Consider the following 104,230-nt stretch of genomic DNA (forward strand, 5'->3'; position numbering starts at 1 on the left):
GTACCAGCGGGTAAGAACCTTATAATTCGTCTCCTGAGTTCTCGCGCACAGAGATGACTTGTGCGTGAAGCGGAGTATGGTCTGTTTTTTAGTGGGCGAGAACTGTATGTTCAGGTCTCTCTCCCATTTTGCCAGTGCCGGGATCTGATATCCCTCAGGGGGGGGCGATCAGCATAGCGTACATCAAGGATAGAGCGTGTGGGAGCACTCCCGTGTCTCCACACAGCACCTCCAGCTCTGTCAATGGTGCCTGTCCGCCTGAGGGGGCCGGTATGGAGTTCAAGAAATGAGTCAGCTGGTTTGCCCTCAGGAAGTCAAGGCTGAAGATACCCTCCGGGTCTGTTAGTTCAGTTGCTGACTTCCATCGTCCCCCTGAACTAAAGTGTGAGGCCTGGTACAGGCCTGCTTTCCCGAGGTCCAGAAACCTCCTATCTTGCAGGCCCGGGCCAAAGAGTGGGTGTCCGATGATGGGTCTAAGAGGGGAATCTCTGGAGGTCAGGGGGAGCTGGGTAAAAAGGTCTGAGCATATCTTAGTCGTGGTCCCCACAAGTGGGTGGCGCTTAACCGAGGGAGGGAGTGAGGCGAAGCACCACGGGGCGCGGTGCAAGGGGATTCCGGTCTGGTTCTGTTCCATTTGTGTCCATAGTTTATTGTGTCCGTGTCGACACCAGTCAAGCAATCTGACCAGGTGTGTCGCGCGATAATATGTCCGGATGTCTGGAAGGGCCAGGCCCCCCTGTAACTTGGGGAGGGAGAGGAGTGTTCTGCATATTCGCGACCTTTTCCCCGCCCAGAGAAAATGGTTGAACGTGGAGTGGACCTGCTTAAAGTAACTCCCCGGGATGGGAATCGGAAGGGCCTGCAGGAGATACAGGAATTTGGGGAGTATTGTCATTTTTTAAATGTTACACCTGCCTACCCAGGAATGCAATCCACCAGTCCACTGAGTCAGTAATCTCCGAACCTCTGTCAGCAGGGGGGGGAAATTTAGCTGGAATAGACGTGTGAGTGTAGGGGGGATGTACGTCCCTAGGTATTTCAGCACGACTTCCGTCCATTTCAGGCCGAACCCGGCCTTGAGATGGGTTAACTGTTGTTGTGGGATCCCTATGCCCATGGCTTCTGATTTTGTTAAATTGATTTTTAGATTGGAGAGACTACCGTAAGTTCCAAATTCCCTAAATAGGGCCGGGAGGGAGGAGTCAGGGTCCGTAAGGGTGAAAAGCAAGTCATCTGCGTATGTGGAGACTTTGTGTTGCGTCTTTGAGGTGGGTATGCCTTTTATGTCGGGATTCAGCCGTACATGGCACAGGAAAGGCTCCAATGACAGTGCGAATAAGAGGGGTGACAGGGGGCAACCCTGCCTCGTCCCGTTGGTTATTGGGAATGAGTCTGACAGTACCCCATTGGCCCTCACCCTTGCCGTCGGTCCGTTGTAGACTGCCGTCACCCAATTCCTCATCCTCTCACCCAGACCTATGTGCTCCAATGTAGACATCATGAAATGCCAGTCCACCGGGTCAAACGCCTTTTCGGCGTCTGTCCCCACAAACAAACTAGGTGTCTTACTGGAGGAGACCATATGTAGGAGGTTAAGCACTTTAATAGTGTTGTCTCGGGCTTCCCTAGTGGGCACGAAACCTACTTGGTCTAAATGTATCAGGTGTGGGAGATGTCCTTGGAGTCTAGATGCCAGGGTTTTAGTAAATAATTTGAGGTCTGTGTTGAGGAGGGAAATGGGGCGGTAGCTGCCGCAGAGGGTTGGGTCTTTGTCAGCTTTCAAAATCACGGATATTTGGGCTTGCAGTGTGGTGGCGTGGAGGGATTTCCCAGAACCTAATTCGTTAAACAGCCTCACCATGTATTGTCCCACTGACGGCAGAACTGCCTTGTAGTATGCCATGGTGAGGCCATCGGGGCCTGGGGCCTTACCCGGCTTGGTGTTTTTCAATGCAAGTTGGATCTCTGACATTGTGATGGGGGTCTCAAACAAATAGCCGCGCCGTCGTCCCGGATCGCTCCCCGAGCGGACCCGACCTCCGCATGTACCGGGGGGGGGTCCCGATCGGACCCCCCACCCACGTCTAGCAGAGGACGTACAGGTACGTACATGTGCCTGTCCGTGCCATTCTGCTGACGTATATGTACATGAGGAGGTCGGGAAGTGGTTAAAGCATCATTAAAATTACTGTTCCCAAAAAAAATGACGTTTTTAAAACTTTTTTGTTGCATTGATACATGTACCCGGGGGCAGGACCCGGGTCCCCAAACCCTTTTTAGGATAATAACTTCCATTTTAGACTTCAAAATTTGCACTTTTGATTTCTGATGTTCGAGTCCCATAGGACTTTAACGGGGTTGGAAAGTTTATGCAAACTTTCGGTCCGTTCGAATGTTCTGATGCGTACCGAACCGGGGTGGGGGGGGGGGCCTGTTCGGCTCATCCCTAGTGTTGATATTTTTCTACATTACTTGCAGAAAGCTTTTCTTCGTTACCACGCATCAGTATCTGTTCTCTTACATTGCCAGTGTTTGATTTTTGCATATAACATCTTATACATATGGGTAGTAACACTTGTCTGCAACTGTTGATCAACAAGATTTTTAGCATGTCCCTTCAACAGGGACGATCAAACAATATACTTCTGACAAGCTGGGCCACCAAACACAGAACATTTGTCCATTCCCTGCTGAACCAGCTGAATTTTAAACAGTGTGGGACCGGTTTAAGGATCCCATAGCTCCCTTTTATAACAGTTTGAAAAACCTTGAGATCTAAGTTACTACTTTGTTCATCTTCTGGTCATATATGATTTACCTTGTGTACTTGGTTAAATAATACATTTTTTACATTGTGGTTATGGACAGATTTCATGGTTTATATCCATTATTTTTCATACATTCTATGTTTTTCCTGCCATAAGACACATTACCATTTGTTTACTAATATCCACCAGTATCTCGCATTTCTATTGCCCTAAAATTTGTGGATTTTACATCTTCATTATGAACCTGGTCATATCTTTTTCTTTATTCCTCATAAGCAGTCACATAAATGGTTATTTGCACTGCCTCTTATTGTTTCCACTGGATCATGCCCTAGACGCCTTCCTTAACCACTTCCCGCCCGGCCTATAGCCGATTTACGTCCGAAAAGTGGTTCTGAAATCCTGACAGGACGTTCCAGAACTTCCTGCAGGATTTCATGCCGGGCGCGCAGCGCTGTGATCGTGATGCGGGGTGTCAGTCTGACACCCTGCATCTCCGATCTCGGTAAAGAGCCTCCGGCGGAGACTCTTTACCACGTGATCAGCCGTGTCCAATGACGGCTGATCACGATGTAAACAGGAAGAGCCGTTGATGGCTCTTCCTCACTCGCGTCTGACAGACGCGAGTGGAGGACAGCCGATCAGCGGCTCTCCTGACAGGGGGGGTTCGCGCTGATTGTTTATCAGCGCAGCCCCCCCTCGGATCGCCACACTGGACCACCAGGGTGGGCAAAAAAAAATAAAAAAGCCTGCAAAAAAATAAAAAAGATGCCAATCGGTGCCCACAAATGGGCACTGACTGGCAACCTGGGAAAATCAGTGCTGCCCCACAGTGTCCATCAGTGCCACCCCAGTGTCCATCAGTGCCACCCCACAGTGTCCATCCATGCCCAGTGCCCACCTATCAGTGCCCATCTGTGCCACCCATAAGTATCCATCAGTGCCGCCCATGAGTGCCCATCTGTGCCGCCTATGAGTGCCCTGTGCCGCCTATGTGTGCCCATCAGTGCCGCCTATGTGTGCCCATCAGTGCCGCCTATGAGTGCCCATCAGTGCCGCATACCAGCACCGCCAATCAGTGCCACCTCATCTGTGCCCGTTAGTACTACCTCATCGATGTCCATCAGTGCCATCTCATCGGTGCCCATCAGTGCCGCCATATCAGTGCCCGTAATTGAAAGAGAAACTTATTTACAAAAAAAAAAAATGTACAGAAAAAAATAAAAAGGTAATTTTTTTTCAAAATTTTCAGTCTTTTTTTAGTTGTTGCGCAAAAAAAAAAATTGCAGAGGTGATCAAATACCACCAAAAGAAAGCTCTATTTGTGGGGGAAAAAAAGGACGCCAATTTTGTTTGGGTACAGTGTAGCATGACTGCGCAATTGCCATTCAAAGTGCGACAGTGCTGAAAGCTGAAAATTGGCTTAGGCGGGAAGGTGCACAAGTGCCTGGTATGGAAGTGGTTAAACATGTTTACAAGAGGTTTTCTGCCTAGTACTGTTAAGACTTCCAATTACCTATTGACAGCATTATGTTCATGCAATTGCCACACTTGGTTTCAGTAAAGTGGTTCTGAAGGGAAAAGAATTTTACCTTATTGCATTAGAAAAAAGGTACAAAAACTTCTGTTTAACTTCTCCCCAAAATACTGAAGACCTGGCTATTCTGCCAAGCAATTCAATCCTAGGCCATTTTTTCTTCGTTCATCTACGCGCTGATTTCTTGCCTTTTTCTCCCTCCTCTTTCATTTATGCTCCCCTCGCCAGAACATCGGGGCTATTTTGTCACAAAGCGCTTTGGCACCACCGACCGATGGTATATGCGCGCTTCACAAACAAATAGTTATAATAAATAAATAAATAAATAAATAAATACTTACCTGAGCCCGATCAAGACCCAGCGATGTGTCAAAGATTGGCAGCCCTCTCCTCTCTTTCACTCCTCACTGGACATAGAGGCACTGGTGCTTAGTTATAGGGACATGTCTATTCATCTATTTTCAATGTAATACAGTGGGTCCGGAAAGTATTCAGACCCCTTTACATTTTTCACACTTAAGGTCCTCAAGAGCACAGTGGCCTCCATAATCCTTAAATAGAAGACGTTTGGGATGACCAGAACCCTTCCTAGAGCTGGCCGTCCAGCCAAACTGACTTATCGGGGAGAAGAGCCTTGGTGAGAGAGGTAAATAAGAACCCAAAGATCACTGTGGCTGAGCTCCAGAGATGCAGTCGGGAGATGGGAGAAAGTCAACCATCACTGCAGCCCTCCACCAGTCGGGGCTTTATGGCAGAGTGGCCAGACTGAAGCCTCTCTTCAATGCAAGGACACATGAAAGTCTGCATGGAGTTTGCTATATAAAAAATAAAACACCTGAAGGACTCCAAGATGGTGAGAAATAAGATTCTCTGGTGTGATTAGACCAAGATAGAACTTTTTGGCCTCAATTCCAAGCGGTATGTGTGGAGAACACCAGGCACTGCTCATCACCTGTCCAATACAGTCCCAACAGTGAAGCATGGTGGTGGCAGCATCATTCTGTGGGGGTGTTTTTCAGCTGCAGGGACAGGACAACTGGTTGCAATCGAGGGAAAGATGAATGCGGCCAAGTACAGGGATATCCTTGATAAGACTTCAGTATATATACGTAGAGGCAACCAGAAGTGATGCAGGCGAGCTCGGCACTCGTGGATACACGTTTTGTTTACTGTTTGAATGTGAGTACCATGTATACATTTTATGCAGTAAACTCAATTGTAGTTAAAACATACTACACTATCCTGGTATTTCTTTTTACCTTCCCTGCTATCATATATGCACGGCATCCGGAGACCACTTACACCACGGACGCAACAGCCGCTCCCCACAACCAGGGACCACATCCAGGGATTACCCAAGGCACCATCCAGGCAGGCTGGATTACGCTGGATACACTCAGGCTTTTCTTATATGCTGTAACCTCACAGCAGTGAGGTAAGGGGCCATCCATTTACCTTAGCAGAAGGCACTGAAGAGCCATCACTCTGCAAGATTGCACCTTAGTAGAAGGCACTGAAAAAGCCATCGCCTTGCACGCATCACTTATGTGCGATTGCACATTTTGGTCTTATTTTAGCATCACTTTGGAATTTACCACGTTCACCCAATGCACCTTTGCATTTCATTTCATGCTTGTTTACATATTTCACTGCAGATGTTATTTGCGCTTGTACTATTTGAAGTGTTTTCCATAATTATTATATTATTTCTTCAGCATTTGAGGTTTATTTGGACACTATTGTTTGGCATGTTATTTAGTTTGCCACTTGCACAATATCTTCCACTTTGCACATTTTATCATTGCTTGTGCGTTTTTACACTCATTGCTTTTTTTTTTTTTTTAACAGAAGGAATATTTATTGAAATAATCAAACGATTACAGGCTTACACATTACAAGCGATACAGATCAGAGCATCAAGGCATTCAACAGCGATCACAGTGATATGAAGAATCATATACAGAAATAAAACTTTCAAGTATCTTGTCTGAAGGGTAAGGGAGATGGGAAAGGGAAGGGAGGGAGTTCACATATATTGCTCAGTATAGTGTAATACTAATCATATCCTATAATACACTGGACATCAAAGGGAAAAAAGGAAAATAAAAAGGGGGGGAGAGGGGAGGACCCGAATCCATCCCAGGGGAAATAGGGCAAACAGAAATCAGACCACACTATACCATCCACTCATTGCTTTTATACTTGTGTGTTTTTATACTTTTGCATAGTTTGCCACTTGCACAATATTTTGTACTTTGCACTTATTATCATTGCTTTTATGCTTGTGCATTTTTATACTTTTGCATATAATTTTAGCAACAGCTCAACAATTCTGTGTTTTGCTGTCAATATGGGGTGCTGTGTGAGGAAAAAAATTCACTTAAATGATTTTAGCAAATGGCTGCAATATAACAGAGTTATTTATGGGGGCCTAAATACTTTCCGTACCCACTGTATATGTGAAAACACAGTGTAGCACTGAAAACCATAAAATAAACAACATAATATATTAAAGATGTATAAACGTAAAATAATAATAGACAAAATAATATAGTATACACAAAATTGTGATCACAAAGTTAAAAGCAATGTGGGGAGTGATAAAATGCAAGACTGATGCATTTCGTCCAACTGCACTTAAAGTGTAGTTTCCAACCCCAATTTTTTTTTTCATTATTGTGCGCATTAGACCTAAAAAAGTAAAAAAAAAATTATATATATATATATTTTTTTTTTACTCATCTGGAAATGCCTGTTGCTATGCGGTCCCACGAAATCTGCCTTTGAAAGCACCTAGGATTCTGACATCATCTCCCTCTAATGCTCCTGGGAAATGTGTCATAATTTCCCAGGATGCAGTGCGATGTCCAATTATCACTCCCCATCCAAGACTTCCAGGAAGCAAGTGCTTGTAGGCTTCACAATGCCCACAAGCAAAATGAGAACGGTGTAGACATAGTTTTATAAACTATCTTTTTTGAATATCTATGCGGATCGGTGGCGGATTGTAAAATAGTAAGTGACCGGATTTATATTATAAAAACACAGGATGAAAGGACATACATTTAAAAAATGCTAATTGTGGTTGGAACTCCGCTTTAAACTCATGCCCTAGGTCAGTGATGGCGAACCTTGGCACCCCAGATGTTTTGGAACTACATTTCCCATGATGCTCATGCACTCTGCAGTGTAGTGGAGCATCATGGGAAATGTAGTTCCAAAACATCTGGGGTGCCAAGGTTCGCCATCACTGCCCTAGGTGAAGGCAATGGGAACGAAATGCGCCAGTCTTACATTTTACCGCTCCCCACATTGCTTTTAACTTTGTGATCACAATTTTGTACACATCTGTGAATTGATACATGTACTTTTTTTTACAATAAATACCTTTTTGAACTGCACCATATGAAGCCTATTTTTCATCATCTTTATGCTGATTCGGGTGAGTATCCACCATCTACTTCTCAATTGATCCCCAACCAGGTTCCAGTTCCATCAAGTCTTGTGCATCATTGAGTCCCAGGCATTGGCCGATACAAGCTCGATTGACCCACTGCCGCTGGCATGCGAGTCCAGTAAGAGTACATATCTTATTTTGTTTGGTGGAAGATACTAGCCGTTGGGACGCCGGCGATAGGGTTATATTTCATTCCACTAAGTGCCATCTCAAGAATGTATCCTAAGTCCTTCACATTTTTGGACATTTGCTCTAGTGAGCTCACTATATAGTGGTGATTTCATGTTTTCAGTCATTGGACTTTTTTATTTTTGTGTATACTTTATTTTTAATGTATTGTATTATGTTTCTTTGATGGTTTTCACATATTTCTTTGACTTTGTTTTAGTGTTAGCAGCTTCACACATGATTGGTCAAGTGCAGTAATTTCCCAAAGCTTTTCACAATGTAATATGTTATTTAGGTTTTAAATTATGTCTTAATGCAAAAAACAAAAAGTCTGGCACCTCTTATTACAGGTTCTTCTTATATACAATATAAGACCCCTCATTCACATTCATACATACACTAGGGCCGATTTAGAGATGAGCCAATTAACCTACAACTGTGGAGTGTGGGAGGAAACCAGAGTACTTGAAGGAAACCCACTCAGGCACAGGGAGAACATGAAAACTCTAGGCAAGTAGCGCCATGGTTGGGATTCAAACCAACCCTAGTGCTGCCAGGTGTGAAGGATTTTAAACATTCCTATATTTGATTGTGTCTGGAGAATGTCAACAACCTAAAAGGACAAATTGTGAGAAAGAACATACAAGAAGGAAGTGTTTATGACCCTTCATTATTGCATGTACCAGAGACTTAAGAAAAGCCTGTTTATCATGCTCTTTTCAAAACGGCTTTAGGAAGGGCTATGAGAAAACACCCATTTTTTACTAAAATACTGAAATCCTTTGACAAGAAACCGTCATTGTCGTGGAACAAGCTGCCCAAACTAGATGCAAAATCCTCTTGAATTTCTAAAATTTAGTACTTTCTTTCGAGAACATGGTTATTTTTAAAAGATCTCATGATCAGTTTAGTTCAAAAGGGGAGGATTTTATTGCCGATTCTTTGAATGAATTAGTCAACTTATTGCCAAGTCCGCAGCGCTTATGGATTCTTCACACAAAACTTTGTAGCGCAAGTGCTGGACTGGGGCTCTGGCTTCCAATGTCTATCTTTGTGGCATTCCATTCACAAATTTACTGTTTGGGCTCAACTTGGAGACCATTTTAGACCGCTGGGCTCAACTTGGAGACCATTTTAGACCGCACAGCTCATAAGATATCTTTTTTTTTTTTCTTCTTGGTAGAAAGACACCAGTGAAGAGTTTCTTTCATAATCCAAAGAACTAAACTCCAATGAGTCTGGTCAAAAGTAGTGATGGCAAATCCAAAAAGATTTTTGTTAACCCCCTGGACATACCAGTAAACCCCAATGACTAGCCAGGACTGGTAGGAGGAAGGTTGGGGTTCTTCCTACCCCAGTGGCAAAACAATTTCTGCGCATTATGAATATTCATTCAGAGGACAATGTCTAGTGTTTTCCAGCAGGCCTCCCTCATAGTGCCCTGTTGGACGCACTGGTTAACCGGCAAATTTCTATCCCTGTACCCAAAGAACAAGTCAACCAAGGTTCCTACTCTAATACGGTTGTAATTCGAAAAACTTTCAAGCAAATTTCATCTTATTCTCAACTAGAGACCTCTAAACCAGAAGATAGTTTATAAAGGTTCTGTATGGACACCATATTCTCAATTAAGACAATCCTGTCTCCACATTTGCTTCATAGGTACAGTTGACTTAAAGATGCTTACCTGCGCATTCTTATACATCTACATTTTCAGTGTGATCTTTGGCTGGCAATTCTGTGGAGGGGAGGGAACACTTGCCAGTTCCATTTGAGATCCCTTCCTTTCATGTTCTCCTCCACCCCAGAATCTTTAAAAGGGGATGGTGGAGGCTCTAGCACTTAAGCATCCAGGAAATCCTGGTCAGTTTTGCTCTTTGAGGGGGCAAAATAGAGCAAAATCGACTAAGGATCTTCTGAAAGTCCTAACCCATCTTCAAAGCTTAGATAATAAATTATAACCAAGTCCAATGGAGCTTTCTGAGAGAATTGGTTTTAGTGAAAACCAGGAGATTGGGGAATAGTCCCGGTAGACTGGTTTCCCAATCAGAGCAACACCAAGGCTTCATCTTTCTACACCCTCAACAAAATGGCTGCGTTACAGGATCACCCCTTTCAAGCTTATTCCATTAGTCTTGAAATTGGAAAAAATATAATTTTTGTACTTGTCATGGATCTTGAGATATTAAAGTGTTTCTACTTGACATCTGTTACACAGGAGAGGGACATTCAATGCAAGGATACCGGCTTTTGAAATGCTAAGTGGAACCAGCTTGTGAAATACCTTTTATTGTACAGGTTAAGAGCGGGTGTCGGAGACAGTCCGTCTGGCTAGGATGGTGCATTGAAGGTTAATTGAATCTATTATGTGTGTTTGAAGATGTATGTGTTTACGCTAAGGGACTTTGTATTGTTCTAAAGGTCAGAAGTCTCCTGTCAGCTGTATTGAATTAGCATTCTATTGTCTAATTGCATATCCCCGGTCTAAAGGAATGCAACCTCTCAGAGGTAGTAATTAAGTAGACCGGGTTATTGTGTACATTGATTACCCCCTGGGGCTTCTGTCTCAATACACAAGTCTTTCTATCCAAGCTATGGGACCAATCCCTGTTGACTATTTCAAGTCCTCATTTGCATGGTCAAGGAGGACCTGAGTGAAGACTGCATACTTTACAATTGACCAATAAATAGGAAAGCGGTTGTTGGGAGTGGGATGTTCCAAAATTCTGTATAAAAGTGTGCTGTGTACTTGAAAATAGAGAGTCCTGTTTGAACTTACATACAGCCTGCCTGGTGTTTGTTCTTAATGGGTCTGAACATAGCTGTAGTTCGGACCTAGGAACCTTGGATGACTGGACCATTAGACGTTGCAATCTGCAAGCTGACTCACTGGTAGCAGAGGCGTGTCGGGAGAGCAGAACTGGGCGAGAAAGGATCTTGTCGCAGTACTCACCCTAAAATCCATTTCTCTGAGTTCATGGACGGACACAGCAGCATCTTGACCTTAGCGTATTATCCTCCTGTTAGATTGACTAGGCAGAAAAACAGCATGTTAAGTGTTAAAAACACATCACACAGTGCAGTACAGCCCAGGGGGCAGGCCCCCTGGGTACACCCCCCTTCTCCCTGCATCTTGTAGCCTCAGTTCATCAAAAAGCAGTACAAAGGAGGGGTGGGTGCTGTATCCGTCCATGAATTTAGAGAAATGGATTTTACGGTGAGTACAAAAATCCTATTTTCTCTCCCGTTCATGGACGAACACAGCAGCATCTTGACCTTAGGGACGTCCCCAAGCAGTGTAAAAAAAAACGAGGGGTGAAGAAAAAAAAAAACGAGGGGTGAAGAAAAAACAAAAACAAAACGTAGTTTGACTTACCAGTGACGGTATTTCTAAGAGCCTTTGAGGACAACCGCTATTTCCCTCCCTAAGTATTTCATTGGATGTATGTTTTAAGTGTCCATCATGGTTTGTTGTGGTTCTTCTGTGCTTTGTCTTCCAGTTTGTCGGAGACCACAATAACTGGTGGAAGAGGAGGGATTTAAAGGTCATATGTGTTTCCTGAAAAAGAGGCGGAGGTGTGCTCTCTCCAGGGTTGTCCTGAAAGGCTCTTAGTTAGACTTACTGGTGACGGTATTACCAAGAGCCTTTCAGGACAACCCTGGAGAGAGCGCAGCTCCGCCTCTTTTTCAGGAAACACACATGACCTTTAAATCCCTCCTCTTCCACCAGTTATTGTGGTCTCCGACAAACTGGAAGACAAAGCACAGAAGAACCACAAACAAACCATGATAGACACTTAAAACATAAATCCAATGAAATACTTAGGGAGGGAAATAGCGGTTGTCCTCAAAGGCTCTTAGAAATACCGTCACTGGTAAGTCTAACTACGTTTTTCTCAAAATCGCCTTTCAGGACAACCCTGGAGAGGATAACCGAGTAACTTACCCTAGGGTGGGACTACTGCCTGTAGTACCTTCCTGCCGAAGGCTTGCGCTGCGGCGGACAGCAAGTCCAACCTATAATGCCAAAGAAGTAGTAGTTGGACCATGTGGCAGCCTTACAAATCTGATCAGGCGTGGCAACAGCCCTGTCGGCCCATGAAACTGCCATTGACCTTGTTGAATGAGCAGCAATACCCGAAGGAGGCATTTTTACTTTAGCTTGATAGGCTTCCATAATTGCTTGTCTAAGCCATCTGCCTAGCGTACTTTTGAAAGCCTTCTTCCCTTTGCGTGGGCCTGAGAATATGATCAAAAGGGCGTTCGATTTCCTGAATTCTTTAGTGACTGAAAGAAACTGAAGCAGTCATCTTCTCACATCCAGTGTATAGAAAACTTCCTCTCCTGCATTGGTAGGAACTGAGGAAAAGGTAGGAAGAATTATTTCTTGAGACCGATGGATAGTCGGACACTTTTGGAAGGAAGGCTGGATCCGTTTGGAGGACCACCCGGTCTGGAAAAACGCCAAGAAAAGGTTCTGTGATTGCCAGGGCTTAAAGTTTGCCGACTCTTCTTGCCGTTGTGATGGCCACTAAAAAAATAATTGTCTTGAGAACCAAATTTTCAAAATGAATATCTTGTAAGGGTTCAAACAGGCCTCCGTGAGACCCTGTAAAATAATAGATAAGTCCCAACTGGGAAAAGCTTTGAGGGCTATGGATCCGTTTCGAGCAAGTGCCCTAAAAAAAAAAAAAAAAAAAAATCTAGAAATTAAAGCTTCTCTGGATAGAGATTTTTCAAAATAAACTGAAAGAGCCGCCACCTGTGTTTTCAGGGTGCTGGCTGCCATTCCTTTCTCCATTCCTTCATGAAGAAATTCCAAAACTGAAATGACACTTTTGACTTTAAGACTTTTGGAAGAACACCAAGAGTTGAACTTCTTCGATACTTTGAGGTAAATGGCCCTAGTTACTTCCTTTCTACTAGAGAGTAGGGTCTTCACCACTTTATCAGAAAGTCCTTTGGCTTTTAGGAGGTCTTCCTCAGAAACCAGGCCGTTAGGTGTAACCGGTCTGCTTCTGGATGGTTCACAAGGCCCTGTGAAAGTAGGTCCCTCCTGAAAGGTAGTTTCCACGGAGGATTTGCGGCTGAGTTTAGGAGTATCGCAAACCAAGGTCTTTTTGGCCAGTAGGGAGTAATCAGGAATAAGTTGGTGCTTTCTTCCCTGAATTTTCTCAGGACTAATGGGATTAGCGGTAAGGGGGACAAGGCATAGCACAGCTGGTAATGCCATGGTTGGGCTAGCGCGTCTATGCCTACCGCCTGGTCCTCTCTGTGAAGAGAGAAGAACTCCTGAACCTTTGAGTTTTCCTGACTGGCAAACAGGTCTATTTGTGGTTGCCCCCATTCCTTGGAGATCATTGTGAAGATCTCCTGGTTGAGACTTCATTCCGCCTCCACTATACTTTTTCTGCTTAGAAGATCAACTAGCAGATTCTGAGACCCTTTCAGATGGACTGCTGATAGGGAAGTCGCGTTTAGCTCTGCCCAGGACAAGAGCTGACTGGCTAGCTCCATGAGGCCTCTGCTCCTGGTTCCCCCTTGTTTGAGGACGTAAGCCACCGCTGTTGTGTTGTGCGACAGGATCTGTATGTGACGCCCCTTCACTTCACTTGTTGAAAGGCAAGGAGACCCAGGAAGATGGCTTTTAGTTCCCTCCAGTTCGATGATTTTCTGGTTTCCGCTTTGGACCAGGTTCCTTGTGCGGTCTGACCGTCTAGGTGGGCTCCCCAACCCCAGGAACTCGCGTTCGTTGTTAGACGTTTGTCTATAGGGAAGACCCAGGAAAGGCCCTTTGTCAGGTTGGTTGAGTCTCTCCACCACCAGACTGCTCGTTTTACATTTGATGTTAGTTTGAATCGTTTTTCTAGCGATTCCTAGTGCGACCAAGCCTGTAGGATGTTCATCTGAAGGGTCGGAAATGCAATCTCACCCATTGGACGGCCGGAATCTAGGCCGTAAGCAGACCCAAAACTGCTATAGCTGTCCGAACTGAAATCCAGAGATTTGTCTGAACCTGACTCACGGCGGAAAATACCTTCTCCATTTTTTCCTGGGGAAGAAACACATTTTGAAATACCGAATTTATGGTGTAACCCAGAAACCTTGTCTCCTGTGTTGGATCTAGATTTGATTTTTCTAGATTTAACAACCAGCCTAGACTCTTGAGATGAGCCTGCAACATTTGAAGGTTTGTCACAACCTGATCTCTGCAATCCGCAAAAAAACAGAAGGTCGTCCAAATATGGAATGACCGAGATCCCCCTCAGTTTCAGAGGTTCCAGGGCTTCCGCTATTATTTTTTTGAAAATCTTGGGGGAGGATGAAAGACCGAAGGGAAGGGCCTTGAACTGGAGATGCCAGACAGGGGTCCCTAGGTTGATGGTCAGGCGAAAAAAACGTTGGGAGGCCGGTGCTATCGGTACATGAAGGTAGGCATCCCTCAGATCCAGGAATGCCATGATACAGTCTGGGGTTAACTTGGTTATGGAATGAACTGTGTCCATATGAAAAGTGTTTGTACCGTATTGATTTGTTTAGAATCTTCAGAATCAAAATGGTATTTGCCTGAAGGTTTCTTTACTAAAAATATATGGGAATAAAACCCCCGTCCCTCCTGTTTCGGGACTTGGACTATTACTTCCTGTTGTATCAGATCCCGTAATAGGCTCATCATAGCGGAAGACTTTTCTTGATCCTGTGGAAGCGCTGTAACATAGAACCTGCTTGGAGGGCATTCTGAAAATTCCAGACTGTACCCCTTTGCAATGATATTTTTTACGAAGGGAATTGTGGACGTCTGATTCCATTGAGGAAGGAAGGCGGACAATCTTCCCCCCACAGGAGTAGGATTGTCACTTGTTTTTAGGGGTTTGGTCTGGGGGAGATCTAAAAAGAACTCCGCCCTTCCTCTACCTTTTTGGGGAACCCAACGTTTGTTGTTGTCTTTATATTTGTAGGACTGCTGAAAAGGACGAAAATTCTTTTTTGAAGTCTGTTTCTTTTCATCAGGGAAGGCCTTTTTGTCAGCTGTTCTGTCCAACACTTTTTCCAGATCTTGACCGAAAAGGAAATCACCTGAAAACGGTAGGCCGCAGAGTTTGATCTTGGAGGCTGTGTCCCCTGACCAAGTTTTTAGCCAGACTGCATGCCTGGCCGAGTTGACCATCTTGATTGACTCTGCCGACGCATCTGCCATATACTTGACAGCTTTTACTATCAAGGGAAAAGATTCCAGCAGGTCTTTTCTTGGTGTGCCTGCCTCTACATGACTCATCAGCTTCTCCACCCAACATTCTAAGCTTCGGGTGACCACTGTGGCTGCCATAGCAGGTTTGAAACTGGCTGATGTAGAATTCCATGCCTTTTTTAAAAGGGAATCTGCCCTTTTGTCCATTGCGTCCTTCAGGACCCCCATGTCCTCGAAAGCAAGGTCTGTGCGACGTGAAACCTGTGAGAAAGCCACATCCACCCGTGGTTTATTGTTCCACACCTCCGTGTCTTTATCCTCAAAAGGAAATCTTTTAAGAGTTTTAAAAAGGAAGGGACCCCTCTCAGGGTCTTTCCACTCTTTTTTAATCGTTTCCGACAGGACTCTATGAACTGGGAAAACTCTGTTTAGAGTCAGGACCTTGGTACATCTTATGAATAGATAATTGTACTTTCTCCTCCTGAATATCCAGAGTAGTGTAGATTGCTTTTAGTAAGTCGTCCACTTCATCCAAGGATCATCATCAGGATCATCATCCCTGAGAGAGGAAAAAGAGTACTAGCCCCTTCGTCCCCAGAGTTCCCCTCTGCTGGTCTAGATAAGGAAACTTTCGGGGCTGGATGGTGGTTGCTGGGGTTCCGCCTGAACTACAGGACCCTGTGCCAGTAAAGATTTGACTGAACTGAGGGAGCTCGTAAGTTCTTGTACGGAGGGAAAAAAAAAAAAGTCCTTATACTGTTGGGATGCTTCTTCCTCAACCAAATTCTTAATGCATGATCTACACATCGCCTTTTGCCATGAATCTCTTAAGAGGATTCTTGCAGGAGGGACACTTCCTTTGTGGGTCTAAATACCTAGTTTTGCCTACAGATTTTTCCTGCAACGAGACAAATAGCCAAAATCACCTTTGATTTTTTTAAACTTAAAAAAAACACACCCTTTTAGTGTCTTACACCACCACCAGCAGAAAGTGTCCCCAGTGAAGTAAGCAACCACCCCCTTAAGGCTACCAGAACCGAAAGACAAACTCCTGTCCAGTAGCCACAGGCTCCCTTCAGGGAGGAGGAATACATATACAAATACAATAAGCCCATAAGGTATAGAATAAAAGGTACCACTGTACCCCGCTTACCTGGGCCTGACCGGCGCTTGTATCCGCCGTCGCTGTCTCTCTTCCATGTTTGCAGAGACCGCAGCGGGGTGTAGGAGAAATGCTTGTTTAAATTTTCCCGGTTCCCGAGTCATCGTCAAGGGGCCGGAAACGGAAGCGCCGGTCGAAAGACCCACCCCCTGGTCACTGTGTTCCAGGCGATTGGAACCACGATCGCCACAGGAAGCCACATCACTGTCAAAACCACTGCCTCCTGTGGGTCCATAGCTCCACTGAGCAGGAGCGACTGGGGACTCCGGAGCACCCCCTCTTGAGATGGGGGGGGGGGGGGAATTGCTGGGATGGTCGCTGCATTCCAGGCAGCACAAAACAAGGTATGCCTGCCCCCTCCAACCCTGGAGAGAGCGTAGCTCCCTGGTTCCTCATGCTGCTTCCACCATGGTGGAGGGAACACAATAACTGAGGCCATGTTGAAAGAGGAGGGATTTAAAGGTCACATGTGTTTCCTGAAAAAGAGGCGGAGCTGCGCTCTCTCCAGGGTTGTCCTGAAAGGCGATTTGAGCAAAACATAGCAGCAAACGACTACTTCACCCCAACAAACCAGAGCTCCTCAACGGAGGAGGTGCAACCTTAAACAGCCACCTGCAAAACCTTGCGGCCGAAGGAAGCATCCGAATATGCACTCACATCAACCTTATAAAACTTTGAAAAAGTGTGGACGGACGACCAGGTTGCCTTCTTACACACCTGGGAAACAGACGCTTGATGGCGGAAAGCCCAAGAGGCACCAATTGCCCTGGTCGAATGTACCGTAAGCGGGAAGGGATCGGTGCCCGCCCCTTTAGAGCATAGTCCTGTATGACGGTCTGCCTGATCCACCTAGAAATGGTGGCCGACGAGACCACCAAACCCTTCTTAGGACCAGTCACCAACACGAACAGTGAATCCGACCTCCGGAATGGAGCCGTAGCAGACAGGTACACCCGTAGGGCTCGGACAACGTCCAAGGAATGCAATGCAGCCTCTTTGGGACTCGCTCACCGAGGACACAAGGATGGAAGAATAATGTCCTCATTAGGATGAAAAGCCGAAACAACATTAGGAAGGAACGATGGCTGCGGACGCAGCACCACCTTATCCTTGTGGATGACCAAATAGGGAGCCTTGCGAGACAAGGCCGCCAATTCAGAAACCCGTCTGACCGATGTAATCGCCACCAAAAAAAATAAATCTATAAAAAAATAAAATAAAAAAAAAAACAAACACCACCTTCTGGGAGAGGGACAATAAGGGAATCTCCCTAATGTTTTTAAACGGTGGCTTCTGAAGCACCGAGAGAACTAAACTCAAGTCCCACGGAGGCAGTGGAAGACGTACCGGAGAGGCCACATGCCGAACCCCCTGCACAAACGTATGCACCAGAGAGTGTGCCAAGGGTCGGTGAAATAAAACAGCCAAGGCTGAAATCTGTCCCTTAAAAATCGTACTTAAGGCGAGTGTCTGGTCCACTCCACGCTGAAGAAACCGCAAAATCCTGGAAATCAAATCTGCACGTGGATGCCACTTCATCTCCTCACACAGAGATGTAACCCTTTCACATACAATGGTAAATATTCCGGGAAGTACACGTCCGTGCTCGCAGCATGGTAGAGATCCGAGTCAGACAGACCTTGGTCCCTTAGCACCTGGCTTTCAATAGCCATGCCGTTAAAACCAACGTCTGTAAAGCAGGATGAAGTATGGGACTTTGCGAAAAGGTCCTCTCGCAGTGGCAGGCGCCAAGGAACATCTGCCATCAGGCGCACCAGGGACGACAAGGCCAATCTAGAGCAATTCGGATCATCAGAATCCCCTCGGCCTCCACCCTGCAGAGCAGATGGGGGGAAGAAGCTTCAGAGGCGGAAAAGCATAGCTTAGCCGATATTGGCACCACCAACGCGTCTGCCCACGGGTCTTATGAACTGGCCACAAACCTCAACACCTTCCAGTTGAGCCGCGACGCCAGGAAATCCACGTCTGGCGTGCCCCATCTTAGACACAGCCTCTGAAACACGTCCGGGTGTAGCGACCACTGTCCTGCCCACCTGAGTATGTGAGCGACCTCCGCTGCTGCAGCTGAGCTTCTTGTGCCCCCCTGATGTTTGACATATGCCACAGCCGTGGTGTTGTCCGACTGGACGGCCTTGCCGTTTTAGGGACTACTTGGAGAGGCACAGCCTGATCGCCCGGAGTTCCAGGACATTGGAATTCTTCCTGAGTCCAGCGCCCTTGGGCTGACTGAACTCCCCACACTAGGCTTGTGGAACCAGGGGCGCTTCTGCCCTTCAGTAGGCGTCTTCGCGGCTTGGGAGCACTTACCTGCAGCACTGGGCGGACGAAAAAAAAACACTTGTGGGCGAGGCTCCTTACCCTTACTGGATTGTGGGAGCAGAGTGCTCTTACCTTCTGTGGCATCTTTAATAATGTCATCCAGAGAGGCCCCAAAAAGCCTTTCACCCTTAAAGGGCAAGTCCACCAAGGCCTTCTTAGAAGACTGGTCCGTTGACCAACACTTCAGTCAGATCAGGCGGCGCAACATCACAGCATAGGCCGAGGCTCTGGAGAACAAGGGAAGCCTATCCAAGACTGACTCGCAGACAAATTTTAGGCCCAGTACCAACTGGTAGGCCAGCGCCACACAGTCCGGAGGAGCCTGATGCTCCTCCAGCCCCTGACGCAACATCTTAGCTCATTCAGTAAGTGTCTGAGACACTAGAGCCCCGGCCACAACCGGTCACACCGCTGACCCCACCACCGTGAACATGGAGCTGGCCACAGCCTCAGCCCTTCTATCTGCGGGGTTCTTGAAGGCAGGAGCCCCTTTCCACAGGTAACGTGGTCGCCTTGTTCAGTCTGGACACAGGGGGGGGGGGGTCCACTGACGGGGAAGAAGTAAATTTTTTCAGGAAAGTCTCAACAGGATAACAGACCGCTTAACATTTTGGGGCAGAAATAACCTTTTGCGGCCGATCCCATTCCTTGTACAAAAGCTTTTCCAGATAAGGAACACAAGGAAACACCCTAGCAGTGTGGGCCAGCTTATGGAATCCAAAAGGGACGTCATCTCCGATGTCTCCGCCGTATCATCCATCTTCAGAGTATCCCGCACCACAGTGATAAAGTGCTCCTACCAGCGCCCTATCATGTGCCGACCCTGATGCAGAGTCATCCTCACTGCCCGAGTGGTCGAGGTCAGCATCCTCTGACACATTGTAACCAGGGCCGGGAGCATTAGCTGGGCCCGATTCCTCAAGAAGGTATTCCCGGAAGAAGGCGGGGGAGGAGGCGCTTTTTACCTCTTTTGTCCACGCGCCGCTTCCACCCTGGCAACAAATGCCTACAGGACTGCCGCCATAGCGTCCACAGAAACCGCAGGGGCACCAATAGTCAATTTAGGCATGTCTGGGGCACCCTCCTGGTTGCCGCAGAGAGACAGGGGACCCCCCAGAGGACTCACCACCCCGACCAGGTACCGTATAGCTACTGTCCGCCTCCCAGAGTGCTCTTCCCTTGCCATCCCTCAGGAAGTGTGCTGGAGCCGTTCACGCAGATATTCTGGCCACTAGAGACAAAATACACCTCCCAAAATGGGCGCCGACCCGCTGCTCTTGTAGCAGAGCAAGTGGGCTACAAGAAAATGACCGCTGTCACATGTCAATAGCGCCGGGGGCCACCAAAATGTCAGCAAAAACAGGCAGAGACAGAAAACATGGCAGCGAACACCCGGGACCCCCAAGGCAGCCCCCCCCCACGGCAAACAGGAGCACCCCCCAGAGAACGGACCCGCCACACAGCCCCAGAATGGAGCCCCCCAGGTGGACCCCCATATCGCAGCCGTCCCAGCTACCCAGAGCGTAGGGAAAGAGGGTGGAAGGGAGAGAGGAAAAGCAGTGCGGACCCTATCGACCTCCTCAGGAATGCCCAGCCATACCACCCTGCCGGAGCAAGGGGACTGCTACTTGCCCATCCTGCGATGACCGGCTGAAGGCATCCCATAGCTCACTGGCCACCCCCTGGAGCAACGGGGCATGTCGTGGATGGCCCAGCGCGTAGCTAAAAGGCCGGCACGCGCTCGATGGCCGAACTCGGGGGGGGGGGAGGGGGGAGTACAAGGATCGAGGATCCAGCATGACACCCAGTCGGCAGTTGATTGTAGATCTCAGGATCAAAAAAAATGCAGAAGTAAACTAAAAATAAAAGAATCTCAAAAATCCCTAGGCCACATGGGCTCACAAGGAGCCATGTCATTCTCCTGTGCTAGGCAGAAAAAAAAATGAGGCTGCAAGATGCAGGGAGAAGGGGATGTACCCAGGGGACCCGCTGGACTGTACTGTGTGATGTTTTCAACACTTAACATGCTGTTTTTCTGCCTAGTCAATCTAACAGGAGGATAATACCCTAAGGTCAAGATGCTGCCGTGTCCGTCCATGAACGGAAGAGAGTGACTCCTTAGACCCCTTTCACACTGGGTCGGTTTGCAGGCACTATAACGCTAAAAATGACGCCTGCAAACCGACCTGAAAAAGCCACGGCTGTCTTTCCAGTGTGAAAACCCCGAGGGCTTTCACACTGAAGGGGTGCGCTAGCAGGACGGTAAAAAAAAAAAAAAAAGTCCTGCTAGCAGCATCTTTGGAGCGGTGTGTATACCGCTCCTGCCCACTGAAATCAACTCTGGAGCCTCCCCTGATGATTCCGACAGGTAGACCTAGTTTAAATTCCAGTCTTTTACTATCAGGTAGAAAGATGTGGAAAGTTTTATCCACCCGCATCGGGACAGTGAGGTGTCCGTTGAGAATCCTTCGATCCTTGATTTTCTCCAAGAAAGTGCACACGAGGGTCCCGATTATATATATATATATATATATATATATATATATATATATATATATATATATATATATATATATATATATATATATAAAAACGTGGCCGAGGCCTTTTATGCCAGTTCAAGGGCCCTTTGCCGATGCAGGGCAGTACTAGCCCAGGCGTTTCCTAAGCGAGAGCCAACACTAGTCTTTCAGGCCTAATTTTGTTATCTGGTGATCCTTGGAACTCTCAAAAAGGTTCTTACCTTCAAGTGACTATCATTTCAGCTAGATGTAGGAGTGAATAGAAAGCTTGTCCATTAGAGAGCCATTGCTGCGGGTTTATGAAGAAATGTTCTCAGATTCAGTATTCTTTTCTAAAGTGTCAACAGTCTTTCATCATGCCCAGGATATTTCTTTTTAGTTCTCATTTTGGGAACAAGGAAGATAAAAATTAATCGTCTAGATGTCAAACTAAAAAAGTTAGGATGCCTGGAACATACAGGAAGCTTGAGGCTGTTTTTGTCCTGTGTTGGGCATAAATGAAGGAACAACCAGAATCCCAAAAAATACAATTGAACAAGCTAGCAATCTTAAAAACCTACAAGGGCATAAGTAAGAGCTCGTCTCCCCCCCCCCCCCCCTATGGTCCATGCTCCTAGAGCGTTATCCAACTTGTAGGCAGAGAAGGCTGGAGGAAGTAACCATGTAGTGCAGCTAGGCTACCTTTTGTCTGCATTATTACACCTTCTCTCCACTTAGGATCGATTCCTGCAGGCAGTTATCCTTCCCTATTCTGCTTACCCCCTCCCGTGCTGTCCTGGACCGGTGACTTGGGAAAATCAGAATTAGACTTACCCATAAAAGTTTCCAGGACAGCCTTTGCACAAGAAGTTTCCTGCATCCAGGGGGAGGAGTAATGCTCATGTGCTGTTCTAGACAACTCCTGGAAACATAAGTACCGGCAAGTGATTTTCTCACTCCTTTGACGGCACAGGAACACTATAGCAGGGACTGCAGCTCTCTCCCCTGCTATTATGGCATGTTGTAATATTTAGAGCCAGTATCAGGTCCCTGGAACTTTCCACCCAGGACAAAAACAGCAAAAAATACATGAAGTCCAAAAGGCACAGAGATAATAATATGCACTACCTTACACTCCTGAACTCCCACATTCACTCTTGAAAAAATCTTGCTTAAAAGGGTTATAAAAGGTAAATTCCCCCCCCCCTAAAAAGCTTCCTTAACCTTAGTGCAGTCCTATTTATAGTAAATGGATGTGACCTGACACACACTATAATAAAAGTAGAACACATGGCGGCCTCCATCCCTAAATTTGTTATATAGAAGAGAGGAGTTTGTGGGACTTTAAATGAGGGAGCGCCATGTAAAAAGAAATACCATAAAAAGTAAATTACAGTACATGATTTATTTTTACAATCTTATATACATGTCAAATATTTTGTATTAAATAAATAGGTAGTCACAAGGCTTACTCTAGATATGCTGCTACATAGCATGCAATACAGAAATAAAATCAAAGACATGGCAGATATACGTAATAAAATCGGTAAGTATGTGGAATATGAACAGGTGATTGTTGGCATCTGGGGGCACTCTACGCGTTTCCTGGCATTTCAGCCAATCATCAGGAGTGTTTTTAGGACAGTATACTGGAAATGAGAATAAACAGAAATAATTGATGATGCATGAAAAATGGGGAAGTACAGGGACTGTCCAACAGAATGGAAATAGTTGGGAAACTTACTATGCCACCACAAGACCCGGTCCGGTATCTGCCAAGGAAAGAAGGGGGGTCCGGGCAGGATGTCTCCCCCGGGGTTGAAACGGGGAACCCATGAGAACGAGGAACAGTGCCCGGAGTAAGACACGGTGGTCACAGCCTGATCCAAAATGTTATGTGTGCACGTAAAGTGCATAGTGTACCTAAAACAATGTATCAAAAATAAATAAGTAAATAAAAAATATTTGTAAAGAAGAGGTAAGAAAATAACAATGTGTTCCCATAAGGGGATGCATGGGAAAGTGTGCAAAGAGGAGAGCCAGACAGGGGAAGAAAAAACATACCATAAATTGGTGACTAGGCTCCCAACAAGGGAGGGTGACCTGTGTGCAGGATCAGATGTGTTGTTCCTAGTGGTTGAGTCAAGCAAATGAACCACCAGCCACTCCAAGGCTACTATATACCTCCATTCCCAGGTGGGGCCCCCATCAACATCATGCCTAATTGACCATTTAGCACAAGGAAGGCGGGGAGGGAAATCCCAGCTGCGTATGGTGAACCATCATCAGTGGGTTCCCCGCCCAGCTAGTATGGTCAAAGATGGAAATAAACATCAAGGTGATGTCAGTGACGCTGTTAATACAGCATCAGAGCATGATGCCGATGCGCAGGAGGCCGACCCCAACACCCACCAAAGGGTGGGGGGAGGGGCCGGACTGCCACGCATCGCAACCCCGGAGCCAGAAAAACCACCCAGGCCCCCCCAAAAAACCCAGACCACACCAGACAAGGAGTTGGGAATTGGTCTGGTAGCAATAATGAGTCAAATATAACACATGGAAAAGTAGTAGCTAAAGGGTCTATTGAAAAAAGGAGGGGGTTTAATAACAGTGTTACTGAACACTGATAAAGGGGCAGTAAACAAAAATGAGGAAATTAGTCTATTTTCAGTAGTAGACCAAAAATAATACATGGGACAATAATAAATGCAGGGATTTGTTCAAAAATAAAAAAGTGATCTAATAACAGTGTTACTAAACACTGGTATAGGAGCAATAAACAAAGGTTGGGAATTGGTCTGGTAGCAATAGGGATTAATAATATAGGGATATATTCAAAGGTAGGGAAGGGATCTAATAGCAATGGGGCTAAACATTGGTATAGAAACAATGAACAAAGGTTAGGAATTAGTCTGGTAATGCATAGGAAATTTATAAGTAGCAGTATTGCTAAATGCCATTATGGGGACAATAGGCAAAAATTAATAGCAGTGTATTAGGTGTGACAGGTCACTTGGCGGGTGTCTTCCTTTTATTTCTGTATTGCATGCTATGTAGCAGCATATCTAGAGTAAGCCTTGTGACTACCTATTTATTTAATACAAAATATTTGACATGTATATAAGATTGTAAAAATAAATCATGTACTGTAATTTACTTTTTATGGTATTTCTTTTTACATGGCGCTCCCTCATTTAAAGTCCCACAAACTCCTCTCGTCTATATAACAAATTTAGGGATGGAGGCCGCCATGTGTTCTACTTTTATTATAGTGTGTGTCAGGTCACATCCATTTACTATATAACAAAGATTTGGGTGGAAGACACCCGCCAAGTGACCTGTCACACCTAATACACTGCTATTAATTTTTGCCTATTGTCCCCATAATGGCATTTAGCAATACTGCTACTTATAAATTTCCTATGCATTACCAGACTAATTCCTAACCTTTGTTCATTGTTTCTATACCAATGTTTAGCCCCATTGCTATTAGATCCCTTCCCTACCTTTGAATATATCCCTATATTATTAATCCCTATTGCTACCAGACCAATTCCCAACCTTTGTTTATTGCTCCTATACCAGTGTTTAGTAACACTGTTATTAGATCACTTTTTTATTTTTGAACAAATCCCTGCATTTATTATTGTCCCATGTATTATTTTTGGTCTACTACTGAAAATAGACTAATTTCCTCATTTTTGTTTACTGCCCCTTTATCAGTGTTCAGTAACACTGTTATTAAACCCCCTCCTTTTTTCAATAGACCCTTTAGCTACTACTTTTCCATGTGTTATATTTGACTCATTATTGCTACCAGACCAATTCCCAACTCCTTGTCTGGTGTGGTCTGGGTTTTTTGGGGGGGCCTGGGTGGTTTTTCTGGCTCCGGGGTTGCGATGCGTGGCAGTCCGGCCCCTCCCCCCACCCTTTGGTGGGTGTTGGGGTCGGCCTCCTGCGCATCGGCATCATGCTCTGATGCTGTATTAACAGCGTCACTGACATCACCTTGATGTTTATTTCCATCTTTGACCATACTAGCTGGGCGGGGAACCCACTGATGATGGTTCACCATACGCAGCTGGGATTTCCCTCCCCGCCTTCCTTGTGCTAAATGGTCAATTAGGCATGATGTTGATGGGGGCCCCACCTGGGAATGGAGGTATATAGTAGCCTTGGAGTGGCTGGTGGTTCATTTGCTTGACTCAACCACTAGGAACAACACATCTGATCCTGCACACAGGTCACCCTCCCTTGTTGGGAGCCTAGTCACCAATTTATGGTATGTTTTTTCTTCCCCTGTCTGGCTCTCCTCTTTGCACACTTTCCCATGCATCCCCTTATGGGAACACATTGTTATTTCCTTACCTCTTCTTTACAAATATTTTTTATTTACTTATTTATTTTTGATACATTGTTTTAGGTACACTATGCACTTTACGTGCACACATAACATTTTGGATCAGGCTGTGACCACCGTGTCTTACTCCGGGCACTGTTCCTCGTTCTCATGGGTTCCCCGTTTCAACCCCAGGGGAGACATCCTGCCCGGACCCCCCTTCTTTCCTTGGCAGATACCGGACCGGGTCTTGTGGTGGCATAGTAAGTTTCCCAACTATTTCCATTCTGTTGGACAGTCCCTGTACTTCCCCATTTTTCTTGCATCATCAATTATTTCTGTTTATTCTCATTTCCAGTATACTGTCCTAAAAACACTCCTGATGATTGGCTGAAATGCCAGGAAACGTGTAGAGTGCCCCCAGATGCCAACAATCACCTGTTCATATTCCACATACTTACCGATTTTATTACGTATATCTGCCATGTCTTTGATTTTATTTCTGTATTGCATGCTATGTAGCAGCATATCTAGAGTAAGCCTTGTGACTACCTATTTATTTAATACAAAATATTTGACATGTATATAAGATTGTAAAAATAAATCATGTACTGTAATTTACTTTTTATGGTATTTCTTTTTACATGGCGCTCCCTCATTTAAAGTCCCACAAACTCCTCTCTTCTATATAACTTAGTGCAGTCCTCCTTCACTTACATCATCCTTCAATTTTGCTCTCCTGGTGTGGAGAAAGCCTTGAGGGTGAGGGGGCGAGCAGGAGGGTCAGGACGCCCTCTACTGTGCAGATCGAGAAAGGAGCTGTGTGTTAGTGGGCGTCCTGACACTCCTGCTCGCCCCCTCCACACCAGGGAGAAAGCCTCCCATTACTGCGTGTAGTTACAGACAGAAGAACAGGAAGTAAGTATTTCTCAGAAGAAATAAGGACATTTAAAAGCAAAATCGAAGGATGAGGTAAGTGAAGGAGGACTGCACTAAGGTAAAAAGCCATTTAGGGATTTTTTTTTTTTACCTTTACAACCCCTTTAAAGCTCTCCCAGAAAAATGTCGTTATACTGCAAAGAAGAGAGGGAGCAACTTTATACAACAGCCACAGTTATGGAATTAAAATGTGCAAAAAGCCACACATATGCATCATTGTAACTAGTATATAATATACAGTGCCTTGAAAAGTATTCATACCCCCTGAAATGTTCCACATTTATGTTACAACCAAGAACGTAAATGTATTCTACTGGGATTTTATGATAGACAAACACAAAGTGGCACATAATTGTGAAGTGGAAGAATAAACGTTTAAAAGATTTTTACACATAAATGTGAAAAGTGTGGCATGCATTTGTATTCAGAAGAAAAAGAAAGTAGAGTTGGCGCTGGTCCTACGAAGACAAATGCTCCATAAAAGAGGCTCCTAGTGTAAGGTGCAGTGTGCAAAATATACACAAAGTGCTAAACGATCCAAAGTGCCTATGTAAACTACTAGAATGATTCCACAGTGTACATCATAAATGCAGCTATGAAAAAAAATAAAAAAAAATTACATAAAATATATATATCACAGTGCTGTGCAAATTAAAGTGCTATTGTGCTAGGTAAAGAAAATGTGCAAAACGTAAAATTCCAAAATTCCTGGACCATTAGGGTACCTATGTTAACCCTTTAAGAGATATGCGGAGAAAAATAATGTTTGTTTTTGGTTTTCAGTGCAATATAATGTTCATATTGGAAGTAAACAAATCCAAGTGCTGAGTGATTCTAAAAGTACTTCGTGTTCTTGTTCTACTTTGTAGAACCTCCTTTTGCTGCAAGTTTTTTTGGATATCTCTACCAGCTTTGCACATCTAGCAAAAGTGACACTTTTGTCAATTTTTCTTCATCTGTGAACAGCAATTTTCACGTCTTGCTACAGATTCCAAATTGAATTTAGGTCTGGCCTTTGACTGGGCCATTCTAACACATAAATATACTTTGATCTAAACCATTCCATTGTAGCTTGGGCTGTATGTTTAGGGTCGGTGTCCTGCTGAAAAGTGAACCTCTACCACAGTCAAGTCTTATACAGACTCAAACCAGTTTTCTTCCCAGGTTGCCCTGGATTTGGCTCCATCCATCTTCCCATCAACTCTGACCAGCTTCCCTGTCTCTGCTTAAGAAAGGCATCCCCACAACATGATGCTGCCACCACCATGTTTCATGGTGGGGATAGTGTGTTCAGGATGATGTACAGTATTTAGCCTTGTACACACGGTACGATTATTGGCAGGGGATTGTCTGTTGACAATCCATTGTCCTAAAATCTTACCGTTGGTACGCTCCTTTTGACAAATGTTGGAAGAAAAAGGCTAGTACATTTTCAGCAGACAACAGTTTGACATCTGTTTCGTATGGTCAGTACACAAAAGTCGAAAGTACAAACATGCATGCTCAGAATCAATGCTCAAACACAAAATTAGCATAAGGGGCCCAAAAGGGTGTCTCACAAGAGCAGAAATTCCTCGTAGTAAGGCATACTAACGGTACACAATTGTCCTGCCACAAAGTAGTGAAAGAAAAGATCCTGGCACACGCCCTTTTGACAAAAATCAGATGCTCGGTTGGCCAACAATTGTACCGTGTGTACGAGGCTTTAGTTTTCCGCTGCACATAGCATTTTGCTTTAGGCCAAAAAGTTCAATTTTGGTCACATCTGACCAGAGCACCTTCTTCCACTTGTTTGCCGTGTCCCCCACATGGCTTCTTTCAAACTGCAAACAGAACTTCTTATTGCTTTATTTCAACAATAGCTTTCTTCTTCCATACAGGCCAGATTTGTGGCGTGCACGACTTAAAGTTGTCCTGTGGACAGATTCTCCCACCTGAGCTGTGGATCTCTGCAGATCCTCCAGAGTTACCATGGGCATCTTGGCTGCTTCTCTGATTAATGCTCTCCTTGCTCAGTCTGTCAGTTTAGGTGGACTGCTATGTCTTGGTATGTTTGCAGTTGTGCCATACGCTTTCCATTTTCCGATGATGGTTTGATTAGTGCTCTGTGAGCTGTTAAAGCACCTTTGGGTTATAAAAATAAATAAAAAATATCCCAAGCTTTGAAGTTTCTCCGCAACTTTATCCCTGACCTGTCTGGTGTGTACCTTAGCCTTTATGACGCAGGGTGTCAAAGAACAGCTGTATTTATTCAGATTAAATTACACATGGATGGACTATTTACTAAATTCAGTGACTTCTGGCATTTGCTTACACTACATTTTAGTTGGCGGTATCACAGTAAAAAAGAGGCTGAATACAAATGTGTGCCACACTTTTCAGATATTTATTTCTAAAAAAAATTGAAAATCATTTATCATTTTACTTCCACTTCACGATAATGTGCCACTTTGTGTTGGACTATCAAATAAAATGCATTCACGTTTTAGGTTGCAACAAGAAAAAAAAGGTGGAATAGGGGTGAGAATACTTTTTCAAGGTATTGTAGCTCCCTGGACAGGGTAAGGATGCCAACTGAACGTCAACGGGAGACTTTAGGCAGACTGGTGACATAGAAAGCTAAAATTTCTGAAGCAGAAAGACAAATTGTGTAAAACAGATATTGCAGTAAAATAGCAAGACTCAGTTAGGCCCCCTTGCCCATCTACAACCTTTGTACGACATTGCAGGGCATGCTGTATAGGCCAAATAGAGCAAGACAATGCTGTACTAAGCTGCAACATTACCATGGGATATTTAGGCCTCATTCACGCTGCAAAAAATATGCCAGCTGCAGCAAAGAGCCAGCAGATTTCTACAACTATTTAGGCTACTCAGCATTCGCCAAGATATCACCCAAAAAGGGCCGATGTTGCCCACACTCCCCTTTTGAAACAAACATAGGGGAATAGTAAACTGATTTTTTTTTAAAGCGCACATGTTAACCACTTCCAGACCTGCGCACGACGATGTACGTCCTATTTTTAAAGACTGATATCTCGGTAACGGCAGCAGGTGCTGCCACAATCGAGGTATCAATCTTTAGTGTGCGCGGTCTGGAATCCGATAATGGCAGTCTCCGCGGCGGATTCACCGCGAGATCGCCGTTATCGGTGGCGGGAGAGGGCCCCCCCCCCTCCCGCGCCCTCCGCCGCTTACCGGAGCCGTCGGTAGCGGCGGAGGCGATCGGGTGCTGTCGGCTGGTGAGCGGGGACGAGACTGAAGGAAAAATCTCCTTCGCCCGTCCCCATAGCTCGGCTGGGCGGAAGTGACGTCAAAACGTCAGTCCCGCCCAGCCTCTTAAAGAGACAAATTATTTTTTTGGTCATTTGAAAAAATGACATTTTTTATTTTTTGCATTTAAGCCCAAATATGAGATCTGAGGTCTTTTTGACCCCAGATCTCATATTTAAGAGGACCTGTCATGCTTTTTTCTATTACAAGGGATGTTTACATTCCTTGTAATAGGAATAAAAGTGATCAAATTATTATTATTTTTTTCAGTGTAAAAAATAATAAAATAAATAAAAATAAATAAGAAAACAAAAAAAAATTTTTTTTTAAAGCGCCCGTCCCGACGAGCTCGCGCGCAGAAGCGAACGCATACGCGAGTAGCGCCCGCATATGAAAACGGTGTTCAAATCACACAAGTGAGGTATCGCCGCGATCGTTAGAGCGAGAGCAATAATTATAGCCCTAGAGCTACTCTGTAGCTCAAAAAATGCAATCTCTAGAATTTTTTAAACATCGCCTATCGAGATTTTTAAGGGTAAAAGTTTGACGCCATGCCACGAGCGGGCGCAATTTTTAAGCGTGACATGTTGGGCATCATTTTACTCGGCGTAACATTATCTTTCACAATATATAAAAAAATTGGGCCAAATTTATTGTTGTCTTATTTAATTCAAAAAAGTGAATTTTTTCCAAAAAAAGTGCGCTTGTAAGACCGCTGCGCAAATACGGTGTGACAAAAAGTATTGGAATGACCACTATTTTATTCTCTAGGGTGTTAGAAAAAAAAAAATATAATATTTGGGGGGTTTAAGTAATTTTCTAGCAGAAAAACCTGTTTTAGTCTTGCAAACACCGAATCTGAAAAACACCTAAGGTCTGGAAGTGGTTAATGTACAGTAGACATACATTTTATAAGGTACATCATCCAAAAATAAAATTACATATTCATTCATTCCACGCCATAAGCATACACGACTAATACATTTTTTTTTTTTTTTAGCAAATTTTAGCATAGGACATAACTGAAATCTAAAAGGTATAAAAACAAAAGCAAATCATAAGATGAATGACCATGCACACAATATATTTTTTTTTACAAAAGGCAAATCCACTATGCACTACAAGTGCACATAGAAATGTAGTCACTGTAGATCTGAAGGGGACATACAAGGAAAATAAACAGCATTTTAGCTTGCACATGACAGAATGATAAAATCATCTGAGCTTCCCCTCAGATCTACAGAGATTGCACTTTCAAGTGTATTTGCAGTGCACTTGTAGTACAAAGTGGATTTGCCTTTCGCAAATAACCCCCAATGTATACGACACGATTGATTAAGGTAAACAAACTTTTCCCTAGCATAACATGAAATAGGCCACTTTGTATACATATTCTTAGAAGGCAAATTACGCACCGATTGAGGATGGGTTCACACTTATGCAAATTGGATGGGGGTTTCCCTGCATCCAATTTGCATGACAGGAGACTGACTGGCTCTCAATGGAGTCGGTTCACACATCTCCGGGCGGTCACGGAGCACAATGCAGAAAGGTCCTGTGCGTCTTTAGCTCAGTTTCAGGTCTGAATTCAGGCAAATAACTTGGACCGAATTTGTTCCTGAAACAGAGAACAGGGACACAACGGACCCCCTGCTACAAGGCGCTCCACACATAGTGTGAACCCAGCCTAAAGTAGCTTCCAGTGGGAAGGTTTCCAGACTGACTTTTATGCATGCTTCTGTGTAAATTTCAAAACCAAGTAAAACTCAGAACAGTAGAATAACTACAAAAAGTTAAATAAGAGAAACAAACCACAAATAAGTCAATTAAAAAATCTTTTGCTTAGAAAAAAGAGAAAAAGGAAAAAAAATAAAATAAAAAAAGTTCACAAAAATTTGGTGGTATGATCCCCACTGATCTGCTTCTAATTAAAAGACGGAGGGCTATCAAGATGGATTGTTAACAGAGTCTCAGGCTGGCATCATAAGACTCCACAGCAACCCCATTTGCTGACACCGCAGTAGCAGTTCAAAACGGTTATCTAGCTGTGGAGTCTTTCTAGAGTGCAGACTGCAAAATAAAGCGACCATCACTTTCCTCAAGAATTCTAAATAAGAGCTTCCTGCAGTTAAAGGCTGTAAATACTTGCCTCTAAGGGCACCTTCACATTTTTAGTGGCGCTTTATCATCGTTTTTCAGCCGCTAGCGGGGGGCGCTTTTAACCCGCCCGCTAAAAAAAGGTTTAAAAGCGCAGCTTTGCAGGCACTGCCCAGTGATTTCACTGGGCAGGGACATCCCTCCTACAGCACCTCAAAGATGCTGCTTGCAGGACTTTAACCACTGCCCACTGTATATATATGTCCTGTTTTTAAAGATGGATATCTCGGTAACGGCAGCACCTGCTGCCACAACCGAGATATCCATCTCTTTAGTGAGCGGTCCTGTAAACGATAACGGCGGTCTCCGCGAGATCGCTGTTATCGGTGGCGGGAGAGTGCCCCCTCCCGCCGCTTACCGGAGCCGTCGGTAGCGATCGGGTCCTGCTACATGCTGTGTGAGGATGCGAGTGAGGGCAAGATGCCCCCCCCCCCCCCTGTCCCCATAGCATTGCTGGGCAGAAGTGATGTCAAAACGTCAGTCCCGCCCAGCGTCTTAGACATTTTTTTGTCGTCATTTTTTTTAAATGACAAAATTTCCATTTTTTGTTTTGTTTTGCATTGAAGTCTAAATATGAGATCTGAGGTCTTTCTAAACCCCAGATCTCATATTTAAGAGGACCTGTCATGCTTTTCTCTATTACAGGGGATGTTTACATTCCTTGTAATAGGAACAAAAGTGATACTTTTTTTTTTTTATTTCAGTGTAAAACAATAAAATAAATATAAATAAATAAGAAAACAAAACACTTTTAAAGCGCCCCGTCCCGACGAGCTTGCGCGCAGAAGAGAACGCATACGCAAGTAGCGCCCGCATATGAAAACGGTGTTCAAACCACACAAGTGAGGTATCGCCGCGATCGAGTGAGAGCAATAATTCAATAATTTTTTAAACGTTGCCGATCGAGATTTTTAAAGGGTAAAAGTTTGACGCCATGCCACGAGCGGGCACAATTTTTAAGCGCGACATGTTGGGTATCATTTTACTCGGCGCAACATTATCTTTCACAATATATAAAAAAAATTGGGCCAAATTTGTCTTATTTTTTTATTTCCAAAAAAAGAGCGCTTGTAAGACCGCTGCGCAAATACGGTGTGATAAAAAGTATTGCAATGACCGCCATTTTATTCTCTAGGGTGTTAGAAAAAAAAATATATAATGTTTGGGGGTTTTAAGTAATTTGAGCAAAAAACACTTTTAGTCTTGTAAACGCAGAATCTGAAAAACACCTTCTGTCCTTAAGTGGTTAAGCATCCTGCCAGCGCACCACTCTAGTGTGAAAGCACTTGGGCTTTCACACTTGAGGAGAAGCGCTTTAAGGCACTATAGCACCTGTAAAGCGCCTCAGTGTGAAAGTGCCCTAATGGTGAGTGATTCTTCCAGGTCACTGCAGAGTCCTGTAGTGACTTAGGGGGCAGAGTGAGGAACCAAAGCACATGTCAAGGGATGCAGAAACACTGGAAGTATTGAATGATGAAGACAGCACTGAAGCTGCAGCACTGGAAGACAGGAGGATTTTCCTAAAGTTCTTAGAGAACACAGAGTCCAATGTTTATATAGTAACCCAAACAGGTTATTACAGCTCACCTCTAATAATTTGTTAGCCAATAAAGGGTATTGTTCAAATGCCAAATTTCCTGCACACAGGACAATAAGTATGTAGTTAGTAAAGCTTTGACAAACAAATCTTCAAAATCAGGGACGTAAAAGCACCAAATAAGGATGACAAGCAGGCTGCGTCAGTAAATCTTATGCTGGCCATACATGGTTAGAATTTTGGCCAATGCCTGCTGAATCAGCCAAAATTTGAGTGTGGCACCATCCTGCTCGATGAACTTCAATACCAAAAAAGGGTATTCCTCTATCCATGCTATTTAGCATGGCTGAATGAGAACTCAATTAGCCTTAATTAGTTTTTCCCCCCCATTTGCTCTTCAGGCTTGTGCACCCAGGTACATCAGTTGTACCTCTGGCCTCTGCGATTTACAAAACACAGCTTGTGGTGATGCTGAAGCCATGCTTGGTTAACCAGTAAGGCAGGGCCAGGGGCTTGCTATAGACACCACAGAAACATGAGCTTGTACACAACTGTGTGTGAAATTCATTACTGTGGAAACCGGACATACACAAAATATAAAGGTTCAACTCCTAAAGTTGCTGTGCCTGGAGTTGGGCTTCAAGTCTTAGGTCAAAGTCATTTCTACCCGTTAAATGATCTAGCGCCTAAAATGTATAGTATGCATCTTGGCAACAGTTATGGGGAGATATACTAGGACAAACAAACATTGCATTGCTGAACCTCCACATGAAATGCCAGTTGCCAGGCTGTCATGCCAATTCTTTTACACAGTGGGGGAGAATTGCTATACTGGTGCATACAGAATCTGGTGCAGCTATGCATAGTAATCAGCTTCTAACATCAGCTTGTTTCAGAAAAGCCGGCAATAAAACCTAGGTGGCAAACGGCCACCAAATTCTGTATGCAGAACTTCTACTGTACATATTGGTTTGAATCAAAGCCAGACAATGAATTATTTTCAGGATAAAAAGGTCATCCGTAGAACACCATTTTTCTCAATTTAACTTTTTGCGGGTACATTCACACTAGGTGTGATAGGACTGCGCTGGGCAGGTAGTCCAGCACAGTCCTACTGCAAGACAAGACAAAATTCCTTGTCTCCTGTATGGTCAGTTCACATCACTATGCTGCGGTGGGGTGCACTGAAGGAAAAAAATATAAAAAAATTTACATATATAATTTTTTTTTCAGCGCAGCAAGATATAATCCACATACACTGCACCTCATTAGAATTTAATAAAATGTCACTTTTCAATAAAGCTTTTATTTACCAAGAATTAACAGTAAAGCGTGTAATGCACCACCACTGTCATTCTACAGCAAACCAGCTGCTGTGTTCTCGCACAGCCACTGATGTGAATGGATCCTTATGTTGGCAGTGTGTACATTGTTGATGGTAGGTTTAGAATAGATTATTAAATTTTTTGTCATCAATGACAGTTGAAAGCTGTTAATACAGTGCCTTGCGAAAGTATTCGGCCCCCTTGAACTTTGCGACCGTTTGCCACATTTCAGGCTTCAAACAAAGATATAAAACAATTTTTTTTTGAAGAAACAACAACAAGTGGGACACAATCATGAAGTGGAACGAAATTTATTGGATATTTCAAACTTTAACAAATAAAAAACTGAAAAATTGGGAGTGCAAAATTATTCAGCCCCCTTAACCACTTAAGGACCGGACCAATATGCTGCCTAAAAACCCAAGGTGTTTTTACAATTTGGCACTGCGCTGCTACGAAATTTGCGTCCTTTTCTTCCCACAAATAGAGCTTTCTTTTGATGGTATTTGATTGCCTCTGCGATTTAAATTTTTTGCGATAAACGGAAAAAGACCGAAAATTAAAAATCGCAATAAGCGTATATTTATTGGTTTTCGCAAAAATTATAGCGTCTACAAACTAGGGTACATTTTCTGGAATTTACACAGCTTTTATTTTATGACTCATTTCTTGAGGTGCTAAAATGGCAGGGCAGTACAAAACCCCACCAAATTACCCCATTTTGAAAAGTAGACACCCCAAGGAAACTGCCGAGAGGCATGTTGGGACAAAAAAAAAAAAAAAAAACTAATATCTAATGGACTCAAGTGATTGAATAATGACAAAAACAAAAAAAATAAAAAAATTTACAAAAAGTTGTCACTAAATGATATCATTTAGTGACAACTTTTTGTAATTTTTTTTTTTTCAGGATATATGTGGAATTGCACCCCAAAATACATTCTGCTGCTTCTTCTGAGTACGGGGATACCACATGTTTGGGACTTTTTGGGAGCCTAGCCACGTACGGGACCCCGAAAACCAAGCACCGCCTTCAGCATTTCTAAGGGCGCAAATGTTTGATTTCAATCCTCACTACCTATCAGTTTCGAAGGCCATAAAATGCCACAAAACCCCCCCAAATGACCCCGTTTTGGAAAGTAGACACCCCAAGCTATTTGGGGAGAGGCATGTCGAGTCCATGGAATATTTTATATTTTGACACAAGTTGCGGGAATATGACAAACTGATTTTTTTTTGCACAAAGTTGTCACTAAATGATATATTTCTCACACATGCCATGGTTATATGTGGAATTGCACCCCAAAATACATTCTGCTACTTCTCCTGAGTACGGGGATACCACATGTGTGGGACTTTTGGGAGCATAGCCGTGTACGGGGCCCCGAAAACTAAGCACCGCCTTCAAGATTTCTAAGGGCATACATTTTTGATTTCACTCCTCACTACCTATCATAGTTTTGAAGGCCATAAAATGCCAAGATGGCACACAACCCCCCCAAATGACCCCATTTTGGAAAGAAGACACCCCAAGCTATTTGCTGAGAGGCATGTTGAGTCCATGAAATATTTAATTTTTTTGCCCAAAGTGATTGAATATTGACCAAAAAAAATAAAAACAATTACAAAACGTTGTCACTAAATGATATATTTCTCACACATGCCATGGTTATATGTGGAATTGCACCCCAAAATACATTCTGCTGCTTCTCCTGAGTACGGGGATACCACATGTGTGGGACTTTTGGGAGCTTAGCCACGTACGGGACCCCGAAAACCAATCACCACCTTCAAGATTTCTAAGGACATACATTTTTGATTTCACTCACACAAATCTTGAAGGTGGTGATTGGTTTTTGGGGTCCCGTACGCGGCTAGGCTCCCAAAAAGTCCCACACATGTGGTATCTCTGTACTCAGGAGAAGCAGCAGAATGTATTTTGGGGTGCAATTCCACATACAACCATGGCATGTGTGAGAAATATATCATTTAGTGACGTTTTGCAATTTATTTTTTTTGGTCAATATTCAATCACTTGGGGCAAAAAAATTAAATATTCCATGGACCCAACATGTCTCTCAGCAAATAGCTTGGGGTGTCTTCTTTCCAAAATGGGGTCATTTGGGGGGGTTTTCTAACGCTATAAAAACATGGCGGCGAACCTCAAAAAAAAAAAAACTAGCTACCTAGTGGCACGAGCGACACCAATACAGTGATCAGAAAAACGATCGCTTAGTGACACTGGCAAAAGGGGGGTGAAAGGGTTAACTAGGGGGTGATCGAGGGGTTAAATCCTTTATTGGGGGGGTAGGGGGCTACCCTGGACCTAACACTAACTGCCTGACACTAAATGCAGTGATCAGTAAATGATCACTGCTATTTAGTGACAGTGTGACAGGGAGGGCTGGGGGGGGTTTGTGTGCCTATGTGTACAGGTGTCAGTGTAGTGCTTGTGTACTCACTGCGTGATGTCTCCGCTCCTCCGCCGGACGAATATACCGGCGGGAGGAGCGGTGACATCACTTCCTCCTCTGCCTGTGTTTACAGTGCAGGCAGAGGACGACGCGCATTGGCTGAGAGCGATCCGGAGGGACCGTCGCAAGTACCGGGAGGGGGGGGGGGGGTCGGGGAGGAGTTTGATTTTGGTTTCATCTGACCAGAGCACCTTCTTCCACATGTTTGGTGTGTCTCCCAGGTGGCTTGTGGCAAACTTTAAACACTTTTTATGGATATCTTTAAGAAATGGCTTTCTTCTTGCCACTCTTCCATAAAGGCCAGATTTGTGCAGTATACGACTGATTGTTGTCCTATGGACAGTCTCCCACCTCAGCTGTAGATCTGTGCAGTTCATCCAGAGCGATCATGGGCCTCTTGGCTGCATCTCTGATCAGTCTTCTCCTTGTATAAGCTGAAAGTTTAGAGGGACGGCCAGGTCTTCGTAGATTTGCAGTGGTCGGATACTCCTTCCATTTCAATATTATCGCTTGCACAGTGCTCCATGGGACGTTTAAAGCTTGGGAAATCTTTTTGTATCCAAATCCGGCTTTAAACTTCTCCACAACAGTATATCGGACCTGCTTGGTGTGTTCCTTGTTCTTCATGATGCTCTCTGCGCTTTAAAACGGACCTCTGAGACCATCACAGTGCAGGTGCATTTATACGGAGACTTGATTACACACAGGTGGATTCTATTGATCATCATTAGTCATTTAGGTCAACATTGGATCATTCAGAGATCCTCACTGAACTTCTGGAGAGAGTTTGCTGCACTGAAAGTAAAGGGGCTGAATAATTTTGCACGCCCAATTTTTCAGTTTTTTATTTGTTAAAAAAGTTTGAAATATCCAATAAATTTCGTTCCACTTCATGATTGTGTCCCACTTGTTGATTCTTCAAAAAAAAAAAAAAAAAATAGTATATCTTTATGTTTGAAGCCTGAAATGTTGCAAAAGGTCGCAAAGTTCAAGGGGGCTGAATACTTTTGCAAGGCACTGTATGCGAATTGGTCTAGAATGACGACAGTAAGTTTACTAAACAGTGTTACAGTTAATTTTCTCTTCAAAAATTGAGTATCGACGTACCTGTAAATAAAATATAGTTTTGCTCATAAGTTTACTTACCCTGGCAGAATTTATGATTTCTTGGCCATTTTTCAGAGAATATGAATAACAAACATTTTTCACTCATAGTTAGTATTTTGCTGAAGCCATTTATTATCAAACTATGTTTAATCTTTTTGAAATCATGACAACAGAAACTACCCAAAAATTACCCTGATCAAAAGTTTACATACCCTGGTGATTTTGGCCCGATAACATGCACACAAGTGGACACAAAGGTGTTTGAATGGCTATTAAAAAAGGTAACCATCCTCACCTGTAATCCGTTTGCTTGTAATTAGTGTGTGTGTGTGTGTGTGTATATATAAGGCCGGGTTCACACTGGTCCAACAAACGCTCCAACATTGGGAGCTCATGACGTGTGAAAAATCTATGTTTAACTATGGGAGCTGTCTTAACTGGTCCGAAACATGTTGGTCCGACTTTGAAAATGCTCCCTGTACTAATTTGGTCCGACTTTGATCCTACTGCAGCCCATTGAATATCATTGTAGTCAGATCAAAGTAGGACCCTTGTCCTTACCATTCGACTTTTGACATCCGACATTGTTATTACAGCAGCAGTAAAAAAAAATCTCACTCTGGGATTGTTTTGATTGGTCAAAGAACAAGTCAGACTATCACAAAGTCAAATCAAAGTAGTATCTGGTTCACGAAAGTCGGATGGATGTAGGACAAATGTCGCAGAGCAAAGTAGGATGAAAGTCGTACTACTGTCGTGTAGTATAGTATTAGCATTAAAGGAGTTCTCTAAGCTAAAACTTTTAACCCCCGCTGTGCCCGGGCTGTAAAACTATACAAAATAAACTTTCACTTACCTCTCAGCGGCCGCGACGGGACATTGCTGCAGCCGCTGATAGGCTGAGCGCACTGTGAGTCACTGACCCCCAGGAAGTGGAAGAGACCGGGACCGGAGAACGGGACGGCGATATCGGAACAACGGGGGATCGTAGGCAGGTAAGTGAAGGTTTATTTTGTATAGTTTTACAGCCCGGGCACAGTGGGGGTTAAAAGTTTTAGCTCAGAGAACTCCTTTAAAGGTCAATGAGTTTTTGGACTCCTGACAGATCCTTGCACCTTTCATCCAGTGCTGCACGGACATTTCTGGATTCCAAGTCATAGCGAAAGCAAAAAAAAATTGTCAAAAGATCTGCATGAAAAGGTAGTTGAACTGTATAAAAACAGGAAAGGGATATAAAAAGGATATTCAAGGAATTGAGAATGCCAATCAGCAGTGTTCAAACTCTACGCAAGGGGAAAAGGAGGTGTTCTGTTGAAACCAAACCACGGTCAGGTAGACCAACTACAATTTCAGCCACAACTGCCAGGAAAATTGTTCGGAATGCAAAGAAAAATCCACAAACTTCTTCAGGTGAAATACAGGACTCTGAAAAAAGGGGTGTGGCTGTTTCAAGATGCACAATAAGGAGGCACTTGAAGAAAGATGGGCTGCATGGTTCGAGTCGCCAGAAGACATTACGTAAATGCCACAAAGTATCCTGCTTACAAAACGCCAAACAGTACAGAGACAAGCCTCAAACCTTATGGCACAAAGTCATTTGGAGTGATGAGACAAAAATGTTGCCTTTTTGGCCAAAACTATAAAACGCTACATTTGGAGAGGCGTCAACAGGACTTACGATGAAAAGTTCATACTGTAAAACACGAAGGTGGATCGCTGAAGTTTTGGGGATGTGTGAGCTACAAAGGCACAGGAAATTTGGTCAAAATTGATGGCAAGATGAATGCAGTATGTTAATCAAAAAATACTGGAGGAACATTTGCATTCATCAGCCAGGAATCTGCTCATGGAATGTACTTGGACATTCCAACATGACAATAAACCAAAACCAAGTCGACTTGTCATTGGCTACAGCAGAATAAAGTGAAGATTCTGGAGTAGCCATCTCAGTCTCCTGGCCTCAATATCATTGATCCACTCTGGGGAGATCTCAAACCTGCAGTTCATGCAAGACAAACCAAGAATTTACAGGAACTGGAGGTTTTTTAGCCAAGAGGAATGGGCAGCTTTTACCATCTGAGAAAATAAAAAGAGCCTCATCCACAAAAGATTTCAAGCTGTCAGTGATATTAAAAGGAGAAGTCCAGCCTGAGTTTTTTAGGCTGGGCTTCTCCTCTGGGTCACAGGAGTGCAATTTGTTTCACTCCTGTGACCCGTTGGGGCAGCGCGTCACCGTGACTTTCAAGTTGGAATCAGCCAGCTGCCCCGATTGATGGCAGTCTCAGCGAGCCGTTGACGACCACTCCCTGCCCCTCCACTGCTCAGCGCTCCAATGAGCACCGAGTAGAGCAAAAGCGATGGTGAGTGACAGTCAGCATCTTTGCTCGGGGAGGAGCGATAACCGAGCCATTGGCGGTGTTTGTGGCTCGGTTCTCAGTGCAGAGACGCCGGGGGACAGATGCAGCATGAGTCTGATGCTGCATCCAAGGCAAGTATGAAAAAAAACACAACATACTTCTATTTAAAAGGGGGCAATACACAGTATTAAGAACTGGGGTATGTAAACTTTTGATGAGGGTCATTTGGGTAGTTTCTATTGTCATTATGATTTAAAAAGAGTAAACAGAGTTGATTAATAATAAATGGCTTCAGCCAAACACTAACCATGAGTGAAAGAAAAGTCTGTTTTATCATTTATATTCTCTGAAAAATGGCCAATAAATCAAATTCTGTCAGGGTATATAAACTTATGAGCACAACTGTACATGGGTTATATGCCACTACCATCAGGTTATTGGACACTGGCAAAAGCATTGCTGGGAAGTGTACCCAAATAACCGCGTCCACTCATAATACAGTTTTTAGCAAGTAGTAAAGAGATGATAAAAAGGGAAGAGGGGAAGGACCTGTGTTCAAGATTTGGAATTTACTGGTATGCCAAATTCTCCATAATCTTAAATTATACAGTATACTATTTATCCTAAGACCATGGGACATGCCCAAGCAATAAAAGCCAACCAAACTGCAGCAACTGTCCCAACAGCAGAACAAGAAGGGTCAATGGAACCAAAAAGATAGACAGCAGAATCACTTTGTAGTCAAAGCAGGGATCAACAGAGGCTCAAACAGCCACCAACAGTTTTGAAAGCACAAAACCGAACAGACTGTAGACTTGCCATCCTTGAGAACACTAGATGCTTTAAAGAACCTCCTAGGGGAATAGGTGGTACCAGGGCTGTGGAGTCGGAGTCGGGGGAAATTTTGGGTACCTGGAGTCGGAGTCGGCAAACAATGCACCGACTCCGACTAAATTTAGATTGGAATAAAAAAAAAAAAAGTTTAAATGTCCCAATTCACAAAAAGTTATAATTAATGACTTCTCTACTGTAAGAATAAAGACCAATGCATGCAGTGCCTCACGTAACCGCAAAACGAACACGTTAAGTGACCGTGAAGAAGCATGCTTTTCCCCTTAGATGGATGCTCGTTTTGTCTAGGGGAATCGGCTAGTTGTTTTAAAATATGAGCCGTACTTACCGTTTTCGAGATGCATCTTCTCCGTCGCTTCCGGGTATGGGTCTTCGGGAGCGGGAGTTCCTTCTTGATTGACAGTCTTCCGAGAGGCTTCCGACGGTCGCATCCATCGCGTCACTAGTAGCCGAAAGAAGCCGAACGTCGGTGCGGCTCTATACTGCGCCTGCGCACCGACGTTCGGCTTCTTTCGGAAAATCGTGACGCGATGGATGCGACCGTCGGAAGCCTCTCGGAAGCGGCGGAGAAGATGTATCTTGTAAATGGTAAGTACAGCTCATATTTTAAAACTAGCCGATTCCCCTAGACAAAACGAGCATCCATCTAAGGGTAAAAAGTGTTATGTACGGGTGAACCCCCGCTTTAATAAAATTAATAAAAAAAAATAGTAAAAACTTTGTTTTCATTGTGTTTGTCTTTTGCTTAAACTGTGCAATACAGTAGACTGTTGGCTTCCCAGCCAGTAGTCCTGTGGTAGGTTGCGTTTCTTTCCCTCAAGGACTGTATAAAATACATTCGCATATTAATACAGAGGAGTCGGAGTCGGAAGTACATAAAACTGAGGAGTCGGAACATTTATCTACCGACTCCACAGCCCTGGGTGGTACAGGTAGTTAGAGGGACTCATTCCCTGAAGGCAGAAGTCGTAAAATGAAGGCAAAATTACCACCTAGATGGCTGGAGGAAGAAATTCACCCCTGTGAAAATAAAAGAAACTGTAGAGAGGTCAATTGGCAAGGGGATTTAAGGCTAGCAGCCATAGATGCCAGTCCTGACCCCTCCTATAAAGCAAGCCTTCAAGGTGGCATTCTCTCAGGTGGTGATAAGAAACTCCAAGGGAAGCAAGACTAGCTTTCCAGGATACTTTTTTGCCATAAGAAAAATATCCCCCAACCACCAAGAACAAGCCATAGAGAGGTCAAAACAGAACTACAGCTGTTAAGGTTACAGAAGGCCTCCCCTTCTCACCCCTTATACCTTGCCTTTTGTTGTCCTGCTTCTGTACCGGTGCAGCTATTTTTAAAATGCCCATATTACTGCTTCAACCAATGAGTCCACAGCAGTCAGCATGTGGCCAGAAGATTAAGTAACTACATAAGATTCTGGCAGTGAAAAATTATCCATACCCACCACTAATAGTTATTTTACCATATTCAAGTCACCGATCCCTTCCAGGGCTCAGGCCATCACAGTGGGTATACACTCAAAAGGTTCAAGGTCTGGATGTCATAGGAATAAACCACAGCCCTGAAATTGCATAGCACCCTGCAGCCAACTCACTTGTTGCATCACATACCAGCGTCAATTAAAGATGGCTCCAGTGCCAAAAGCAAAACACAGGCTAACCCTGCTGTTGTGGGGTCTAGTTCAAGACATGCATCAAGGGTAACCAATTCAGAAACTGCTAGTCAAGGATAGGGCAATAAGCAGTCAGATCTTGATAGAAGTATCAGTTGAAGAAAAACACTGGCTAAAGATAAAAAAATAAAAATAACCAAAAACAGAAGGGGACTATTCCCTAGGATACTAGTAAAAAAAAAAAAACTGGAGCTGCATTGAGTGCATGGGGTTATATGGGTACCCCCCCCCCCCCCCCAGCAAAGCTTGTGCCAATGTCCATCACCTAAAGCAGCATATAACCCAAGCGTTAACTCCTGTGTCCAATACAATTTTCATTTTATCTTGTTTTACATCTTCATTTTGCTCGTCATCCTGTCTTTATACACAATTGATAAACATAATTGCTCTTGACCAGTTTCCTGACACTGGCAGACTGCGCCTGTGCAATGTGCAGCTTCTTGTAGACTCATTGGTAGAGTGACCGCAGCGATACACAACTGGCAACCAGAAACAGAGTGCTGTTACCCATAACAAAAGGGGTATTCATTGTAGGATAACCAATTATTCTTCTATGCTGTAAATAAAAGCTGCAGATATAAACACATTGAAATTACATGGATATGTTAATGCTCCTATAACATTAAGGACTGGGTAAAAAATAAGTGAATACAATCAATTCCAAAGCATGACCGTTTTGCAGTTGAGTACATATGCAAGCCATAAAGTCTCTCTGAATAAACAAAACTGTACACAATTTGTATTTTTTTTATTATGGTTTCCACATTTATATCACAATTTGTCCACCGATAGGACGAAAGTTAGCAAAGTTGCTCTCTTCTGCATATCAGAAATACAGAAGTCTTACTGTACATTCAACTAAGGCTTTGTTTTTTTGATGTATTTTTTTTTTATTTTTTGCAAAAAAAAAACCCAAGGAAAAAAAAAAAATTAAAAAAAAATCGCGTTTTGATGGAGATCCCATAAGGCAGATTACATCTAAAAGGAATGGTAGCAAGTAGTTAAAGTTTTTTTTTTCTTTTTTTCCCCTAGCATACCAACTGGCCTTATGTGTTCGGCCTCTGGACAATTTAGAAGCTGGTAGCACCATCCGTCACCTTTAAGTTTTTAAAACTAGGGTAATTTAAAGAACTTTTCTCACTAGGGGCAAAATGAACACAGTTCATTTCTAATGTAGAGATGCTGAAAACACTGAAATATGGTTAGAAATCACATGTGTTGGGGCTTGAACAGGTTTCAAACGGTGGAAAGGTAGATTTTATATTGGGCTTATAAAAGGGAAACTAGCAGCAGCTTACATATCTGAACTGTGTGTGATGGTAGATGAGTACAACAAAAACTTTAGAGAGAAAAAAAATATATATATGATGGGGAGGAGGGAATGCTTTTTTAAGACTCTCCCCTAGTCAACATAAAGGGATCAGCTGTGATGCTTGGAACTGAACACTTCTATACTTTGCGCCTCTTTAGACACTTTACTGTCAAATTTTAAATTGAAATAAAATCTGAAAAAGGAAAACATTAATTCAAATAAATAATGCATACTCTGTTAAGGTAACTTACTCTCAACTTATTTAAATCCTCTTTCACATAAGATTTAGGTACCTGTCATATATATAATTTTTTTTTTTTTATTCCAGCCCTTTCGCAGGTACCGGAAATATTCACCTTTTTTGCAATCTTAGGGTAGGTTTGAACTTAACACTTTATTTATTTTTTTCCATATATTTTATAGCTCACTTGCTATAGGAGTTTCAAAACTCCAAGTGGAACCCCCCTTGCACACTGTTCCATTGCATTTCTTGACCCCCCTTCTGTAATCCTTTGCCAAGTTATCTGGTAGCAGCATTTAGCACAAAAGAACATGTGTGGCAGACAGAGGGGGGGAGCTCCAACAGGGGAAGAGAATTCCCAGGATGTAGTGGACACAAAGCTTCCCTTCCAGGCTCTACTCCCCCAACCCTTCACATCCCCCAAAAAAGGGAACTTAACTCAATCAAATTTTCCATTTTGAGCATTGGTCGCAGAGCGACCCATGGTTTGCAGTGAAAACCACAGATATGAGAAAGCAGATTTGGGACTGGTACTCAGTCTAGGCAGACATAAGGCAAGACGTTTAATCTACCATCATCACCATGAGGGTCCAAGGAGATGCCCTGCGTCCAATCAAACCAGTTGCCTTGTGTATCGTGACAGCCATTGACACCAGGCCAATGTTGATTATGAAGTCTGTCTACGTCAGCGCTAGTCACTTCCCTGCTTTTTCCAGGCAGCTCACTCGGTAGGGCAAGTGGCACTAAAACATGAGTCTTTCTAGCTTCCCGCTTACTGCATTCCGCCTGTTTTAAATATTCAGACATATAATAATGTGCACTCTGTGTATGTACACCAGAGGAAGACAACAAGCTGCTCTGACGATTGAGATAGGACTGAATAATCCCAATTTGAGACAACTCCTTCCAGTCTGTCTGTTCAAAGGGACTTGGCAGGCCGAGTTTGGGGTCTTGTTTGTCTGTCTCAGTTCTGTGCTGTTCTGAAGGGGCTGAAGGGGCTAAGGGGGCTGAGGGGGCTGAGGGAGTTGAAATCTCTGCCTGGGATGGATCTTTGTTTGTTAAAGGTTTTATTTGCCCAGTTATGAAATCAAATTTTAATTTACGATCCTTTTTTACTCGAGTTTGTTTGCTATTCCCATCTGCCGAGTATCCTTCTTGATCTCCTCGACTACGAGATTTCTTTTTCTTGCGGCTGTCTGAACCAGAGGCTGCGTCATCGCTGTCCATTTTTGAGGACTCTGGTGAGTAGCTACTGCGAGGTGTTTGAGGATCTGTGATAGGCTGTCCACTACGATGTCCATGTGGGGTGTGCTGTTGCGTTACCCTAGGTGACTGCTGAAGTTGGTAGTCAGTAGAGACCAACTGCTCTACAGACCTATGAGGTGAAGAGACTGCAAAATCCCTTCTAGGAGATTCTAGTCTTTTTGCTATGGCAGGGGGTGTAGAAGGGCGCACAGGGGATTGAGAAGAGGGAGGATGTGCAGTGTCTACACCAGGCAGCCTTTGAGAGGGGCTGGGCGCAGAACCCTTTGGTGCATATGTGGTGTGCTGCCGTGCCAATAGTTCTGCCCTAGTGCCACGAGGGCTGTAAGAGGAACAGCGTGGACTTCGTGGCTGAAGAGAATGGGTTTCTTCTAACCCTACACTGTGCTGTTGTAGGACGGCCACTTTTAATAAAGAGGAAGTGCTTGAGTGTTTTACAAGTCCAGGGGAGTTGGTGTGCGGCCGGACAGCATTTACTGGGATTTTACCATGTTTATCATTTTCAGCAGTCTCCAACCTGTTAGTCTGTGAACTGCCATCAAGAGAACCAAGTAGGTTTTCCGGAGGACTACCTCCTATTCCATTGGTGGGGAGTGGTGAAGAATTTTGAAACGGCTCCTGATTCGGTTTGCCCACTTTGCAAGCAAGCCCTTGGGTACCATCTCTATATTCCCCTTTTCTTTTTCGACTGGCCACCTTTTCAGCCTTGGGTGAATGTGCCTTCTGGATATCATTCCTGCCCTTAAGGTCCTGAAGAGGCTTTCCGCCCAACAGTGCAGTTTGATTGGTCTCTATCTTACAGTTGTGGGTACCACCACCATTTGCTGAACCTTGGGTGTTGGGAGTACCTCTGGCAGCCTGCTCAGCCTGTACTGGCTCTATCAATTTCTGCCAGCTACGTAGCAGTTTCTTAGCACGTTTGGCAAGGTCCTCGTTACTGGTCTTTTTACGAACATCATTAATTAGCTTTCCAAGTCGGGTTTCCTGTAAATAAAAAAAAGGAGCTAAAATTAATATATTTTTTTCCCCCCCTCCAAGGAGAATTTTGACTCAGATATGCTTCATATAAAAATACCACCTTCGCACACACTATGGACATTAAACTTGAAAACAAGCCCTATCTAGCTGCTTGTGCTGTAAACAATTTTGTCCTAAAACAAAATCCAAAGCCAAGTATTTTGTTTCTAACAGTTTACAAAATACCTGCAGGTACATTAAAAGGCTGGCAGCCTACTCTCATGGAAATCTCTGTAGCTCTGCTGTAAACATTAAAAACGAAATTTCTTCACAATGTCTATTAGCTGCAAAAGGTGAATGAGTGTTTTATATTTAAATACTGTAGGGCAGGGATATGCAATTAGCGGACCTCCAGCTGTTGCCAAACTACAAGTCCCATCATGCCTCTACTTCTGGGTTCCATGCTTGATGCTGTCAGTCTCGCTATGCCTTATGGGACTTGTAGTTTGGCAACAGCTGGAGGTCCGCTAATTGTATATCCCTGCTGTAGGGTATATATTTCTGGCATGGGTACAATTCGAAGAGGTTCTTATTCTTTAACCACTTGCCGACCGCTGGCTTTATGGTGGTATATCTGAATGATGCCTGCAGGCATCATTCAGATATCAGCATTTTCAGCCGGCGATTCCCTACACCATAAGAACGATCATAGTGGCTGTTCCACCGCTTGATCGTTCTTACGGGCGGAGAGAGGGGACCACCCCCCCCGGTGCTTCTACAGACTCACCTGTGCGATTGGCGAGAGGATCCGTCGGCCCCAGATGTTGATCATAGAGATTTCCGGCAGACCAGATGGTCGCCGGAGTCTCTATGATCAGAGGCCGGGCACAATGTTATGACGTCGCGCCCGGCCTCTGCATTAGCTTTGGCTGTGATGTTTTTATTTTAGGCTTCCCAGCCTAGAGGTGAGATGTGGGGGTCTTATTGACCCCATATATCACTGTAAAGAGGACCTGTCATGCCATCTTCCTATGACAAGGGATGTTTACATTCCTTGTAATAGGAATAAAAGTAATACATTTTTTTTTGGGCTGCGCAAATACCATGCAAGATAAAAAATTGCAAAAAAAAAATAAAAAATATATATAAATGTTTGGGGGTTCTATGTATTTTTCTAGCAAAACAAAAATATGATTTTTACATGTAGGAGAGAAATGTCAGAATTGGCCTGGTTAAGTGGTTAAAGATGTCATACACACCTCCAGTGCCTCTTTGGTAATTGGATACTTCTCCAAACTGGAGATCACTTCCAACACGGCCACCATGTTACGAATCTGGAGAGACAAAATGTAAAGCAATTTAGAGATTTGGATCAAAGTTGGAACAAATTTACAAAAACGTGCATCAGACAAAAACACCTGTAAAACAGCAATGGCCATTGAAAAACACAAAAGTAGTTGGACAAAGAATTTTTATTTTTTATTTTTTTTAAAAGGGGTTAGCAGGGATACCAATCCTTATATAAAATTTGTAAAAAGTTAAAGGGGTTGTAAAGGTTCATGTTTTTTCACCTTAATGCATCCTATGCATTATGGTGAAAAAGCATCCGACGATTACCCCCCCCCCCCCCCCCCCATTTTACTTACCTGAGCCCTGGAAAGTCCTGCATTGAATGCGCTCGATCGTTGCCCGGGCTTCTCGACTCTTCATTGGATAGATTGATAGTGCAGCCATTGGCTCGCGCGGCTGTTAATCAAATCCGATGACGCAGGTGCCGGGGCAGAGTCCTGTAATTGGCGGCTATGGACGCTAAACGCAGGACTTGGGAGTGTGCACGCAAGGTAATCCCCATGGGAGAGCACTTCCCAGAGGGGTTATCTGAAGCGGGGAGGAGCCGAGAGAGCCGCTGAGGGACCCCAGAACAGTTTTGTCATTTACAATCAAACTGAGGCCTCCAATGAGGCCAAACTACATTCACGTGTAAAAAACTTCAGAAAAGGAAATTCAAGTACAGTCTGGTGGAAGCTGCAAATCAGAATCCTGAGTCACATGGTATGCGGTGCAGAGTTAGAGAATGAGATCTTCACACAGTTGGTTTGGCTTGTGGTAGATGCCCTCTATTACTCTGCATGAAGCAATAGTAAGCCTACACTACTTTGACCAGCAGATGTCCTCATAAGCACAGTTTCCATATCGCTCCTCAAAAATGTTAATCACTGCTACATAAACACAAGAGAAGAGCAACACATGTCACGGCGGTCACAAAAAAAAAAAAAAAAAAAAAAAAAAAAATCAGCGAGGCCAATTTAAAATCATCATCAAGGACATTGAGTAAAAACAAGATTTACCTTACGAGTAAACCAACAAAATATTTTTTTTGCCCAGTGAAAATCAATCCATTTTATTTCATATTTTGAGGCCACACACTCATAAAATACCACTTTCAAAGTTGGGATTAATGGCAACAAAATAACCAATACCACAACGGCACTGAATGCAGAGACGTCAACTTTTAGATCCCAGCCACAAATAAAAAAGTAAACTTGCAACAGTACCCCCTGAGGCCTGTTGAACAGGTATTTAGGAATTACATAGCACCCATCAACAGTTTGCACAGCACTTTACAAGATAGTGGGAGACTGTTACATTACAATAACAGAAGGATCATAGGCAGTGCCGGTGCTAAAACTAGGGCAGCCGCCTAGGGTGCCTGGCCACTGGTGTTCCTACCCTCTTCTCTCTGCAGCAAGAAACTAATGCTCAGCATCAGCAGGCAGATGCCGTTCCTTCGCACCCAGTGTCATAGGCGCAGTGGTGGCGAAGGACTGTGTCCTGACTCCTGAATGAATGGAAGCAAGCAAACATTCATTGAGGGGCACTGGTGAGGCTGCATTTGATGGGCACTTCATTAAAAAAGTGGGGTATACATGGGCACGGGTGTCACATTTGGAACCTTTCGGGGGGGGGGGGGGAAGGGGGGCAGATACCTGCAATACAGGTATTTGCACCACTTCCGGGTACAGATGCCCACGGAATCCCGCTCCTTCGCCCAACCCCCCCCCCCCCCGTTGTGTTCTGGGAAACACACGGCTCCCAGAACACAGCGGGGACCAGTGAGGAAGGCGCAGCGCAACTCGCGCATGCACAGTAGGGAACCTCACAGAGGATGGCGGCGGGGGAAGCTCCGCTTTAAGACCTGATATTGCGATCACGTGACCAGCCGGCGCTCTCTCCTCCCATTCAGACCGACATCAGCAGAGGAATCTCAGCCCCGCCCACTGCATCTCTCAGAGGAGAAAAGGAGAAAGCTGGCCAGTCATGTGATCGCAATCTTGGCAGTGAAATTAGGTAATTGCAGCACTTATTTTTTATAAAATCACACACAGAGGAAGATACAATAGGAGGCAGTGCTGATGGTGTATACAGGTTAGAGTGGCTTAACCACTTTAAAAGTGGTTCTAAAGCCTTATGGGTTTTCACCTTAATGCATTCTGTGCTGCAGCTCCCCACCAAACCTCCCCTTTTTTGTTACCCAAGCCAGATCCGAACTAGCAATGTTCACGAGTACAGCGGCACCTGCCGCTCTCTATCTCCCCAATTGGACAGAGCGATAGCAGTGGGGGCTCATTGGCTGTCAATAAAAACCTGCGACACGGGAGCTGGGCTCGGGAGACAGAACGCACAGGTGCCCCCATGGAATGCGGCTTTCTGTGGGGGCACCCGACTAAAAATGGGGGCATGGAGCACTGGCCAGGTACACCAGAAGATAAGGATTAGGGCTGCTAAATGCTAAAGCATTGCACAGAGCAAGTAAGTATAGATGTGCGATTTTAATACAAAAAAAAGAAAAACGCTTTAGAACCATTTTAAATAATCCATTAAAAAAGATTTATAAACTAACATTCATTTTGGTGTTATGTTTTGAGAAAAATAAATGCAGGTTTGGGTTTCTGTTCTGGTGTGCTGGCAGCCACAACAAGGCCTGTTACAGCAACATGCCAGAGCAGACAGGTATAAAGAGAGAATTACAGTTATTAGTTTAGCCGATAATGTCTTTTCATCTTTCCCTCTCAACTTGCAAGGGCATAGTGTGTGTCTGGGTGAGGCTGGAACTGACACCCCGGGTAAAAAGCCAGTCCCAGCTCTACACAGGCACATCACCTCCTGACCGATTTGACCAGGGTTGTGCAGGAATAAAGGAGACACTTTTCATCTCAGAATCACATGGAGTTCTTTAAAGTGGTTGTAAAAAAAACTAACACCTGCATAGCATACTAGCTCATTATGTAATACTCACCTGGGATCGAAGCCCCCGCTGCGGTGGTCGACACAGCCCCAGCTGGCGACATGTTGCCAGCTGGAGCTACTTCCGGGTATCACGGCTCCGGCACTGTGATTGGCCAGAGTCGCGATGACGTCACTGGTAATATGCGTCATTGCTTCAATGCGCATGTGCCGATTACGACAGCACATGCAAATACAGGAGATATCCTGGGTAGCTACAGATAAGCGTTATAGGCTTAACTGTAGCAAAAAGTGGTCTGCAAGGGTTTACAACCACTAATAATAACTGCAGCAGCTACTGATGTACCAGCGTCATTACTGCAATGGAGGAGTCCATTTACAAGCAAACAGTGGGTCCCCACTCAGTAAACAGACTTCTCCAGCACAGGAAAATAACTAGCATATCAGGAGCTGCTGCCAACTATTTCCAGTTGACTGTGCGAGCTCAAAATTGCGGCTGGTCATTGAGGGCCTGGATTCTAGCAGAGCGCTCCTACTTAGAGGCATAGTGAATGTGCTTTACACTGCTCCAGTTATCAGACAAAGTATGTTTCATGTGGGATGATACAATCCTTAGGTGGCTCATCTTGGCAGTCATTCTGCATGAAGTGGTACCGATTACACTTTCAAAGATGGCAACCAGAATTACAACTTTTAATACAAAACGGCACAATACGCAAAAGATCTGTTGGATGTAAGCATATGCTCCAAAAGAAGCCACAACGCACTAATCTATAAAAGTACCAATACAAGACAAACTTTAAGTGGTTCTAAAGCCTAAACATTTACCTTAAAGCCTCGTATACACGATCGGATTTTCTGCAAAGCCTCAGACTTTTGTCCGAAGGGCACTGGCCAAGAACTTGTCTTGCATACAATTGTCGGCCAACAAACATGAACGTAGTGACGTACTACGTGTTTATTCAGCTCTTTAGGCGCCACCCTTTGGGCTCCTTCTGCGAATGTTGTGTTTAGTGAGCACAGATTCTGAGCATGCGTGTTTGTACTTTTGTCTGATGGACTTGTGTACATATGATCAGAAAATTCGACAGACTGCCATCCAAAAATTTTCTGCGGAAAATCAGACCATTGTCTGATGGAGCGTACAAATGGTTGGAATTTCCGCCAACACACACTTCCCGTTGGAAAATCATATAGTGTGTACGAGGGTTAATACCTATAGCTACCCTGGATATCCCCTAAACCTGCACGATTTAAGGGATATCCCCCTGTATCTGCATGTGCAAAAAATCATTGCCACGTTGATGCATACTAGCTCATTATTATAATTATAGACATGTTTGTATAGACAAAAAAAGTTTTCCCTTTACAAAATCGCTTTAATATTGAATAGTTTGAGTTTGTTTACCTGAAGGCTTGTTCATTCTTACTGCTTGTCCTAGCTAGACTCTCCAAGGCAACTGAATTACCAAATAGGAAAGGCTTCCACCAAGCTCATTTATAACCACTTGACCGCCAGAAGCGGTCTTCGCGACCAAGCCATTTTTGTAATGCAGCACAGAGTTACTAATGGACAACTGTGCGGTTTTGCGATGCTGTACCCAAATAAAATGTGCCCCCCCCCCCCCCAATAAAGCTCTTTTGGTGGCATTTCATAATCTCTGTATTTTTATAAAGTTAGAGCGTCTACAAACTATGGGATTTTTTTATTAGTATTGGTAGCGAACAGTGACTTCTAGTAAGACTGCGATATTCTGGCAGACATTCTGACACTTTCTGGGGACGAGAGATTGACACTAATACAGAATATTATATTATATATATATATATATATATATATATATATATATATATATATATATATATATACACACTGTCACGACATTGGCTGGGAAGGGGTCATCAAAGGGTTAACTGTTACCATATTGGGGGGGGGGGGTGCTTTTGCTAAAATGTATTCCCTTGCATTGCAGGGACACATTTCATTTCTTCCCTCCTGTCAGAAGGGCAATCTGCCTTGTTTACATAGGCAGACCGCTGTTCTGCCTCTGCTCGATTGTCGGCGGACAGCGAGTCCCTACCTGGAAGAGCTGGATGCATACAATATGAGTGAAGAGGAGGAACAATTTGACAAATTCTGCCAGTCTGCATGACATATTTACAAATTCATGCAACCAAGACCTCCAAAAACCAAACACAGAACAAATTGTTTAGAAAGACATCTACAGATGCATTACAGATTTTTACGTACAGCAAAGACTCATATCCAGTACGCAACATAATTAAAAAAAAATCCCCCAGAATTCCCATAAGCAAAGACCTTTACCTTGGTCTTAACCCAAAAAAGCTGATTTCAGGGAAGTTACCCAACAGTAAAATAACAAAAAAAGGGGGGTTTGAGTTTTCTTAGAGTTTGCGCTGTAGAGAACATGCTAGCCAGAATGAAGAAAATCTGTAATCCTAAACACACGCTAGTCTCCCTTACTGCAGGTTCCATGTGGAATGTAAATGTGCAGCACAAGTCCAGCAATAAATTCAACTTCTATAACTAGAGAGCCCAACTTCTGGCTAGCATAACCACTATGCGCCTGCACACTGCACTGTAAAAAGAAGGAACTAGTCACACCCACTTTTACTACTTCTTTGACATCAACATTTTCCATATGAGCAATGTGAAACTGAAATCTGACTGATGTTGCTGAGCTTGAATTTCAGGAAAAGAGCACCTTCCCAAGTGAATGCTGCAGAGGGAGAAATGACTAAGGAACAGACCTTGTCATTAAAGCAATAACATGTCATATTTACACATCTCCAACCAAGGTGAAACAAAATAAAATATGAATCAAGGTTTTTAATTATACTAGAAGCCTTATGCCCGTTACAGGAATGTTAGTTTACACAGACTAGCTTCTCCAATAACCAAGAAGCTGAATAATGCACAACATGAACAAGTAAATTAAAACCTTGGCTTGTGAGCATAATTCATTCCAGAAACATGCTTGTAATCCAAAGCACTTGTATATCAAAGCATTGTTTTTTTACAGGGTATAAAAAAAAAGAGACATCTCCAAGTGTAGCAATAAGTTTCTAAATGTTGTACCTTCATTAAATGTAACCATATTGCTACACTTAGAGGTTCCTCTCTTTTATACTCCGTGACATGACGCTACTCTAATAATCAAAAAAAAATCGCTTGTATATCAAGGCAAAAATGTATTAAAACATTTTGCTTGTCTTGCAAAACACTCTCAAACCAAGGTTTTACTGTAGTTCCTGGAGTGCCAGCCACAGATGAGCAATATTGTAATAAAAGAAGCCTACTCTCCATTACATTATACTTTCTGGCTTACATTATTAAAGCCAAAAGTGACATTGTTTTTATACAAAGTAGACTGGAACGAAGCAGTTTCGGCTTCGTTCCCTTCTCACTTTAGCCTGCGGAAGTACCAGATCGTGAGAAGGGAGACGTCTCCCGTCTCACTCATTAGGGATAAGAGCCAAACGGCTTTTAGCCGCATCGGTTATCACTGAAGAACCGACCGCACGCTCGAAAAAAAACGGTGCGTGCATGCATCATCCCGGTATAACCCCTTAAAGTGATACTAAAGGCACCTTATTTTTTTTTAAATAACAAACACGTGTCATACTTGCTTCCACTGTGCAGCTCATTTTGCACAGAGTGGCCCCGAACATCCACCTCTGGGGTCCCTTGGCAGCTCCTGCCCGCATTAGATAACCCCTACTGGGAAGCTCTTTCCCAAGGGGGTTACCTTGCGGGCGCGCTCCTGAGTCATACACTCTGCGTCCATTTGGGGGAATAAAAAAACTGCAAGTGGATACCAATATTTTTTTCAAAACTTTTAGGCCCCCTGAGGCGGATCAGTTTTCAGTGGTGTCTGCCAGCTCATCAGGAGATCTCGTCGCTCTCCACTAAGCCGGCGGATGACAGGTCCATCTCTGGTCACTGAGCGGGGAGGGGCCCGTCGATCGCCGCTGATTCCTATAGAGAGATCAGACAGCATGTCAGTTTATCAGATCTCATCCGATTTGATCCGCCAGGAAAGATGGCGAACGTATCACCATACGTCTGATTTTGGCAGATCGCCCGTCGTGTGAAAGGGGGCAGACAGACAACACATAAAATTACTAGTGAGCTGCAATATATTATGTTTTTGGTTTGTTTAATACCACTTGTTTAATAATTGCCAACTGCTTGTAGACAAACTTTCACACAGACCTAATATACACGGATTTGGGTTATTTTTACCAAATAAATTTAGCCGTATAAATTTTGGTCAAAATTTATGAAGAGAAATTACTTATCTGCAAAATTTTACAAGAGAAACTTAAAAAAAAAAAAAAAAAGTCATTTGTAGCATAGAAAATAAAAAAACCCAGTGGTGATTAAACAACACCAAAAGAAAGCTCTACAAAATTAGAAAAAAGTAATTTGGGTACAGTGTTGCATTGGCCTGGGTAGGAAAGGGGTGAAAGTGCCCAGTATTAAAAATGGTTAAAGAGGAAAAAAAGAAAAAAAAAAAAAGAAGGAGCATAGAGCGCTACCCTCCCCCTTTCCCGGCAGCAGTACAGGGAGAAGTTCCCCCTACCAGCTGTCAGTCCGCCCACATAGCCACCTCATTCATACATAGGGCTCATGTATGAATAAAAACTACAAGTCCGACACCCTTAGCCCCAAAAAGACAGAGGGCGCACAGACCTAGTGCATCATCTTAAAACTATTACTTTATATATCACTTGCCAACGGGCTCACGCTGATAAGATGGCAGAATGGCTCTACTAGGCAAAACCCTGTATGGGTACGTTGTTGCCTTTAAGAGCGACCACGGGGGAGGCGCCAGCTACTCAACAGGGGACCTGATGCACGTGGCCAGCAGGCGCGATAGCCACCGGCTACCTGCAGGCACCAGGGCCAGCATGGGTATTAGTGTGTGTAAAAACTCAGAAAATCCATGTTCTGTCAGGGTAGAGGAGACATATTGTTTGTTCCTACCAAGTAGGAACAGTGTACTGTCTCCTCCCCCAGTCAGTCCGATCTCCACAGTTAGAAACATCAACTAGGGAACATAGTTAACCTTTTCTCTATCAGTGTCATTTACACAGTAATCAGTGCATTTTTATAGCACCGATTGATGTATAAAATGTCAATGAGCCCAAAAATGTGTCAATGCCATAGTACCAAAAAAAAAAGAAAAAAAAAAAAAAAAAGTTATTTTTCGCAGATCGCCGCCATTACTAGCTAAAAAATTAACAAAAATAAAAACAAACCTTTGCCATATTTTGTAGACGCTAACTTTATATACTAATATATGCTTATTGGTAGAACAATATATACTGGCCTAACCTGATTTCTTTTTAAAATGTGATATTAGAGCAAAAAATAGGATTTTTTGTAGTTACCGTAAAATCCTTTTCTCCGAGTCCATGGACGGACACAGCTCCTTAAATCTTGACAAGTGGGTTATGTTCCCTGTTTACAGGAGAGGACTAGGCAGAAACATGTTAGATAATTAAATACATGTTACATTAACAGAGTTGAAGAGCCCCGCCAGGGGGCGGTCCCTCCAGACATAACCCTCCTCACTGCAGCATGCAGCCTCAGTTCGTAACAAGCAGTACAAACCTAAGAAGGAGGGGTGGGTGCTGTGTCCGTCCATGGAGTCAGAGAAAAGGATTTTACGGCGAGTACAAAAAAATCCTATTTTCTCTTATCCATGGACGGACACAGCTCCTTAAATCTTGACAAGTGGGAAGTCCGCAAGCAGTGTCAAAACGAGGGGTGGGAAATACATCAGTAAAACCAATTTTAACTTCACCCCAAAACAAGAAGTGCTCAACGGAGGAGGTGCAACTGTAAACAGCCACCTGCAAAAACTAGCATCAGAAGATGCAGCCGAGGAAGCAACTACAATGGTGGAACGGCAAAAAATTGCCGATACAGACCAGCGATTGACGCGTCTGTACCAGATCACTAGACGTGGCCACTAACCTTGACACCCTTGTGGTGGAGACGAGCGGCCAGGAGATCTATGCCCTGTGAGGTTTACCTACCTGCAAGGGAGCCGCAGCACCAAGCACAAAGACCAGTAGACCTGGTCCAGCATCTGGCGACTCCATAGACAGGGTTCACATCACCTGGAAGTCCCAGGCGTACTCCCACCCAGGCACTAGCCAGGCCCGACCCTGGGTAGCTACAAAGACCAGATGAGAGCGGGCACATACAGGGAGGTGTGGCCGCAGATCCACGCAAGTCCAGCGACTCAGAGCCGACTGGACCCCCCAGGTGCCCACAATCCATCGTAAACATTGACCACTGGAAGGAAGAAACAAACTTCCCGGACCGAAGAGTTGGGGGATCTCCGTCACCAGCTCAGAGAGACTGACTAGGTGGCGCACCAGAATCTGATTTCAGAGACAAGCGATTTTTACCACCTGGACAGTATTTCCCCCCGGAAAACCCGAGTGTGGACCTGGGCATAAAGTACCGCTTCGAAGGAGGCTACCCACAGGCCCCGGACCAGCAGGTGCCCGGAGAGAAGACCGATTGCGTGATGCCAATATCTTCCCCGCAGACTGAAGCGTCTGCAATTTCTCCGGGGGAAGAAGGAACTTTGCCACGAGGAGTCCTGATCAACCCTAGATACTCCAACGCTGAGTTGGAACCTAGCATGCCCAGGATTTGAACCCTGGGTCGCCACATGAAAGGCGGGCTTGCTGCCACTGAGCTACACCTTCTGGCCTAAATTTTTTACACCCACACGAATCTTCGGAGGGTCTGAATGGGAATATTACGTCCACTAGGTCTGAAATAGAAGCTGCTCTCACAAAAAGTCGTTTAAGTAGCCAATGAGGCAAAGCCTCGCTGTCCCAACAAAGTTAGGATAAGTGCTCCTAGCTGGAAACGCATGGTGCTGACGCCAGATCAACAGGGAGGGCCACAGGCTGACAGACCCTCTATCACCATGAAGCACAGAAAGAACACTTACATGTGCAAAACAGGACATGCATGTATGTGTCCCTGACGTCCGAGGACGCCAGGACTTCCCGGATGGAGCGCAGCAACCAAACTCCATGCGGAACTACCCGATGTTCACAAAGGTATTCAGGGCCTGAGGCCCATAGAAAACCCCAAACCTTTTGTCCTGCAGGAAAAGTAAAATTACCCTGCAGCGCAGCAAGTTCCACACTGCCCAAGGCAGACCAACGCGCCGGGAGAGGAAGACACGAGAAAAAAATAAAATAAATAAAATAAATGAATAAAAAAACTTTGTTCTGTGGATAGGAGGAAACCCTATCTAGTACTCCGAAGAGACCACCTCGCAAAGCCACTGGTCGGAGAGCAGGAAGGTTTCACCGAATTGTGAACCTGCAAGCTGCCCCCCCACCTAGAGACAGGGAGGGAAGGCTACATACAGTGGCAGGATTTGATCGGCTTACACACCCAGGGACGGATTAGACCCCCAGCTGGGCCTTTGACGGCCTGGGAGGGTTGCCCATAAATACACACATGTAGTGTGTGAATATTATGTAGGTGTATGCACACATGCCCTTGGAGGAAACCGGAGTACCCGGAGGAGACCCACGCAGACACAGGGAGCGACAATGCAAGCTCCAGGCAGATTGGTGTCAGTGTCCGATTTGAACCAATGACTCACTTGCTGCCAAGTAATGGAGTTAACCACTACACTACCGTGTGCATAAAACCATTCTGAAAAACAGACCTATATGGAGGCCCTGGACCAGCTGGTCCGCTAGTTTAATAACCTCGGAGGAAAGTCCTCCACGGTCTGGTGCAAAATGCTCACTCCGTGAGTGACTGAGACCTCAGAGTAGCGCCCACAAGTCAGACCCCAGCATGGTAAACATGGAAAGGGTCAGTGCCCGGCGGTGAGGGACTACAAAAGCCCTCATCGGCTTTTCTCATTCCGCATCTAAGAAATTATCAAAGAAGGGCACAGAAGGAAAAAACCTACACAGAACGGTCTGAATTGTGAACTAAAAAAGACTGACCCCTCGGCGGAAACCCAGCTGCACTATCCAGCTGAAGAGAGTCCCGTACAGCAGTGAGAAGCGCAGCCATAATGCCTTATCCTGCACCGACCCAGGTATCCGGTCCGCGGCTCCATAACAGAGCATTCCCTAGGGGATAACTGGGGGGGCACTCTTAACCCCTGCCCGTCTGCAGTCCGCCCCCACCCTGGCACAAAAGTGTCCAGGACCAGACTGAACAGAAAAAAACCCCACCACTCTTGCTGCGCTGACCAGGGGGGGGGGGGTCACCAAGGGGACTCACCACACCAGAGGAGACTGCTCAGCGCCGCTGTGCGTGAGGAGAAAACCGTGAGGTAAGCTGGTAGCCGTAGGGTGCCGTGAGGACAAAGGCGCCGTAGAAATCAACACTAGAGGCCCAGGACTCGGGCAAGATGGCCGCCGAGCACAGCATATGGAGCCTGACGCGGCCACAGGAAAATGGCCGACCGCCATAATATGCTGTATCATGGCGCGGGTACATCAAAATGGCCGCCAATGAGATTTTCAATAGAAACCGAAAATCCACCAAAAAAATTGCGCCAGCGCCACCAGAACGGCGGCAAAACACAGAATTTTAAAAAAGGTGAAAACCTAGAAAGGCTGCCCAGCACCCCAAAACGTCCAGAAAAGCGGACCCCCAGCAGTAAAATACACATAGGCCAGGCGCACATTCCCCCAACCAGGTGCCCCCCCCCACAGCAATGTAAAACAGCAGAGGGAAAAAGGGAGCAGGGAAGCGAGGATACCCAAGCCCCAGGAATGCTCAGCCGTACCACCCCCCTTTAAGAGGGAGGGACTGTACTTACCCGTCCACGCGATGACTCACTGATGCATTCCAGACAGGCGTACAACCGCAATGGAGGTAGCTGTCGGCCCGGTCCACTGTGTGCGAGACAACACCACAGCCCAGTCATGTGCGGACCTCGGAGCAAAGCTCACTGGTCACCCCAGGAGTCATGGGGGAGGTCATGGCAGACCCAGCCTCTTTGCAAATGTGTGCTCACGCTCGCTGGCCGAACTGAGAAGACTACAAGGATCTATAATATCCAGCCTGTCTCAGCCGACAGTTGGAGATCAAAAAGACAAAATAAAAATAAAATACATTTTCCTCAGGGCGCTGGGCCCAAAAGGGAGCCATACGTCCTACTCCTTTGCTAGGCAGAACGAAACTGAGGCTGCATGCTGCAGTGAGGAGGGTTATGTCTGGAGGGACTGCCCCCTGGACGGGGCTATTCAACTCTGTTAATGTAACATGTATTTAATTATATAACATGTTTCTGCCTAGTCCTCTCCTGTAAAACAGGGAACATAACCCACTTGTCAAGATTTAAAGGAGCTGTGTCCATCCATGGACGGTAAGAGAAAGTCAATTTTTTCTCTTTTAGTTTATAGCACAAAAAATAAAAACCGCAGAGGTGATCAAATACCACCAAAAGAAAGCTCAATTTTGATCGGGTACAGCATTGCATGATCATGCAATTGTCAGTTAAAACGACACAGTGCCAAATTGGAAAGGGTGCTCTCGTCATGAAGGGGGTAAAATCTTTGGGGGCTGAAGCAGTTAATGTAATAAATGGTAAGTATTCTACTCACAAGATAACAAGCGCATCACATGGTACAGCGTCATTAAGCCCACATTGCATCGTATGCAGTAGGAGAAGAAGGTGAAGTTCCAATACGCTAACGCATTTCAAGGACTAGCCTCTTCCTTATTGGCTGTGGTAGTTCATGGAGTCTGTCAGCGAGTATCAGCTTACCCGTACAGTATGTACGAGTAAACCGATACAGAGTGTGGGAAAGAAATGCGATCTGATGGCTGGTGCAATGTTTTACAGGCTCCCAATACAATTTTTTTTTTATAAATGCCAATTTTTTACCTGCAAAAAAGATGTGCATTAATTTTTTGTACAAAGGTGAACTTATCCTTTAATTCCTGGAATCCATCTTCCTTTAACTCAGTGTTTCTCAATTCCAGTCCTCAGGCCCCCCCAACAGGTCATGTTTTCAGGATTTCCATTATTTTGCACAGGTGATTTGATCAGTTTCACCGCCTTAGTAATCACCACAGCCTTTTCATCTGAGTGAAATCCTGAAAACCTGACCTGTTGGGGGGGCCTGAGGACTGGAATTGAGAAACACTGCTTTAGCTCAAGAATGAAGGCAGGGAGTGCCAAGCTGAGAAAACCCGTCCTACCATCTTCCAAATAAAAGAAAACAAATTGCCCATGAAAACTCCTGGAATGTATGGATTAGGCCAGAAATAAACGTACGAAAAGCTTAGCAGTTAAAAAATAGGCAATATTGAATGAAAGCGTAAAAGTAAAAAAATTAAAATAAAACTTGTGTGACAAAAATTACTACTACTGTCTCCCAAACAAGACCATGAGAAACATGTCTGGATTACATGAGAACTATGAACAGCAACAAAAACATGCCAGGAAGACCAATTCCTGATGCCATGGGAATGTAAATACAAAACCTTGCCAAAGCACAGGTTTTAAATTGCAGTTACAGTGTCGATCTCCAGATGAAAATTCAAAAAACAAAAAACTCCTGAGACAACTCAAACATGTTTGAGTACATCAGACCTCAACTTACCAGCTTAAGTGGTTTCTTAAAATCTCAGCATTATCCATGGCAACAAAGTATAGAAACAATTCTGCTCAAAAGCGGCATGGCAGGGGTTAAACTTCACCGCTCTCAGAACTTCAGGCCGTTTACAATGCAAGACTCCCAACCCATCATGCCCTGGGTCAGTCCTATAAATAATGAGCTAAGCTATTCATAGGACTGCTTGTCAGGACAGTGATCAGGTTATAACTGATTAGCACACACCAGTGACAAGGGACACAGTATAGCAGCATGATGTGCAGCTGAGAAGTGATAAGACAAGAGTACATTGCAATATAGAATGCTAGTATTTATAGCCATACTCTACGCAGTGAATAATCTTACAATCATTTTTACACAGGTGCTTAAATAAGTCATAGTGAGTAAAATAATCAAAGCACAAAAGATTTGAAGCAGAGAATGCATGATACTACATAAGCTATGGCACATTTTTCAGGCTGCCTCCAAACTTATTTTGCTTTTTAGCAACAACCGACAACTTTTCACATTCACGTGATTTTGAAAGTGTGTACTTGAAAGATTTGACTATCCTCAGACAATATTAAGGATAATAGAGCAACCCCACAGACATACAACTGGCTTGCCCAAGTCTTCGGATACCTCTGCCTACTTATCGATAGTAGGAGCCTATAGAATCAGGTTTATAACACTTGGGGATTTGGTTTTCAGCTTGTTAAAAGCAGTTACACATTTTACTCATTAAAAGCTGAACTCTTTTACACAAACTAAGCCCAACTCCTAGATATTAGCAACTTCCCAACGCCAACTAATGGTACGGAGGAAAAAAAAACAAAAAAAACAAACAAACACACACCTATTCAAATGCTCATTTTATTTCAACTGAAGCCAGTGTCGCATGATGATCATTTCCCTTCTATTTATGAACTTTGGTACAACCAGCCTGCAGGATTGTACTTTCAATAGTTGCTAGCAGCTGGTATAGCCACTAGCAATAATCACCGTCTTCAGACCCCTCCCCCAACCCACAATGTCTCAGCAGGAGGGATTCCCCTGTCAGCGCTGGCCTTGTTGATGGGAGAATCGTGTGAATTTTTCCTGCAACCGTTGAAGGAAAAAAAAATGTGCACCATCTATGGCTTGCCTAAGTTTAGACTGCTTGCTTTTCAGAACAGTTTTACAAGCAGAGAGGAGGCGTGTACTTTCCTGAGGTCCTTATTCAGGTGTCCATATCACTGTACGTGTGATGTGGACACCTCCTATTGGTGGAAGTCAGCCGGATCCTTTCTTTTATGCTCCAGAGGCAGGAGAACTCGCCAGATTAGCAGGGAAAAATGTCTGGTCCCCAAGGCAGATTAACTGCTTGCCAACTGTATACAACATATATACACATCAGCTCTCCTGTGCAAAATCATGTACAGGTATGCGATTTTGCACTTCAAAGTCTTGGGCCCACTCCCGCTGTGATTAGACACAGCAGGAGTCAATCAGCGAGGACCTGCTGATCGTTCCCAAGAGAAGCACAATGGCGCTCTGCCTATGTAAACAAGGCAGATCACTGTTCTGTCAGTAGGGAAGGTAGTTATCCTGTGTTTCTGCTAAGCAGGAACTCGGATCTCTGCCTTCCCACAGTACAAGCACCTCGCCCACAGTTAGCAAGCACTCCCTAGAAACACATTAAACACTTTGTTGGCCCAGATGTTAACCCCGTCCCTGCCAGTGTCATAGTAAAGGTTTCTTAAAACTGAAATTCAGATTCAAATATTCAAACTTTTTTTTTTTTTTTAATACGTGCTTAAAAACAAACACTAGCACTACCAAATCTTTACGTATAGTAGCCTCTCATAATTCCTTGCATTGCAAGAAAACAATATTGAATGCTGGCTCTCCCAGTCAATATTGCACATGCTTAATTGTAGAGGCAAGCACAGGATTGCCTCAATTTGTAGCTGCCCCTCCTTCACTATCCAAAGACCAGGAAAAATACTTTAGGGCCAGTTCACACCAGACGCATTTTGTGTGCATTTTTTCTGCACTAAAAATGCATGCAGTGTTTTCCATGGTATTCCAATGGCTCTAGTTCACACCATGCAGTCAGTTTTCAGTGCAGAAACTGACCGAAAACTGACTGCATGGTGTGAACGAGAGCCATTAGAATACCATGGAAAACACTGTGCATGCATTTTGTGCAGAAAAAAAGCGCACGGAACTCAACAGAACTGCTTCTGGTGTGAACTGGCCCTTAAAGCAGTAGTAAACACAGCTGGAACACTTGTGCATGCATACTAGCATATTATATATTTCTTTGCAGGAAGAAATTAAACTTTTGTTGAATAGTCAAACCAGCAGCCTGTGAAACCGGGACCAGCCCAAATAAAATCAACCACCGCTCCAATGCACTACAAAAAAAATCAAATTTACCAAACATCCTAGCAGCCTATGCAGGCGGGTGCTACATTTAATTCAGCCAATTGCTGTACATAAAACTTCTCCAGCGTTTTTCAGTGCAACAAAACTCAGGTCACAAACGCAGTGTGTCTGCCTGTACCAGATCGTAAGGAACAAGGCGATCCGATTGCCCTGCGTTTTATAAAGAGTACTACTGCCGCAGTCTGGGGCAATTTCAGCCCATTCAAATAAATAGGTTGAAATTGCACTGCATTCAAATCGCATGTGAAGTGCACAGGAAAGTACAGCTCGATCCTGTGCAATGCATGTGAATTAGCTCTCTAAAAAAAAAAAAAAAAAAAAAATTGCCACGCTGTGCTTGTGACAGACTGCATTATATTTGGCATATTTTCTTGCCCAAAGCTCCACTTTAACCACTTGCTGTCCAGCCGCTCGATTGCCATTTCAAGCAACAGGAGGGGACATCCCCTACCCCCTCCCCCCCGCCACACACAGAGGCCCGAGTGACCAGTTAGGTGACCGCATTTCCAAGCAAAGCCAAGACCGCCTGTTCGTAAAAGTAACCCGGAAGCAATGACATCATTTCCAGTTTACTCCGAAACCAAATCGGCACCATTTTTAAAAAACTAGAGCATGCAAAATTACAGATTTCACCATAAAAAAAGGACCTGTACATGGATGTTTACATTCCTTGACCGCAATAAAAAAAAAAAATTAAAGCAACAAAGTTTTAAATATATATATATATATATATATATATATATATATATATATATATATATACACACATATACATACATACATATACATACACACATATATATATATATATATATATACACACACATATACATATATACACACACACACACACACACACACACACATACTTTGGTCCCGCACAAATACGATCACCACATACATGCAAGGATTTTTGGGAAGCAATTCTAGACCTTCTCTGTAAACCTTACATGACCTTACATGACCTTACATAAAAAATAAAGTGATTCTTTTCCCCCAAAAATTGCATTTGAAAAGCCTTTGCGCAAATACCAATTTATTCTCTTAAAAAAATGTTTTCTAATAGAAACATGTAGATATAGCCATTAAACATCTTCCTAAAAATGCTAACTGCAGGACTCCAGGATCAGCATGCAAAATAGATGGATATATCGATCTATATAATTAAAAAACACAGTCCTGAAGCACTGAATATCAGCTGGTTGTAAAAAAAAAAAAAAAAAAAAAAAAAAAGCACAAAATTGGCCAATTACGATTTCGAGGCTCTAAATTCTAACTGGACACAAAATTACTGTTTTATTAACATTACAAAAAAAAATGCTCCGACTACAAAACTTCTTTAATCTAGGACCTAGCTTCTCCAGTACCTGCTATTTGCCACAAGATGTCCTCAGTCTTCCAAGTTAAACGACACCCAGCATGGCTAGAGTACATACTGTGAGTGCAGGACATCATAGCCACACCCAAAAGGCAGTTACTTCAGAGCACCCTTTATTTACAGTGTATGCCGAGAACAGGGCCGACATCCTCAAGTCAATGCTGCTCTTTAGCATCAGTGAGGAACGCCAAGCGATGCGAGCCAAAGTTAAAAAGCTCCCTGCAGCCTCATATGACCAGTCTGAAGACTTCAGAAAACGGTAGGTATTGAAACAAAGCAACAGCTATACATGTGGAAGGGGTGAGTAACAGTTCAAAGTAGGACTCCGAAAGGCTTTGTTTACCTTTGGGACCACATTTAGGTTGTAAACTTAAAACAAGTCATTCAAACAACCCACCCCCATTTACCTAAATTGTGGGCTGCATCACTCTGTAGCATTCTGTCCAGATTAAATATGAGGTGGCTTTGCATGGCTCTGCACGCACAGCCGGGTCATTCGTTCACAGGGATCTGTGAATGAAGATTACAAGTCCCATCTGTCAACGTGGCAAAGGGAATTATGGATCTCAATGGATGACGTTCACCACACTAGTAAGTGCATTGTTTCTTTTCCCCAGATACCCAATTGTTGGTAGGTGCATACCTTCATACAGAGCTGGGTCTGGAAAGTAAACCAGGCAGGAGCCTGTGCAATAGGCCCATGATGCACTGTTCACAGCTACAATGCTCTGCAGAGCTGCACACACAAACATGTAATGCATTCTTTTTTTATTATGTGCGCATATCATTTTTAATTTAATAGGTGGACTATGCCTTTAGTGCATATTTACTGTTTCTGTGAATCATACCAGCATTAGAATTCAGGATTTGGTGTGCTAGAAAATATCAATTTCTACAAGCATTACTAAGCTCCTTGAAAGCGACAGGCAGATCTGCACCAACACCAAGCTCCATATCTGTAAGCAGGTGAGCTTTTCAACTCCAAGAACTTCTCTCACTAATGGAGAATTTACCTACCAGTTTCATTCATGTGACTTATTTAGATTGTGAAACCTCATGTGCTCCATACATGAGCAAACAGACTAATCCTAATCTGTTAATCATCCACAAACTTTGCATGTACATCACCGCACACACATGAACCTAAAGGCTATTGAGACAAGCCCTTAAATCGCCCCCTTGGGTCTGTTAAAAATACCATTAAAGGCTTTTTGGGATTTCTGCCAGAAATGTTGCCAAGAGAATGCTCCTGTGGCATTGTTCTCAGCCATCTTTAAAGGACTACAGTACCCACCTGCAAACTTTTCATATTGACACACCTTTCCAATGTGTCAAAACCTTAACCGCTTGCGGCATCAGATCACATACCTAGTACGTGATCTGACACTTCTGGGAGGGTTGGGTGCCGGCCAATGGATTATGGCCATGAATTTACACAGGACAGGGCTCTGCCTATGTAAACAAGGCAGAGCCCTGTCAGCAGGGAAGTAATAGATTTTCTTTCCCCGCAAATCAGAGAATAAAACCAGTTCCTTCCCCTAGTGAAAGCACCACACAAAGTACACACAGACACTGGATAGGCACACATTTAACCCTTTGATTGCCCTAGATGTTTAACCCCTTCCCAGCCAGTGTCATTAGTACAGTGACAGTGCAGATTTCTTAGGACTGATCATCATTAGCGTTACTGGTTCCCAAAAAGTGTCAATGTTAATATCGCAGTCCCACTATAGGTCTCTGATCGCCATTACCAGCAAAAATACTAATTCCAGTATACTGTATATCCCATAGTTTGTAGATGCTATAACTTTTGCACAGATCAATATACACTTATTGGGATTTTTTTTTTGGACCAAAATATGTAGCAGAATACATTTTGGCCTAAATTTATCAAGAAATAAAACTTTACATTATTTATTGGATAGTTTTTTTTTTTAGCAGCAAGTAAAACATTTTTTTTCCAAATTTGACGGTCCTTGTTTATAGCACATATAGACTGTCCAATACCACCAAAAAAAAAGCTCTATTTGTGGTGGTGGTGGGGGGCTGGGGCGTGGTTGCACCGAGTACATATAATGTACTTGGTGCAACCACGTCTTATATATTATTACCACAAAATTGTGTATTTTATTGAATTTTTGTGTCCCCAAGTTCTTTTGTGTGCGAAGGCAACCTGAAGGAACAAAGTTTGTTTTTCTTGTCTCTCATTGTGGTCCGCGCCTCATTTACCCACTCAGCAGATGCGCTTTTGCTGAGCATCAAGTGAGCCAGACACTCCCCTTTCCTGAAAAGCACCCAATCGGGGCTTGTTACACTGCAAGGTATCTCCCCTCCCTGCTAGCTGGAGACATAAAAAGCACAATGTCAAAACCAGAGGCTGGGGGGTTCACACTTGTGCAAATTGGATACAGCTGGTCAGAGTAGACTGAATGATTGTAGGCAGACAGTGAACTGTACTCGTAGTCAGATGTTACACTTGCTCTTTCAGGTGCAGGAGCAGCAGCTGGATGGCATTTCCTCTAAAACGCGATCCTTTAGCCTCAACCCTTGCAATTAAAAAATGGCACCCAATAGTACCAGCTGTGAGGCATCTCTAGGTGCTTCAACCCAACTGGCCTTACTCACCAAGTCTTAAATGAGAAACTTAAAACAGAACTCCAGGAATTTCCCACCCATGAAGTGGGGGAGTGCCCGCACTACATGCGTTAACTGCTTGTTTGTCCAGGGTCAAACAGAAAGGCTATACTCATTCGATCCTCCAGAAAACAGCACTCCCCCCACATCCAGCAGTGGACTGTTCCTGCTGTCCTCACGTCTCCACTCTACTCTTTTCTTCCCAGAAGAAACAAAGAAGGCAGGCTTTTATGGCAGAAGAAAAATGCACCATCTATTCTGCAATAAAATGCCCTTACATGCCTGCTCGCTGTCTTCTCCAGCACCGTAAACAGTGCTGCCATGTGAAGCTCTGCTTACAGTAACAGGCTGGTGTCCGAGTTTCGCTCCAGCTCCTTCCCCACTGGCCAATGAGGAGGCCCAAAGACTGGCACTCAGAAGAAGTCAGGGCAGGACCATTGGATAGGTAAGCATTTACCCCCTTAAGTTCCATTTTAAGAAGCAGGGTCACCAGAGATGCCCTGAACCTGGAGAGCACTCTGCAATTAATAGCACAAAGGTCTGAAAAGAGCCATCATGACGGCGGGCGGTAGACAAGCGGTTAAATTTGTGTCCGCCCATGAATTGGAGACAAACTTCAGCACCCTATATTTTCTATGGGTAATCAGTTTAGGGTTATGGAGGAGGTCTAGTGCTAGAATTTGCGCTCTCACTCCGGTGTGCACAGCGATATGAAACATGTGATTCGCAATCGACCTTGCATGGCTCCACTGAATGTACTTTTATTTGCAAAATAAGCCTGCAAAGCACTGCAACCACGATCCCTGGATTGCAAGTTCAATCTTGCTTCAGCTCGCTTTCTGTACCTAGGTATGGACTTTCACAGTTACAAAGCTGGAGGAAATATCAATGGTCTACAAGCGCAGTTAACACCGCGCTCATGTTTCACTGAGAACTACAAGTTTGTCTACCGCTGTGGCAGATGGGGCTTGTAGTTCATTCATTGATCTCTGTATAAATTATGCAGCTGAACAGCCCATGAAATGCGGTGGTACCGTGGTGCAAAATCTTTTACCCTTTGGGACCATTTTGTTTCAGATTTCATACATATTTAGATTACAACATGAAACAAAGTAGCATTCCTCAACCTCACTACACTGATTACTGTCCCTGATTCAAAAATGCAATGAATGCAAAGTGTTCTGTGATTGGAGTAGGGGAAATTGTGACACTCATCAGAACTTCCTCATATCACAGAGCACCTGCAGCAGCCTCAGATGGGGCACTCAATATTATTAGAGACCAGGGGCTAGATTCAGCAAGAAGATACAGCGGCGTATCTCCAGATACGCCAACGTAATTTCAAATCTGCGCAGATTCTCCAAGGCAGATGCGTTGAAAAAAAAAAAAAGGCTTCCTCCGCCGACGTAACTTGAATGTGGCGGCGTATAATTGTGTGCATTTTTACGCTGGCCGCTTCCGTTGTTTTCGGCGTAGAATATGCAAATGACCTAGATACGCCGATTCACAAAAGTACGCCCGGCGCAATTTTTTTTACGTCGTTTACGTTAGGCTTTTTCGGCGTAAGGTTACTCCTGCCATTAGGAGGCGCAGCCAATGTTAAGTATGGACGTTGTTCCCGCTTCGAAATTTGAATTTTTTACGTCGCTTGCGCAAGTCGTTCGCGAATAGGGCTGTACGTAATTTACGTTCACGTCGAAACCAATATGTCGTTGTGGCGTACTTGGGAGCAATTTACACTGGGATATGTACACGGACGGCGCATGCGCCATTCGTAAAAAACGTCAATCACGTCAGGTCATCACACAGCAACATAAAACACGCCCCCCTTCCACATTTGAATTAGGCGGGCTTACGCCGGCCCCATTTACGCTACGCCGCAACTTACTGAATCTAGCCCAATGTATTTTTACTATACAAATGGCCAAAATTTATCTCTGGCCATACCTCAGGTGAGGTTTATCCTTGCTTATTTTTCTCAACTTCCTCCGGTGCTGATACTCTTGCAATATTGAGAGAAATGGCAGGAAGGACAGATTAAACACAGACTATGAAGAGCAAATAATATAAATGTTGGAAGAGGCAAGTTTTCACAAAAAGGAAAACTTGTGCTTTGCCCACAAAATGTAGAGAGAAAAAAAAAATATGTATGTTTTTTAAACTACTGGCTGCTCTCCACAAATTCATACTCACCTTCATTTTGCTTCTGCTGCTTTGTTTGGCCTGCGAAGCAAAGAGAAGAAGCAGTGTGAAAAGGTTCATATCATGACATGGAGCTTACAAAAAAACTGAAGAGTCTTCTTTCCATCCAAGGCAATGGCACTGGATGCCTGAACAGCCAATCACCAGCATTCTTACATGGGAAGAAGGGGAGCCAAGCTGGCCATAGACCTATGTAGTCTGAATGGGGACACATCAAACAGATTCCTCCATTTCTACCTGGGGGCTGACCAGAGGCTGAGAAGCAATGGAAAGGCAAACTCAAAATAGAGAAAAAAAAAAAAAAATACGTTAAATGAATATATTGCTCGCTCTCAACAACTTGCTAAGCAGCTCTGTATCCATGACCTGAAGAAAAAAACACCAGTCTTCTATACTTTTACCAGGTTACTGACACTTTGTACTGAATCCGCTGAATTGGCACCACAGACAAGCAACTAACACTTTCAACAACTAGTTTCATTTGTAACTAGACACTGTGTGATCTTGAGGCTAGGGCAGGGCTTGACAAATTTGCTTGGAATCTAGGAGCAAGCGGAAAAAGTTAGGAGCCAGGTTTTTTTGCACCCACTTCCGGCCACACAGTCTGCGGGTAGACTGCGGGCAGGACGTGAGTCCCCTCCCCCTTACAGTTAGAACACACCTTAGGCAACATATTAACCCCTTCCCTGCCAGTCACATTTACACAGTAATCAATGCATATTTATAGCACTAATCGCTGTATAAATGTGAATGGTCCCAAAAACGTGTCAAAAGTGTCCGATGTGTTCGCCGCAATGTCACGGTCACAAAAAAAAAAAAAAAAAAAAAAAAAATGTAGAATAATACGTATCGGCCTAAACTGAGAAATAAAAGTTAAAAAAAAAAAAAAAAAAAAAAAAAATTGTGATATTTAATAAAAAAAATATTATTTTTTTTTTTTAAATTGTCGCCGTTCTTTTGTTTATAGCGCAAAAAATAAAAACCACAGAGATGATCAAATACCACCAAACGAAAGCTCTATTTGTGGGGGGGAAAAAAACAGATTTAGTGGTCATGCAGTGTTGCATGACCACGCAATTGTCAAAGTTCAACAGCGCTGAAAACTAAAAAATTGGTCTGGGAAGGAAGGGGGTAAAAATGCCCTGTATGGAAGGGGTTAAATTAGAACTCCCAAACATTATTTTTTTAAAATCAGACCCTGGAGATGAAAGTGGGGATGGAAATTTTTAATGTAGCACCACATTTACATTTTTAAAATGTTGTATACTGAGTAAATAGATACCGAACATGTCACACTTCAAAATTGTGCACGCCTGTGGAACATCTCTCTTGTGATAGCACGGGCCGTGACAGGTCCTCTTTATGGAGCGATCTGGAGTCCATTAGACCCCATCTCTCTTCTGGCCTGCAAGGCATCTGATCAAACCGCGATCAGTTTGAGGAGATGCTATACAAGCTGGTAACGGCCTATAACAAAAACAAAGTATAAAAGTGGAGATGGATTAGAACTATTTGTTTTTTTTATGCCGTCCGTTTCCCCATTTGGGGGATTCTCTCTCTTATCCTGTTTATTATAGAAAAGGGAAAAGTAAAAAATACCAAATTTAGGAATGTCACCAGAAAAGTAATAGCGGGGAAATTTTACAATGGCAACACTAGTTCTGGTAACCTGGAGGGTCCCAAAGAATTCCCCTTAATTTGTAGGGATTTCCTCTCACTTGCTGCTTTGGCTATCGGACAGGAAGTAAATGTAAATCTCCCCAATGGGGGATCAGGGGGTTATAACCCTCTACTCTGTCCAAAAAAAATAATTGCCTATAGTTCTACTTGAAACCAGAAGTGATAAAATCCTCAGCTCTTAACATCACAGAGGAGGTGGGTACGGACGCTGGGCAGCAGCGAACCTGGGCACCCCTGGGCTAGGATAGCTACGTCCTAAAAAGGTTGAAGTTGTTAACTTAAAGCAAAGTTCCAATTGTTTATTAAAAGTTGGCAGCTACAAAAAGTGTAGCTGCTGACTTTTTAATAATAATAAAAAAAAAAAAAAAAAAAACCACACACACCACATTCACCTGTCCCATAGTCCAGCAGTGTACTCACTGCAGCCATGTCCTTCCCAGGCATCTCTACTATGGGCACCCGGCTGTGACAGCTAGCGGCTTCACAGCCGGGTGCCCACTGCACATGCGCAAGCAGCGATGAAGTCTTCTAGCATCTGTCATATTGACCCAAAAGACTTCAGAAGGGAGAGCTTCTGCTTCCGGTCACCTAGGCGACCAGAACGAATGGAAGTGGAAATAGGTACCTGCTCCCCCCCACCCCTCAAAAGTAGGTTTCACAAACAGGAACCGGGGAGGGGGCCTTAAACCACTTTTGCTTTAATGCATTCTCCACAATAAAGTAGTATTAAAAAATGTATATTTTTTAGCTTACCAAACATTTGGTTTGGTGGCTGAATTTTTTTTTTTTTAAGTTAAAACAAAAAAGAAACAAACTTAAAGTGGTTGTAAAGGCTTGAGGTTTTTTACCTTCATGTATTGTATGGATGAAGGTAAAACCTGTTTGCTGCTTTCACCACAGCCCCCCTAATACTCACCTGAGCCCTCTCCCGACCGAGCAATGTGCATGAGAGCCTTGCCTGTCTCAGGACAACTTCCCCTCACATTGGCTCCCACTGCTGTCAATCACAGGCATTAAGCCCATGAGAACGTATAGGCGGGGACGAAGCACAGCTCTGTGCATCTTATGGACACAAAGCAGGGCATGGGAGTGAGCATGCAGCTTGCCATTGTGGGCAGTGGTCAAGGGGGAGGAGCCAGGAGCACTGGCAAGGGACCAGAGAAGAGGATCAGGGGTGCTCTGCGCAAAACCACTGCACAGAGCAGGCCAGTATGACATTTTTGTATTTTTAAAGCCAAACCTTTAGTACCACTTTAAAGCTTTTTCCTCGTTTTCACCTGGTGATCTGGCAAGTAGCATCTCCTGTAATAGTGTCCCCACTCTGGATGAAAAAGCACATTTGGACAACAGCATTTTCAGTCTGGGGGGAAGGGGAGAATTAGTTGTACCAACAGGTCTAAATACACTAACAAATATAAGCAAAACTCCAGGAAATGCTTTATAAGCAGTTACAGCAAACCATCTTTACCTTTTACGAAAAAAGGTTCAACATAAATAAAAGCTGATCATTGCACCCTTGCCAGTGTTAAATTGATTGTCTCATCTATGTAACATCCAAGCTCTCCAGCAGAATGTGCTTTTGAAAAACAGACTTACTGGCTGGATCACCAGGTGAAAAGTAAAAAAAAGAAACAATGAATACAGCCAACACATCCAAGAAATAGTAAGCTGCAATATAATAAAAGGTTTGCTTTTAGGTTTATTACCACATTAAAAAAGGTAAAAAATGTTTGTCTCACATGAGGCAAGTATAAACCCATTATACTTAAACGTATATTAAATAGGTTAACTCTACTTTAGTGGGGGGGTATGCAATATGGCTACGTGAAGGTGTTCTGTACACAGAACGCCCCTTAGATGTGTTATTTCCTGCTTGTGCGATAGTGCAGATTTTGGGGGGGAAAAAAATCAGTGAGCCAGAGATAAAAATCACATTTCAGGCATCCCCTGCAACAAAAAATGTCATTTTTGGCAAGATACTCGAAGAAAATAAATAAATAAAAATAAAAAAATCACATCTAAAAAGGGATGCAGGGTCTGCAATTTTCCTCAGCTGCAGCACCGGCAAAGCTCGGGTTGATAAAAAAAAAAAAGAAAGAAAAAAAAAAACACCCCCACTAGGCCCCTTTAACACTAGTTCTGTGACTTGGGACTGCAAGGTCGCATGACAAGTCGTACCCCATGATTCCCAGTGGATACAGTCCATATGTGCAAATTCAAAGTAGTCCCTCCACTACTTTGATGCGACTTGAGGTCCATAGTCCTCAAGATTACACAGGCATAGCTTCAAGTTGCGGCAAGGTCACACAAGTGTGAAATGGGACTTAGGTTTACTTCTGCATAGACACAGAGAAACACAGGGATTTCTTCATAGTAACAAAAAGGTGGGAATCCACAACAATGTTCATCAAAAAACTCGTAAAGGTACATGGATCACCCAGAGGGGAAGGTCCCCCTCCCTTTAACAAAAGTGGAGTTACACTTTAAATAGAAAAAAATAAAAATTAATGTTTACAACCACTAAGTTAATGGCACCCCTGCACATTTTCCTAAGAGCCGGTTCACACTTGGTCGACTCAGCCGCCTGACAAGTCGCGTCCTGCTCTGTACAATGGAACCATTCTAATAGGAGCGACTGAAGTAAAAAGGTTCCTGTACTACTTTGGGGACGACTTCAATACAGAAGTCATTTTGCAAGTCGACTCTGAAGTCGTCTGCACACCGCGCCTTGCCGAGTCGTGTGGCAAGTCGTGCCGCCCCAGTGTGAACTGGCTCTAAAAACAGAGTTTTTTGTGTGGGAACGTGTAAAGCTAGCCTAAAATGCCACTAGTGTATTATAAAACGTTAAAACATAAAATGACATTAGCATGTCGATGTCAATCTGCATCTTGAGCGAAAAATTACTTTTCATAGTCTAAGGCAGAGGTGCCCAACCAGTGGCCCGCGGAGCCGTCTGATGTTGCCCGTGACCTCCTGCTCGGGGATGGAATAGAATACTGTTATTAAAGGTCAGTTTATTACTAAAATTACAGTGTATATATGGGCATATCTGTTCTGCAGTGGTTACTGGGCTGCTTTCAAACAAATCTGCAGATACAGAGCAGTGCACCTGCAGGTTACCTGCACAGAGCCATAGACTTCTGTTATTACCTGCAAGTTTGGTGAGCTTTCTGAAAGTGCAGAAAAGCCAAAACGTACACTGCGTTGCACCCGCAGTGTGAATGCAGCCATGGGCCCCTTTTACACGGTCAGTCCGACCCATCTGGACCCTCCATTCATCTCTGAGTGGCAGACTTGTGTCCTACCTCCAATGGTATCCAGCTGTGTCTGCAGAGCGGACAAGCATCTGCGCTCCGCCCATTGTGGCCCGTGAGCAGTTACCAAGTTGCTTAAGTGGCCCTCATGCTTCAAAAGGTTGGGCACCCCAGGTCTAAGGCTTCATGTACACGGGATGTTGTTTAACCTCTCCTGAACGATTTAACTTCACAGCTAGAAGCCGGCATCTAAAAAAGGAGAATATATATATATATATAATTTTTTTTTTTTTAAATGAAAAACGTCTAGCAGCGTTTTGGTAACAAACACAAGTTACCACGTTTATCCGCTTGAAATGCCTCTAAACACAGCTTTTGAATGCATGGGGGTTCCAGATAAAGCCTCTACACGCAACTGCCTGCAAACAACCGTGTACATGTAAATAAGACAACAGGAGAGTTCAGAATCGGCTGAAAAGATAAAAATAAAATGCATAACTGCTCCTTAACATCCGTTTACCAGCAGCAGTGTACATGAGGCCTATTTAGTGATTTCTGGACATACATCAATTATCTCATAACATTTTGGAAAACTCAAACTCTTAATTGGAGAGAGCTGAATTTACTTGAATTTCCTTTGGAGAGGTGGAATCAATTTTGTAACAAGACAGTCTGTTTGAGCTTTAACAACAACCAGCACTGCATTCCAGGGCAAAGGTTTCCAGGGAGTCAAATGGCAAAACTAAAATCTCTTCTGTGAAATATTGGTTGTAGGGCTGCAAATAACCATTATTTGCATAAATCGATTAGTTGGCCGATTATCGTTTCGATCGGTTAATAACCTTAAAAAAAAAAAAATATGCATTTTTTTTTAGGCCAATTTGTTGTTGGGCAGATTAGAAAACACAAAATTGCCACAAAAATGTTTTTCTGCAGCTTCTCCATTGAAGTATATTGAACCAAAAAAAAAAAAAAAAAAAAATAGCAGTTTTGTGTAAAAAGTCCTTTCCCTTTCCAAATACGCAGCAGCTGAAAAAATCATGGATGTGAAACCATGTAAATGAACTGTAGTGTGTTTCTGCAAAACGCACAGAGGTGTGACCCAGGCCTGAGATGTTTAGTAACATTATGGGGTTAAAAAAACTAAAATTAGTACAAAAAGAGCAAATAATCGCTACTGTAAGAGGTTCATTTTTTACTGTGGGACAGTGAAAGTAATATTTACAGTAGCGATTTGCTCTTTGTACTATAAAGGGCCAACTTTATTTTTTTAACCCCATTATGTTACTGGCCGATTAATCGATTATCATTTTCATAATCGATTATTCGAATAGTTGTTTCGGCCCTAATTGGTAGTCTACCACTAAGCAAACCCCTTCACTTCGAATGCAATTCAGAAAGCCAAATGCAACACAGCAAACTGTGGGCACCTAAATTGTTTTATGTGTGAAGTGGAAAACTAACACTTAATATCTTTATTAAAAATACCCATTTAATAAAAATATAAAATAAAGTTTGGATAGAATAGGAAATGGATATTGTGCAGATATTGGTAAAAGGAAACCTTACCAAAGTGGGGGATATCCAAAGTCATTGGAATAATCCACCTCACCACCTGTTCATAGGACATAGGAGAGAGAGTGGATTTCCCTTCACTTTCTGTATAGAAGACCATTGTCAGCAGGACCGAAAGAAGGGCTGAATCACCCCACAGAAAAAATTCCCTCAGAAGAACAAATGTCCCATTACCACCCGTTCTAGCGACAACTCAAAGTTTTGGCTTTTCCTCCTTTTCTAGCCCCTTGACACTCACAAGGACAAATAAAGAGCACCTTCTTAATTACACAGGCAGAGGGTCTAATCTCTCAATCTATCCAAGACTAAAAAGGTTTTTGCTTCCAACACACTTTAGCTGTATGGATTCTGTTTCAATGAAAGTGGTTCAAACGATAGTTTACCTTAAAGCTTCCTTGCATCAAAAAGGAGAGAAAAAAAATAAAAATACAATTCCATTGCTTGTGCCATCCCCAAGCACCTTCATGTGTCCTCTTGATCTAGAATGGTCATGTGTGCAGCAGCACTGCTCCTCTTTCTGCTGTCACAGGAGTCTGAGAGCAGTGAGAGCCATAGGCTTCCACTGATGTCAGTCAAATCCTGTGAGGAGGAGGTGGTGGCAGAGCCAGGCTGCATGCATCTATGGACACACACAGCCTGGTTTAGGAGCATTACTACACAATTGCCCCCTCAGCTGCATCCAGTTTGCCAAGTACTTGAGGAGGAGCTGAGAAAGCTTGTGTGGCCCCAGGGGTTGAGGTAAGGGATCGCCCTGTGCAATACCTTTTTGTATTTTAGTGTACACAAAAAATAAACACAACAATCATCTTTAATGAAGGCATCAGAAACCTCTTAAAGGGCCAGGAGGCAGGGTCTCTGATCATGTGACTGCCATAATTGGACGTCACATACTCAGAAAGCTCCCAATCGCAAGTAGAAAATCTGGAGTTTTCCCCATCAGCAGAAAGAGGATGTGGGAAGTCTCACTTTCATCATTCGCTGCATGCACAGCTAGTAATACGAAGTCATATCAGAGCTTACAGAGTTTCAAAAGGGCAAATTGGCTGTGCTACCTTAGCTGGTGCTGCAGTGTCTGACGTTGCGAGTTACAGTATCAGGCGAAAGTCGTCTGATAAGCATGAACTCAGTCCACATGGTCAACCGACCAAAAGAGAAAAAAAAAAACCCTGTTAGACTTATCGGTAACAGTATTTCCAGAACAGCTACGAGAGATGATTGGCTCCGCCCTCTACAGGAAACACAAATCAGACAACTTAAAAACGGCCCCTCCCTTTCCTCTGATCCTCAGTTGTTTAGAAGATCAAGTAAACCTTCACCAAAAGTGCACTCGGCAAAGGGAAAAACACACACACACACACACACACACACACACACACTAAACAAGTTCGACCAGTGAAAAGTAAAATAGGGTGGGAATATAAACGCTGCCCTGGAAGATTCCTGAAAATACAGTTACCGGTAAGTCTTACGGGGGTTTTCCTGCAACTTTGTACGCTTCACATATAGCCCCCCTAATCCACCTAGCAAAAGAGCTTTTAGACACTTTGGACCCCTTCTTGGGGCCACTGAATAATACCCGCAGATGGGAGGAACTCTTAAAACCACTGGATTCCTCTAGGTAAAAGCAGAAGACATCTCTTTACATCTAAAAGACCAAATCTTTCCACCTCCGCATTCTTGGGAGAGGTACAGAAACTAGGCAGGACCACTTCCTGGGACCTATGAAAGTTTAAAGATACTTTGGGCAAATAGAAAGGATCAGGCCTAATCACTACCCTGTCCTCTAGAATCCTCAGGAAGGGGTCTTTACAGGAAAGAGACTGCAGATCAGAAATCCTTCTTCCTATCGTAATAGCCAGAAGGAAAGCAATCTAAGGAAATTCATTTCAGAGAAGCCTCATGCAAAGGCTCAAAAGGAGCCCTTGTAAGAGCATTTAACACCAATGATAGATCCCAAGGAGGAATAGGTTTGACGACCTTGGGAGCATGTCTAGATCTGGCTGAAAGGAACCTCCTGACTAAGGGACCTTCTGCTAGTCTCTTATCTGAAAACTAAGACAAGGCCGTAACCTAAAACCCTAAGGGTGCTGACAGATAGTCCTTTCTCTACTCCCCTGTGCAAAAAGTCCAAAATACAGGCAGTGGAAAAAGAATCTAAACCGGAATTCCCTTGCCAGGAATTAAGACTTTTCCAAGCTTTCCCATAGATTCTTCTTGTGACCAACTTACGGCTGCTCAGAATTGTTTGAATAACAATCTCTGAACACCCCCTCAACTGTAAGATGCGCCGCTCATCCTCCAGGCCGTCAAATGAAAGGTCAGAGGGTTTGGATGCAACACTGGTCCCTGATGGAACAGATCCTTCCCATCTGAAAGGGGCCAGGGAGGATCTACAGAGAGGGCCTTCAGAGAGGAAAACCAACTCCTCCTGGGCCACCAGGGGGCAATCAGAACAACTTCTGATCGGACTGGAATATTCTTCCGAATTACCAGAGGCAAGAGGGGAAACGGAGGGAAAGAGTAGGCCAGCCACCAACCACAGTTACCAGACCCAAGAAAATCAAAAACGTGTCAGTGCTCCTGGAGGATCTGGAAACACAAAACTGAGGGTCAGAGGAAAGGAAGGGGCCTTTGAAATTGTATCCGATTTGTGTTTCCTGTAGAGGGCTGAGCCAATCATCGAGAGGGGAAAAGTACATTGCACAGGATTGTTACCCAGGTTTTTGGATGAAGAGTGGTATCAGATTCCATTACCCACCTTTGAAGACTTGGTAAGCCACAATATACAGGGGTTGGACAAAATTATGGAAACAAGTATGGTTAACCACTTCAATACAGGGCTTTTATACCACCTCAATACCGGGTCTATTCTGGCACTTCTCTCCTACATGTACAAATCATCATTCTTTTGCTAGAAAATTACTCAGAACCTCCAAAAACACACACACACACTTTTTTTTTTTTTAGCAGACACCCTAGGGCAGTGTTCCCAACCCCCGGGCCGCGGACCGGTCCGTGGATCAAACGGTACCGGGCCGCCCGAGGAACTTTAAATAATTCGCCCACACACTGCAGCGCGGAAAGATGAGATCATCTCTCCCCGCGGCCCGGAACACGGCACTTCCGCCCACACAGCGGGGCTGCTATACTGTGGCGAGGCGCAGTAACAGAGAGATGAGATCATCTCTCGCCACCCACCCGGAAGTAGTGACAGTGGGGACTGGGGTGGCTGTGCTGTGGGCGACTGGGGGCTTCCCCCCACCGCAACAGACCAGTCCTACAGGGAGATGGAAATTGCAGGCATGCATGTCCTCTCCCACCTGCTGCTCGCTCTGCTCCCCCCTCTGCTCCTCCCTCTTCTTCCCGCTCGGGTTTACAGCTGCATAGGATGACAGAGTGACTGTCAGTGTCTCCTTCCCCTGCTCCCCCCACTCACCTTCTGTAACAGCACGAGAGAAGGGAAAGAGGGCAGCTCTGTGGATTCTGGCTGCCGAAGCTCCAGTACCCCTCCCATTGGCCAAGGGGAGGAATCAATTGCAGGAGATCAGCAGAGGACCATGGGACATGAAGTGGCAGGTGACATGGTAATCAACACCTGGTGGCAGGTGACGTGGCAAGCGACAATCCACTCCTGGTGGCAGGTGACGTGGCAAGCGACAATCCACTCCTGGTGGCAGGTGACGTGGCAAGCGACAATCCACTCCTGGTGGCAGGTGACGTGGCAAGCGACAATCCACACCTGGTGGCAGGTGACGTGGCAAGCGACAATCCACACCTTGTGGCAGATTCTGCACTATGGTGAGTTTGAACTATTTCATTTTACATTACAATGCAATGACAAATAATGCGCTTCAATCATCCCAACACCATATCAGCCATTGTTCTGTGATGATTTAAGCGCTAACACCAGCCATTTCCTCAAAAAATTGCCTGCGAAAAGCTACATAACAACCCCCCCCCCCCCCCCCCGGCCTTGGCCCGATTCTATTTCACAACGCCGGTCCTCGGTGCCAAAAAGGTTGGGGACCACTGCCCTAGGGAATAAAATGACGGTCATTGCAACTTTATATCTTGCACGGTATTTGCGCAATAAATTTTTCAAGCGTTTTTTTTTTTTTTTAAAAATGGTTTAATGAAAACAGTAAAGTTAGCCCAATTTTTTTGGAAAAAAAAAAATTTGAAAGATATTCCGCCGAGTAAATACATACCCAATATGTCATGCTTTAAAATTGCGCACTCATGGAATGGCGCCAAACTTCAGTACTTAAAAAGTGTTTACAGGTCATCAGTTTAGTTACAGAATATATAAAATTTTTATCACTTTTATTTTTATTACAGGCAGGGCTGTGGAGTCGGAGTCGAGGAGTCGGGGGAAATTTTGGGTACCTGGAGTCGGAGTCGGCAAACAATGCACCGACTCCGACTCCTACTAAATTTAGATTGGAATAAAAAAAAGCAAGTTTAAATGTCCCAATTTACAAAAAGTTATAATTAATGACTTCTCTACTGTAAGAATAAAGACCAATGCATGCAGTGCCTCACGTAACCGCAAAACGAACACGTTAAGTGACCGTGAAGAAGCATGCTTTTCATGTGCTTCACTATATGGCACGCAACGCACAATTAGGAGCTGCAATACTTATACTTTCCATAGTGTTGTGTTCTGCTTTTACAGGGAACGCAGCGTCCATGTGTAACCTAGCCTCTCACTGATAAGGGATTAAATAAATATGTTTTTTGCAGGACTAGAGAGTGAGACACTTGTATAAGTGAAGGGAATGGAAACTTTAAACATGACTATGGGAAAAAAAAAAATTAATAAAACTTTGTTTTCATTGTGTTTGTCTTTTGCTTAAACTGTGCAATACAGTAGACTGTTGGCTTCCCAGCCAGTAGTCCTGTGGTAGGTTGCGTTTCTTTCCCTCAAGGAATGTATAAAATACATTCGCATATTAATACAGAGGAGTCGGAGTCGGGGAGTCGGAAGTACATAAAACTGAGGAGTCGGAGTCGGAACATTTATCTACCGACTCCACAGCCCTGATTACAGGGAACATAAACATCCCATGTAATAGGAATTGTGTGCGACAGGTCCGTTTTATGGAGAGATGGGGGGTCAATAAGACCCCCCCCCCCCCCCATCTCTCTAGGCTGTAAACCATGAGATCGTGAAAACAATTTCACAGAACTCATGCTCACTAGCCGCAATCGCGGCTTTGTTTACTTCCGGGAACCCGGGCGTGATGTTATCACATCGCACCCGCAGTTGGTCATAGAGATGACTGGTGACCATCTGGTCACCAGTCATCTCTATGCTTCCTATCCGGAGCAGGGCGATCCTTTCTCCGGGCCCCTGATGGGCACGGGAGAGCCCAAAGAAGCACCGGATTGTGGCGGGGGGGAGGCAAGACGTCCCCTCCCGCCGCCTTAAAAAACAATCAAGCGGCGGAACTGCCGCTATGATCGTTCTCATCGTGCACAGAATCGCCGGCACAAAAGAATGATATCTGAAATGATGCCTCTAGCTGCAGTTGCAGCTTTCCGATTCTTAGATGCAATGGCTGTATTAGTTATTTTTTTTTTTTTTTTTTTTTATCCAGCCAGTACATTTTTTTCAAAAGAAAAGAAAAGATCTCACGCAACTACACTGAGAAGGGTGCTTAAAAATGATCAGTATTTATGGAAAACTTCTAGCCCAAAAAAGGGAAATAAACGGTTTGCTGTAACTGATTATAAAAGTATTAGCTGGAGTTTGGCTTCAATTTGCGTGTTATTGGCCAGATCACCAGGTGGGCGACAAAAAAAACAAACACACACACACACACACACACACAGCAGCTACCATGTCCAATGATTGGTAAGCCGCAATACATTACATTTTGGGTTTAATACTGCTGGAAGAACACTCCAATGAAGGGACTTTTGCAAATTAAATTGAATAAACAAGTAAAAAAATAAAAAAATAAAAAAAAATAAAAGTATATACACTGAAAGCAGTTTTTTTTTTTTTTTTTTTTTTAACTCTAACATTCTTGCTCGCAGTGCCTGTATAACCCCCCTTTCAAGGTGATATTCACACCTGTGAGCTTCACATGAACTTTTTGCATCTCTAAAATGGACTTTAGATTTTCAACTTTAAAAGCATAATGCTACATTGTAAAACAGGTGGGTTTTTTTGCATTCTCCACACACACACACTTGAAAGTACAAGCAGCTAACAAGTTCTTTGCACCCACCAAGTTCTTACGATCATAATCAAGCCACTGTAATCTCAGCCCCGAAGAGTATAAGAGGACAATAAGCAGAGAAGCTACTATGATCCGAATCATTTTAAATAAGTATCATCACTTATTCATTATACAACACATCTACCAAAACTACTAATGCAGTAAATAGTCTCACTAAATGAATACAAAGGATAAAAAATAAACAAACAGTCATAAGTGATCGATTAATAACATGAAAATAAATATAACAGTCCACAGACTGAATCAGTCCGAAAATGTAAGGTGACAGTCAATGTAAATTCAAGAAGTGTTGTAAGGAGGCGCTATTCATCAAGCTCATCCACCACACCGCTTGCAAATGGTGACACCACTCCATTCTGGGTGTCCACTCACCAGATAAAGTTGGCATGCACGCCCATGCTCAACAAACAAACATCAACCCACACAGGGTTAAATATTCACATCGATCTCCAAGCCTTAATGATAATCCGACATAATCCACATATAAAAAAAAAAAAAATTGTGCAGTAACGTTTGATCAAATTTATTAAAGTTAAAAGACTTCAAAACATTGCACTCACATTACATCAGATAAATGCACGCATGTAATAAATCCACTACAGCAGTATGAGACTGGCATAATATGATCTAAGTGTACCCAGCACACGTGCATGCGCCACCCACACCAAAATCATTACTGCATCATTTCCAGTATTTCATCTAATGTCACTCAGTTGCCGTACAGCCACCCCAACGCGTTTCATCAATTATAATTTATAATACTCTGACACAGTGGTGGGACCTACAGTGTGGGTGGACGTTTAGGCTTCATTTCCATGGACGTTTTTACAGCCACTTTTGAGCTTTTTTTTGTAGCTTAAAAACGGCTCCCCATGTTAGTCTATGGCCTCATGCCCACCATGACGTTTTTGGGCTGTAGATGGCCGAGACGTTTTTAAGCTGCAAAAAAAAAAAAAAACAGGACCAGTGCGTTCTGAAGCTCCAGCCTTAGAGCTGTAAAAACGCCAGACGTTGAACGCTCAAAAACGCTACCGCGGCGTTAATATAAATAAAATAAAATGGACAGGCGTTTTTAAGCTGTAAAAAAGGCCTAAAAAAGTGGCTGTAAAAACGTCCATGGAAATGAAGCCTTACTGTTGGACCCTTTTGATTTTACTTATTCAGTATAGATTCTCATCATTTGAGAAAACGGAACAAAAGAACACCAAGACCAAAAAAAAAAAAAAAAAAAACACACAGCTAGTTAAGACTTATTAAGCATCTTGTAAATCAAATGGCCATTTTTAATACCTATTCATGAAAATGTATTTTACAATGCTATTAAAAACTTAAAAATAAACAAACTTGTAGTTAATACTCCTCATAGCCAAATACCTCATCAACAGTTATATAGGTTTATATGCAAATTGCATTGCAACTGTAATGTCTGCCTTAATTTTGTAAAGCGCTGAGCAAACTGTTGGCGCTAAATAGATCCTGTATTATAAAGCTGTCAAAAAATATATAAAAATAAAAAAAAGCAGCCGGAAAAGTTTATCACAACATTGCTCAGCGCTGAGATATAAAAAAAAAAAAAAAAAAAAAAAAAAAGACCAACACACACACACCATTGTATCGTTTGGTTCTTTTAGAGATCAAAAAGGAAGAACTTCGGTCTGCAAATGAGGTCAGTTTAACCAAGCCTTTTTCTGAAACTTGATGATTACAAGTTCAAATCAGTGTTTTTTTTTCTAGAAAAAAAAAATTCGAACTGCCAAACATTATATTTTTTTTAGCAGAGACCCTAGAGAATAAAATTGCGGTCATTGCAATATTTTATGTCATGCTGCATTTTCACAGCACTCTTTCAAATGCAATTTTTTTGGGCAAAAAACACACTTCAACTAATTATAAAAATAACCCGTAAAGTTAGGCAAATTTTTTTTTTGTATAGTGTGAAAGATGTTACGCCGAGAATCATGGTCTTTATTCTAAGCAAAAAAATAATAAAATAAATGATTCTCATTTTGTCCAGAATTATACAGCTCTACCTGCTTTGTGCAAATTTTTTTTTTTTTTTATTGTGCCAAAAAAATAAATAAAATCACAACTTAAAAAAACTTGTGGTGCCTCTTATTAAATACCTTGGACAGCCTAATTTCTAAAAAGGGGGGGGGGGGTCATTTGGGGATGTGTACAGTCCTAGCATTTTAGGGCCTCTTTTTTTTTTTTTTTTTTTTATTAACATATACACACACGGGTCTTGAATTAAAATTTACCAGTTTTTACATTTTCTTCTGGCAGAGGTCCAAATCTCATGTTTGTACTATAACATGTGGAAGCCCCCCCCCCCTTACATCAAAGTCCTCACTGTACTTCTACCTCGCTTGGGTCTTCAGCTCGGCCGCCATCATCCTCACAGTGGGTGGGAGCAAGATGTGCTGCATCTTTGGACAGGGGGCTACAAAACGTATTACAACAAGTAGGCGATTACTGAATCTCTCCCGAGATGGAGCACATTCCGCCTGCTGCGAGGCTGATAGTGGCAGTCAGGCGGGAGAACAGAGAGAGAACACAGAGGCTGACAAGTGGCATCGCTGTAATCTGAACAGGACTGTCGCTCGGTCCAGGTTACGGTCTGCCATTAAGTAAACCCCGATATCATAGTCTGTAAACTAACTTTTCTACAGACTAAATAATATACACCGATTTGGGTTATTTTTAGGGTTGCAACTAACGATTATTTTCATAATAGATTAGTTGGCCAATTATTGTTTCGATCGGATAATAGCCTTAAAAAAAAAATTGCATTTTTTTGGGCCAATTGTTGTTGGGCAGATTACAAAACAGAAATTGACACAAAAACACATTACATGCTTTTCTGCAGCTTCTTCATTGAAGTATATTAAAAAAAAAAAAAAAAATATAGCACCGTTTTGCGTCAAAAAAAATCCCCTCACTTCCCATTCAGCAGCTGAAAAAAAAAATCATGGATGTGAACGTGTCCCATAGGAAAACATGTAAATGAACTGTATTGTGTTTCTGCAAAAAGCACCAAAAAACTGAGGTGTGACCCCAGGCCTGAGAGGTTTAGTAACATAATGGGGTTAAAAAAAAATGAAAATAAGTACAAAAAGAGCAAATAATCACTACTGTAAGGGGTTCATTTTTTTTTTACTGTGGGACAGTGAAAGTAATTACAGTAGCGATTTGCTTTTTTGTACTATAAAGGGCCAATTTTAGTTTTAACCATATTAGGTTACTGGCCGATTAATCGATTATGAAAATTGTAATCGATTAATTGTCAATCGATTAGTAGTGTCGGCCCTAGTATTTTTTACTAAAGAATAGTAGCAGAATTCATTTTGGCATAAATGTATGAAGATATTTGCAAAACGTCAAAAAAAAAAAAAAAAGAAAAAAAAATGGCTTTTTTTTGGTTTATTTGGTGAAAAATAAAAACTCCAGTAGTAATTAGATAAAACATTTAATTTGGGTACATGCATAAGAAATTGTCACTGTGCTGAAATCTGGCCTGGACAGGAAGGCACAACAAGCCATTTTATCAATGGCGCTCAATGCACTCAGCCAACCCTGTGAGGGGAGAAGACCTGCAGAAGGGCACAGCACTGGATTGAGGAAAGACTCCGGTAAGTATTTACTGAGGGGGGAGAAATAGCTACTGAAATGTTTTGGTTTTTTTTAGGGTAAAAAAAAAAACACAAACCACTTTAATAGCCTTGTAATCTTTTCATATTTTTTACTAATCTTACAGTTTTTCTACCTCCTTGCAACATCTTCCGTGAGCTCCTAAGCATCAGCATCCCACCCCAACTGCTTCTCCCCTCCTGTGTAGCTGGCTGGTATGCTTGAGTTTCACTGCCTTGGAAAAGCAGGCACTCAGAAGCCAATGTCATTTCCTAGAAGCCCCAGAGCATACACACCCACCAACAGGTCCGTGAATCACTCAAGAACATACAGCGTTCACGTGACTTGCATATAAAAAAAAAAGGGGGGGGGCACACATTACAGGTTACAAGTGAAGAAAAAACAAAAAAATTAAATCAGATGTATATGGTTCGATTGATTTATTTAAAAAACCTTTAACACCATTTAAGGTTACAGCGGCTTTAGGATGCATCCCATCACAGCAGTGTGGCAACCAGACTTGCCACCCTTGTGAACAGAGGTCTGCTTATAATATGACCCCTATACAGAGTGGCCATACAAACTGTATATTTAAGGCTGCACCAGGGACAGATGACATAAGGACTTCTCCCTGCTATCCTGGAAAAGAAGACCAGTTCCCCACAACCAGAGCGATCTCTCCAACCAGTGATCAGCTCTCAGAATCAAAATAAAATGCAAAAAGACTCAATAGTATAAAAGAACTCAAAGTAGTACATTCACAATAACCATCCTATAAAACGTGCTGTAAACAGAGGACTTCCAATATCAAAGATGGCGGCTGTAGTGTGTGTGATGATATGTGCATGATCCGTGTTTCATCATGAAGTCATCAGGGGTGAAATTTGTTAACCCCATCTGCACCAGAAGGTTATGGTGGCAGAGTTAGGGGGGCCCAAGGAGAGGCATAGGGACACATCCTACTGACTAAGCTATGTCCCTTGTGCTGTTTTTTATTTTGGCTGCCCTTAGGCTTTAAAGAACAGACTAGTGGGGGAGTTGGGAAAGTAGAACTCTGGCACAACTCTGATCAATCGTGCCCAGTGTGAGTACACCCCGAAAGTGGCTAAAGAAATCAAGCATGGGCTTGTTTTAAAGCTCTTTAAATGGCTTACAAATATGTAAACAGCTGCACAATGTCTGGGCACATGTGCCACGTTATCTAAATTTCACAGCTTGGGGGATGAGCTCCCACCATAACGTGCAAGTATACACAGCATGACTGCACACAGAGACCCATATACCACCTAGTATGCCATCTTCTAGTTGCGACAGGCCAAGGCTTCAGTCATTGCTTTGTCCCCAATGATGCCAGCATCACTCCTCTTATGCCACTGGATGGCCAGGATGTTTTTAAGTGACTTGTGCTTTCATGTCAACTTGACACAAAAAAAACGCGGCAAAAACAACGGCAGTCAAAACATTCTTAGCCTGAACACTATTATTTTGCGTTCAGGAGGAGAGGGCGGTTGAAGCTCCCTTAACCACGGCAGCTCCTAAACTCTTGTAAAAGCCTGCGTGTACATGGACAGATTTTTATGAAGTTGAGTTCAGGAGCCTTGTCAGAAAAATGCCAATAGCGCCTAAACTCAAGTTTAGGAGTTGCTAGTGTACATTAAGACTTAGGGATAGTAAATAATGCATTAAAATCAGATTTTAATTCCACTTAAAGTAGACCTTTAGTCAGAAAAATAAGTCACTTCAGCCTGGCCCCTTTTGCAGGTATAGCAATGTAAAACATTAAAAATAAGCAACTATACTGTTTAAAATCCAGTAAGACCCCTTTCACACGGGGCAGATCTGCCCCGTGAACCTCCGCTTGCTCAGCGGGGATCGCTCTGTTGATCCCTGCTGAGCTGGCGGATGACAGGGCGGTTCCCGCACACTGTGCAGGGACCGCCCTGTCTTTTCTCCGCTCTCCCCTATGGGGGGGGGGGGGGGAAATCGGATGAACACGGACCGTGTTTAAGGGTGTTTGACTTTGCCTCTCAACACCCCTCCATGATAGCCTATGTATCTATGCACACATACAGTCAGGTCCATAAATATTGGGACATCTACACAATTCTAATCTTTGTGGCTCTATACACCACCACAATGGATTTGAAATGAAACAAACAAGATGTGCCTTAACTGCAGACTTTCAGCTTTAATATTAGGGTATTTACATCCAAATCAGGTGAACGTTGTAGGAATTACAACAGTTTGTATATGTGCTTCCCACTTTTTAAAAGGGACCAAAAGTAATGGGACAAATTAGCTGCTCAGCTGTTCCATGGCCAGGTGTGTGTTATTCCCTCAGTATCCCATTTACAAGGAGCAGATACAAGGTCAGAGTTCATTTCAAGTGTGCTATTTGCATTTGGAATCTGTTGCTGTCAACTCTCAATATGAGATCCAAAGAGCTGTCACCATCAGTGAAGCAAGCCATCATTAGGCTGAACAAAACAAAAACCCATCAGAGAGATAGCAAAAACATTAGGTATGGCCAAATCAACTGTTTGGAACATCCTTAAAAAGAAAGAACGCACCGGTGAGCTCAGCAACACCAAAAGACCCGGAAGACCACGGAAAACAACTGTGGTGGATGACTGAAGAATTCTTTCCCTGGTGAAGAAAACACCCTTCACAACAGTTGGCCAGATCAAGAAAACTCTCCAGGAGGTAGGGGGTATGTGTGTCAAAGTCAACAATCAAGAGAAGACTTCACGAGAGTGAATACAGAAGAGAAGAGTATGGAGAAGGAAAAGAACTGCTCGTGATCCAAAGCATACCAACTCATTAGTGAAGCATGGTGGTGGTAGTGTCATGGCGTGGGCATGTATGGCTGCCAATGGAACTGGTTCTCTTGTATTTGTTGATGATGTGACTGCTGACAAATGCAGCAGGATGAATTCTGAAGTGTTTTGGGCAATATCTGCTCATATTCAGCCAAATGCTTCAGAACTCATTGGACGGTGCTTCACAGTGCAGATGGACAATGACCCGAAGCATACTGCGAAAGCAACCAAAGAGTTTAAGGAAAATAAGTGGAATGTTATACAATGGCCAAGTTAATCACCTGACCTGAATGCGATTGAGCATGCATTTCACTTGCTGAAGACAAAACTGAAGGGAAAATGCCCCAAGAACAAGCAGGAACTGAAGACAGTTGCAGTAGAGGCCTGGCAGAGCATCACCAGAGATGAAACCCAGCGTCTGGCGATGTCTATGCGTTCCAGACTTCAGGCTGTAATTGACTGCAAAGGATTTGCAACCAAGTATTAAAAAGTGAAAGTTTGATTTATGATTGTTAATATGTCCCATTATTTTTGGTCCCTTAAAAAGTGGGAGGCACAAACTGTTGTAATTCCTACACCGTTCACCTGATTTGGATGAAAATACCCTCAAATTAAAGCGGAGGTTCACACAAAAAGTGAACTTCTGCTTTTTGGATCCCCTCCGGTGTCACATTTGACACCTTTCAGGGGGAGGGGGGTGCAGATACCCGTCTAAGACAGGTATTTGCACCACTTCCTGGTTCTGACTCCCGTGGGAGTCCGGCCCCCCTACGTCACCCCCCGCTGTCTTCTGGGAAACACTGTTCCCAGCAGAGAGCGGGGACCAGTGACGGCGCACCGCGATACTCGTGCATGCGCAGTAGGGAACCTCCGCTTTAAAGCTGAAAGTCTGCAGTTAAGGCACATCTTGTTTGTTTCATTTCAAATCCATTGTGGTGGTCTATAGAGCCAAAAAGATTAGAATTGTGTCGATTTCTCAATATTTATGGACCCGACTGTAGGTGCATTAGAAGAGGAGCATTTAAAGGCAGATAAATAAACTCATCACTTGTGTGTTCAAGAGAGGAGTGTTTAGTGCTTCAGCATTCATTTCAATGGCCAGAATAAATATTCTGGCCAATGGAATGAATAATTGCCTAAATGAGTTTTCAAAATGTGTCTTTTGGCCCGTTTATGCTGCTATTCTCCTGCCACACTTTAGAAACAGTAAAGCATTATTGACATCCCATTGCAGTAAGCTAGATTAGGTAAACTTCAAGCAGAATTAAACCCCAAAATTAAAAAATATATAATTCTCTCTCCCCCCCCTCTCCCACACTGAATGAAGGAGCACCAGAGACACCTTACAACAGCAGCAGGGGCGGGTAGCATTAGATGAACTAGTAGATTTAGATACAATAGACAAACTAAAGAGAAACTCCGTCTAATACTTTTTCAGCAACAGTTTTTCTTTTGGGGTAAAAGCTTTAGACCCCTTTCACACTGGGGCATTTTGCAGGCGCTATAGCGTTAAAACTAGCGCCTGCAAAACGCACTTAACCATTTAGGGCTTTCACACTGAAGCGGTGCGCTGGCAGGGTGTCAGAAATAGTCCTGCCAGCAGCTTCTTTGGAGCGCATTAGGAGCAGTGAACACATCAATGGGCAGCCCCGACGTACCGCAGGCAAAATGCCGCTGTAGCGGCGGTTTTAACTCTTTTTCGGTCGTCAGAGGGGGTAAAACCACTCCGCTAGCGGCCGAAAAGCGATGCAAATCGACGGTAAAGCACCGCTAAAAATACCACGTTTTACCGCCGACGCTCGGGGCGGCTCGGTGTAAAAGGGCTCCAACATCAATAAAAGCCATTGAAAATAACCACCAGTAGCAGTTAGGTTTGTCTTAACACCAGGCAAAAACAAGAAAACCTAAAAGGAAAACCAATGCAGCCATCACATTTAACCACTTAAGCCCCGGACCAATATGCTGCTAAATGCCCAAAAGCGTTTTTACAATTCGGCACTGCGTCGCTTTAACAGACAATTGCGCGCTCGTGCGACGTGGCTCCCAAACAAAATTGATGTCCCTTTTTCCCCACAAATAGAGCTTTCGTTTGGTGGTATTTGATCACCTCTGCGTTTTTTATTTTTTGCGCTATAAACAAAAATAGAGCGACAATTTTGAAAAAAATTCAATATTTTTTACTTTTTGCTGTAATAAATACCCCCCAAAAACATAACATTTATTTTTTTCCTCAGTTTAGGCCGATACGTATTCTTCTACCTATTTTTGGTTAAAAAAAAAAAATCGCAATAAGCGTTTATCGATTGGTTTGCGCAAAATTTATAGCGTTTACAAAATAGGGGATATTTTTATTGCATTTTTATTAATTTTTTTTTTTTTTTTTTTTTTACTACTAATGGCGGCGATCAGCGATTTTTTTCGTGACTGCGACATTATGGCGGACACTTCGGACAATTTTGACACATTTTTGGGACCATTGTAATTTTCACAGCAATGAATGCATTTAAATTGCATTCTTTATTGTGAAAATGACAGTTGCAGTTTGGGAGTTAACCACAGGGGGCGTTGAACGTTTTAGGCTTCACCTAGTGTGCGTTTACAACAGTAGGGGGGTGTGGCTGTAGGTGTGACATTATCGATTGGGTCTCCCCCTATAAAGGGGATGACACGATCGATGCGCCGCCACAGTGAAGCACAGGGAAGCCGTGTTTACATACGGCTCTCCCCGTTCTTCAGCTCCGGGGAGCGATCGCGACGGAGCGGCTATAAACGAATAGCCGCGCCGTCGTCCCGGATCGCTCCCCGAGGGAATCCGCCCGCCGCGGGGGGGGCCGGAGCGGACCCCTGACCCGCGGAAAGGCAAGGACGTATATATACGTCCTTCTGCCTGTCCGTGCCATTCTGCGGACGTAAATAGTCGTGCGGCGGGCGTTAAGGGGTTAAAGGAGGCAAAGGCTGCACCCTTGTAGTTTTCTATTCACAAAACTCTGTGTATAAGTGACATGGCCAGGCAGGAGGAGCCCCGCATACCCACATTCTTTACAGAGCGTGACAGATCGCCAGCCACCTATCACGTCTGGGAGGTTCAGGGACCAGTGGATTTATACCCAGAACCAAACATTTTATACATTGCAGCTCACCAATCATTAGATCTGATGGCTGCATTCGTTTTCTTTTAAAGTCTCCGCCCTCTCTGTTTTTACCTGTTACACACACCTACGTCATTCATTCACAGATTCTGTGAATTAAAGAACTACATCTACCGTCAGCTTCCACAGCCAACTGCTTGGCGTGCTGGTGAGCATCCTCTTAGTTCATAGATTCTTCCTGCCATTCAGCAACTGTCCGCCCGTACTGTGTATGCAGGAGCCTGGCATTGCACCCGCAATGCCCTATTTACTTCACTAAACAGAAGCAGCTGTGAGCGCTGTATAAAACTGTATGTAGCCTCAATTACATACAGTATACAGCACAGAGTTCTGGCAGTGGGATACAAACTTCTGACCTGCTTCTGGATTCTGTCCTGCTTCTGGAACATAATCCTATCGGGCCGAGTGCTGCTCAGCAATTTACAGGGAGCTGAATGATTACAAAGCTTCTTCCGATTGGCTGAGGCAGACAAGTGCTGTCACAAACTCCACCTCAGCCAGAGGAGGCTTTGTATTAATTCGTAGAACAACAACGTTTACTCCAAATTGCTGAGAAGCATTTAGCCCCTCAATTTTGTTTGTGGAAGTTCCCATCCCATTCCTAAAGCCAATGTTGGGACTTGTTAACCACTTAAGGCGGAGGTTCACCCAAAAAACAAGTATATAACATTACATTCAGTATACCTCAAACATGTACAGCATGTCTTTTTTTTGGGGGGTGTACATACAGCATCATCGGTATTTTCTTCCGGGCTTCCGGGTACTCGCTCCCGCGGGACTGGGCTTTCCTGTGCAGTGCCGCAATGTCATCTGGGACTTCGTCCATATGATTGACGTGCCTGAGAAAAACTCCCACCGGCGGGTAAGGCGCGTCACGACTTTCCAAAAGTAGCCGAACGGCGAGACTGCTCTATACGGCGCCTGTGCAGTCAGCTCTACACGGCTCCTAGTCGGTGCGCAGGCGCCGTATAGAGCCGACTCGCGGTTCGTCTACTTTCGGAAAGTTGTGATGCGCCTTACCCGCCGGTGGGAGTTTTTCTCAGGCACGTCAATCATATGGGCGAAGTCCCAGATGACATTGCGGCACTGCACAGGAACGCCCAGTCCCGCGGGAGCGAGTACCTGGAAGCCGGGAGGAAAATACCGATAATACCGTATGTACACCCCCCCCAAAAAAACACGGCATACTGTACATGTTTGAGGTATACTGAATGTAATGTTATATACTTGTTTTTTGGGTGAACCTCTGCTTTAAAGGACCTTGGCTGTTTTTCAGATTTGGTGTTTACAAGATTAAAACAGTTTTTTTTGCTAGAAAATTACTTAAAACCCCCAAACATTACATATACATTTTATTCTAACACATATATTGTGATATTGCACCCGCTCGTGGAATGGTGTCAAACTTTTACCCTTAAAAATCTCCATAGGCGACGTTTAAAAGATGCAACCTATAGACTTTTTTAAACTACAGAGGAGGTCTATGACTAGAATGATTGCTCTCGCTCCAACGATCGCGGTGATACCTCACTTGTGTGGTTTGAATACTGTTTTCATATGCGGGTGCTACTCGCGCATGCATTCGCTTCTGCGCAAGCTCGACAGGGGCCCCTCTCCCGCCGCCGATAACGGTGATCTCACTGCGAATCCGCCACGAAGACCACCGTTACCATTTACAGGACCGCTCACTGAAAAGATGGTTACCGAGATATCCATCTTTAAAAACAGGACGTATATATACATGAGCGGGTCCTTAAGTGGTTAATTGGACTGACCTGAGAGGAAAATTATGCTGCTGTGCTGAATCATGCCACAGACTATTACCACCACCCCTGCAAACTAATAGAAAACCTCTTTAACCAATAGTTCCTTGATTACAATATAGAGCGGGGATATGCAATTAGCGGACCTCCAGCTGTTGCAGAACTACAATTCCCATGAGGCATAGCAAGACTCTGACAGCCACAAGCATGACACCAGAGTCAGAAGCATGATGGGACTTGTAGTTTTGTAACAGCTGGAGGTCCGCTAATTGCATATCCCTGATATAGAGGAACAGCCCTTACTACCGGTGCACATTCTATTGGCCAATACTTGCAGTTCACAGGCTACCTGTAGTGGGAAGCATTGCGCATACATTCTAGTATTTCGCTGTACTTCTGGGAGAAACAAACACTGGTTAAAAGAGAAGTATGGGAATCTGGTTTATTTCAGATTCATACTTACCTAGGTGGATGTAGCATCGGTCCCTCAGCATCTCTGCACTGAGAAGCGAGCCACCGAACACGGCCGATGGTTTGGTTCTCATCTTCCTGAGTGGAGAGATGCTGCCTGTCAATCAGCAGCTCACCTGCTCCTGCACGCTCACTGGAGCGCTGAGCTGTGGAGGGGCAGGGAGCAGCCGTCTCAGCGGTTCGTCAAGAGGCCGAGATGGCCATCAGTCCAGGCACTTGGGCAGAGCCAGACTCAGTCGAAATTACGCAGTACCTGGACCGATTCCAGTGACGTTAGGAGGGAGCAAACTTCAGTCCGCTCTCTGCTGAAACCAGGTCACAGGAGTGCAAAATGAATTGCTCAGGCTAGACTTCTCCTTTAAAAAAAGTATGTATAGCAAAAAAAAAAAAAAAAAACTCCCCAATTTTGAATGGTGTAGGGAAGGTTCAAGACTCCCATCAGGTTTTTTTGCAGTCTGTGCCACACTAGAGAAAGTTCCATTCACTTGAAGATGACAGGAAATTAAGGAAAATCTCCCTGAAGTGAAGACGGGGAATTCTAAGCTCAAGCCTCATACACACGCTCGGACTTCAAACTGACTTTTCTGTGGATTTTGCTCTGAAGGGTGTTGTCCGTGAACTTGGTATGCATACACACGGTAGGACTTTTTCAGCCAACAACCACGAACATAGTGACATAATAGACGCACTATGTGGATTTTCAGCTCTTTACCGCCACCCTTTGGGCAACTTCTGCTATTGTTGTCTGATCGTTAGTATTGGTTCTGAGCATGCGTGTTTGTACTTTGACTTTAGTCCAATGGACTTGTGTACACATGATCGGATTAGCCGACGTAGGACATTTGTTGCCCGATAGTTTGTCTGTTCACACAGCGAACATTTGTCCGATGAAAAAGCGAAAAAGTTTGTCCGATGGAGTGTACACATGGTCGGATTGTCTGCAAAACCAGGTCCGTCTGAGGTTTGTTGTCAAAAAGTCTGATCGTGTTACAGGCCTTTAGGCAGATGACACCAGAACATTTGTATTTATTGAAGGATGCTTTCTTATCCCGTGCGCTGATGACAACTGTGACAGGTCCTCTTTATGGAGATATCAGGGGTTTATTTGATCCCAAACCTCTCCTCTGGCTTCCAAATAATATGATCAAACAGAGATCAGGTTAATCAGATACTGTGCAAGCAGTAAACGGCTTGTCTACAAAGACTAGAAGTGATGAATTTCTTGTAATTTCTGATGTCACAGAAGAGGGGAGGGAATATCTTTTCCTGACACTCTTCTTAGTGAAAGGTGTCAGCATCCGTACCAGGCTCTGCAATTAGACAGGACAGCCTGTGGAATGGGTAGCCTGTAAAAGTGATCCAGTGTGTCGAGACGTGATCCATGGCACTACAGCCAATAGAAGAACTGCAAGTCCCTTTGTGACATTTCGAGAACATGAAAAAACCTACAGTGTGAAATGCTGCATAAGTGTATAAGCACTCCTGCCTTCACATACCAGTGTCCATGCGTTTGTGCCCACAACCAAACCCTTAGGCCCCTTTCACATGGGGCGAAATCCATCCAAGTGGATCCGTCTGCTCAGCAGAAGATCTCTTCGCTGATACCCACTGAGAAAGTGGATGACAAGTCAGTGTCTGCTCCACTATGCAGAGCGGACACAGCCTTCTGTCCACCATGGGTCAATCAGATGGAAACGGACTGTGTATCCATTTCCATCCAATCTGCCAGACAGATGGCAAACATATCCCCATTTGTCGGTTTTTAACATCCACTGCCCCATAGAGAACAATGGGTTGTCTGATCAGGTCTGCATGAAAAACCGACAGGCAGACCCAATCAGTCCACTGATGTGAAAGGGGCCTTAAAGTTTCTAGAGATGTCTGGCTGGGAGGAAAAGCCCTGTAATGCTTAACGCACATAACTGTACAATATTCAGAAACTGCGTAATGATTTTGCCGGGATACGCAGCTACTGCAGTGCATACAGCTACCCATTGTGATGAATTAGAAGAGATGGCTGGGGGTTGTGTAAAGCACCTGCACGGATGTTCACTCTGAGCGCACATTGTTTGCATCTGGTGTGTATTCCATGCTTTATGCAACTCCTGGTACATACCTATGTACAGCCAAATTTTCTAATTCATCTGAATGTGTGGCTGTATGTGGCAGCTGCGGGTCCCAGGTGAGCGAGTGTGCAGGCTCTGCATGCTGTACAGCTCCTGCATGACCGTTTCTGAAAGCAGAACTAAAAGGCAAAACATCAATTTCATTCTAGATCACATAAGGGATAGTTATAACCTGTTGGGTTTTCATTGCTGTCCATGCCCCATTGGACAGATTTACCTTCACTTCCTGACCCATAGTCGAGGTTGTTTCTAGTCATGAGAACTAGTATACCCATTGGAGGATTCCCCCCTATTCTTGTTCTGGGGACAACTAATATTTTGGGGTTCTCTTACTTTTGATAATGGTAAACATGGCAAATAGAGGGGGCAAATGTCCCCAACTGGCGCACAGACGGCAATATAAACCTGCAAAGTCTTTTAATCTGTACTCTATCCAAAACAAAAAATAAAAAGGGTTTTCCTAAACTGAAGCCTAAAAGGTGACTCCACACACTACAAATTCTTTAGATTTACCATCAACTACGTAATACAAGGGCCTGCCTGACAAGATACAAACATAATGGATTGTTTGGAACTGTCATCACACTTACAAAAGGAGAGTGCATAGGTGTATGGTAAGGGGTAAAGCAGACCATACACTGATCTACCATCAACAATGTATTGCAAGGGTATGGGCCCAACTGCATGGATTGTTTATGGTCTGCTTTACCCCTTACCATACACTAAGCATTCTCCTTTGTAGTGAGCTCTAATAGAGTGTACAGTCAAAATGTATGGTTGGTGTAAAGCTGTACAATGAACAATCTCCTTGAGATCTACCATTAATTATGTAGTACAAAGGTGCTTGACCATCTAAAATGAATGGATTTTTTAAGTGCCCCATCATATTACATAGTTTATTGATAGATCTAGGAGAGACTGTACAGATCAAATAGTTTAGTGCAGCCATTCCTACCTAACTGACCTCCCACCTGATCGTGCCTGCATAGTTCTAGGTCCATCAGCATGTCACCAATGATCTTTAATGGGGAACTAAACCCTCCTATCATTTTCAGCCAAGAAAGCTGCCATCTTAGCCTTTGATCTGCAACTGCCATGATACTGCACATGTGATCAGTTATGACACCAGCCAATCAATGGTTTGACAGTTTGGTTGAGAACAAAAGCAGAACAGTTAGCAATCCCAGAAATAACTTTTTTTGAAACTGTTAAATGGATAATTTTATATTTTAGCTTTAAGGCTCCTTTCACACTTTGGCAGGGGGTGCGGTGGCGGTACAGTGTTGCCATTTTTAGCGGCGCTATACCATTGCTAGTGGTGCGGTTTTAACTCCGCTAGCAGCCGAAAAAAGGCAATGCGCCTCTGCAGAAGCGCATTTCCGGCGGTATTGCCGCGGTTTCCCATTGATTTCAATGGGAATGAGCGGTAAACACACCGCTCAAAAGATGCAGCTAGCAGGACTTTTGGAGCGGTCCTGCTAGCGCACCCTCTGGGCTTTCACACTGGAGAAACAGCAGGGTCTTTGGGGTTTTGTTAATTTAACTTTGAACTAAAATTCTGCTACAAAAAAACTGCGAGCAGGCTTTTATTGCAGAAGAGGCATGCGCTGTTTCTTCTGCAATAAAATGCCCCTACTTCCTGAACTGTAAACTGAGCTACTCAACTCACAGTGCCGGGATGACAGGACTTCCTTCCCCAACAGCCAATGAAGAGGTCGGAGGACTGGCACTCAGAAGAGGATTTCGGCGCCAGACAGAGAAGTACGGACACTTTAGGCAGCTCACAGCAGGGGGTCCGGTGCGTCTCTGTTCACTGATTCAGGTCCGAATTTCAGCCTGCATTCACACCTGATTTGGAGCCAAATATGCACAGGACCCTTTCCAAATGCGGACCGTGGCCACCCCAGAGCCGTCTGAACCGGATCCATTGAGAACCGATCACACTCTCCTGTCATGCGAACTAGATGGGAGGTTGACCGGACCCAAATCCAACTTGCACAAGTGTGAACCCAACCTTAGTGTTACTAAACCCAGGATCCTACATTCACTAAATCTGGTCTCCCACAGTACATTGAAAAGCAATAGTTTTCTTGTGACATCTATCAGTGTTGGGTTAAAGCATGTATGAGGAGTTTTCATTTTCTCCCAATTGTCCTATGAGGCTGCAGTACCTCTGAGTTACTGTCTGGACAGTGCTGATCACATTCACTCTCCCAAGAAAAAATAAACTAGCAATACACACCAAACTGAGCATGTGCAGCTGGTCCCCTAACTTCTGTTCTATCACAACATGGTTTGGGGACTGTGGAAGAAGGTGAGGATCAGAGAAGACCTTGTCAAAAATCCTTTACACAATGCGGAGGATTAACTCTTTAGGTTGCACAGTGAGTATAACAAGCAGGCTTTACTGCATACACAAACTTATTTTACCGTTGCGAGTATAGTAACTTTAAAGCTGCCCGTAAAGGTGGCAGTCATCCCACAGACCACCAAAAAGGTAATTTTCCTAATGACCCCCAGTAGACTAACTCAGTGTTTCTCAACTCTAGTCCTCAAGGCACCCCAACAGGTCATGTTTTCGTTGTTTTGCACAGGCAATTTGATCAGTTTCACTACCATAACACATGACCTGTTGGGGTGCCTTGAGTTGAGAAACACTGGCATAACCTTGCCAGGTTAGTGAAAATTTCAAGGGTTCCTCTGGGGGTCAAAACATTGAGAAAGGCTGCTTCCTCTCCTTCAGCAGGCTGTCCGGCCATGTTGTCACCTCCTTATAGGTCTGGCAAGGCAATAATGACCCACATTGCCTATACACACACAGGGATCTCCAGACTACGGCCCACCAGCTGTTGCGGAACTACACATCCCATGAGGCATTGTAAAAATCTGACATTCACAGACATGATGGGAATTGCAGTTCCTGAACAACTGGGCGGCTGTACTTAGGAGACCCCTGTGTGTATAGGCAATGTGGGTCAGTATTGCCTTGCCAGACCTATAAGGAGGTGACAACATGGCCGGACAGCCTGCTGAAGGAGAGGAAGCAGCGATTAGACGCCAGTAGCAGAACCTGGCCACCCCAATATAGATCCAGGGATCTGGCGATGAAGAGAGAGTAATAAAGGTAGGACTTTCATGTTGTCCTGAATGATACAATATAAACACATGGATGCTGTAAAGATCTATTTGAGTTTTATTGTGTTTAGAGATGAAGGATCCAATGTGAGAGTGGGTGACAAATGGCCTTGTGGAAGGTGAAGGCCTGGGTTGCACAGTGAGTGAGACATGAGAAGAGAGTGGCTGGAAGACAGAGAGTGTGTGTATGTGTGTGTGGGGGGGGGGGGGGGGGGGGACATGGCTGGGCCTGCTCCCTCCCAGACACTCTCACCTCACAGCCCCGGCCACGTTCCCCCTTACACACACTGACACCTGACCGGCAACAAGTGTCACCAAGCCGTATCCCTCACAAGTCCCGGCACACAGGTGTCCCCCCTCTGAGGGAGCCAGCCGGCTTGTGAGGGCTCAGCTCTAGCACCTTACTACCAAGCCTTACCGGCTCTGCTCAGTCACCATTCCCCCTACCCCCCCACTTCCCTCAAAACTCCCTCCCCACTGCCCCGGCACTCACATTGCTGTGCGGATCGATGGCCTGCAGCAGCCTCTCCCTGATCTCCCGCGGGGATACCGGAGCCGCTGTCATTGCCTCTGTCCGGGGATCACTGCGGAGGGCGGCGCGGCATGTTCCCGGGTAGGGAGGGACACAGTGGCCCGGGCACCGGGAGCGCTCGACACCGGAGACTCCCAGGCGCGTCTCTCCAGCTGGAGCCGAGCGACCGGGAGCCCCGAGGCAGGACGGGAAATCCGCCGCCGCACGCTTTGTGACGCCACTGGGTCAACGTCCTTGCGTCACTATTCCTTTGGGCAGCACGCACGTCACGTTGAACGTCGGCACGCACTATTCCCCTCCCCCCCTACTCACAGGAAGTGTCAGAGGCAGCGTGGAGCTGTCTGTCAGCTGTGTCATGCTTGTGGCATGCGCTGCATTTCTATGGCGGCCAACAAGTTGTTAGGCTAGCTTTTTAACAGGACAAAAAATGGAAGCTGCGTGTTAGTTATACAGATTATGATTGTGGAAATTAAGAAAATCTTTTTTTTTCCAGTGAGAAATCTTATTGTACTGTATCTTGCCATATACAGCTGATTGAATAATATATATATATATATATATATATATATTCATTCATTAAGCTGTATATGGCAAAATACAGTACAATAATATAAAAAAATACAATATATAAAAATTTACTATTTGCAGTTTATGCATCCACACGTTTTGTCTTTTTAAATCTCTAGTCTGGGCAAAAAAAATAAAAGTCAACAGCTACAAATACTGTAGTTGCTGACTTTTAATAAAGGACACTTACCTGTCTAAAGGATTTTCCGAAGGGAATTGTGTGATGACAGGCTGTTGTCAGAAAATCCGACCGTTTGTACGCTCCATCCATTTGTCGGATTTTCCACCAACAAACGTGGGATAGCATGCTTTAAAATTTTCAGACAACAAACGCGTGATGTCGGATTATCCAATCGTGTTTTCAGAAGTCCTTCGGAAAAAATTCCAAAGTACAAACATGCATGCTCAGAAGCAACGCTAACCGCTATACAACATTAGCAGAAGTTGCCCAAAGGGTGGCACTAAAGAGCTGACAAAACACATAGTTTTGTGTTTGTTGGCTGACAATTCTTTGCCGTTTATATGCAAGACAAATTCCTGACCAATGCCCTTCAGACACAAGTCCTACACTTTGTCCGATGGAAATCCAATTGTGTGTATGAGGCTTAGGGATCCAGGGATGTCGGCACCCAAACCAATTCTTCAATCAGCTTCAGTTGCAGGTGCCGGCTTCTTCACTAAGAGAAACCAGAAGTGAAGCCATCTGTGTCCCAGAAGGATGAGGAGCTGGAAATACTTGAAGATTTCCACAGCAATCTTACCCTAAGTGGGAGGGGGTACCTGTGAAAACCAGATACCCACTCTCTCTCCCCCAAAAATAGTGCCAAATGTGGCAGTGGAGGGGGGAAGTGTGCAAACAAGCGGAGCTTGCCCCTTTGGGTGGATCTCTGCTTAAAACGCTTGCCGACCAGCCACCGTAGTTATACTGCAGCAAGGTGGCTCGGCTGCGAGAATCGCCGTAGCTGTACATCAGGCTCGTTCACGGTCCTGTGGGGGAGCCAATCAGCATGTCCGCCGGTCGCCTGCGATTGTTCCCCACAGAGACAGAACAGGGATATGCCAAAGTAAACAAGGCAGATCTCAGTTCTGACGGGATGACACAGAGATCTTGGGCCAGATCCACAGACGAAGTACGCCGGCGTATCTACTGATACGCCGGCGTACTTTCAAATTTCCCGCGTCGTATCGTTGTTTTGAATCCTCAAAACAAGATACGACGGCTTCTGGGTTAGATCCGACAGGTGTACGTCTTCGTACGCCTTCGGATCTAAGATACAATACTTCGGCGTCCGCTGGGTGGCGTTTTCCGCGGTGGGTATGCAAATTTGCGATTTACGCCGATCCACGAACGTACGCGCGGCCGTCGCATTTTCTAACGTCGTCTGTAGTCGGCTTTTTCCGGCGTATAGTTAAAGCTGGTATTTTGCGGTGTATAGATAGAATTGCCATGTTAAGTATGGCCGTCGTTCCCGTGTCGAAATTTGAAAAAAATAATTTTTTTGCGTAAGTCGTCCGTGAATAGGGATGGACGTAACTCACGTCTAAGTTTAAAACATGACGTTGTTGTGACGTCATTTAGCGCAATGCACGGCAGGAAATTTAGGAACGACGCATGCGCATTTAATTCGGCGCGGGGACGCGCTTCATTTAAATGAAACCCGCCCAATTTGAAATACACCGGCAGAAATACACTACGCCGCCGTAACTTACGGCGCGAACTCGCTGAGGATTCGAAAATGCGCCAGGTAAGGTACGGCGGCATAGTGTCTCCGATACGCTGCGCCAATGTATTCCTTTCTGGATCTGGCCCACTGTCTTTTTGCTTTGCAGGAAGACAGATCAGTGTGTAATGCCAGGCAGCCCATCCTCCATACAGTTAGTAAACACACCCAGGGAACACAGTTAACCCCTTGATCCCTCCTAATGTTAACCCCCTTTCCTGTCAGTGATATTTTTAGCACTGGTCACTGGTACCCCCAAAAAAATGTCAGTTAGGCTTTCGATCTGTCTGCTGCAATCCCGCAAAAAATCACTGATCTGCCATTACTAGTAAAATAAATGCTATAAAATGCCCTAAATCCATCCACTATTTTTTAGACAGGTACCTGGTTTTGACAGGTACCCACTCCCACATCCCCCCAGCAGCCTTTTAAAAATAAAACCTTAATTTTCATTACCTACCTTATTTTATACCCAGTGACATCATGACTGTGCCTCTGTACTTCTGTGTGCAATACAGGAAGATCGTGACTGGTGGGAGAGGCCAGCAGGGTGCTGTACAAAGCTTCTTGAAAACATCACAGGCCTCAGTCTCAGTATTCCACTCAAGAACCTTCAGCCAGATACAAATGGTAGGCTGGCTGTTGGGAGGAGTTATGCCAAAATCAAAATACCTTGATGGGTGGATGTCAGTCTGGAGTGGGCATTAATTGCTAGTCAGGCTGTACTAGAATACAGATTGAATAGAGCAACAAATGATAATCTCAAACATCTATATATTATTACCCATGAGAGTGTAGTGGCAACCAGAAGAAATACAGTAGCCAATGCATTTCCAGAGCCAAAGAATCCCTCCTAATCAAGACTGCTAGAGTTCCTACATGCCATAGCTAACCGTCTCATGTGATACCGAGCCTTCATGAAAGAACTGAAATTCAATGAATGAAAGTGATGGGCCTGGGACAATTTAACTGTGGAGGAAAGAGGTAGTTGATGCAGTATGTCCTCCAACAAGGAAATGAGGGGGTATTTCTCTGACAAGAAAAAAAAAATGGATATTTTATACAGGATAGGCACCTATCCAACTTTGCAAGGCTGGAGT

General features: G+C 43.9%; 1 protein-coding gene and 2 long non-coding RNA genes across 5 annotated transcripts; 1 reads left to right on the forward strand and 2 right to left on the reverse strand.

The window, feature by feature from the left end:
• Positions 1-22,558: 22,558 nt before the first annotated feature.
• On the reverse strand, positions 22,559-24,143 carry LOC120909302. The gene is made up of 3 exons (XR_005741240.1): positions 23,187-24,143; positions 22,867-23,045; positions 22,559-22,771 (listed from the first exon to the last, which is right to left on the reverse strand). It is a non-coding gene; the product is annotated as an uncharacterized LOC120909302 (long non-coding RNA).
• A 211-nt stretch (positions 24,144-24,354) lies between these two features.
• Positions 24,355-26,034, forward strand: LOC120924941. Its single transcript, XR_005746480.1, has 3 exons — positions 24,355-25,404; positions 25,546-25,724; positions 25,820-26,034. It is a non-coding gene; the product is annotated as an uncharacterized LOC120924941 (long non-coding RNA).
• Positions 26,035-43,894: 17,860 nt separating this feature from the next.
• Positions 43,895-101,072, reverse strand: MED26 (mediator complex subunit 26). Of its 3 annotated transcripts, XM_040321060.1 has the most exons (4): positions 100,804-101,072; positions 70,455-70,484; positions 48,196-48,270; positions 43,895-46,963 (listed from the first exon to the last, which is right to left on the reverse strand). In XM_040321060.1, the coding sequence occupies exons 1-4, from the start codon at positions 100,873-100,875 to the stop codon at positions 45,251-45,253; spliced, it is 1,890 nt and encodes a 629-aa protein (XP_040176994.1). In that variant the 5' UTR covers positions 100,876-101,072; the 3' UTR covers positions 43,895-45,250. The 3 variants fall into 3 exon arrangements, with proteins under 3 accessions (XP_040176994.1, XP_040176999.1, XP_040177003.1); XM_040321065.1 differs by lacking the exon at positions 70,455-70,484; XM_040321069.1 differs by lacking the exons at positions 70,455-70,484; positions 100,804-101,072 and adding an exon at positions 60,824-60,842.
• Between the last annotated feature and the right edge of the window lie 3,158 nt (positions 101,073-104,230).

The sequence above is a fragment of the Rana temporaria genome, chromosome 1 (genome assembly GCF_905171775.1).
Source record: "Rana temporaria chromosome 1, aRanTem1.1, whole genome shotgun sequence".
Lineage (NCBI taxonomy): Eukaryota > Metazoa > Chordata > Amphibia > Anura > Ranidae > Rana > Rana temporaria.

Bases quoted from the DNA above. Each gene is read 5' to 3' on its own strand.
- MED26 (XM_040321060.1), bottom strand. From the start codon at position 100,875: ATGACAGCGGCTCCGGTATCCCCGCGGGAGATCAGGGAGAGGCTGCTG. The intron at 70,485-100,803 runs GTGAGTGCCGGG...TTTGCTTCGCAG, and splicing joins CCATCGATCCGCACAGCAAT to GCCAAACAAAGCAGCAGAAG. The intron at 46,964-48,195 runs GTGTGTATGACA...TTTTATTTACAG, and splicing joins TTACCAAAGAGGCACTGGAG to GAAACCCGACTTGGAAAGCT.